We start from the raw sequence: 119,278 nt of genomic DNA on the forward strand, positions 1-119,278 counted from the left end.
ATTTTCTCTCTTTCTCCCTGTGTTTTTTCTCTCCCTCTCCTGCCAAAGCCTGCTTCTTTTATAACTTCTCCTCTCTCTGCCCTTCTCCTCCTCCTCCTTTTCTCTTCCAGGTGTGCCAGAAGCTCCAATCAGCATGTAGCCGCATGGGCAGATCCTGGGACTTCGGCCGAGCCCTGCAGCTCCAACTGGTCTCCTCCAGGCCTGTGAGGCGCCACTTTAGCTGATTCCCTCCCCTGTTACACTTGGCTAGGGGGTAGCATACCACCTACCAGGTGCAAAAGTACCACCAGTGGTACCACTGGTTGAAAATCCCTGGATTAGAGGGTGTCTCATGGTTTATGTGGATATTGGTTATGGAATCTCTGGAGTAGCCTGGGACTGTGCACATGCCACACATCTACACATTCAGTTTCAGAAGAGAGAAAATGTTTCCAGGGTACTAGGCATTGGAATTTTCCTCTGTCCTTGTGGGAGTCAAGAATGTCTTTAACTTCAAAATGCTGTTCCCCTTCGATCAGGATGGGGATTGAAGGGGCTCCCAGCTCTGGCTGCAGGGAAGAGGTTAGTGCTGGCTTCAAGAAGCTGCAGTGAAATACCGATGGATTTGTCTGAGGTTTTTGGGAAGTGTTAACTGTACTGTGGCAGAGTTAGTGATTTTACAAATGGGAAAAGGACCAACATATCTAGGGCCCAGTTTTTTGGACCTCTGTCTAGATTGGAGGTATTTAGTGGAAAGGTAGACTTTGTCTCCAAATTTAAAATACTTTTGTTTAGTGCATTTTTGGTCAGCTCGATTTTTGTGTGCAGTACGTGCTTCATCTAGTGTCTTGCGAGCCAGCTGTTTTGTAGTTGGGTGATCCAACTGCTTTGGGCAGTTCTGGCATGGCAATGAATTCTTGTTTCATAGCCACTTTAAAAGGGGTGAAACCAGTGCTACTATGCATGGAGTTAGTATGTGTTAATTCTGGAAATAGGAGGAGGACCAACCAGTTATCTTGCTGGTAAATAATAAAACATCTTAAATATGATTCTAGGATCTCTAGCCCGTTCACAGGCTACATTCATCTGTGCATAATGGGAACTACTGGGTCCCTGCTTGGTGCCTAATAATTTTAAAAATTCTTGCCAAAATTGTGAAGTGAATTGAACTCCCCAGTCTGAGATTATGTATTCTGGCACCCCATGTAGCCTGTAGATGTGCTGTATGAAGAGCTTAGCTGGAGTTGGGCTGAAGGGAACTTTGAGCAGGGTATGATGTGCACCTGTTTGGAAAACATGTCTGTCATGACCCAAATAACTGAGTTCCCTGAGTTTTCAGGAAGCTCAGCTCTTAAGTCCATAGAGATTTCCTTCCAAGGAGCCTGGGGTCTTGCCACATGCTGTAGGAGTCCTGGCACTTTCCCTGGATGTCATTTTGCTGCTGTGCATACTGGGCAACTAGCCATGTATGCCTCAATGTGTTTTTTCATGGATGGCCACCAGAATTGGCATTTTATCAGGTGTGGGGTTTTCATTCTGCTATTTTTAAGTCATGACCCTTTTCCAGGACCATAGTCCTTTCACTTTTGGGGACATATAATTTTCCTCCAGCCCAAGCAAGGCCCTCACGCAAAATGAAGTCATTCTTATGATTGTTAAACCAGTTGTCATCTTTTAAGGCTGCTTTCAGTGCTTTGATTACTTTGATAGGCATGGGCTTAGGCTGCTTTGCTTGAGCTCTTTTTTTTTTTAAATTGAAAATTTTTAGATATTTTTACAAAAAGCAAAAAAAAAAAAAAAAAAAACAACCCTAACCCACCCACCCCAACCCTCCCTCTCCATCCCCCCCGACCTTCCCAGAGCTGAATATAGGCTTAATTAAAATTTTTAAGAATCTTAAAAAAATTGAAAAAGTATAAATCATAAATATATCTAAATACCTTACATAAACAATTTATAAAATAATTAACAATAAAATATATGTAAAAAAAGCATACGTATTAAAAAAAAAGTACTTAAAAGAAAAAGAGATAATAAAAAAAGAGAAAAGAGAAAGAAGAAAAGAGATAAAAAAGTACAATCTATAAAATATTAAAGTTTATATACAAGTTATTAGAAAGCTAAATGATATTTTTTTATATCCAATTTATATTGTATAAAATTTATCCATTTTTCCCATACCGCAAAAAATTTCTCTTGCGATTGCTCCTTTAAGAAAGCCGAAATCTTTGCCATTTCCGCCAAATAAGAAACTTTAAAAAACCACTCTTACAAGGTAGGCAAAGATTCCTTCTTCCAATATTGTCCTACTAACAACCTTGCAGCCGTAATCAAATTTAACATCAATATACCTTCCTTAGCATCACAATCAGTAACAATACCTAACAAAAACAATTGTGGGGTAAATTTTACCCTCTTTCTAAAAATTCTTTGAATATTCCACCATATCTTAATCCAAAAGACTTTTATATTTTTACACAACCACCAAATATGATAATAAGTAGCATCCAAACAACCACATCTCCAACATTTAGGCTGTAAGTCAGGATACATACGAGACATTTTTTGTGGATCAAGGTGCCATCTGTAAAACATTTTGTAAAAATTCTCCCTTAAGTTCTGGGCTTGTGTAAATTTAACATTCCTCACCCAGATGGTTTCCCAGGTATCTAGTAGAACTGGTTCACCAAAATTTTGTGCCCATTTAATCATACATTCTTTAATTAGTTCTGGTTCTGAGTCCAGTTCTACTAGCACCCCATAAATTCTCTTTTTTTTTTCTTTTTGTATTGAAAATTTTTATTTTTTAAAACATACAATCATTTATAAAAATACAATAAAATTTTAAAATAGAGAACCCCCCCTTACCCTCCCTCCCACCCCCACCCCCCCTCCCTTCACTTCCCAGAGCAGAATACAGGGTTAAAAAAAAAGAAAATTATAATAATTAAGAAAAAAGAAAAAAGAGAGAAAGAAAAAAAATATCATAATTAACCTTTAACTCCATAACCTATAAAACAATTCTCTATAATATTTGATATTCATTCATAAAATAAATAAAACTTTTTAATTCCATACTTTTTCTGAATATAATCTATCCACCTTCCCCATACAGTAATATATCTTTCTTGTGTATGATCCTTTAAATAAGCAGAAATTTTTGCCATTTCTGCAAAACTAGATACTTTAAATATCCATTCTTCTAAAGTAGGCAAAGAATCTTTCTTCCAATATAAACCTACTAGTAACCTTGCTGCAGTTAATAAATTCAACATCAAAGTAGTTTCTTTTTCATTTAAGTCAACAAAAATACCAAGTAAAAATAGTTGAGGAGTAAACTTTATCTTTTTTCTAAAAATCTTTTGAATGTTCCACCAAATCATAATCCAAAAAGCCTTTACTTTTTTACAATTCCACCAAATATGAAAGTATGTCGCATCATTATTGCCACATCTCCAACATTTGGGCTGTATGTTGGAATACATACAAGATAATTTTTTAGGATCTAAGTGCCATCTATAAAACATTTTATAAAAATTTTCTCTCAAATTTTAAGCTTGTGTAAATTTAACATTTCTTATCCAAATTGTCTCCCATAAATGTAATGAGATCGGCTCCTGTATATTCTGAGCCCATTTAATCATACAGTCTTTAACCAATTCTGTTTCCGAATATAACTCTAATAAAACATTATATATTCTTTTTATATCAGCCGGACCTTGGTTTTTAATCTGAATAACCAATTGTCTATCTTCTAGTGTTATTCCCTCTTTCTTATCTACAGTCTATCTATCCATTATTTGTAAATATTGAAACCATGACTGTAGAATATTTTGCTGCCTTAATACATCCAGGGATTTCAAATGCCAATTCGAACCAGAACAAATTAACAATTCTTTGTATGAGATTTTATCAAAATTTGTCCCCTTAGAGGTTCCCTCAATTGCATGTCTGGGAATCCCCCAGATAGGTATTTTATAATTTAATCTATAATAATACTTCTTCCAAACACGAAGTAAGGCATTCCTCAAAATATGTGATTTAAAAGTCCGATCAACTTTCTTATTAAAAATTAAATATGCATGCCAACCGTATATTAAATCCCAACCTTCCAAAAAAAGAATATCCATATTTGTTAAATTAAGCCAATCACTTAACCAAGTTAGGGCGGCTGCATCATAATATAATTTCAAATTAGGTGCCTTAAGTCCCCCTCTTTCTCGAGCATCCTGTAATATCTTAAATTTAACCCTTGGTTTCTTCCCGGCCCATATAAAATTATTGATACCCTTTTGCCATTCCTCCAAATTTGCCTCTTTTTTAAGAATAGGTATCATCTGAAACAAAAAAAGAAACTTTGGTAGAACATTCATTTTTACAGCTGAAATTCTCCCCAACAATGACAATTGCAATTTTTTCCAATCTCTTAAATCCTTTTGGACTTTTGCCCATAGTGGTTCGTAATTGTTCTTATACAATTTTCCATTTGAAGCAGTTAGATATACTCCCAAGTATTTAACCTTTTTTACCATCTGAAAACCTGTGGCTTTAATCAAACTTTCCCTTTCTTTAACTGACATATTCTTAGATAATATCTTAGTCTTATAATTATTAACTTTAAAACCAGAAACATTCCCATACTGTGTTATAAGTTCTAATAAACCATCAATCGCCTGATTCGGCTGTTCCAAAATTAAAACCAAATCATCCGCAAATGCCCGCAATTTATACTCATTCTTCCTTATCTTTACACCCTTAATTAACTTCGATTCCCGAATCTGAGTCAATAAAATTTCCAATGTTAAAACAAATAACAATGGGGATAATGGACATCCTTGTCTTGTCCCTTTTTGAATATTAAAATTCTCAGTCAATCCCCCATTTACAACAATTTGTGCAGATTGCTGCTGATATATAGCTTTAAGTGCATGTAAAAAATTATCCCCAAAATTCATTTTCTCTACCAAAGAAAATAAAAATTGCCAGTCCAATTGATCAAAAGCTTTTTCAGCGTCCAAAAAGATAAAAGCCACAGGAATCTGATTATTCTTATCCAAGTACTCAATTAAGTTAATAATTTGTCTAACATTATGTTTCATATATCTCCCTGTTATAAATCCTGCTTGATCACTATGAATCAAGTCTTTCATAACCTGCATTAATCTATTTGCCAAAATTTTTGTAAAGATCTTATAATCAACATTCAATAATGAAATTGGCCTATAATTCTTAGGCTCTGTAAGATCCTGATCTTCCTTCGGAATCAGTGATATAAAGGCTCTTTTCCAAGAAGGAGGAACTTGCATACCCAACAAAATACTATTAAAGAGTTCCTTTAATGGCTCTATCATTTCTTCAGATAAGATCTTATAATACCTAGAAGTCAGTCCATCTGTTCCAGGAGACTTTCCAACCTTTAACTGCTTAATAGCTAAACCAATTTCCTCCACAGTAATTAAACTATTCATCCCATTTTGTTGTTCCTCTGAAAGTCTAGGAAAATGTACTGATTGTAAATATTTATCTATATCCAAACCCCTTATATTATCACTTGAATATAATTTTGTGTAAAAGTCCAAAAAGCTTTTTCTAATCAAATCTTGCTGAAAAACCTCAGTACCTTTATATTTTACTTTCTCTATAATTCTAGCTTTCTGTTTCTTTCGTAACTGATAAGCCAACCACCTCCCAGGCTTATTCGCATTGCAAAAAGTATTATGTCTCATGTACGACAGATTGGTAGCCACCTGATCTGCCATCAACATGTTAAATTGTTCCTTAAGCATCTTTATAGATACCTTTAAATTATTATCAGTAGGGTTAAGAACCAACTCTTGTTCTTTTGATTTGATCTCTTCTTCTATTTCTCTACGTCTTTGTGACCCTTTTTCCCTAAAAACTTTATTCAATTGAATCAAAATTCCCCTCATATATGCTTTACTAGTGTCCCACACCATAGACATCGATGTTCCCTTATTCATATTTATAGTAAAAAAGTCCTTTAAATGTTCTTTACACTTTTGTATGAACTCCTCCCGATTAAATAAGTTCTCATTCAATCTCCAGGATCTTCTATTCCCATCTTCCGAATATAACTCCATCCACACAGGACTATGATCTGACAATGTTCTGGGAAAAATTTTCACCTTCCTCACTCTAGGGAGGAAGTCACTAGTAATCAAAAAAAAAAATCAATCCTTGAAAATGACTGGTGTCTATCAGAATAAAAAGTAAAATCTCTATCACTTGTGTTCCTTTCTCGCCAAATATCAATAAGCTCCAGTTCTTCCTTCAAATCAAAAAAAGTCATAAGTAGTTTAGTTTGAATAAAAGTTTTAGAGGAACTTCTTTTGTCTATAGTTGGGTCTAAAACCCCATTCCAGTCACCCATCAAAATTACCGATTTATAATCCAACTGAGATATCTTGCCATGCAGCAACTTGTAAAATTGTTTCTGTTGTTGATTGGGAGCACCCATAAATTCTCTTAATGTGAGTTCGCCTTTGATCTTTTACTTGTTTAAAGAGATTTTCATCTTCTCTGAGCAGACCCACATTACGATCTATCTTCCATCTATCAGCTATTTGTCTATACTGAAACCATGAATATATAATATTTTCATATGCTAAGTCTTCCAAAGATTTTAACTGCCAATTTTTACCATCCCACCTGAGTAATTGCGCATAAGAAACACTATCCATCTTAACTCCTCTTCTTATCCCCTCTATCGCATGCCAAGGTATAGCCCATAATGGTATTTTAAACTCACTTTTATAATATTTCCTCCAAACCCGAAGTAAAGAAATCCTTATAATATGAGATTTAAAAACCCGATCCACTTTTTTATTAAAAATTAGATAGGCATGCCATCCAAAAAGTAAATCCCAACCCTCCAAATGGAGTATTTCTACATTTGTTAAATTAACCCAATCACTAATTAGTGTTAAAGCCACAGCATCATAATATAATTTCAGATTCGGTACCTTGAGTCCACCTCTCTCACGGAAGTCTTGCATAATTTTAAGCTTTACCCTTGGTTTTTTCCCTGCCCAAATAAATTTGTTGATACCTTTCTGCCATTCATTTAAATTAACCTCATTCTTTAAAATAGGTAACATTTGAAATAAAAAGAGAAATTTTGGCAGGACATTCATTTTAATCACTGCAATTCTTCCCATAAGAGATAACTGTAACTTCTCCCAATTTTTCAAATCTTTTTGTACCCTGACCCACAGCCTTTCATAATTGTTTTTATACAATTTTACATTAGAAACAGATAGGGTAACCCCCAGATATTTTATCTTATCAACAACTTCAAAGTCTGTCAGATTAAACAAAATCTGCTTATCCAAATTAGTCATGTTTTTAGATAATATTTTAGTCTTATTGTTATTAATTTTAAAACCCGAAACCCGTCCATATTGGTAAATCAGTTGTAATAAATTTACTACAGAATAGGTAGGTTGAGACAAAGTAACCACCAAATCATCTGCAAAAGCTCTTAATTTATATTCTTTTTTGTTAACTTCTATTCCTTTTATTTCCTGCAACTCTCGAATTTTGATCAGCAAAATTTCCAGAGTTAAAACAAACAGTAACGGTGACAATGGACATCCATCTCTTGTACCTTTTTCTATTGTAAAAACCTCTGACAAACCCCCATTAACAATAAGTTGTGCCATTTGTTTTTAATATATAGCACCAAAAGCTTGTGATATTTTTTCTCCAAAATTCATTTCCTCAATTAATCTTAACATAAACTGCCAATTCAATTGATCAAAAGCTTTTTCAGCATCTAAAAATATCAGCCCTGCGGAGATTTGGTTATTCTTATCTAAATATTCTAATAAATTAATAATTTGTCTAATATTATTCTTCATATACCTACCAGTTATAAAACCCGATTGGTCCTTATGTATAAGCTGATGCAAAACCTTCATAAGCCTATTAGCTAAAATTTTTGCAAAAATCTTATAATCTACATTTAAAAGAGATATGGGCCTATAATTCTTTGGTAAAGTGAGATCTTGATCCTCTTTTGGAATCAAAGATATAAAAGCTCTACGCCATGACGGAGGAATCTCTGAACCCTGTAGTATATTATTAAAAAGCTCACATAAAGGTTGAATCATCTCTTCTACCAAGGTTTTATAATAAATGGATGTCAAACCATCCGTACCCAGTGCTTTACCTAATTTTAATTGCTTAATAACTGTCACAATTTCCTCATTGGTGATTAAACCATTAATTTCTTGTTTCTGATCTTCTGTTAATTTAGGGAAGTTGGCCTCACTTAAATAATTATTTATATCTAAAGTTTGTACATTAGTACTCTTATATAATTTTTGATAGTAATCTAAAAAAGATTTCTTGATCAACTCCTTCTGATACACTAATTTACCATTATAATTTATTTTGTCTATAATTCTCTGTCTCTGTTTCTTTCTTAATTGGTAAGCCAACCATCTCCCTGGTTTATTAGCATTGCAAAATGTATTTTGTTTCATAAACAATAAATTAGTTGCGGTTTGATCCGCCATCAACATATTAAATTGTGTTTTTAACAACTTTATAGATTCTTTAACCTTTTCATCTGTAGGATTTAAAATCAAAGACTTTTCTTTTAATTTAATCTCATCTTCCAGTTCCTTACGTTTCTGAATCTGCTTTTGTCTATAGACATTATTCATTTTTATCAAAATCCCACGTATAAAAGCTTTACCTGCATCCCATACCATTGATATTGAAGTTCCCTTGTGCATATTTAAAGCAAAATAATCCTTTAAATGCTCCTTTAATTTTTGAACATTCTTTTCTTGTTTAAATAAGTTCTCATTCACCCTCCACGATCTCCTCTCCTCTTCTTCATCAGCCAACTCCATCCAAACTGGACTATGATCCGTCAACGACCTAGGAAAAATCTTTACATTCTTTACCCTGAAATATAAGTCAGTTGTAATCAGGAAAAAATCAATTCTTGAGAAGGATTGATGTCTATCTGAAAAGAAGGTGAAGTCTCTCTCCTCTTGGTTACGTTCACGCCAATAATCTCTCAGCTCCCAGTCCTCTTTCAAATAAAAAAAAGCTTAAGGTAAGTTAGCCTGTTTGAAAAAAGTAGAAAATCCTTTTTTATCCCTTTGTGTATCTAAAACACCATTCCAATCTCCCATTAATATCACAGATCTATAGTACAGATCTATTAGTTTCTGATGTAGCAGTCTATAAAATTGTTCCTGTTGTTGGTTTGGTGTGTACAATCCCACTATAAGTATTTTCTTACCATATAAACCAAGTTCAATCATAACATATCTTCCTTGAGGATCTGATTCTACCAAACAGACTGGTAAGTTTTGCTTAACATAGATAACTACACCCCCTTTTTTCCCAGGAGCAGTAGATACAAAATGAGATCCCAAACGAGCATTGACTAAATATTTTTGATCTTTAGGTAAAATATGTGTTTCTTGCAAACAAATAATATCATTGTTATGTTGCTTTAAGTAATGAAAGATTTTCTTTCTCTTCTGAGGGGAGTTGAGGCCGTTAACATTCCAGGTCAGGAACTTTACCATCTCCCTTAACCAGAAGCCTGGAGAAGACTACCTGAAGGTCTGCCATTGAAGAATGTGTTGCAGAACTCTTGGGTCTTGCTCCTCCCACCGGCAACGAGACACTTTCTTGAGAAGATTCTTTGACTTCTTTCTTTTGTTGTTCCTTTTCCTTGCGTCTGTGTGCAGCACGAGTCATTCTTTGCTCTTTGATCTCTGTTTGTTGAGACCATTCAACCTGTGACTTTCCAGCAACCATCAGACCTAATCCTTCAGACTGCTGTTCCACCTCTTTGCCATCCAAAACTTTCTGAATCATGAATGAAGATGAGCCTGCTCCCAGGACCGAGTTATAAAACTCTTTTGCTTTAGTAACAGTGTTAAGTCTGTAGCGTGTCCCTGCATGGCTCAAAACAATACCCATCGGAATCTCCCATCTGAATGGCATCAATCTTGTTTTAAGTTCATTAGCTAAAAAAGCAAAGTCTTTTCTATTTCTTAAAATTTAGATGGGATTTCCTTTAGAATGATGACATCTTGGGCAGCAATCTGGAACCTCTTATTATAAGCTTGAGCTCTTGTAATGACTGGGGCTGCTATTTGCCGTGAGGGGATAACTGGCCAGAAAAATTCTAGCTTAGCACCATTCTATTGTGGCATTCTAGATAAAGCTTCTGCTAAAAACTTACGCCCTCTTGGGATATAGCATAAAGTGAAATTGAACCTAGTTAAAGAACTGTGCCCAATGGGCCTGTTTGGGGGACAGTTTCCTAGGGGTTTTTAGGGCCTCTACATTTTTATGGTCTGTCCAGACCTCAAAAGAGACTTTGCTTCCCTCTAGGACAGCAGTTCTCAACCTGTGGGTCACGACCCCTTTGGGGGGGGTCAAACGACCCTTTCACAGGGGTCGCCTAATCTCCTGCGGCTCCGGAGCCTGCCATTTGCAGAGAGAGAGAGAGAGAGAGAGAGAGAGAGAGAGAGAGAGAGGCATTTGCACTTCCCTTCTCTCTCTCTCTCTATCTCTCTCTCTCATGTAGACTTGCCCCCTCACAGAGCTCCTGATTGGCCCTGCAGCCAGGTGCCCTGCCCCCTGGGAGAAGGGTGGCCAGGAAGGCCCTTTCTCTGGCTGGCCCCATCCGAAGTGCACGTGGCCGGGGAACTGCACAGGGAAGCCTTGGGATCCCCACTGGGAATGGCCCAGCAGAGCCTCCGCTGAGCAGGCCAGCCCTCCCGCAAGCCGCGGGCCCGGTTGGCCAAGCAGCAGCAGAGCTGGAGACGGAGGGGTGAGTGGCAGGGGTAGGGAGGGGGCTTTGAGTCTGTGGAGATATCCTGTGAAGCAGCCTCGGGACAGGTAGTGCGCCCCCCCTGGCTTACCTACACCAGGCGGAGGGGCAGCTGAGCCAGCCACGCGTCTCCCCAGGCCGAGCGGCAGTCCTAGCTGGGGTGGTTCCTGGGTCATCCCTGGGCCACTGAGCTGGCCATGTGTCTCCCGGGCCAGTGGTGGTGGTGGCCAGCAGGGGCTTCCTGGGCAGTTCCCAGGCCACTGAGCCAGCCACGCATCTCTCCAGGCCAGGCGGCAGTCCCGGCTGGGGCCGGCGGCCAGCAGGGGCATTGGTTCCTGGGCTCTTCCCAGGCTGCTGAGCTGGCCACACGTCTTCCCAGGCTGGGCGGCAGTCCTGGCTGGGGCGGTAGCATCACTTCGGTCCAGGTGCGGGGGCGGCATCCTGGTCCGGTCCGTGGTGCCCCGAGCATCTTTCAGCACCTTCTACTGCCTCCTGCCCCCCCACGCTTGGCCTTCCCGGGACCTCTGCCCATTTTCCCATGCCCGGAGCAGGAGAGGAAGTGCTGCTTTCCAGGCATGGAAAGGAGCTCCCCCCTCCCAGACCCCCATCTACTGGGGTAGAGGCACTCGTCTGGACTGGGAGTGGGATTGTGCAAATCGCAGCGCGCCTCCTTTCCCGCTGCCCAGCCTGGCCCGGCTCGCCCTCCCGTGGCAGGCAGAGCTCAGCAGGATTTGGCCCTGGAAAGGCCCGGCCAGCTGGCCAGCCAGGAAGGCTGAGCAGCCCCGGTGAGGGAGCCGTTCCCGCCCCGTGGCCGGCTGGCCAGGAATCTCGTCCAGCTCAGGGGCCACCTGACTGCCGTGGGGATGCCCACGTCAGCCGCCTCCTGGTGGGCCCACTAATTGTGGGCTCCCGGCCAGCTTCCTCCGTGAGTCAGGTACCCGGGACTCCATGGAGCTGCCCCTAATTGCACCCCGGGAGGGCCCGACTGAACCCCGGGCTGACTTGCGCGGCTCCAAAATGCCGCTTGCCTGAATTCTTTCTGCCTCCTGGGGGGAAGTTGCGCCTCATGGCCCAATTATTATGGGCATTATTCCAGCGTGGTCACTTAATTTGGATGCTTCTGTTGTTTTTATTGGTTTTGCTGTCATTACTCTTTTAAAAAGTTTTTAGTATTTTTAATTGTAATACATCTTTGAATTCTAACCTGCCCAGAGTCACTGAAAGGGGAAACCTGAGATATTGAGGGGAGAGGACAGAGAGGGGGGGGAAGAGAGAAGGAAAGAGAGAGGGAGAGAGGAAAGAGAGAGGGGGAGAGGAAAGAGAGAGGGGGAGAGAGAGAGAGAGGAAAGAGAGGAAGAGAGAGGGAGAGAGGAAAGAGGAAGAGAAAAAGAGAGAGAGGAAAGAGAAAGGGAGAGAGGGAGAGGAAAGATAGAAATAGAAAGAGAGGAAAGAGAAAGAGGGAAGAGAGAAAGAGAGGGAGAGGAAAGAGAGAAAGGGAGAGAGGGAGAGGAAAGAAAGAGAAAGAAAGGAAAGAGAGAAAGAGAGGAAAGAGAAAGAGGGAAGAGAGAAAGAGAGGGAGAGGAAAGAGAAAGAGAGAGGGAGAGGAAAGAGAAAGAGAGAGGGAGAGGAAAGAGAGAAAGAGAGAGAGAGGAAAGCATAATTACTATGCTTTAATTATGTTCAATTCGTAACAATGAAAATACATCCTGCATATCAGATATTTCCATTACGATTCATAACAGTAGCAAAATTACAGTTATGAAGTAGCAACGAAAATAATTTTATGGTTGGGGGTCAACACAACATGAGGAACTGTATTAAAGGGTCGCGGCATTAGGAAGGTTGAGAACCACTGCTCTAGGAAGTGTCTCCAGGTCAGGAGTGCCCATTGCACAGTGTAAACTTCCTTTTCCCATACTGCCCATCGCTGGTCTGATTCCATGAGTTTCTTTGAGATGTACATGCAGGGTTGTAAACTCCCCATTTGTTTGTTTGTTTTTTATAATAATACAGCCCCCACAGCTACATCGCTAGCATCTGTTTGGATGATGAAGGGACATTTGGGTCCAGGTGCTTCAGCACCAGTTCAGCAGCAAACAACTGCTTTAATTTCTCAAAAGCAGCCTGTCACTCCATCAACAATTTTAAAGATTGGCTAGATTTATGCTTCCCCACCCCTTTCATTTTTAACAAGTTCATAATGCGTAGGGCAAAAGAAGGTATGAACTGGCAATAGAAATTTGCAAACTCCAAGAAATTTTGAAACTGCTTCCGGGTCCGAAGTGGAACCCAGTCAAGGACAGCTCACACCATTTCAGGGTGCATTTCTATGCCCTTATGGGATATATGATAACCAAATAGTCAATTTTGTCTTTGTGGAATTCACATTTGGAATGCTTAGCATACAGTTGGGCAGTGCAGAGTTTTTTAAGCACTGTTCAGACCAATTTGACATGCTCTGTCATGGTTTCAGTAAAAATCAGAATGTCATCCAGGTACACCAGGACCCCTTTGTATAGCTCTTCATGTAGGGCTTCATTTATCAGTTGCATGAACATAGCAAGAGTGCCCTGGAGCCCAAAGGGGAGAACCTGGAACTAGAAACATCCCTGGGAAGAGTTAAATGCACTTTCCCACTCGTCCCCTTCTTTCATTATCACTCTGTAATAGGCTTCTGGTAAGTCCAATTTAGTGAAAAATCTTCCCTTTAGCCAGATGTCTTTCATTAATGGAAGGGGGTAAACGTGTTCAATGCAAATGGCATTCATTCCTCTACAGTCCATGCATAGACATCTTTCTTTTCCCTAAAAAGCACTGGGGTGGCTACCCGCAGTTTAGCAGATTGAAAGAAACCCCCTTTTAAGTTTTTGTCTATGAAAACTCAAAGTTCTGGAAGGTCTTTTGGGGTCATTGAGTATAGTTTTTATTTGGGTAGCTTTGCCCCTGGAAGGATCTCAATGGAGAAATCTGTTGGTTGGTGAGGGGGGAGCTCATCTGACCACTTTTCACTGAACACCTCTCTCAAGTCCCAATATTCCCGGGGGACACGTGGATCTGGTGATGACTGCCCTCATATGGCTCCACCTAATTCCTCCTTTAGTGGGGTAGATAAGGTGGGGTTGGCCAGGGACCCTCTTGGGGTTTCGTCACTATTCTGCTGCCTAAACTTTAGAATCTGTTTCCTCTAATTCACATAAGGCTTCCACTTTAAAAGCCATGCCATGCCTAGGATTAATGGTCCCTCCATCCCTGGGGTCACAATAAAACTTAAAGTCTCAATGTGTGCCCCCATTCTCATCACCACCGGTTCAGTGACAACTCCTGCCACAGTTCCATCTAGTTGGCAAAAGCTACAGGGTCCTTAGGTTCAGGCGCAGTCCCAATTTATCCACCACTCTAGAGTTGACCAGGCATCTGGTACAGCCCAAGTCTAAAAAAGTGACCAATCCCCTTTATTCCCCAGAGGAGGGAACCTCAAGTTCTGTGGCAATGGTTACAGGAGGAGAGTCCCGACTTACCAAGGGGTCTTCATCAGTGTCAGTGTCGCTCCTGATCAGGTCCTGTGGGGCTTTGGTCAGAGCTCCAGTCTCACCCAGAAGGGGGAAGGTGAGCTCAACAACCTCTGTCCCCTTTAGTGTCATTTTGTGGGTTCTCAGGGGTGGTTTCCCCAGCTTTTTAGCTGGCTCTGGGTTGCTCTTTGGGGTCAAGCAGGATGTGTAGCAATCTGCAGCTCGATGGCCCTCCTTCCCACACTTGAAACAGCCGGTGGTGGAATGTCTTCACAGGCTTGGCTTCCCCCCCCCCCATTTCAGGCCATCTCTCCTCTCCATTGGGAAAGGCTTCTTCCAGCCCCAATTGTAGCAGTGCGGGGAGCGGCACAGGTCCATTTCAGCTTCCTCTGCCAGGATGTACCAGCCGCGAAGCCTGCAGCCCCTCTCCCTTGAGATGCAGGCATTGTAGACATGTTGTTTAATCCATCCTGGAAACACTTAATGAGCAAGTTCTGCAGCCAATCATTCAGTCTGCATGCCAGCCTCACGGAACTCCTCTGTATAAATGGCCATGGATCAGTGGCGCTGACTGATGGCTTTGATTTGGGTTCAAGCTTTGTAATCGCTTAATGGATCTTCAAATCTCCTGTGGAGTGCCGTCATAAAGCGGTTAAAGCTGCGTAGCTCTGGGGCATCATCATTGTGGAGGGTGACCATCCACTTTGCTGCGGTGCCCTCTAGTGCCAGCGTCAGCACCCTCATTTTGACTCCTTTGGTTGCTATGTCAGCTCCATATTGTCGCATGTAGGTCCAGATGTGGGCGATGAAAAATCCAGGTCCCCTGGGTCTCCGCTGAATTTCACCCCTAGAGATGGGGTTCGCCATCTGAGCTGGCTGGCCCATGCTGGCAGTGGGGCTGCAGAGGCTGGGGTGGGCACCAGTTGGGGTATGGAGCCATTATGTCAGCATCAGAATCAAACTGCCTACATAATAGAAAGTAGAAGAGTGAGAAATGTAATGCAGTCAATCAAGACACTTTCAGATCCAGATATATTGTTGTTAACTATATAGATTAAATTTATAAATTAAAAACGATTGGTGTGCCAACAAGATTTGACCTGAAGGACACGGTGAGAATGTAAGATAGCATAAGGCACACATCAGTGCACTTAATTTGTGTGTAAGAAAACAAGCACCATGGAAACTAAAACAGAAATATATCCTCAAAATATTAAAGAAGAAAAGATCCAAGGCATATTCAAAGCAATCTATCATAATATACAGATTACTTTGTTAACTGAAGGAAAAGAAAGCTTAGCAGAGCTTGTTATGAAAGTAAAAAAAATGAAAGTGAACTATCTGAGTTAATCTTAAATTTTAAGAAGACAAATGTAATCTCAGCCAGAATATTAAATAAATTCCTATTGAAAGCAAAGAAGCAAAAGTGGTTAGTCATTTTGTTTTTGCAGGCACAAGAATAGATAAAGATGGACAATATGCTGGAGAAATAAAGAGGCGATGACACTTAGATAAAATCATGAAGGATAAGGATATTTTTTATTAAAATTAAAAAATACAGAACATTTAAAACAATGTTTTCCCAATGGGTATGTGCAGCTTAAGCTGGACCCTGAGAAAGAAGACAGATGATTTCAAAATTGCAGTATACATTTGGTGGGTGCATGAGAAATGGTGTTGAGACAACTGTCCCCCTTTTTATTTTAATTTAATACAAAATCTCATTTCAACCTGCAATTCTCTTTCCAGATTAAATAGTCCAGCAATCCCAGTTGCTTTTCTTCTGGGTTGAAGTTTATGGCATACTGCTGACCGATGTATCTCATTCTTCTCTTTCTCTGCATTCTCAGAGGGAGAAAAATGATAAATATTTGCTACTGCATCATGCTTTAAATCTGTGGCAGCCTATCCATCCGTGTATTTTTTTTGCTGGCTAGTTAAATTACATTTTAGCTATCTTCAGATGTGGAAAACAAGAGTTTTGGAATGTTGAAAAGTTGGCTGATGATTCATTGCCAGGCAGAATTAGATAATGCATTCCACCGAGATCCTTCTTGGTAACTCTGGGACATCCATATGTTCTTGTAGCTTACCAGAATTTTGTTCAGAGTGGTAAGGATGTACACTTAGAATCTTAGAACTGGGTTTGTAATTGCCTCTAACATGGTTGCATTCTACTTGATAAATTCTTCTCAACTATGTAATTTATTATTGTTGTTGGTCGCAGAGTTAGCCAAATGTTTAGACTGAATTTGACATTTTTATCTACCTATCAAGTCCTTCCCATGTACCTGGGATAGATAGATATTGTTGCCTCAAGTATTTCAATATTTCTTGCAGATATTCCAATGCACTATTGTATCAATCTGTATGATTTTCTTGCAGTAGCTAACTAGGCGGCCCATTATTTTTTAAATCTTTTTTTGTAGAGGTTTCATTCGCTGTCTGTTGCTGTCTGTCTTCTCAATTCTGGTTTTGTATGGATTTGTTCTTAAGGGCTCAGTCTTATGCAGCCAGAATTACAATCAGCCTTTAGCCATTGCCAAACTTTGTTGTTATCTACTTTGCTGGCTAATGTATGTGTCTTCGTGAATTTGTTTACTGGCCTTGCTGTGTCTTTTTTTCTATTCTTCATTTGGCCTTTCTTGTGGGCCAGTTTGGTCTTTGCAGTACTGAGTAAGCCTTCATATTATAATAGTTTCAGCACATCTTTTTCATTGCCCTGCAGATATTCATTCTTCCAATGCCCCTTTTTCCTTCTTCAATTGACTGGTGTACTTAGAATATTCCACACCCACCTATTTTCCTTGGTAAGTAGAATCTGCCAACATTGCTACGTGGATGAAGGGCATGACTCATTGTTTTTATTTTTCTGGTATTCCTATCCAGGATTTTTAGATATGCTTGAATCCAGTCCACCATTCCAGTGGTGTATCTAATGACTGGAATTGCTCAGGTTGCCTTGAAGATATTTCCTCTACTGAGTTTGGATTTTAAGATCTTCTTCACTTTAATGATGTATTATTTTTAGCCTTCTTCTTGATTTCAGTATGTTTGATGTTGGCAGTATTTGTAGAGATATTTTCATTATTTTCCCCTGTCGTGGTAAGGGTGGCACCCTTGTGGAATCTAGACTCCACTATAATATCTTGGTTGTATATATGGACAGTGACGAGCAGCGATTCTATTTCAGATGTTGTTCTTCCATTGCCTCAGATCATCATTATTATTAATTCATGACAATATGAAGTCACAGTTACCAGTTCTTTAGCTCGTGTTGGCCTTCATACACATTGAATTCTATCCAAGAACCTAATATATAATAATATATCATTATAGTATATTAGCAGTTCCAAGCAGTGTCTTTTGTAATTGACAGGTGAAAATTTTGTCAATATGCAAGTCTTCTAAGTGTCATCCAAAAATTTTTGGTATGGCACCCAGTTTGCTGATAACTACTAGGACCACATTTCAGTTTGATTTTCAGATCTTGATACTTTGTGATCTTCTCCAGTGTCTTATATTCAGCTATCTCTTAGTAATGCCACTGTCAAGACTGAATTGCTACAATGCCTGTTAGCTTCATCATCTTGCCAAAGAAAAGGGGAGGGAATGGAATGGAATGGAATGCCAAGAAGCCGTTCACAGACCATGAGAGCCTGCACCATGCCAAGTTCACTGCCGCAGGTACTCAATGGAAAAGTGAACTGTTCCTATAACAAAAAGAAATATTACTATTGGACAATGTGAATACCTGATGGGTGGGGAAGCAGGAATCTAATGTTTAACTAAGCAAGTTTTCATGCAGGAAACCTCAGAATTGGTTTCACTTCTTCAGTTCTGAGATGCTGTACTCAATAAAGTTATGCCAGCTAGGACTTAATTGTCTTGAGTATTCCTTTTGTTCGGTTCACTAGTCAGATTGTTGACATTAAACCAACTATCCTTAACCTTCACATTATGAATGCAGCCTCCTCAGACACCTCCAAGAGAGCTGTAGCATAGCGATGTCAGAAACTAAGAAAAAAGCCAAGGTTGCAGTGAAGCCGGGAATGATCCCTCCCTGGGAAGTGCTTGCAACAATCCTAGCGGACTTTGAACACAGCCAGTGGTGACATGGTCCAAGGTGAGAAGTTGGAGCAGCCACTGGCATGAGAACAAGGAGTTGTGGCTGGATCCCTCTACCTGATCCTGAAGTCCCCATGGACGACCATCATGGGAAAGGCTGCCGAGATGGAGTTTCCCCTGATCCCACTGGGAATTGCAATAACCCAGGGAGCCAGGTGGAAGGTCAGGAGGGCTGCCAAATGGGAAGAGTCAATAGAATGGAAGTCTGCAATAACGGCTTGCAGTCCTTTGGTGGAGCAACTGAGGGAGATGGAGGTGGGATGGAGATGCAGGGAGCAGCATCTGTGAAATCACTAGCCTAAGGAGCCGGGTCTGGAGTTGGCCAGGCATCGACCATCTCGCCCCCCTCTCCATCCCACCCAATGATACTGAGACATGTATATCAGGGGGCGGCAGGATCCAGGGGAGCAGCAGGCCCCCTCCATTGGCTTCTGGACAACTCCTACCAATTCCTGTGGCATCGAGAGGCCAAGTTCATACCACCTCACAGGTGGTGGGGTGCTGCCAGGTTACATGTTGCTCCAGGATGCCTGTGAGCCCCCACCTTTGAAAGTCACATTTGACGGATGAACGGAAAAACTTGCCTACTTCCTGAACCAGGTGTGGAACTATCTGGATCAGTATGGAGCAGATTTCCGTGATAAGGGGGCAATCGTAAATGCCATTACCGTGAACCTGGAGAAAGAAGCTGCCGAGTGGGTGGTAGCACTCCATGATGAGAGAGCTCTAGAACTGGGAGATGTGGACGCCTTCCTGGAAGGGCTCCAGGCTAGGTTCGGAGACCCCACATAGGCTCATTGGGTGGAATCCGGAATTTGTTCCATTAAGCAAGCAAGTCAATCAGTAGCTGAGTACATTCGGGAGTTCCGCAGCCTGGCTAGAAGACTAAGAGGGTGACCAGAATAACTTACTGGTCTACCACTTCCGAGACAAATTAAACAGTATCAGAACTGCCTGCCCAGGAGATCCCGGATGACCTTCACATGTGGTATCAGCTGGCTACCATGGTAAAGCTGGACCTGTTGGAGTAAAGGCAGCATGCAGCACAACAAAACCATCCCTGCCAAGGCCAAGAGAACTGCCTGTCAATGCACGGGAAGGGGGGAGGAACCCTTCTGTCAGCCGCTAGAGAGGGCCAGCATTGCCCCACAAGGGCCTGCTTCTGATGCAGCCTGTATCAATGCTGAGAGCCCTGAGCCAGCCTAAGCTAAAGAAAACATCAAAAAAGATGAAGGAGAAGACATGGGCAGTGCAACAAGTCACGGAGGTCTCCCCCTTGTCCAGTGAAGGGGAGGGAATTCTGACCCCCACACACAAGCCTGATCCAGTCTTCTATGACAGCAAGGGGGAAGACAACCCGATGGTAAGTGAGCCATCACCCCATTAACTGCCCAAGTAGAGGTTTGAGTGCACCAATCAGGAGCAAGGGGAGCTTTACACCTTATTAGACTCAGGGTGCACTCGCTGCTTGGTCAGCTTTGCAGACAGTGGCAAAGTTGCGCTAAGATTTAAGAGACTGAAACAGCCCCTGAAATTTGAGCAAGTGGATAGTTCATTCTGTGTGTGTGTGTGTGTGTGTGTGTGTGTGTGTGTGTGTGTGTGTCTGCAACTTGCCTCACGGAGCCAGTGAGCTTAAAGGCAGGGAGCCATGAAGAGACTATTTGGTTTATTGTAACCCCAAAGATGGCAGAAACCATGATACTGGGGTTGTCATGGCTGAAGAAATGGAACCTATCAATTGACTGGGGGAATAACAAGTGGCACCTGAGGAGCAAAGTTGAGAAAGTACAGGGGGTGGAGAAACTGCCAAAGATTAAACAGGGAATGTCAGCTGAGAAGGTGAGAATGGAGATAGTTAAAGCACTAATAGAGAGCGAGTGAGCCAAGCCGAGCATCCCAAAGAAATACCGATTAAATTACTGCCTGGGGCAAAGTATCCCAAACCAAAGATGTACTCAATGACTCCAAGGGAGATGAAGGAGCTCTGGAATTTTGTAGATAAAAATTTGGCTAGGGGCTTTATCCAGCCAGCAAAATCTAGGGTGGTAGCACCAGTGCTCTTCAAGGAGAAAAAAGATGGCTCCTTGAGACTGTGCATCGATTTTCGAGGGATTAATGGGGTTTGCATGGAAAACATGTACCCCTTGCCCTTATGAAGGACATGCTGAGGTACCTGTCTAAAGGGAAGGTATTCACCAAACTGAAATTGAGAGAAGCAAACCACCAAGTGAGGATTAAGGAGTGGGCTGAATGGGCTTTTAATTAGGACATTACCAGTTCCAAGTGATGCTCTTTGGATTACAGGGAGCACCCGCTATGTTCCTGCAGCTGATTAATGAGGTGCTGCATTAGCACCTGTATAAGAGGGTGCTGGTGTACCTGAATGACATTCATCTACTCTGAGACAATGGAGAACATGAAGCTAGTGAGAAAGGTGCTGAGGAAACTAGTGGAAGCTAAGCTTTACATCAAGCTATCCAAGTGCGACTTCCATAAAATTAGTCTGGACTACCTGGGCTATTGTATATCTAGTGAAGGAATGGAGATAGATCCTGGAAATTTAAAAGCAATACATGAATGGGAAGCGCCACAAACTAGAAGGCAGCTGCCAACTTCTACCGGCAATTCATTCCTTCATTCACACAAATAGCCTTGCCCATTACTGCTAAAGACGGAAGGAGGGGAGCTGAAGCCCAAGCCAAGCCAGCCACTCAGTTTGACTATGAAGTGTCAGGCACCTTTCGAGAGACTTAAATAGCTCTTTGCCATGGAGCTGACCCTTAGGAATCCAAACCCAGCGGAGCCATTCGTGATCCAGGTCGACTGAAGCAATATAGCAGTGGGGGCCATCCTACTTCAGAAGAATGAGGAGGGGAGACTCCAACCCTGCCCTCCTGGAAACTGACTGACACCGAAAGGTGTTGGGTAATGTGGGAAAAGGAGGCCTATATGGTCCGATGGGCGCTACTGAGTTGGAGACAGTTTTTAGAGGGCAATAGAGTCCCCCTTGAGGTGTGGACAGAACACAAGAATCTAGTGGCCCTGAAAAAACCAAGGAAGCTATCTCCTAAGCAAGTCCAAAGTGCACAGTAGTTCAACCAATTCAACTTTACCTTACGTTACTTGCCAGGGAGGAAAAACTTTCTTGCCAATGCACTCTCCCACTTGCCCCAATACAAAAGTGCTTGAAAAGGAATAGTTAACTCAATCATCCCCTCCAGGCAGCTGGAAGCCCAAAGCTCTACGGGGTTGGGGTCGCTGGTTCCTCATCAACCTGCCAATAATGTGTTAACCAAAAACTGAAGGAAGCCCCGAGAGAAGATGAGCAGTTCCTGAATAGGGGACAGTGAAAGAGGGCCTGGCATGGAAGGGGAATAAGCTGTATGTCCCAGCCAGCCTAAGAACTCAGATCCTGCAAAGAAGCCATGACGTGAAAACTGAAGGACATTTCAGACTCATGAAAATCCTCCATCTGGCCAAGGGGCAGTTTTGGTGACCCAAGATGAACAAGGACATAGAGAGCTATGTTACTGGATGCACAATATATGCCTCTGCAAAACAATTACTGGGAAAGCCCCCGGGACTGTTGCAGCCAGTAGCCAACCGTAAAGCTCCATGGGAAGAAATCGTAATGGACTTTATTGTGGAGTTACCCAAGAATTCTGGGAATACAGTGATTTGGACTGTAATCGACTTGTTTTCAAAGCAAGCACACTTTGTGGCATGCCTGAAGATTCCATCAGCCCGAACTCTGGCAAAGTTGTTCGTGGAGCATGTATACCAGCTGCATGGAGTTCCAAGATGCATCATTTCTGACCAGGAGGTGCAATTCACTGTAAAGTTTTGGCGGCAGTTACCGAAGTTAATAGGCTCTTCCCAAGGCTTAACTCAAGATTTCATCCGAGTACTAACAGGGAGGCTGAAAAGGTGAATTCAGTGATAGAGCAATATTTACACTGCTATGTAAACTAATTGGGTAAAGCTCCCGGCTTTTGCAGAAGTGGTGTATAACAACTCAGTACATAGTAGCACTTGGTTCACCCGATTTAAAATAGCTACAGGAGTACAATTCGTATCTATGGCAGAACTTCTGAGAGAACTTCCTTCCTCAGTGTCTCTAGTTGAGTAAATGGAGACCCTAAAAACCACTTGGGGGGATGTACAGAAACCGCTGAATAAGGCCAGGCCATACAAGCAACAGACTGACTGGAAGAGAGGTTAGCATTGGGGATAAGGTGTGCTTATCCACCAAGTATCTTAAGTTGAGGCAACCATGTAAAAAGCTAAGCCCTAAATATATAGGGCCCTTCCTGATTGTTCAAATTATAAACCCAGTTACAGTCGAGCTACAATTGTAAAAATATTTAAGACGGGTCCATCTGTGTTCCATTGTAGTTTGTTGAAACTTTTTCAAGCCTAAAGCCAATTGAACACAAGCCTCCTCCTCCTCCAGTTGTGGTGGTGGGGAGGAACACTATGAGATTAAGATAATACTGGACTCACGATTTTTTAAAGGGAAACTGCAGTGTTTAGTACAGTGGAAAGGATACCTCTTAGCAGATGTGGAATGGGTAGCTACTCATAATGTTAATGCAGACTGATGAATAAGAAAATTCTATGATAAATACCCTCAACACCCAAAACCATAATTGAATATTAATGATTAATGGTGATAATTTGTGTTTAATGTTTTCCCAGGTCTGTCCTTTCTTTTGGGGGGTCAACAGGTCAAGATTGAATAGCTACAATGCCTGTTAGCTTCATCATCTTGCCAAAGAAAAGGGGGGAGGAAATGGAATGGAACACCAAGAAGCCATTCATGGACCATGAGAGCTTGCATCAAACCAAGGTCACTGCCGCAAGTGCTCAATGTATAACAAAAAGAAATATTACTGTTGGACAGTGTGAACAACCGGTGGGGGAGATGTGGGGATCTAATGTTTAACTAAGCAAGCTTTTGCACGGGAAACCTCAGAGTTGGTTCTGCTTCTTCAGTTCTGAGAAGCTGTACTCAATAAAGTTATGCTTGCTGGGACTTAATTGCCTTGAGGATTCCTTTTGTTGGGTTCGCTAGTCAGATTGTTGACAGCCAGATCAATTGTCCACACTTTCTTCTTTTCAATCACAGTTGTATCTACTGTGTTGTGAGCCAAGATTTTATCTGTTTTCAGAAATCCCACAATATATTAACCTGCTCATTTCTTACTAATTTGTCAGCTCTAATTCCCACCATTTTTTCATTACTAATACATAATATTTTTTATAATCATTTTGGTGTCTCTATAATGTTGTTTATAATCACTTTGCGTGATATTCTTAAATGAGCTGAATATACTGTATCTACTGTTTCTTCTGGTTCTTTGCACAATCTGCACTTTGAAACATTTCATGATATTTCAATTTTGGCCCTGATTGCATTAATTCAAATAGCTTGCACTTGTGCAGCCAAACACAAGCCTTTGGTTTCTTTTTTAATGTACCAGTTGCAAGCCATTGCCGGATTTTATCTTTATCCATTTTCCCATTGATGGCTTGTACAAATTGTCCATGTGATGCTTTTCCTTTCCAGCATTCTGTTTGTTTTTTTATTACATTGTTTCAACATTTACTTTGTTTCCTGTACATTTAGTAAGTTCCACTTTTTAACTTGTTCCTGGATGTCTTTTACATGGTCAGCTAATGCATGCTTTTATTCTTTGACAGTTTGTTTGATCTGAAGTAAAGTTCTGCCTCCATTTCTGCAGGACATAGAGGTAGTCCTCAACTTACAACTGGTTACTTATCAACTGTTTAAAGTTATGACACACCCCAAAAAGGACTTATAACCTAGATTTGAAGTTCTGACAGTCAGGCTCCCTCTGTGATCACATGACTGAACTTCAGATAGTTGACAACATCGCTACATTTACAGCCATTTGCAGCATCACATGATCACATGACCACATTTTACAACAGCTTTGCCTAAGCCAGTACTTTCTTCTGGTTTTCGACAAAACTGTGCCCACAGAAAATCATTGCTCAATGACCATGGCATTCAATTTATGACCATGGCATTCATTTAACTACCATCACAAAAAAGTCATAAAATCAGATCAGTCATAAGATTGATCTGTTTTACAACCAATGCAACATACAACTGTAATGAGCAAGATCCAGTATGGTTGTCTATCAAGGGGTATGTGTACAGCTTTTTTCCAAATAGTTTCATATCATTATTATTAATAGTAGGAGTAATAGTAGTATGTTCTGCATTTTTCAGTGCAAAATCTGTTTCCACTCATGAATGTGATGGGATTCTTGCATATATTACTGATGCATTCAAATTCTATTTTAAGGAATCCCTAAGAGACCAGAATGGATTTTGAAAGGGGAAGTAAATCTACAAAATAAAGAAGGCTAACAGAAAGTAGTCCTGCTCTATGAGCAGAAGTTTTCTGATATGGACTATTCATTTTATATAAACAATGCTAGTTTTAAGTATTCTCAGGGGCAGCCACAAAGAAGAGGGAATCAAGCTATTCTCCAAGGCGCCTGAAGGCAGGATGAGAAGCAACGGATGGAAACTGATCAAGGAGAGCAGCAACTTAGAACTAAGGAGAAACTTCCTGACAGTTAGAACAATTAACCAGTGGAACAACCTGCCTCCAGAAGCTGCGAATGCTCCAACACTGGAAGTTTTTAAGAAGAGACTGGACAGCCATTTGTCTGAAATGGTGTAGGGTTCCTGCCTGAGCAGGGGGTTGGACTAGATGACCTCCAAGGTCCCTTCCAATTTATTATTATTATTATTATGATCATCGCACAGTCAGCCAGATGTTCAGACTGGATTTGGCATTTTGTCTACCTATCGAGTCCTTACCCAGGACCTGGGATAGGCAGATGTGGATGTTTGATGGTATTACAGATATCGTCGCAGGATGGAAGCAGTTCCTAATAAGGCCGCCTTTTGCAATTGACTAATAGCGAATTTGTCAATGCCAATGGTGTTCAAGTGGTGCTCCAGTTGTTTTGGGATTGCACCCAAGGAGCCTATGACTATTGGTACTACCCTTGCTTGCTTTTGCCACAGTCTTTCTATTTCTATTTGTAGGTCTTTGTATTTTGTTATCTTCTCCAGTTCTTTCTCTTCTATTCTGCTATCTCCAGGCACTGCCACGTCCACTATCCAGACTTTTTTGTCTTTCTTATCGACAATTGTTAAGTCTGGGGTGTTATGTTGCAGGTGCTTGTCTGTTTGAATTCTGAAGTCCCAGAGCAGTTTAATTTTATCATTTTCTATGACTTTCTCTATTTTATGATCCCACCAGTTTTTGCTTACAGGCAAATGATATTTTTTGCAGATCTTCCAATGCACCATTGTTGCTACTTTGTCATGCCGCTGCTTGTAATCAGTTTGTGCAATCTTCTTGCAACAGCTTACCAAGTGGTCCACTGTTTCTTCAGCTTCTTTGCATAGGCGGCACTTACTGTCTGTTGCTGTCTTCTCAATTTTGACTTTGTATGCATTTGTCCTTAAGGCTTGGTCTTGTGCAGCCAGAATTAGTCCCTCGGTCTCTTTCTTCAATTTTCCTGCTCTTAGCCATTGCCAGGTTTTATTATTATCTGCTTTCCCAGCTATTTTTTTCATGTATTGGCCATGTAGTGCTTTGTCTTCCCATGCCTCTATTCTGTTCTTCATTTGGTCTTTCTTGTAGGCCAGTTTGGTCTCTCCAGTAGTTAGTAAGCCTTCCTGATATACTAATTTCAGTGCATCTTCATCATTGTTCTTCAGATATTCTTCCAAAGCCATTTTTTCTTCTTCAACCATCTGATGTACTTGTAGCATTCCACGCCCACCTATTTGCCTTGGTAGATAAAGTCTATCAATGTCACTGCGTGGATGAAGGGCATGATTCATTGTCATTATTTTTCTGGTCTGCCTATCCATTGCTTTTAGTTCTGCTTGAGTCCAGTCCACTATTCCAGCTGTGTACCTAATACTGGGATTGCCCAGGTGTTGATTGCCTTTATGTATTTCCTCCATTGAGTTTGGACTTTAAGATCTTCTTCACTCTCTTGATGTATTCACCTCTAATCTTTTTCTTGACTTCAGTGTGCTTGATGTTGTCAGCTTGAAGGATACCCAAGTATTTGTAGTACTCTTCCTCATCCAGACTCTTAATGTTATTTTCGTGGGGCATCTTGATTCCTTCAGTTTTCACTATTTTTCCTTGTTTGATAGTAAGTGTGGCACATTTGTCCAAGCCAAACTCCATTACAATATCTTGGCTATATATACGGACAGTGTTGAGCAGCGATTCTATTTCAGATGATGTTTTTCCATACAGCTTCAGATCATCCATATAAAGGAGGTGGGATAGTCTGGCAGATGTTTTTGATGTTTGATAGCCATGTCCTGAGTTATTCAGTATTGTTGACAGAGGAAACAGTGCAATAACAAATAGTAATGGTGATAATGAATCTCCTTGAAATATTCCTCTCTTGATATTAACCTCTCCCAGCTTCTCACCATTGATCTGCAACTGTGTCTTCCATTGTGCCATCGATCTTTGCACAAATTTTCTGATGTTTCTACTGACTCCTGTTATTTCTAGGCACTTTATTATCCAATCATGTGGCAGAGAGTCAAATGCCTTTTTGTAGTCAATCCATGCCACATTCAGGTTGGTCTTCCTTCTCTTGCAGTTTTCCAAGATCATTTTGTCTATTAGGAGTTGATCTTTTGTTCCTCTGCTATTGGGGCGGTTTCCTTTCTGCTCAGGTGGAAAGAGATTGTTTTCAACTAGATGCTGTTGCACTGCATCAGCTACTACATTTATTATTATTATTATTATTTCATAATCATGAGCAAATGATTAAATTAAATGATTGCTAGAAATAAAAGGATTCAAATACATTTTCTTCAAAATAAGATTCACCCAAATACTCTCACTGAATAATTAAAATAAGACTTTTATTTACTATAATTTTGACGGTAATTAGCGAATGCCAATTTTAAACAGATATAAAGTGCATGATTGAAAAAAAAAGATAAATCCTATTCTGGGTAAGCCTAAATCATACCAAAACACAAAATGATTATTCTTAAGAACATTACAATAACTGGCTGACCTTTGCATTAGCAAACCATGAATTGAAGTATTCTAATAATAAACTGTTATAATAAAAAAAAAGTCAGGATTGACTCGCTTTCTGCTTGCAACTTTACAAAGAAGCTATGGGGGGGGGGGAATTAGGTGCGGGGAGCCAGGAGGAGAAAACGAAATTACGTGAGCCATTTGCAGCCTGAGAAAATCTCGCAACTTCAAGGTCAGACGCTGAAGACTTTTGGAAGGTGTAGACTGTTTTCCCAAAACAAAATGCTTAACCTGGATTGATGGACAGTAGACAATGGGTGGTCTGGGGAAGAAAAGGGTTTCTTTACCTTGCTGTGTTTCATGCCAAAACCTTAGGACTGGCTTTGCTTTTTCTGTTCCTATATGGATCTGTCAGTTATACTCTTTTGGTAATCAAAAATGTCCCAGAGTTTATTTTGCTGTATAGGCCAACGGGATGCTTGGCATACACTCTCCTGGTTTTTTTTTTAATCACAGCATACAATATGCTATGCTTCTATTTAGTGACACTGGACTCATAAGTTGGCATATTATTATTTGCAAATTATCTATGACTTCTCAGTATTGAGCTCTAGATCAAACCTTTGGGACTTCCTAGAAATCATAACTTTAAAGCCACTAGAGCCAAAACTTCTTGGCAGCATTGTCTTAGCTTGTTTCGGGGGGGGGGGGGTGAAATGTCTTTGATTATTTAGGGGCGTGTCTTTTTTCTCTTATGGCTACATGGCTTTGAACTTTGAGACTCACGATTCTTGAGAACATACTTCACACACAGCTGTAGATCTATTTCTCAAGCTGGATGGCACAAATTACCCGTCTTTAATCAGGTGTTCTCCATAAAAGGGGGGACTATATTTTAAGTCTGCATGTACAGAGGGGTAAGTTGGAGAAGAATGCTGTAGCATTTCCCAAGCAATCTCTCTGTCTCTGTCTCCGTTCCCCAACCTATTGCCTGTAACTAATGTCATGAGTTCCATTTCTGTTTCCGCTTCTGACTGCCTCCAGCATATTATACAAGATATTCTGCAGGGACAGAGTGAAATGAGTTGGGAGAAGCCTGATGAAATATTATTCACAGATATGGGCTTTCAGCCCAGCATCAAATAAAGGATGACTTTCTTCTCCCCCAATTCAGATAAGCACAGCAAGGCTAATAGGTTTTTGTACACCAATAGGATGGACAGGGGAAATTCTCCAAAGCAAAATTCAAAGACATATTCAAATGGTATTTGGGTAAGATCCAATAAAGAGGGGTCAAAAACATGATAGTAGCAAAGATGCCAGCCCCAAAGTGAAGGCTAGATAAGTTTAAGGAAAGAATATAGGAAGCAGACACATTGAGCATGTTTTATGTGTGAAATAATGGAAGAACAAAGTGGGAATGTTGGCAGGAAACAGACAGCCAATCAACAAGAGCTTACATGAAACAGAAATTAAAAGAGGGAAGTGAGGGGATACAGTACAAACCCAGGAATGCTCAGAATAAATTGCAACAGCAGCAGAGAAGCAGCAGCAGCAGCATTCTCCATATTTTGATTTAGGGAGTCCTCAGTGGAGTGTTTTAGGACAGTTGAAATTAGATTAACTGACTTCGGTATGTCCAAATTTGCTGTCTTCCCAAATTACAGCCATCTTATAAATCAGATTTTCCCAACCTGGCCACACAGTATTTGCCAGGTTGAGGAAGGTCAATAGCTCACTATAAAAAGGTTTGGTTATGAGGGTCCTCCTGAGTCAAGGGCTTTTTTTGGAGGAAACCAACAGATTGGTTATATTGCTAGTTAGAGAAAGTAACTAGGCAGTTTTAGCCATTTTACACTCAAGAAGAAGACTAAATCCAGTTGTCTGATTTGGGAAATAGCTTTCCAATAGCAGAAAACAAGGGCTGGTACAAAGGGCAAAACCCCCTAGTAAACTGGAAGTGTTATCTCCAACCTGGCCTCTTCCTCTCTTTTCCCATAAAAAAGCAAATGAGAAAGGAGCAGCCAATCCAAACACTGATTTCCTATTTAAAACATTTCTATAGCTACATAAATGGGAACACTCTATTTAGTGGGTATTCTAAGAGAAAGTTTGCTATGGTTTTTTATTCTGAGGAGGAAAGTTAGAGGCTGGAACAAGTAAAGCCAAAGCTTTGCATAGAGATCCAGGAAGAGACATTCTCCCCCTGCTGGAGGGAAGTATCGGAGCAGCATTCAATTCCAAAAGCAAACCACTTTTCCTCTGGTATACCTAAGTTCTGGGAGATATTTGGGATGAATTATATTGGGTCCAAATTTAAAAATCACTGAGAACGTATGGCGTTAAATCTAATTGTATGAAACTGCCTTTTCTGTTGGGTATTCAACCATCATATAGCTATAGAGTGTGTCTTCATGGGGGTTTCTAGAAAGGAGCCTTCTTCCTTAAGCCTCCTTACCCAGGTTCCTGGTTGGTGCTAGGCTAATGATTAGAACTGGGACTTTCAACATGCAAAGCATTGGCTACATAACAAAACTGCAGCTATTCATGAATTGCACATTGGCTTCATGATTTACCATATAGCTGGACAGTCCACTGTGGAAGCCTGAAAGAGTCCCCATTAAATCACAGGGCTTATCTTGGCTACAGGAAATATGCCATCCCTTTCCACTCATATACTTCATTACTCCCAGCCCTTCAGATCAAAATGATTGCACTCTGTGAAATTCTCTCCCCCGAGTTGTTCAGGTCCTCACTCCAGGAGCAGCTGCATCTTGGCAACTATTGTCACCATGTGGTTGCAGCTGAAAGGGATTTTCTCCAGCCTGGCTGTCCGTGATGACTTGGTGGATGGTTTAGGATTGCGGACAACCCATTTCCTCTTGGAGCTCCCTCTTAGAGGATCAGGTCCTGGCTTAAATTCCCTCTTTGAGCAGATGTGGGAGTAACTCCCTGAGAAGGACTGATTGGAGGGATGAAATCAGTTTTGGTTCCTCTCTGCTGCAGTGTAATCTGTGCGGCTTGCAGATCTTCCCCGCGGAATAGGCCCAGCGCAGCTATAATTCACCGGACGTGGATACCAAACCGTTACCTAGTTATGCATGCGTGCGTGTCTCTCTTCTTCTCTCCCCTGGGACTAAGCGTGATCCTCTCCGTTCCTCTCTTCTCTCTCATTAGAAATGGAAACATTACTGAAAATGAGCAGATGTCCACAAGATCCAGACCGATATTTCCTGAGTACAAATGAGGTAGGGGCCATGCCTAGCATTCCTTAAACCAGTTTTTTTTCTCAAATGTTCCCACCCACTGAAACCAGGGCCGGTGACCTGGAAACGTTGAAGTGGAAGAGACCAGTCCTCAGAGGCCAACAGAAGTGGTGTCTATTTCAGAATGATGAATGTTGGTCCTCCTGGTGGGGAGAAACTCAGCTGTGGGGTACCAGATGGATGGAAACCTCTGTCAGGCAGGCGGTGTGTGGTGTGTGTGTCCTTTTCACTGGCTTTTTTGCATAGAGGTTGATGGGGCAAGTAGGCATTGAAAGACCAGGGGGGGGGGGAGGATGAGCTCTCTTGATTTCAGTGGAGAAACGATCCACAGGGAAGCCAAAGAGAGAAATGGATGTTAGTTTTCTGAAAGCCATGGGCAGTATCCCTCATAAATAGGCTGCTCAGTGTTGCATAGCAAGGTGGGAGGAAGTAAAAAAGCGGGGAAATACACCTCTAATGAGACTTTCTAGAAGCAGGGAAGGGATAGAGAACACCTGAAAACAAAATGTCTCCAGAAAACTGAGGGATGGAATAGGACTCCCAGGTTCTGATCTCAGGTTTGGCATTAGATGTGCTTGTGTGAGAAAATGCAAAACTTTTGGACCCTCTAATAGGAAAGGATTATTCTGAGCTTGGAAGAAGATATGATAAAGGAAATTGTTTGTTCATGGGCTTCTTCATTGTTTGTTCATGGGCTTCTATTATAAGGACTGCCAAGAAAGAACAAATGCCCTTTGCTGCTACTGCTGTATTCAGCCTTCAATCCCAATTCAACAATCTCTTGGTGAGATTAAACTAAATAAGCTTAAGGAAAACAGTATGAATTAGTGTGTTATAGAAGTTATATGGATAACTCTTGATGGAAGACCTCATTTTAAATCATAATTCAGCTGCTGAATCATGTGCTGGGCCTCTGCAGATCTTTCTTTTCAGCTCCAGTTATTTTGTCTGTAAATGGGAAATAGAAATATTCATTGCCTTATAGAATATGGAAAAATGGAGATGATGACTGCAAAAAGTGCTTAAGAACTGCTATATAGCTATATAGCCGGTTACTAAGTGAGGCACTCAGCTGAAAAAATGAATTCACTACTATCAGGAGCAGAAGCAAAATCTTGTTGCATGGAGTACTTCTGTGGAAAAAAATCAAGATATATCTTAGAAGTAGCAGACTGGGGGATGGGGGGTGGGTCATTTGATTGGTGGTGCAGATTTAGCAATGGACTATTTTTTTCTGTAAAATAATGCTCAGGTTAGTCCCATTCCTAATATTTGGGGGAATGTATGACAAGTCAAAAGTGCCATCCTTTGAATCAAAGTAGGTCTGTTCTTCTGTGGAGCAATTTTTATTCTGGAGAAAAAAAAGTAGGCAAAACTTCAGTTCCAGGTCAGGAAAAAAGGGAAAGTTTAAGTGACAATATAAGATCAAAAGCAAAATGGCTGTTATTCACTCCTCTATGGATTTAGGTGGTGGGTTTCTATTTTTCAGCCCAAACAGTTCAATTTGATCTGGTGATCATGGAAGCATATTTTGAATACACTTGGAACCAGGCTAAATTATGGAAGAGAGATTAATAATATTCAAATATCTATAAGGAAATAGATTTCAGAAGATAAATAATTCAAGAAGAGCTTCCACTATATAAATGTATCATACATACTACAAATGTATCACCAAGGACAAAAAACAACAACAATAAGGGCATGACTTCAGATAATATCCTAGATTAATTTTGAAAAAAAAAATAAACCTGATTTGTCCTTGAAGGGGACACCACTAGGAAGATCCATGGCTGGTTGCTAGACTACAAAGTTGAAAAAAAAATATCCTGGAAGAAGTCTGCCTATAGTAAACCAATAACTATTGCCATGAAAAGAGCATGAATATGTTGCCAAAATTAAATCGAACAACTCTATTTTAGAATCTACAAGAAATCTGTTCCAGCTTCTTCCATAAAGAAATGGAGATCTTACTATAAAGATCTGGCTCAAATTCTCAAGTTCTTTGTGTTGCGTTGGTATAGAGCACTGTATGAGGGCTCCAGGTCATAATCAGAATAGCTCTTTTATAAAGAAAAAAAGGATAAGAGATGGAAGGAACGACAAATCTGAAGCTACTCTACAATCCTAGACTTATCTAGAAGCAAATTTGATTGAACACAATATGACTTTAAGTAAATATTCAAAGGATTACACTAAGTAAAAACTGTGGCCAACTTGAAATGTGTCATTGTTGTTAACTAGGCCTCAATAAGTTTAACTTTAATTCTCCAATTATTCTTATGCCTGGCTCACTGACTTCAATTGCAAGAAGCAATGTATTTGGAACACACAAAATGAAGTCTACCAGCAGGTTTCAGAGACACCAGGTGTCTATGTGTACTATGTTTAACTAGAGTACCGTTCTGAGATTCAGTTAACAATATTACCTTTAAAGCCAAATGAAAAGGGGACACTTTCCTGTTGCCAGGGTAAAATAAGTCTGCAACTTTCAGTTTTTGTAACTTTAAATTCTATGTGATTTGTGTGAGTTAACAGGGATATTTCACATTATCAAACACCATAGCAAACTCTCCAGCTAAGCAGAGGCCACACGGCTCTTTTCTGTATGCATTTTTCTAGAATGGGACCCTGCATGAAAAAAATTCCTTTGGTTCAATCCCCAAATCTCCAAGAAGGGTAAGAAAAATTCCTGCAGGCAAGTAAATCTCAATGGGAATTATAATGCCACAAGGTAGCAGAAGGGATGGGCCAGTGATAAAGCAACAATGGCTTGATCTGTAAATACTTAGAGCCTAGCTGAAACAAAATGCAAGAATGTGATAGATCAGTGGTGGCGAACCTATGGCACGGGTGCCAGAGGCGGTATCAGAGCCCTCTCTGTGGGCACCTGCGCCGTCGCCCAGTCCTAGGCCTTCAGCTGGGTTTTATAAAACCTTTTCACTTTAGGCCTCCACCTCCATGTGCAAAAAAAATAATTAATCAATCAATTTCAATTTCTCATGAAAAAAATCTTGCAAAGTTGGAATTGATTGATTGATTGAACTTTTTAGTCCCACCCAGTCTGCCGTTACCACTGCAGCCACGCCCATCCAATGGGTCACACCCATCCAATGGGCCACACTCACCTGGCACCCAACGATGCATAAGTGGTTTTGGGTTGTAGTTTGGGCACTCAATCTCTAAAAGGTTCGCCATCACTGTGATAGATTACTAGTTTTGCTGTGCTACTCAATCTGGGAACCTGTCTTAAAAACTAATATTCAATTCAATCAGAAGGGTACCCTGAGGTTCGTGTCCATCCCTGGAGTGGATGTAGCATTTGCTCACAACTGAATCGCTTGCTTCTCACTTCTCTTAAAGAAAAAGAGAACGAGGAAATCGCCGTGGGGCGTCCCGGTCACGTGAGGTCCCTCTTGGGGCAACTGAGCGAGCCTCTCCGCGAGGGCGGCCTTTGTGTCTCCCCGAGAAGCCCAGGCCGCCACGGGAAGGGCAGGGGCGTCTTTGAAAACGCGCCTTGAACTCGCCCTCCGTCCGCTTTCCAGGCAGGCCCGGTCCCGGGCATTTTGCAGCCCCGCTTGCCGTGCCGAGCATCCTTGCCCCTCTTGCAATGGACGCCGAAGGGCAATTCATGGCCGCACTTGCTGCCTCTGAATGTGGCGCTCCAGCTTCCCCTTCAGGCTTACCAGGGCCCTATTGGAATCCGTCTCCCCTCATTCGTTCCCCCACCCCACCCCGCTTTCTGGGGCGATCAGTACGATCCTTCCCGCCCCCCGTCTCCCCCTAAATGGCGTCTTGCTCGGTTTTATCTCCTTCCCGCGACGATAGTGGTTTGAACGCCCACCCGAAGTCTCTCCTCTGAAGACACTCGGGGCATCTGAAGATAAGGGAAAGAAGGGCAATGATGGGGCGGGGGGGGGGAACTCTCTCCCGAGCATTAGGCTCCAACTAACATTAATCTCCCCCTGTCGGCTTCTCCTCGTCGAAGTGGAGGGTTCTAAAGACGCGGGGAGTGGCGCGGCTACGCGACGGATTGTAGCCACCAACCAATGAGTGGGGGCCCTGGGAGTGCGGGGTTCATAAAATCTGGCCCGGTAGATGGAGTGGGGGGGCATAAAAAGGCCGAGGGGGTCGAAGAGGCGAGCCCAGCTGCCGCGCCCCCCATGGACTAGCGCCTTGTCTGAGCCTAAGACAGGCCTCGAGGGGGGCCTGGGAGGAAGAGCGCCCGCCCATCCCCCTCCTACCCCCCCTCGTCAATATCTCCGGGTGTAAATAGTCAAGGGCGTTTAAAGGAGCATTGTGTGCTCCTTCGCGGGTCTGTCGCCTGCGTCTGTCCCTCCTCCGTTTTTTTAAACTCTATTCCTTTTCCTTTCAATCTTTTTCCTTTAAATATCCACCCTAATCTATTTCTTTTCTTCTCCTCCCTCCCGCGTTTTTTCTTTTTCGTTTTTGGTTTGTTTCTTTCCAGAGATTTGGCACGCTTTCCTAAATCCCACTTTGACGCCTGCGATTTCCCCTCCGCTTCGGTTCGGTTCCTTCCCTCCCTCCCTTCCTCTACCCCAAAAAGGGAATTGGTTTGGTCAAGACCGGGTTTCTTTCCATTACCCGCAACCATTTTTATTCTCTTTCTTCCCCTCCGCACGGGCGGACCCCCCTTTTGTATGCGCCACTGCAGTTGGGGGGGTCCAGATCGCCATCGATCGGGAAGGCAGAGCGACCCCTCCCGCACGCGGGACCAATCCGTTCCGACCCGCCCCACCCGGGGAAGACGAAGAAGCCCGATTGTACGGCAGTCCACGTCCTCCGAGGAGCCGCCGCCGCCCGGCTGGACCCCGGCGCTCCCCCAGCATGGTCACTGTAGGTATTTCACGTTTCCGTCATTCCTGTGTATGCCTTCGGTGAGGAGTAGATGGGGATCTCGCCCCACTATGGGGCTCTTTGGCCTGGAAGGGCGAGGGAAATCGAAATCTTGGCGGGGGGCGGCAGAGAGGATGAGCAGATTCTCATCCCCTCCCTGCGTTTAGGTACAGCATAAAATGAGAGGTACAGGATAACCCCCCCCCGGGGTCCCCTACCCGCGATGAAAGGCGCAGATGTGCATGGGGGAATTCACACCCACACCTGAGCCAGGCTGCGTCGTGTGGGTTGGGAAGGGCGAGCGCGGATCTTGGGAATTGTGGTCGGTGGCGAGGTGGAACTGATGGCGTGTGAACGCGAGCCAGGACGATCGCTTCCATTCTAACGCGACAGGGTCGGCTAGCTGTAGGCTTTTCTTTCCGCGCTAGGGGCGGGTAAGGGTGAATGGTTATGCGGATAAAATAATCACCCATTCACTTCTCCACCCATCGCGGTCGAGGTCATTCCGGAAGGAAAGATAAAGGACATCTTACCACCACCGCCCTCCCACGCCGCGAGCAGTCGGGCCCCCCATTGACGCCTAATCGGGCGGCGTGAAATTCGGACTAGGGTGTGTCTCTCCTCCCGTCTCTGCGTGTTTTCAGGAGGAGGGGGAGAAAGACAGCCGAGATCTTTGGGGGAGGGTCTCTTTGGGAGGGGTGCCCAAGGAGACCTTGCCCCAGCCGGCTGCGCATTTCCGCAGAGCTTCCAAGGGTCATTTTGTGCACCTTCTTCGCCTTGGGCTGTCCGCACATCCCCGGCGGGCAACCGCTTGTGCCTTGCGCACGTCGGGATCCTGCAGGTGAGGCGCTTTCTCTGCGGGATCGGAGCGCCTCGGGTTGCCTTGACAGAGAGGCGGCCGCCCGCGGAAGTGGGGGCTAGAGGGGGCCTTTTCCAGTCTCACTCACCGACGCGCATCTCCAGGCGTCAAAGCGCAGCTAGCGGCCGACACCTTCGGCTCTGGAGCGGGGATCGGACGGGAAAGAGGCTTGGAGATGAGATGCAGGGAATGGGGGAAGAAGCTGCCAGAACCGATCCCGTTGCAAAGCGCCTCGGTCTAGAACCTGCATTTCTAGGCTGCCGCCGCCCCTGCCCTCCCGTAGAAGAGACACGAGTGGAGAAGGGACGCGGTGCTCCCTCCCGACCGCGTTGCATGTCGCGGCGTACTTGTAAATGCCAGCTCTTTTCTTTCGCGAAGCCGCCTCCCCCCCCCCGCCACCGTTTCTGCTTAGCGTAGATGGTCCCATTTCGTCAGCCCCAGCCCACAAGCTAGAGCGAGTCTGCCGACGGGAGCATTGCAACTGAACAATAGGAGCTGGGAGCAGCCTAGGGGAGAGGTCGAAGTGCCTCCTCCGCGCCCATTCGGCTTGCATTAAACTGTTGCAAATGCTCATTCCCTGGTCGTGAAGAGGAGGAGTGAGGCGGGAGGAGGGAGTGGAAAGGTGAAAGAAGGAATGGGAAAGAAGAAATGTGTAGATCTGAGATGGAGGAAAACCTGGTGCATGAGATGGTGATGTTGGGAGCCTTGGAGGGCAGGTGGCAAGATCCGAATGGCTTTGGAGGTGCAAGAGGGAAGCCTGGCAGACAGGGTGGATGCAAAATGACCACATTTTTCCCTTTACAAGAGGTGTGGTGAACACTTTCAAGAAATCTTTGAGGCAAGAGAAACAGACCCTTTTGACACAAAGCCACATTGACCTTGTCATAATTGCTCTGTGTCCCCCCCCCTTTCTTTGCCGCAATGCATACCTCACCCTTTGGAAATAGGACTTGCTGAGAAAGGGGGTGGTGTATGGTGGGGTGGTTAACATGGATGTGGGTTCTCTTTTCTGCAAGAGCCACTTGCCTTGTACCAGAGAGGGAAGTAGAGAGAAAAGCCACAGGGTCAGCAATGCAGCAGAGAGCTGGTGAGCCAGAGATGGAGAGGAAACCGGATTCTTCAAGTTGCAAGCAGAAGGATGGGGTGTGTGGGGGGGCTTTTGCAGGCAACGTGTGGGAGTGCCTTTTCTGTACAGTTGCTATGATTTAGCAGAAGGGGGCAGGTAGGTTGTTCCATTCATTATTGTAGGTCCCCACCTCTCTCACTGGCAGGGAAAACCCAGATTTTTCACTTTTACTACCCTCTCTTAAGTTGCAAAGGGGTGAGAAACAGTGACTGAGTGATGCTGCATCAACACAGGTTTAGAGAAAGAGGCTATTTTCTTCCAAAATGGGGCAGCTAGAATTACTGGTGTGGCTTGAAATGGCCTTGTTGGACTTCTTGGATTTATGTTAGATCAGGGGTCTTCAAAGTTGGCCCTTTTATGACTTGTGGACTTCAGCTCCCAGAATTCCCCAGCCAGCATTTCTGGCTGAGGAATTCTAGGAGTTGAAGTCCACAAGTCATAAAAGGGCCAAGTTTGAAGACCCTCTGTTAGATGAAGTTGTGCAGGTCACAAATAACACTTGAAGTAGAAAAAATACAGAATAACATTCAGTTTAGTCTGTATGATGCTGTTTCTTTCTTTACCATTGTAACAGCAATAATTTACTTATCTGAAATTTAACTTAAACATCCTTACAGTAGTGGGCTGATCCTTCTAACAAGCTGGGAAAGTCACTATTTCTCTTTGCAAAAAGGTGAATTGAGGTTGGGTTAGATTTGAGGCAATATATAGTCCATTGGAACAAAATAGTTCTGCTTGGATTCTAACAGTGGCTTTGTTACTGGGGTTGAATGAAGCTGAGCTGACAGGTTTTATTCCCTGAGCTTGCTAGTACTGTGATAAGAAACATGGATGACAGAGAACGGGTCATCCATCCTGAACAACACTAAAATGTTTTAAATGGACCCCAATACATTTTGTGGGAAGAAAGCCTTGTTAATCTATGGTAACCAATCCATGGCACCTATTCAGGCTAACAAATTTTATTGAAAAGCATCCGTTTTTATGACTCCATTTGATCTGAAGAAGAGAGCAGCAGCTCACAAAAGCTTATGCCTCCTTAATATAATTTGTAAGTTTGAAAAGGTATTACCTGTCTCCTTTTAATACATGAGTCTTCAAATGGGAATGAAGGTTAGTGTGTCTTTCTGTCAATACATGTTTCCTTTCTCCCAATTATCATATATTTGTTTCCCAATCCGTCCTTTTAAGTCTAGATTTTTTTTTTCCCCTTCTACATCTCTCTCTTCCCATACCTCACCTACAAACCATTTTTTTTTGTAAATGCCACTCCATTTTACTATGAAACTGTAAGACACGTTTTGCATCATTCAGGGTGAGAAACAGGAGCATGAAAATGAGGACAAAAATGTTTGTGGAAAGCAGCTGAGATACAAGAGGCCGCTAGGATCTTCCAGTCAAAATACTGGGTTAAACAGTGTCCTCTTTTAGCTTCCAGGATGTGTGTGCATTAGTTACAGGAAGGATATCTTTACTGGGTTTGAGCGGGAAGTACAAGCTTAGCCCCCAGCTTTAAAATGAGCTCGGTGACAGGAAATTGGGATTCTATCCCAATTGGGGTTCTATCCTTCAAGCCAAAAGGACTCCTGGGTCCCATTAGTTAATATGCACAGTTTGGGTAGGTGGGACCAAAGAGCTGTCAGGCTTTACCAATAGGTGTGGCTGCCCCTCCAGCCTCTATCCTGGGGGGGGGGAGGAGGAGAATGCTATTCTTACTCTTCTAATTTCTAGCAGCATGCTGTTTTTTCCCCCCTAGAATGATCTAAAAAGAACAACAACAACAAAAAAAAGGTCAGTAACTTAGTATTGCTAAAAATGCCTCTGTCAACAAGGGATGTGCCTCCTATTGCTTAAAGAGTCTGATTTCTTTTTCTGATGCAATACCTTGAATCTTTTTAAAGAGGACATTTTCAAAAGATTCTTAGTCTTGAAAATGAATGACAACCCCTAGCAAACTTTCATTTAAGCATCCAGAACTTATTTGTGTTAATTACTCTGTCTCCCAATTTTTATTCAAATTGAACACTTCATTCAAAATAGTTCAGTAAAAATGGTTATGGCTTCAGTGCCAGCTGCTGAGTTCTCCCCTTATTTTTTTTCTTTCTTTCTGCACTATCTAGCTTTACAAAAAACTCTGCAGGAGCAGAAGCTTCCACACTCTCCACAATTTGGAAAACGTATTGCTTAGATTCTCATCACATTCTGTTTCCTCCTGATGTTTCTCATATCTTTGGATAGCATGATGGGTGGTATATAAATTTAATAAATAAAAACATAATGCTTTTCCACCGTTTCTCCCCCCAAGCATATATTGTATACACAACCCTGTCCCCAGATCAGTGAGCAGCATTCTGTAGGAAACCTTGAGTGCAAAATAATAAACAAATGATAATCCTGCAAGTAAAATACCAAACAGTTCTGCTTGGGGCAAAAAAAAGACTGCTTATTGTGAGCAAAGTGAGATTGGACTGCAATCCTTGTAAGTTCTTAGTTGAAGATGTAATTAAGTTAGCAGGACAAGTGAAAGTGCACAGGCATAGGATTGCATTGTGAATTCCATGAGTACTTTGGCCTCTCAGCATTCTGAAAAGTGCAAGGCAAAAATGACTGCTTTTACTTGTTCTGGTATAAATCAGTCTCCAGCTTCAGACATACTCTCTTGGGAGGAGGAGCAGAAAAGACCTAACAGAACCACATGGTATTTATTGAGGTCAGCTCCAGGGTCCATTTGGCTGTCTCACAGATAAAACTAAAGAATGCTCCTTGAGGCACATTATGATCAGCTCTGCTTCTAGTACACTTAATTTAGAACGGTAGTTGTGCATCTTTGAGTTTTCTCCATTAAAGCGTATGCTATTTTCCACCATAGCTTTCTTAGGAACATATATTTCTGCCTATTGATTGTACTCCTTAGGTCTTCTGAGAAGTTTCCCACCCTAAATTGATGTTTCCACATTTCAAATCATTCCTGTACTTTTTCAATCTTAGCTTTTAGCATCTATACTGTAACAAATGGAGTAATTTATTTTGAATTGATGTGCTGATTTGCATATGCTAATTATATAGTTTTGGTGGTTTTCCACATCCATTCAGAAATATCCAGACACAGCAGTGGATACATTTCAAATGTATGCTTTCTTGAATCTGATTGGAAATTTTGAAGATATTAGAAAAAACTTTCGTTGAGAAGCGAGTGTTACTCCTTGAAAATAGAAACTAAATTTACAGAAAATCAATGACCTGACTTGGAAGTTAGTTCTTGCTAGGGCTTTCTAGTTGTTTTTTGTTGCTCCATGGTGTGATTGTACATCTTTCATGTTGTTTCCAGTTGACCTTTAGGGCAGGATGAACAGCCTGCAGTTCCTTTGGAACCCTTCTGGCTGCAATTGCTGAAAACTGTGATGGCCCAGTTTCTTGCTGTTATCAGAGAAACAGATGAAAACTGGCCTTAAAATAAATATGTCACCATTAAAAAAAGAAAAGAAAACCCGAGTCCTACCCACAGGTACGACATGAATCCACCCACTCAACTTTCTCCAAAATAATAAGTGCAGCAACTGGCTACAAAAAAATGTGCATCCCTTATTTAGAAGAATGAGTTTTCTGGATGATTTTGGGGTGATTGATTGCTCAGATGATGAATTTTGGTAGCAGCAGTATTTGATGATTGCTTGTTATTCCAGAACTTAGACCATGGCTGCAAGGAATCTAGTAGGGTCTACTATACACTGGTCTATAACAAAAGGAAAGATGCAGACATTTTTTTAGACTGAATGCTAATATTTATAAGTGGCATAGCTGAAACTGCATTTGTAAAAAAAGAGATTTGATCAAAACTAAACGTTATTTACATTCATATTTTAATTTTACACTAAATCTTGATCTAATTCTCATAAAGTTGATGTGTGATTATTTCCTATGTATGTAATAATATTTACTTTGTGATATGTTAAAATTATAGTTGGTAGTAAATTTGGGGGGGGCGGGGGTTTAGAGGCTGTGCCAATGGTGGCTTAGCTGTGTATCTTGGATGAAAACAGACCCAAGGAACAGCTATCCTGACTCTCCTTTAGTCCTTCCAAAGACATCGGTCCCATAATTTCTATAGCCATATGGAGGCCTTAGCATATTTTACTGAAGGGTAATGCTTCATTTGTAATATCCTTTCTATGCAAAGGATCATTACTTATAATGGCTTCTGTCTGAACCAGGAAGCCTTCCAATTGCATGGTGTTCTAAAGTATTTTAGTAAATGCTCTGTGAAGGACTACATTTTGCTGTATTCAGTCTTTGCCAGCATATTGCTTTATAATCTCTTAAACTTACTGAGCTCCACTTTTTTGCTTTAATGGCAGCCTATAATGCTCTTTCTTCTTCTGGCATTTAATTGGTCTCCTGGATTGGTCTGTTGTTCCTGGGACTCTGTGGTGTTCTCTTGTTTGCTGCTTAATGTGGTGTATCCAGACTTCATATTGAGTAACTAGAATGAAATGAAGAGCATTCTGTCTACAGGGGCTGCTCCCAAAGAAGGAGGATGTTTGGACTTTTACTCAAAGCTGCCTGGTGGTGGGCGAGAACTAGTTGTGGGCAAGATCACACTAAAAAAATCTTTTTTCTCTTTGTGAGGGGACCTTGCTGGCATTGATGATGTTTCCTAGTTTGGGTAATGTAATCTCTGAAAGGAAACTACCAAGTTCAGAGAGCATCAAGGACCCCTCATTTCAACCCTGAGCTACAAATATTCTTTATATCTTTCTATTTTCCTCTGGCCAAATGTCTGAATTGCTTGCTTGCAAAAGTTTTCAAAGGTAGGGGAAGAGGAATGTTTAGTCCTGGGGCCACAGATTGACCATAGTTTTCAATCATAAGTGTTTATATTGTATACATACATTCCTATTTGTGGTATGTCAAGTACAAAAGGCAGAAAGAGAGCAAGACATAGCATAGTAAACAAAAATATTTTTAAAATTGAAGATAGGAAAAGTGGGAGGAAGAATCAAGTTTACATGAACACCATTTGATGCTCCTCTCCTTTTTTATATATTTGTAGACCATCTACTTCTTCCTGTTATGGATTATTTAAATTCTGTAATATTTAAAGAAATCCAGCTTCTATGAATGTAACAAAGTATGTTGATCAAGTCAACCTAGCTTATTTTAAATCTGTATCTAGGGCTTTGATTTTTTGAATGGGTGTCTTTTGATACATTTCTGGAAGACTGAAGCAATGAAACCTAGAAAATGATTGTGATGCACATAGTCACTGCAGGCCACTGGAAGAGTTGCTCAGTCCTTTGGATTCCTGATGTTTATTTTACTTGATTCTGCCTGTGTAATTGCAAGCAACAGTGTTGAATCATAAACTGAAAACAACAACAAAATCTTGTGGCACCTTTAAATATGAATAGATTGAATGAGACGTGCTTTCCTCGATCAGACAAGATCCATTTTGGTCAGAAAGATGAAGGATTGTATAATTCAAAAGGAAAGTGTACTGTATTGGTCCATGAAAGCTAATGCCACAATAAGCTGATTAAACTTTAAGGTGACACAAAACTGTATTATTTTATGTTTCTATTTGCAATAAAAGGAGCTAGAACACAATTTTAAGCAAAGATGGGCTTTCTACTGGAAAAGACATGAGGAAGCTACAACCCCATGCTTAAATACCTTTTTTAAATACCTTTTCTTCACTCTTTTATTTCTAGCAAAATTACTAAAATTGACATTCATACCTTCTACTTTTAGGCATATGGCTTATTTTGCTGTCAGTGAGTCTTGAAGCTCTGAATTAGATCTAAGGAATCTAATTGACAGAATTAGACCTAAGAGACCATGCTACTTGCCCCTGCAATTAGTCCCAGAGGTACAACCCTGACTCTGATTGCTGTCCTGTGGTTATATATATTCACATGGCCATTGCTTTGAATTTTTGCAGCAACCCAGCCTTCAACCACTAGGCATACAGCTCTACCATGATGCAGGGCATCTTTGTCTGTTTGTCTCCCATAATATCTGTCTAGCTGATTAATCTTGTACGGTTGGCATACTCTGGGCCCCTTTGATTAAACAGTAGTATTATCTATCAAGATGCAGGAAGCCCACTTTCTTTGCAGCAGCGTTTGCCTCCTGGAATGAGGTTCCCCCCTCTGAGATATGGATGTCTCCCACTCCGCCGTGCTTTAGAAGGACAGTGAGACCTTTGGTGAGGAAAGAGAAACCCCTTATTCATTCCATCTGGTTAGCTGACTTTGCTATCTTTTATTGATTTTATTGTAATTTCTATGTTTAATTGTAATGAGCTGCCCAGAATCATTGGAAGTTGAGTGGCATACAAGTTTAATAAATTATGTTGCTTCTGGCACATCTTTTCCATTTTCACTTACTAAAGGTGCACTCTCTTCAAATGCAGAAGGGTAGCTGGGACAAGAGCATGGCACAACAAGGACTATTGGTCTCCTTGGGTGCTCAATTTCATATTGTGCATGCTAGCTGCTGTTTTTGCAAAAGAGAAACCATTTTTATCTGCCAGGTCTCCAAACCTATACATTATTTCATTACCTTCCTCTGCTCACCAGAAGATCATCTAGAAGAGGAGAATGAATGTCCTTCTTCCTCTCCTTGCTTTCCAATCTCTCACTTTATTTTCCACTAGCCATTTTATCAGTGTGACTTGACAGAACAAATGCCTTCTCTTCTGTGTAGCCTCCTGAAATTGCATGATTTCCATCTTTAGATATAAGGAAGGAAGTGAGCTCCTCCACTGGCAGAGCCAGAGAAAAAAGGACTGGGAGCCATGACTTTAAGTTCTATTTCCAGCAATAGGAGGAAGGGAATGCATGCTCTTTGTTATATAATAGTTGCAAAGCTCTTCTGGACAAATTGAAATGACTCAGCAACTTGCCTTCCCCATTCTTAAAAGGAGCTTTATAGCACCATAACCATGTCTAGATTGACATACATGCATTGCAGGTGCCCAAGATGATGAAGTGCCAATTCTACACTCGACACATTTTGTATATGTACGTGTGTCGGGGGTGTGTGTGCCTTCATCTGGAGACGTGATTGTATTTTTTTCCTGGCAGATTCTGTTTGCATTTTTATATTACTCTTTTCCCAAAGTTCTCAGGGAATTGGCACATGCATTTATGATAAGCTTACCAAAAAAAAAGTAGACAGAAGGAATATGAGCTACAGGGTCACTCAGCAAACATTGAACCCTGTGCAAATATTTTTAAAAATGCATTGAACAATTAGTTCTTTAAAATGCATTGGCTTTCAGTCAGTTTATTTTATTACTTAATAGCAGGATTACTGAAAAGATCGCAAGCCTTCGGAAAAGAGGTTTTGAAATAATGTCTGGCTAGTAGAAATTGCTAACTAAACCTGCGATGCAGTCCCTTTAAAAAGCCCTCTGTCCAGCTGCTGAGATGCTAGCACAGCCTTCTTCCTATTGATGGTCAAACTTCAAGGTCCATCGTCACATTATAATTTCATAATGCAAGTCCTCTACATGTATTAAGGTACCATATAATATAATGATGAGTGTGAGCTTTGATCATACACATTTAATGTGGTTTGATTTCAAATCAGCACATATCATTTGATACATTGCTTCTCAAGAAATTTCAAAAAAGTCTTCCTATATGAGAAGTCTTGTCCTTTATAAAATAAGGTTGATAATGTTAGGGCTTTTTTTTTTCTTTCAAGTTATATCTATGTGTGCACATGGATGTGAGAGAGCTAGGGATATTGAAAGTATATCTCTGCTGCTACTTTCATTTCTTTTATATAAGGCTGTAATTCAGAGGTAATTTATGTATATATACTGACGTATATTAGTACATTAATATGATGTTTTTTATACCCAAATCTAAAGTGTTAAACAGGTCCTGGTTGGCTCTCTGATGTGTATTAGCATTTAGTTAGCACATACTGGGAAGAATTATAGTGCTTGTGTCTTCAGTATTGATAAATGTAGGCCTAATGCTCCTCCACTCAAAAATGCATCATTTCATTCAGTAGGGTTTGCACACAAATAAGAGCCCTTGGGGTAGCAGTAAAAGCTGGAAATTGACTTTAGAGATAACTGGAGAGTGTTCATTCTCTGTTTCATTTCCATCTTCACCCAATTAATAGTCTGCTGTTGCCTTTGTGGCAGAAAGTAATGTCCAAAAATTCTTCTAGATTGGTGTTTGAATATAAAAACCAATAAAAATTCCAAACTTGAAAATTGATGTTCCAAACTGGATTATTAAGTAACAAATGTTTTAGCACTTATGGATCTGTATTTCCACTTAAAAGGCATTGTGCAGCTTTTTTTTCTTTTACCAAAGTTCGTGTGTGTGTGTGTGTGTGTGTGTGTGTGTTTGTGTGTGTGAAAAGAAAAAAACAATGAAAGAAGCAGCATGAGTTAGAGATGGAGCATTGTCTTTACATGGGAAGAACATGATGAAAAGTCCTCACGGTTTGCAGTAGTACGATACATTCAGTTCTCTGTGGTTGAAGAGTCAAACTCGGGCTAAAATACGAGCAGAGTTCACGAAGTACACCAAGCTAATTTATATTTGAAATTTAATTGATGAGCCATTTTTTACTGGAGTTGTGGGATCACTGTTTCCTCTCCCTTCTTCATCATCTCAACGATCACAAGAATATTGTGCTTCAAACTCTAATAATGAAATCACTGCATCTGTCTTCTGATTTTTACAAGAACAAATGATAATTTCAAAAGTGCTGTTGTGTGAGAATGCAGATGAAGGAGCAGCATCTCTTCTATCAGCCTACAAAGGTGTGCAGATATATTAATTATTGTCCAAAACCCAAAAAAAAATATAATAATACAGGATCAGATTTGGTCTGGTGACAGAAGTTGGTAAAGGAAAGATTGAGTTTGAAGACAATCTAGCTGTAAACTGCCTATGAGATGGGCAGCTGTATAAATTGGAATAATAAAATATATGCATAAAGAAATGAGCCGAGGTGGCGCAGCAGTTAGAGTGCAGTACTGCAGGCCACTTTAGCTGACTGTGTTCAGCAGGTCAGCGGTTCAAATCTCACCGGCTCAAGGTTGACTCAGCCTTCCATCCTTCCGGGGTAGGTAAAATGAGGACCCAGATTGTTGGGGGCAATGTAAATATATATATACATTGCTTACTGGTGTACACCACTTGGAGAGTACTTGCACTTAAAGCGGTATATAAGTCTCATAAATAAATAAATAGGGCTTGTAAAGAAAACAAATCCAGAAACAAACACCCTTATTGGAAAGGCAGCAACTCTGAAGATTACTGACTCCTTCATTCCAAGTCCCTGCTAGGTCATATGACCCAGAGCAGTACTTTATTAAGGGGTTGGGAAGAATCATAGAAGCCACACTTCTTTTGTTTTGAAAAGAAGGACATTTTTTGTGGGGAAGCAGATGTTGCATAAACATTTCTTGTTATGATCAAAGCCATTTACAAGGGATATATTTTTCTCTTCTTTTTAAAAATTCATATGTGATAACGAGATTATAAAACCACTATCTGTTGATTTCATCCTCTCAAAAAATAGTGATAGTGAATTGGATGCTTGCAATTGAAGCAAGAGGATGAATGATTGTTACAGGTAAGACCCAAAGGTGATAGAAAATCTTGGAGTCCTCCAGGGAGCTTTCTTGACTGATTTGGTCTGGGACTGAAAGAATCTGGCAATCGCCCTCTCAGAGTGTTGTTTGCTTGTTTGAGGAACAAAGACAGTCCAGCCAAGATTTCTCCAAGATGCCTTTGAGCATTCTAAGATGCAAAAGCCCTGGACACATTCTTTGTAAATGAGGGTCAAGAGTGGCTTGCTATTTGATCTATCAGAAGAAACCTTGGTGTTGCTCCAGGACAAACAGGAGAAATTGTAAATTTCACCATTCAGGTTCCCCACTCCTGCTTTTTGATGCCCCCAAAATGTCATGTTTCTATGCAGGTAATATACTGCAACTGAATCTGCACGAGGAAAGAGCAGGATGAGCCAGAAATAGGGTTTTCCTACCTTGCCAGAACAGCTGTTAGTCCCTGTGAGTATTTGGAATGTCGACTAAAAGTATCACAATCTGCCACTTTGCATGGGTCAAAATGATAAAATGATTTCCAGGTAAAAAAAATGTTTTCCCTACTTCCCCACTACTGATTAAACAGGAACATTCTTATCTCTTCCAAAAATATAGATCATGCCCTTGGAAATTAAGCATTCATTTGAAAGTTTTAAAATTTAAAACAAGCCTATTCTGTAGATGGGTGTATTTTGTAGAGTAACTTTAAAAGTAAATAGGATCAACTGCAGTTTCCTAGTTTTACAGAAACGCTAGCCAGGAGCTCTTGATTCATAGTGTGCTCCTCATTTGATTAGGTGTTGTTCATTATCACCCTGAAAATCACAATTACCTTAGCTGTTTTATGTCCCTACAGATGCCTGGTGTCAGGGACAATTCTCAGTATGAAACTGCCATGGATCCCTGTCCTGGGTTAAGATCACAGTCCAAATTTTAATCCCCACAGCTATTTACTCTTCATAATGAAAGTGACTAATTTTAAATTGTTTTGGGGGGAAAAAGGCAGTCTGAAGAGAGAGTTCGACTTTCAGTGCTCTAAAGCAAAACACATACATAGTTCTTTTTACTGTGGAGTCACTAAATGAGAACTGGTTAGCAACACTTCTTTGTAAATTGTGGGTCACAGGATCTGGATTCCCAATTACATAATTACAATTAGGCAGATAGAGTTAAAGAATCTTCCTAGTTAACACGGGGAAATTCATATTGAGAAGATGAAGTGAAATTTACTTCTGTAAATATGGGGTTCAGCAAACTGTAAATGAAGGCAGCGATATACCCCAATTTCTTTTTATTTAAAAAGAATTCAAGAACATCAGTGTTTGGAAGTTGTGGATGAATCCCTTCTGCAAAAATATGTTTGCTAATAGGTGAAAGATGGTAGTGGTGGGAGCAGTGTATCATTTCCCCTGCCGTATTCTCCCAGGGATAAGTTTTTGATCTCATATGCAGATGGTGGATGGGTATCCTGGGACCAAAAACATTAGACTGCTTTTACCCAGGCAAATAACTCTCAATGGAGGGAGATTTGAAAGTTGTCCTTCTAGGGAATTTTTGAAATTTGATTAACAGCTATATGAGAATAAGTTGAGAACTGTATGTAACTTTGATTGCCATCCCTGCATGAGAAACCTTGTATTCAGTTTGTCATTTCCAAAGCTGTGATTCAGTTTCTTTCTTGGAACCCTTCTGTTTAATTAAGTGATGAGTTTTTCAAAATTCAACCTTATAGGTCTTTGTCCCTCCCGTTGGTTTAATGATTAACTGTATCTGGACCTCTTAACGATAGGATCAATCAGAACAGTTAGCCCCTTTTACAACTTAGACTTGGATCAAGGGCAATACCTGAAGAAGACAAGAAGAGCTTGAAGATTTTAAGGGGATACCAGTTTATTAGCAGCTGCATCCATTGAAACAGGATGATATATGTTTGATGATACAAGTTCAGGTAACGTTTCGGTGCTTCAAAGAAATACAGGTAGTCCTTGACTTAAAACAGTTCATTTAGTGACCATGCAAAGTTACAAAGGCACCGAAAACAGTGACTTATATGACTGTTTTTCACACTTATGACAGTTTCCCATCCCCATGGTCATGTGATCAAAATTCAGATGTTTGGCAACTGACTCATATTTATGATAGCTGCAGTGTCCTGGGATCATGTGATCAACTTTTGTAACCTTCTGTCAAGCAAAGTCACTGGGGAAGCCAGATTCACTTAACAACGATGTTACTAAATTAACAATTGCAGTAATCCACTTAACAACTGTGGCAATAAAGGTTATAAAATGGGGCAAAATTCACCTAACAGCTTCTTTGTTTAGCAACAGAACTCTTGGGATCAGTTGTGGTTGTAAATCAAGGACTACCTGTATCTTGTGGAACTGAGTATGGGAAGATCTTTTCTTTTTCCATGTTTCCTTCTTTTGGTCTCCGAAATGTCTAATGTGGATTCCCAAGTGTATGGTAAATCTCATTCATAATCTTTATCATGTTTCTGAAATCACATCTTTAGTTTTCCAGCATATTTTTTTATTGTTCCTAACACTTTAAGCCATACATAATACTGACTACAACCTATTTTTTAAAGGTTTTTATTTTCCATTTATTGATACAAAATACAATTAAATTCCTAACCATTGGTACCGCCTGCTCATTCCCCCCAGGCTGCGTCCACCCTCTCTAAGCCTTCCCTACTTCCCTCCTCTTTCTCTCCTCCCCTCCTACTCTCTTCCCCTCCCCTTCTCCTCTAACCATCCTACTTCCTCCCTACTCCTTCCTCCCCTCTCATCCCTCTCACACACATGAACGCAGCATAGGGGAAATGCCCAAGCGTTTACCATGTCTATATTATCATTACCCACCCACCCACCCACCCTCAACCCTCCCCCCTCGCTTCCCAGAGCAGAATACAGGGTTATTATTAAGAAAGTTAACAATAATAAAAAAGAAAATAAAAGAGAAAAAAAAACATCATACTTAACCTTTAACTCCCCTTAAATTAAGTCATATAAACAAATCTCTACAACAGTTACTATAAAATTTACTCATAAAATAAATGAAACTTTATAGTCCCATATTTTTTTCTGAATATAATCTATCCATCTTCTCCATACAATAATATATCTTTCTTGTGTATGATCCTTCAAATAAGCAGAAATTTTTGCCATTTCTGCAAAGTTAGAAACTTTAAATATCCATTCTTCTAAAGTAGGCAACGAGTCCTTCTTCCAATACGAGCCTACTAATAACCTTGCTGCAGTTAATAAATTCAACATTAAAGTAGTTTCTTTGTCATTTAAATCCACAAAGATACCCAATAAGAATAATTGAGGGGTGAACTTTATCTTCCTTTTAAAAATCTTTTGAATGTTCCACCAAATCATAATCCAAAAAGCCTTTACCTTTTTACAATTCCACCAAACATGAAAATATGTCGCATCCATATTACCACATCTCCAACATTTGGGTTGTAAATTTGGATACATACAAGATAATTTTTTAGGATCTAAATGCCATCTGTAAAATATTTTATAAAAATTTTCCCTCAAATTTTGAGCTTGTGTAAATCTAACATTTCTAATCCAAATTGTCTCCCATAAGTCCAATGGGATCGGATCCTGGATATTCTGAGCCCATTTAATCATACAGTCTTTAACCAATTCTGTTTCAGAGTCTAATTCTATTAAAGCATTGTAAATTCTTTTTATATGGGCCTGACTCTGATCTTTAATCTGAATAACCAGATTTCCATCTTCTAGTGTTATTCCTTCTTTCTTATCTACAGTCCACCTGTCCACTATTTGTAAATATTGAAACCATGACTGTAGAATATTTTCTTGCCTTAATACATCTAGAGATTTTAAATGCCAATCCGAACCTGACCAAGTTAATAATTCTTTATACGAAATTTTATCAAAGTTCATCCCCTTAGAAATCCCCTCAATTGCATGTCTAGGAATCCCCCAGATGGGTATTTTATAGTTTAACCTATAATAATACTTTTTCCAAACTCGAAGTAAGGCACTCCTCAAAATATGTGATTTGAAAGCCCGGTCCACTTTCTTATTAAAAATTAAATATGCATGCCAACCATACATTAAATCCCACCCTTCAAGAGCAAGAGTATCCTTATTTGTTAAATTAAGCCAATCACTTATCCAAGTTAAGGCGGCTGCATCATAGTATAATTTCAAGTTAGATGCTTTAAGTCCTCTTCTTTCTCGGGCATCTTGCAAAATCTTAAACTTAACCCTTGGTTTTTTCCCAGCCCAAATGAATTTATTGATACCCTTCTGCCATTCCTCCAAATTTACATCTTTTTTTAAAATAGGTATCATCTGAAACAAGAAGAGAAACTTTGGTAGAACATTCATTTTTACACTGAAATTCTCCCCAATAATGACAATTGCAGTTTTTTCCAGTCATTTAAATCCTTTTGCACTTTTGTCCATAGTAATTCATAATTATTTTTATACAATTTTCCATTTGAGGCAGTTAAATATACTCCCAAATATTTAATCTTTTTCACCATCTGAAAACCTGTGGCTTTAACCAAACTTTCCTTGTCATTGGCTAACATATTCTTAGATAATATTTTAGTCTTATGGTTATTGACTTTAAAACCAGAAACTTTTCCATACTGTATTATAAGTTCTAATAGACAATCAACCACTCTAATTAGTTGTTCCAAAATCAAAACCAAATCATCCGCAAAAGCCCGTAATTTATACTCATTTTTTTCTTATCTTTATGCCCTTGATTACCGTTGATTCTCGAATCTGGATCAACAAAATCTCCAATGTCAAAACAAATAACAATGGAGATAATGGACATCCTTGTCTTGTCCCTTTTTCAATATTAAAAGTTCCAGTCAATCCCCCATTAACAACAATTTGAGCAGATTGTTGCTGATATATAGCTTTAAGTGCATGTAAAAAATTATTCCCAAAGTTCATTTTCTCTACCAGTGAGAATAAGAATTTACAATCTAATTGATCAAAGGCTTTTTCAGCATCCAAAAATATAAAAGCCACAGGAATCTGATTGTTCTTGTCCAGATACTCAATTAAGTTAATAATTTGTCTAACATTATATTTCATGTATCGCCCTGTTATGAATCCTAATTGATCACTGTGAATCAAATCCTTCATAACCTGCATTAATCTACTTGCCAAAATTTTTGTAAAAATCTTGTAATCTACATTTAATAATGATATCGGCCTATAATTCTTAGGCTCTGTAAGATCTTGATCCTCCTTCGGAATCAATGATATAAACGCTCTTTTCCAAGAAGGAGGAACTTGTACTCCCAGCAAGATACTATTAAAAAGCTCCTTTAATGGCAGCAACATTTCTTCATATAAATTTTTATAATATGTCGACGTCAATCCATCTGTTCCTGGAGACTTTCCCACTTTTAACTGCTTGATAGCTAAGCCAATTTCCTCCACAGTAATTAAACAATTCATCCCATTTTGCTGTTCCTCAGAAAGTTTAGGAAAATGTACTTTGTAAATATTTATTTATGTCCATTCCCTTTATATTATCACTTGTGTATAGTTTTGTGTAAAAATCTAAAAAACTCTTTTTAATCAAATTTTGCTGAAAAACTTCAGTACTTTTATATTTTACTTTCTCTATAATCCTAGCCTTCTGTTTCTTTTGTAACTGATAAGATAACCACCTCCCAGGCTTATTAGCATTACAAAAAGTATTATGTCTCATATAACGCAAATTGGTAGCCACCTGATCTGCCATCAACATATTAAATTGTTCCCTAAGCATCTTTATAGAAACCTTTAAGTTATTATCAGTTGGATTAAGAGCAAGCACTTCTTCTTTTATTTTGGTGCCGTGACTCGGATTCAAACCGAGGTTTTACAATGATCCTTGTATGTCACTGTTTCCATGGAACATTTTCCACCCCACATCAGAAAAAGTCTATTTCAAAGGTTTTTGGAACAGAACCATCAGATTTCTGCAGGTTTTCTTTTTTAAAGACTGAATTAAAATAGTTAATGCCAATCAAAAGTTCCTGAAGTTTTGTTCTATTTAGTCAGACTAGAAAAAGAAGACTGGAATTTTCTTAAAAGAAAGCTAAAAAAAAAGTAGAACATATTTTATTGGTTGGAAAAATAGAATAGGTGGTTCTTTATGAGACCGTATCAGAGTCCCCCTCCCCAAAGACTTAAAAATACAGAAAACACAATATTTAAGAGATGTCAGTGTCTTCCCTTTGTGTACAAATGCATGGATAAATAGTCACATCTCGTTTACACTCATTGCCTTTCACACATATTTTATATACATAATGGGTGTATGTATGTTTGTGTCTGTGTGTATCAATATATATAAATCAATTCCCTAGAAGAGTTTTGTCTTGTTTGAAAAGAGGCTTTACACTCACTCACTCACACACACACACACACACACACACACACAATGCTTTTTTTCACACAAGACAAAACACTTCTAGGGAATTGATTTTGGAAACCTGTGCTCATGGATACTACTGGTGGAAGATTAATGCTTTATTTTTCTTATCTGACCACGGATCCACTGCAATTTCAGGGAGAACTTGTGGCTTTTCCTGATACTCAGTCACAAGATTTCAGCAGAGGCTTTTGTCACAGCTTGGAATGTCACAGCCAGTGACAAGGGCCATGGACTGAATCACTTTGTGTACTCTCTCTCTGTGTGAACCTGATAGAGCCCCTTGATTTACTGAGTGGCTCAGAGAGATGAAGAAAATGTAAGAGACTCTTAAATCATCAAGTGATATAAGAGACATTTAAAGTCTTCAGTGGAACTATATCTACATAGAGGGAACCAGGCAGTGGGGTACCTTAAAATTCTGTCCTAGACCTAGTACTCTTCAACATCTTCATCAATGATTTAAATGAGGTGAAAGAAAGGGACCTCATTAAATTTTCAGACAACATCAATCTTGGAGGAATAAGCAGAACTTTAGAAGATGGGTTCAAAATTCAGAAGGATCTCGACAGACTTGAATACTGGGCCCTACTGAATAAAATTCAATTCAGTGGTGATAAAAATAAGGTCTTAAACATATCCAAGAAAAACTAAATGCACAGATATAAGTAGTACCTGGCTCAACAGCAGTAACTGTGAAAGGGATCTAGAGTTAGCAGTATGTGGCAGTTGCCAAAAAAAGTCAATTCAGACTTAGGCTGCATCAACAGAGAGATAGTATCAAGATCTTGTGAAGTGATAGTACCACTTTATAATGCACTAGTAGGACCAGATTTGGAATATTGCATTCAGTTGGACTCTTTCAGGGCAGATGCTTTGGAAGTGACATGTCTGAGCTTTGTTATCTGGGAGGAGCTCGAACTAGTTGCTGTTGAGGAAGTGGCTGTGAGTTCAGCCTTCTCTGTTCTGGACCCATGCCCCTTGGTTAAGATCTCCTGGGAGATGGCATGTGGTTGGGTCCAATAGTAATTAATGCCCTTTATATCCAATAGTAATTAATGCCCCTAATGTGGGAGGGCTTGGTGCTGCCTGCTCTGAAGGAGGCAGGGGTACATTCCCTTCTGAAGAGCCATCCTTGGACCCAGCAATATTAGACATCTTTTAGGGAAGGTTATTGAGAGGGTGGTTAGTTTTACAGAAGATAGCTGAGATTGGTGGTTGAAAAGAGCACAGAAGCAGATTATCTTGGCCCTTTTCAGGTTGGGACACAACACTGAAACAGCATTATTTGCACTTGTTGATGACCTTTGGAGGGCTTGGGATGGTTGTTAATGCAATCATTCTTGCCCTCTTGCATCTCTCAGCAATTTTTAATACTATCATAGAATCAGGGCTGGAAGGGAGCTTGGAGGTCTTCTAGTCCAACCTCCAGCTCAAGGCAGGAGACCTTATATTTTCCTAGACAAATGGCTGGTTTTTGAAAATTTCCAGCAATGAAGCACCTACAGCTCCAGGAAGCAAACTGTTCCACTGATTAATTTCTTTCACTGTCAGGAAATTTCTTCTTACAGTAGTTCTAGGTTGGCTCAATCTTTAAGAAGTTTCCATGCATTGCTTCTTGTCCAGGTGTTTTGGAGAAGAGTACAGAGAAGAGCAACAAAGATGATTAGGGGACTGGAGGCTAAAACTTACAAGGAACAGTTGCTGGAATTGGGTATGTCTAGTTTAATGAAGAGAAGGACAAGGGGGGAACATGATAGCAGTGTTCCAATATCTCGGGCTGCCACAAAGAAGAGGGAGTCAAGCTATTCTCCAAGGCACCTGAAGGCAGGACGAGAAGCAACGGATGGAAACTGATCAAGGAGAGAAGCAACTTAAAACTAAGGAGAAACTTCCTGACAGTTAGAACAATTACCCAATGGAACAACCTGCCTCCAGAAGCGGTGAATGCTCCAACATTGGAAGTTTTTAAGAAGAGACTGGACAGCCATTTGTCCGTTTTATTATTATTATTATTATTATTATTATTATTATTATTATTATTATTATTATTACTATTGATCATCGCACAGTCAGCCAGATGTTCAGACTGGATTTGGCATTTTGTCTACCTATCGAGTCCTTACCCAGGACCTGGGATAGGCAGATGTGGATGTTTGATGGTATTACAGATAGTCGCAGGATGGAAGCAGTTCCTAATAAGGGCCTTTTGCAATTGACTAATAGCAAATTTGTCAATGCCATGGTGTTCAAGTGGTGCTCCAGTTGTTTTGGGATTGCACCCAAGGAGCCTATGATATTGGTACTACCCTTGCTTGCTTTTGCCACAGTCTTTCTATTTCTATTTGTAGGTCTTTGTCGTTATTATTATTATTATTATTATTATTATTATTATTATTATTATTATTACTATTGATCATCGCACAGTCAGCCAGATGTTCAGACTGGATTTGGCATTTTGTCTACCTATCGAGTCCTTACCTAGGACCTGGGATAGGCAGATGTGGATGTTTGATGGTATTACAGATACCGTCGCAGGATGGAAGCAGTTCCTAGTAAGGTCGCCTTTTGCAATTGACTAATAGCATATTTGTCAATGCCGTTGGTGTTCAAGTGATGCTCCAGTTGTTTTGGGATTGCACCCAAGGCGCCTATGATTATTGGTACTACCCTTGCTTGCTTTTGCCACAGTCTTTCTATTTCTATTTGTAGGTCTTTGTATTTTTTGTTGTTGTTGTTATTATTATTATTATTATTATTATTATTATTATTATTATTATTATTCTCTGTCGCCTGGACATTCAATACTGGAAGACATGTCTCCCCTAATCCTTCTCTTCAGTAGGCTAGACATATCTAGTTCCTTTAGCCATTAATTGTATAGTTTAGCCTCCAGACTCTTTATCATCAGATCTGTATTTCTCTTCTCTGCACCATCATACATGTATCCTTCTGGACCAGCTTAAGTGGTTGGGAATGGGAGGCACTGTGTTAGGGTGATTCTCCTGTTTCCTCTGTGGCTGGGTCCAGTTGGTGTTGGAGGAAGGGGAGAGATTGAGCCTGAAACTCCTGCCATGTGGAGTGCCCCAGGAGCTCAAGCCTTTCGCTTCTCCTTTTCAACATCTATATGAAACCACAGAGGGAGGTCATCTGTAGGTATGAGATGTGTTATCACCAGTATAGTGATCATCAGTATACTAGTGATACCCAATAATATATCCACCTGTAGCTGTACAAATGATGCTATGGCAGTGTTGGCTGTAAAGTGTAGATGGGGAGGAATCAACTAACATAACCCTGGCAAGATGGAATGGCTCTGGGTTTTTGTCCCCACCCTTCTCATTGAGGCCAGATAATATTTCATCTCTGGGTGGGATGGCACTCCCCAAACTGAAGTGGTGCACCATTTAGACTCATGGCTCCTGCTCAAGAATCAGGTATCAGCATGGTTGGGAGGGGGGCTTTGCATAGATTCATTTGGTATTCCAAATGTGCACTTTCCTGAGCCAGGAGGACTTGCTCATGGTCACTCATGCTTTGATCACCTCCCATTTGGATTGCTGCAATATGCTCTACATAGGTCTCCCTTTAAAGACCACTGGGAGGTTACAAGTGGTTTAGAATGTGGCAAAATGTGTGCAATGATTGATTCCCCTAGATTTACCCATACAGCATCTTTGTTGTGCAAGCTGCATTGGCTCCAAGATGCAATTCAAGGTGCTGGTCATCACTTTTAAAGCTCTTTATGGCACAGGGCCAGGTTATCTGTGGGACTGCCTCTCTCTAAGGACATCTACCCATCCTACCAGAACAGAGAAGGTGGGCGTCCCTTCCCTTAAACATTGCCATCTTAGGGAATCTTAGGGAAGTATGCCTTTTCCATGGCAGCCCTTGTGTCAGAACCCTCAATTATTAATCATGCATATTCTCTGGGGTTAGGTTATTCAGGTTCTGCCATTCTCCTATGACAGGGGCTTGTAGTGCATGTAGATAAGTTCCTCTATCTGCTTTGATGTATCCTTGATGGGGTGTGAAAGGAATGCCTTGGGGCCATCTGCCTTATCTCAGCGCACAGGGAGGAACTGGAGAAGGCCTAAAAACCTTGAGAGAGGCGCCTTATCAGTTGCTTTTCCACAGTTCAATGTCACCTGTTGATTGGCTTGTTTGAACTGACCAGATGGACAGTTGGGGTAGGGTTATTGTTTTGTGGGTTTAACCTATTGATTCGGATGGGAAGTCTTCAGATCCTTCCTAGCTTTTCTGTACCTGCCAATAAAAGTTCCTTTGAAATGATGCCAGTTTCAAGAGTTTTGCTTTCTTGGTAGACAAATGGAGGCAAGTCCTTACATTAGGCAGGATCTGCAAAGTGGTCAACCCGGAGGACTAACTCTACTGTGGGGACCTTACAAAATAATATCTAATCACAGAGGTGAAAAGAGAGAAACTGAGCACTTGGAGGGGGCTTACTGAAGGCTTGCCCAAACAGCAATGGCTCAGACTCCGCCAGCTCATCTGATGAGGTAGACACTTGTGAGAAACCGAGATGGTCGATCAGAGTGGGGAAGAGGGACGACTGGGACACAAAAGCCAGGAAAATCACCCTCAAGCATGGCAGCCATCAACCCGGTTGGAAGTGCAAGATGGAGAGATCACTAAATGTCAGCGAAGATGAGGGTGAGAGGCCAGCACGGTCTGACAACTTTGGCAAACAAGCCATTGGCATGCTGGTGGAGGCATTCAAAAACCTCCAGGAAGGCTGATCCCTGCCAGGGTTCGATAGCTGTGGGTCGGGATGAAGAAAAAGTCCAGGAGAGCAAATTTGCAAATCCCGGCCCTTCCACAAGCACCTCGGAAGCTGCTGGAGTGACAGCCAAGATCACTACCCCAGCCTGTGCCACCCCAGCTGGAGGAGATGGACGCCAAGCCAGAAGGAGGGGGACTCAACTACCTGACCGCAAAGTCCCAGCCCTGAGGGTAAAGTATGATGGATCGCCCCAGCAGTTGGACTTTTTCCTAGCCCACATCCTGAGCTACATGCACGAATATGGGTGGGACATCCCCGGACACTGGGGGCATGTCAGGATCGTAACCCTGGCCCTGGAAGGTACAGCTGCTCAGTGGATGGCATTCCCACATAATGTTGACACTCCTGAGCTCCAGAATTTCAACCTGTTCATGGCAGCACTGAGACGGAGGTTCGAGGACCCACTAGCCAATCGGAAAGCCAGGGAGCGCATCAAACCATAAAGCAGGGCAGACGACAAGTGGCTGAGTACACCGAGGAGTTTAGAGACTTGGCAGGCCACCTCAACTGGCTGGAGGAAATCTTGATTGGCCTGTTACAGGACGGGTTGAACAATGACCTCTACCAGGCTTGCATCGCCCGGGGCATCCAGCACGCCTCCATGGCTGATACACAATGGCAGAAGAGGCCAAAATTGACCTAGCACACAGCCAAGGGTGAATGGGCTGGACCTGGAGATGTTCCCCCTCAGAAGGGAAAAAAGACATGGCAAAGACCCCAACCATGAACCTGTGTTCGACCGCCTGCTTCAGATGTGGCAAAGAAGGCCATTGGGCAGCCAAGTGCTGTTCAAAAGTGCCAATCCTGAGGGCAGACTGTATTGTAGGGAAACCTGGAAAGCTGCCACTGCGACCCTGGGAGACTGCCATGAGAGGTACCAAACTCATAGAGGTCTAGCCCTCCAAACCACAGGGAGGGGGAACTCCGACTCTGCCGGAGAAACCGTTGGAAACCTCTGACAGCAATTCGGACAATGAACCCCTGGTAAGTGGACCCATCGTGCCTCTCATCAAGCCCATAAAACTGTTTAGCCCAGAAATGGAAGAGAAAGTAGCCCTAAAAGCATTAATAGACTCAGGTTGCATCAGCTGCCTAATCAGCCAACCCTAGTGGGGAATTTGGGGATTCCTGTGAGGGGGCTGAAGAAACCCATTTCATTTGGGCAATTATATGGGTTCATTTCAGGGGGAGTTCCAACCACCCTGGCCACCCAGCCAATTGAACTCACGATGGGAGATCATACAGAGACTATAACATTCATTGTAGCCCCTGATTTTGGGGATAACATGGTTGAAAATCTGGAACCTAAGAGTAAACTGGAGAATGGAGGAATTGAGATTCCCGAGAAGGCAGGCTGTAACACAGGACAGGCTACCAAAAAGGAGAGGGGGGAGAATGGCCGAGGTGGTGACAGCTGCAAGCGGCTCAGGTTGCAGGCTGTTAGAAAGTATACCTAAAGAATACCGAGAGCTGAAGTTTTCAATGAGAAAAGGTCCAACAAACTACCACCCCACACATCGGCCCACTGACCGTGCCATTGAAATCCTGCCAGGAGTTAAACTACCCACACCCAAGCTCTATTTGATGACTCCTAGGGAGCTCGAGGAGCTGTAGAAGTTCATCGAAAAGAATTTAATGTGGGGGTTAATTCAGCCAGCACAGCCGAAGACGGCCACTCCTGTGTTATTCCGAGAGAAGAAAGATGGATCACTATGCCTGTGTGTGGATTATAGGTCTCTGAATGCTGTTTGTAAGAACAATATCTACCCCTTGCCATTAATGAAGTCATGCTGCCTCACCTTTCCAAGGGGAAAATATTCTCCAAACTGGACTTGAGAAGCATACTACTGAGTTAGGATAAAAAAAGAGGATGAGTGGAAGATGTCATTTAATTGCCCCTTGGGGTGCTTCCAGTTCTGAGTCCTGCCTTTTGGATTACAAGGGGCGCCCACAGTATTCATGCAGCTGATAAATGAGTTTCTCCAGGAGCACTTGTACAAGGGGGTTCTGCTGTGTTTGGATGATATCCTTAATTGACTGAGATGAAGGAAGAGCATATCAAATTGTCCAAAGCAGTTTTAAACAAGCTACGTGCAGCACGCCTCTATGCCTAGCTATCAAAGTGTGAGTTCCACAAGGAAAAAATTGATTACTTGGGTTACTGGATTTCCCATTAGGGAATAGAAATGGACCCAGAGAAGGTACGGGCAATGTTGGAGTGGGCGCTGCCTCGCATGCGAAAGCAATTGCAAAGCTTCCTTGGGTTCACAAATTTCTACAGACAGTTTATTCCCTCTTTTGCCCAAATTGCCCTTCCCATCATAAACTATTAAAAACAAAAAGGGTGGGAAAATCAAAACCCAGTCAGCCATTGAAATGGACTATGGAGTGCCAAGCAGCTTTTGAGAAGTTAAAAAGACTTTGTTCAGCTGAGCTGTTATTAAAACACCCAGTCCCAGAGAAGCCATTTGTAATTCAGGCAGACGCTAGTGATGTTGTGATGGGGGCGGTGCTGCTCCAAGAGAATCAGGAGGGGAAATTGCAATCTTGCATGTACACATCCAAAAAACTCACTGAAATGGAGCAGAGGTGGGCAGTGTGGGAAAAGGATGAGTATGCGGTACGGTGGGCTCTGCTCATATGGAGACATTTTCTGGAGGGGAGTAAAATCCCCTTTCAGGTGTGGACCGATCACAAGAACCTTGAAGCATTGAAAAACCCAAGGAAATTGTCCCCAAAACAAGCTCGGTGGTCCCAGCATTTCCACTGGTTTGATTTCTCAATTAAGTACATCCTGGGGGAAAGAACTTTTTAGTCGATGCCTTGTCGTGGATGCCACAATACAATAGCGTAAAATCTGATATAATGAAACCCCTGATGACTCCAAAACAATTAGCAGCTCAGGCAAAGAAACTGAGGCTGGGGAGCAGTGATGTAGAGGCTCCAACCACCACAAAGGAAAACCTTAGGAAAAACCCACCTTTGAACAGCAAATCAGGGATTGAGTTTAGATGAGCATTAGAAACCGACAAATGGTTCCTTAACCATAAGAACCTTTGCTTGATGAGGGACGAACTGCCCTGGGTAGCAGAAAAGTTGTACGTGCCAGAAACCCAGAGAGTAAAAATCATGCAACTCAGCCACAACTTGAAAATGGCAGGGCATTTTGGGTTCATGAAAACTCTCCATTTGACCAAAAGGCAATTCTGTTGGCCATCTATTAAAAAGGACATTGAAAGCTATGTGGCAAGTTGCCCCATCTGCGCAGTGGCAAAACAGAGAAAGGAAAATGCCAGGATTATTACAAGCGGTGGCCAACCCTTCAGCACCTGGAGAGAGATCTCTATGGATTTTATAATAGAATTGCCAGAAAGCGAAGGGAACACTGTCATTTGGGTTGTGATGGACCTATTCTCCAAACAGGTCCACTTCATACCCTGCCAGAAGATTCCCACTGCTAAAGCCTTGGCCAGATTATTTGTACTACATATATATCGGCTGCTTGGGGCCCCACAACACATTACATCAGACGGGGGTCCAGTTCACCTCAGAGTTCTGGAGAGCTTTTCTGGACCTACTTGGTACCAGTCAAGGACTGTCATCTAGTCATCATCCACAAACGAATGGTGGGACAGAATGTTCAAACTCAGTATTAGAACAATACCTGAGATGCTTCATAAATTACCAACAAGACAACTGGACTGAGCTGTTCCCTTTTGCAGAAGTTGCTTACAACAATGCAGTGCATTCTAGGACTGGCTACACACTGTTTCAAGTGGCAACAAGACAAAGTTTCAACCTGATGCCTGAATTACCTGTTAATGAGCCCACCATCCCATCTTTGAAAGAATGGATTAAACAGCTACAAAATATCTGGTCTGTGGTTAGAAAAGCTTTAGATGAAGTGAGGGAAGTTTATAAAATTCAGGCGGATAAGAAATGAATGGAACCTAAACCATTCAAAATAGGGAGGAAAGTATATCTCTCAACAAATTCCTAAAATCCTTGCAGCCATCAAAAAAGCTAGGACCAAAATTTGTAGGACACTTCCCCATAAAATGCATAATTAACCCAGTAACAGTGGAATTGGAACTCCCAAAACCATTGAAACAGGTCCACCCTGTATTTCACTGCAGCCTGCTTAAATGGGAACTAACCTCCCCTTTAAGGCCAGCAGAAGCTCTCCCCACACAACCTATTATGGTGGAAAGGTAGCAACATTTTGAAGTTAAAGAGATATTAGACTCCAGGAAAAGCATGGGTTGACCCAATACTTGGTGGAATGGAAAGACCTCCCACCGTCACAAAATGAGTGGGTGTATAAAGAGCGTGTCAGGGCTCCCCAACTGCTTAAAAAGTTCCATACCTGTTGCCCAGATAAGCCTGACTAACATTGTTATTCAACTCTCTCCCTCTTTGTTATTTTCTCTACCTCCAGGTGGACCTCTCACTTTTCTAGGGGGGCAGCATGTCAGAACCCTCAATTATTAATCATGCATATTTTCTAGGGTTAGGTTATTTGGGTTCTGCCATTCTCCTGTGGGGGGAGGGAGATAGCCAGGGGCATGTAGTGCACGTAGATCATTTCCTCTATCTGCTTTGATGTATTATTTATGGGGTGTGACAGGAATGCCTTGGGACCATCTGCCTTATCTCAGCATGCAGGGAGGAACTGGAGAAGACTAACAACCTTGAGAGAGGCGCCTTATCGGTTGCTTTCCCACAGCTCAATGTCACCTATGGATTGGCCTGTCTGAACCGACCGGGTGGACAGTTGGAATGGGATTGCTGTTTTGCGGATTTAACCTATTGATTTGGGTGGGAAGTCCTCAGATCCTGCCTAGCTTTCCTGCTTTCTGTACCTGCCAATAAAAGTTCCTTTTGAAATGATGCCAGTTTCAAGAACACTCTTCCCTTTATAAAGTTCTGCAGGCCTCCATCCTCCTAGCCTTCCAAAAAGCACTGAAGACATGGCTTCTCCTCCAAGCAGTGGGATGGGTGATGAGATGATTTAATGAGGATGTTGGAAATATAAGTTTTAAATGTTTATGATTTTAACTGATGAACATATTATTTGTTTTATATATGTTTTTATTAACAATAAAGTATTTTTATTATGATGTTGTTTTAATTGTTGGTTCAGAGCTGCCTGGAGTTTGATATGTATGGCTTTAAATAAAATAAAATAAAAAAATAAATGATGGAGACCCACGTAAGGGCTAATACAACCTACCAAAATTAATCAAAAGTTGTGGGTGATGCTAAGAATTATATATAGATAGATGCAAGGATTTACTATATTGAATCTTGTCTTGCATTGTAAGTGTAATTATCTGCAATCATTACGCTTTGATTATGAAGAAACATTCCATTTCAATTTCTTTAGCAAGTTTGGTACTCTGCAAAAGATATTGTTTAGCTGGGAGTAAGAGATGAATGAAATAGGGAATGTGATATAGGGCAAAATGGGAACATCAAAACATTTAAGTCACTCTCAAGATTGTACCATCTGGATATCTAGAGTTTGGCTGTCCTTAGGAGTCTTAGGTATTATACTGTATTATATATTGTAGCTATAATATGCATGAGGAATCACAGATTTTTATGAATGTGCTTTATGCTACGTTATAAAATAGTTAATTTTACAAAGCAGCAGAGCTGCTCATGCCTGTACATTGGTATACCCAAATAATACCTCTGCCCTGACAGCAGCACTACTGACCATTGTGCTTTTAAGTGTAATTCAGGGTGGTGATTTTTACCTATAAATGGTGCGAGGGTAGGTTACTTGTGAGATTTTCTGCCTTCTATCCCATTTCCCTGACCAGCAAGATCTGACATCATTGGCATTTGGGTCCTGTTACTTAGTGTCAGGTAGGCATGATTCAGGAGGATTGTTGTTTGACCCCTTTGTGACAGCACCCACCTGAGATTCAATTAGCCTAACTCTTGCCGATCTTTTAGAAGGCATTAAAGACTCATTTCCCCCCACCTCCACTTAGGCATTGGGTCTGGGAGTGATATGATCTATTGGGCAAATTTTCTTCCAGCACTTGTTTATTATGCTTTTCTATTTATTCCCTGTTTATTATGTTTTCCCTGGTGGCATAGTGGTTACAGTGCAGTATTGTGGTATGTAAGCCTAAGTGCTATTGTATTTCTATTTTTTTATTATGTGGTTTTTATTGATTCATTGTTATTGATCATATACATCTGAGTCATGTGGTCAGTAGGGTGGCTATAGAAATAGACTCAATAAATATATAATACATAAATGCAATAAGAAAGAAAACCTTGCATTCCTTCCCAATTTAGCCTAATGGCACAGTACTCCAGGATCTGAAATAGTGTACATTTCCTCCTCCTGCTCCTCCTCCTTCCCTCTGCCCCCTCTGCAGTTGCCCCTTCTGAAGAGGAGGAAACTGTGTGTGTCATTGTTGGCGTGGGCGTGTCGGATGCATGTAAGAATAGTAACTTTCGGTGGCTGGCAGTCCTTGGGCCTCCTGTCGCCTGGGCACTCAATGCTTCATTGTCCTTAAGGATTGGCTAGGCAGGCATTGTTTAGCCTGCCGTGCTTGTCTCCGTTTGGGGAGAGGGAAAGAAATGAAGGCGACAGTAGGAGTGATGGCTGCCACTCTGTAGCTTCGTGCATGTTGTTAAAACCTTTATATTTTACGTCTCACAAAATATTATATTTGTTATTTATTATATTCTCATTTATGCTCCAGAGGTGAAATCACATTCAAGATTTCAGGAGTTTTACAACAGGATAGGCACGGCAGGGAATACTGATGCTTAGGCTCTAGGGCATCTTTCTGCTTTCCTGGAAGGAGAACGCTATCCAATCCTTGCTTGTAGGGAGCTGGGAGGGATATGCAGGTGACTGCTTGGAACTGGATTTCTCCCCTTTCTAAAATTGCATAATATGGGTTCTGCTGCCATAACTAATAGAGAATGTTATCAATAATCTCAAATTCAGGGACTGATAAAGATGACATATGATAAATCTGTTCTTTTCTTTTTCTTTTTCGGTGACTGAACAAGTAGGGCACATGCCAGAGTCACATTTAGCAAGTGGCTGTGTACATCTGTCTGTGCATGACACAGCAGGAGGAGGGGAGCATGCAGCGCCTAAGCCTCTGCGCTCTCTCTGCCTTGCAGGCATGTGACCTTAGCTTTGCAGAGCCTTCTGAGGATGGCAGAGCTGTTATGCACAGCGAACAAGCTGGATGAAGCTGTAGCAGCACAAGTTCTTGTGATCCAGAACAAGGGTGGATAAAGTTACTTCTTGCCATAATCATGGCTGTTCCTCAACACTTGCTTCGTATAAGAACCCTCACCTTGCTATTATGATCTCATTTTGTGGAAATCCCATCTCATCCCTTTTTTCATTTATTATTATTTTATGATTTATTGTTCATTTAGTTCCTCATACAGTCATCCTGATGTTCAGACTGGATTTGGCATTTTTGTCTACCTAAGGACCTAGGATAGACAGATGTGGATCTTTGGTGGTATTAGAGGTATCGTTGCAGAATGTAAGCTGTTCTGAGTAAAGCCACCTTTTGCAATTGACTGGCAGTGAATTTGTTAATGCCAATGGTGTTCAATGGGTGCTCCATTTATTTTATAATTTATTCATATTATTCATATTATTATTATTTTATTAGCATTTACTATGTATTGTTGGAACTGAATGTTTGGAGACTTGCACTTCCAAGGGCATCCTTCCAGTAACCCAATTCCTGTCTCATAGATAACAGGATTTTCATACAGTTAGAAAGGTGGGCCTTTTGTCTTTCAGGAATTGGCAATGCATGGGATTTCCAGTACTGCAGCTCCAATTTCAGATTCTGATGATGATAATGTCATGTTGTGGCTAAATGAATGAACTAGGAAGTCCTCAATTTTGATCTCACTTCAGCCAAAAACTCAATGAGAATCAAGAGAGACCCTATGTGCATATTTATATCCCTTCACATCACAAACCCTCACTCGACACACCCACACCTGAAGCCCTTATAAACAGAAGAGCACTGACACAGGCATCCCCTAAACTCCACTGAAGATGTTACATACCCTGGTAACGAAATGTTTGGAAACCAGCCCACAAGCTCATAGAATGAACCTTCACCATCACACCTCTTCTGTTTAACAGTAAAACCTTCTGGAGTCCATGTGATGAGAACTTAAATTAGTGAAGGCATCAAAATGCCTAAAGGGCCTCTTAGTAACACACCTGCTGACCATGTTCCCCAGCTAAAGTGTTATTGATCTGAAGGTGTGTTTGTGTGTGGTAATGCCTTTGTGTACATAATTGACAACATATTATCAGCACTCTGCTATCAGACATGATGGCTAAGTGCTGCGGGCTCTATAAGCATTCCTAGAAGGTGCCAGATTGGGGAAGCTGGTATAAAATTACCCAAGTTGGGACTAGATTGACAACAAAATCTTGCAGCTAGTTTTTTTCTGAGCTCCAGCTATCCTAGAATAGGAATCTTGCAGCAATTGCAGGTTTGGAAGATACTTGAGCACATAGTATAGAAATCTAGAAACCTCCAAATGTGGTATTGGAAAACAGTTTTGAACCCACCAACCCTCATTTCTAATCTCACTACCCGGGTATTTGGAATAGTGCACTCCTATACTTAAACCCTACAGCCTTTAGTTCAGGGGTGTCAAACTCAATTTCATTGAGGGCCGCATCAGCATTGCAGTTGCCCTCGGGGGGTGGGTGGGTGAGCGTGGCCAGAGTCCATCAAGCTGGATATGTGAAGTAGGCGAGGGCCATTTGCTGGCCACTTCCAGGCGATGGTCCATTTCTTCATTCCTCACAAAGGGTGACATCTCCCCAGCATGCACCCAGGGGGCGGGGCCAATGCAGCAGGGGCTGGTTCCTTGCTGTTTCTAGATGGCCTTGTGGAGCTAAGACCGAATGTGTTTCAGCATAGATGGCCACCACAAAATTGTATATCGGCTCCCGACCGGCCTGGGCCAGGGCCAAGGCAGCGGGGGCCATTCCCTTACTGTTTCCAGGATGGCTTCGTGGGCCGCATGAAACCACTTCGCGGGCCGCATCCGGCCCCGGGCCTTGTGTTTGACATGTCTGCTTTAATTGATCCCTGATGTTATGCATGACACATTCAATTAACCTTAAGAGTTCATAGGTCTTGGAAGTCACTGAATATTAGATGTCTTTTTTTAAGAACAACTCTTATTTTTATTTTTATGAAAGATACCTTTTAATATAATTCAGACACCAACAAAATAAGGACCAAATAAACTGAACACAAACAAGTGGATAATCTTTTTCTTTTAGTTTACAAATTAAACAGTTTTGAATTTCTGATGATTTTGCTAAATAACTATGCTTTTATAAACTATTTTAGATACAGCTTTTTCTGGAACTTTGTACATTATTAATAAATAATAATAGGAGATTGCATTATTTTAGATATATTTTCCCCAAATGTATATTTCTATCATGTTTATGGATACCAAAGCAATATATTCTCTTAAAAGCAGAGACAAAATCAATGTTGAGAAAAATATATTTAAAAATCAGTACATAGAGGTAACATACTTGCTTACTCTAGCACAGTGATGGTGAACCTTTTAGAGACCGAGTGCCGCAAAACCACCCTGTCCCACCCCACCCCCTGTCCTGCCCACCTGCAGGGTCACCCACCGCCTCCACGGCCCATGCAGCAGATAGCCCAGGCAGCCCAGTAGCGCCATGTTGGTCATGCTCTCCGCCTGCACCCTGCAGGATCATCTGCATGCAACGGGGCACAAGGGTGGAGTCTTGTCCCCGATGCCTGGCTGCCATGTCCTTGGCTGTGCTGCACAGGCCGCGCACAGGGGTGAGTCTCCTCCAGGGGGGCTGTTGGTGAGGAGGGGGCCGCGGGGGGAGACGGGACTGGGACGACACTGCAGTGTGCTTTCTGTAGATAAAATGAAGGATGATCCAACTGGACGCATTGTAGAACCACTTTTAAACTCCTCCCATCTATGTACAGGAGCTTGGGGCATTTCAGGGTGCGAGCGTTGACAAAGGTGGCATGCATGCACCTTAGCTTCAATGTCTCTGTCTAACCCAGGCCACCACAAATGGCTGCGCGCAAGCGCCTTCATACGTACAATGCCAGGATGACCCTCGTGGAGGGAACCTAAGACCCTAGTCCTCATTGAGGCAGGAATGACAACTCTGCTCCCCCAAAGCAGACAACCCTGGAAGGTGGATAACTCGTTCCTTTTGGACCAGAAACTCTGAAACTCAGTGCCTGGACAGCTCTCTGGCCATCCAGATAAAACCCAAGAAAGGACACGCGAAAGTGTGAGATCTGTGGCTGATTCAGCAGCCACATCCCTGCCATCTAAAGGGGACTCAGGCAAGGCCTGAATGGAGAGGATATTGATTGTTGGTGCAGGGTCAGCTTCTATTACCGGCAGGGGTAATCTACTGAGGCCGTCAGCATGGCTCATTTCTTTCCCAGGTTTGTGAAGTAAGGAAAAATCATAGGCAGACAGAAAGATAGACCATCTCAGCATTCTGGGGGAGATGATTTGGGGAGTTTGTTTATGTGTGGTAAACAGCCTCAACAAAGGCTTATGGTCAGTGCCTGCCATATAGGAAATCATGGAATTTTTTGATTCCAGCAACAACAGCTAAAGCCTCCCTGTCAATTTGAGCATAATTTCGCTCTGCAGAAGACAAGGTTCTGGAGTAGTATGCAACAGGAACCTGAGTTCCATCTGATCTGAGGTGGCTTAGTACGGCTCCCATCCCATAAGGAGAAGCATCACAAGCGATGCACACTGGAAGGGATTCATTGAAATGTGCAAGCACACTGTTAGAAGTGAGTAAGGCCTTAACCTCATTGAAACTTGCTTTGTGTTTTTGTGACCACTGCCACACTGCCTGTTTGTCCAGGAGCCTATGAAGAGGCTCGGCTACACTAGCCTTGTTTGGAAGGAAGGAGTTGTAGAAGTTCAGAAGGCCCAGAAAGGCCTGTAGTTCGGCCTTGGACTTTGGCCTAGGAGCATGCATAATAGCTTTCAATTTGGATTCAGCAGGGTGAATCCCGGTAGCATCAATTTTGAATCCCAGAAAATCTGTAGAAGGCACCCCAATTTTACATTTGTCCTTCTTAAGTTTGAGGCCCGTTTTCCTGAACCTCAGCAGGACAGCCCTTAATGTCTCAGCTAAGTTGTGTGTAGAGTCTCCTGCAATTAAGACATCATCAAAATAGGGGCAAACCCCTGGTATACCCCATAGTGTGTTTTTCATTACGCTTTGGAAAATTCCAGGAGCGACATTCACTCCAAACTGTAACCTCTTTACCTTGAATGCCCCCTTGTGGGTCACAATGGTTTGAGCTACAGCAGCAGCAGCATCAACAGGCAGCTGTTGATACGCTTGAGCTAGGTCAAGCTTTGCAAAAACGCGCCCCCCCTTGAGGGAGGCCAGGATATGACTGATCACAGGAACAGGATAGGCATGTTGCTGCAATGCCTTATTCAGAGTGCATTTGTAATCTGCACAGATGCGAATGTCCCCATTTGCCTTAAGAGGCGTGACAGTGGAGGTCTCCCAAGGACTGGAGTCGACAGGTTCTAAAACTCCTTGCTGAATCAATTTGTCCAACTCGGTGTCAATTTTACCCTTCAAAGCAAAAGGGACCCTTCTTGCTTTAATTCTAATAGGGGTGACAGTGGGGTCTAACTTCAGTGACACAGGGGGTCCTTTGTACGTGCCCAGCTGGGGGCTGAAAACATCTGCAAATTCTTTGCAGACTTCTTGTAGGTCACTTGTTTGCAAGCTATTGAGCCCTGTGACGTGTATTCCCAAGGCCTCAAACCAGTCGAGTCCTATGAGACTCGTTCGTTCACTCCCTACTAATATTACATCTAGTGGACCTTCAAAATCCTTATACTGTACATTAAGGGTGGCCTCCCCCTTAACACACACTCTGGAGTTTTGAAAGTCTGTTAACACAATGTCGGAAGGCCTCAGCTTGGCCTGAAATCCGCTGCCAGAACAAATCTTCCTAAACGTGTGCATGGAAATGATTGAAAGTGCAGACCCCGTATCCAGTTCCATAGCCAATGGAACCCCTTGTAGCTTCACTTTAAGTGATAGCTTTTTCTTGATGGGCTTGTGTGTGCCTGTCCTATAAATGCTTCTTCGCGAAGCGCAGAAACCCACCCTGTTTTGGCTGGGGACCCTGGTACCTTTCAGGCGCAATTCTTCCCGAGGTTGTACCTTCTGACGGCCCAGACACACAGCTGCAATGTGTCCCTGTTTTCTGCATGCCCTATAGATAGCGGAGCGGAATCTACAGTCGGTCCTCTTGTGGCGACCTCCACAACCGAGGCACTTGGGGAGAGTTGAAAAGCTTTCTTTCTGTTTCCCTTCTTTCGTGGGGTAGAGACAGTCTACTTCATCATCAGGATCCTCCTCTGGGTTCCTTTGGACTCCTTCCTGGTGCACGGACACAGCTTCTGGAGTGCTTCTGATCGGCCTCATGTTCTTGATGGTGCCGCCCGCTGCCTCTTCTGCAGTAACCTCTCTCAAGGCATCTTGGAATGATAAGTCTTCTTTAGCAAAAAGTCTCTGCTGTAATTCTCTATGCCTCAGTCCGCATACAAATCTGTCTCTCAGCTGTTCTTCTAGATCCTTGAATTCGCAGTGTTTAGCGGCTTTTCTCAGCATAGCAATGTATTCTTTGGCTGATTCTCCGGGTCGCTGATCCCTTTGTTCGAAGGTGTGGCGCCAAGCGATGACGGACAACTTGGGCTGGAAGTGTTCCTTTAGTAGTTTTTTGAGATCTGTGTAGTTAACAGATTCTAGAGGTACAGGTGCTGCTATGTTTTCAGCGATTTCGAATGCGTCTTGACCGCAAACGCACAGCAGGGTGGCGGCTTTTAAACTACCTTCTCTTACTTGATTGACTTTAAGATAGTTTCCCACCCTGGCTACGTAGGACTCCCATCTTTCCGGATGCGAGACGTCGAATTCTGAAAGTCTTCCAACTTTTGCCATTTTTGTAGAAAAAGGAAGGGTCTATCAGCCAGCCTACCCCCGATGCTCGCTAGATTGGCGGGTAGCTGCCGAGTCAACGCCGTTCCTACTGCTCAGGACTCTTGGGTAAGCTTACACCTGTCTTCAGTCGATGTAAGGCAATCCCACCTTCGTCGCCAGTGTTAAGTCCTTTGCGAAATGGCAATGACACGAGAAGCAGTTGTAGTTCTCAGGAACTCTTTATTTCTGTTCAGCATACTGGTTACAAGACGCCGACAACGCCCAAATCTCCCTGCCTCTTTTATAGGCGATTCCCAGGCCAAACTGCAACATTTGGCGCGCCAGCACCCGTGCATGTGCGCGAGTGCTGGCGACAGCCAGTCTGGTCCCGGGCAGCTTGCACCTGCCCAGGACCGTTGCAATGCCCCGAGCCTACTTCCACAGGCTCAGGACATAACAGGAATCTTCTTCACAATTGCCGCTATTAAAATAAAAATTCTACAAAGAGTAAATTTCTGTCCAAATGATTCCAATAAAAACTGAAAATAAGAAATTAAATGATTGGTACAGGAAAGTAATCACACCAATTTTATATGGTGCAATAAAAGAATTAAATTTAAGATACCGTAACATTTAAAAAATGAAGTGGACTGGAGCCCAAATTATAAATTGTACTAGTAAACTAGTCGTCCAATTTAGAATGTATCGCTGTATGATTTGGTCATTCTCTTTTATGCAACTATGGTTATGTTAAGCACAGAAAAGAAGTAAGAGATATTAATAAAAAAATAAAGCCCTGAGAAAATAAATACAACTAATTCTAATTTATACCAATACTATTCACTCTACTTATTCATACATTTTTATGTTTGCAAATGATCCTCTCTTCCACCATGTCCATAAACTGCTTCATGATTTGCCTTTTATTCCTTAAGCATGATTTCTTTTCAAGTATCGACTCCATACTTTCTCAGCCTTCCCCTTTCTCTCAACCCATTTTGTCTTCCTCATATATTTGGGGTTCAGTTCAGTCCTTAATCATTCTTTCTATGTATTCAGTATAATTCTTTATCGTTGGTCTTTGTTTCAAAGACCACATTCAAGTTCATTTAATCAACATCCCTTCAGCACTTTATGCATTCCTCTTCTTTTCTTCTTATTTGACCACACAGATTTTGTAAGTACCCCATTATCACTATAAACAACTTAATATATTTCTTAGCTGGAAGTTGCATAGACAGAATCTATTTTGATAAAGGGAGGAAATATTTTGCAATGTTTTTGAGACTCTATAACTTATGCAAGTAGACAGAGTTCTTTTGATCTTAAGTCTGCCCCTTGTGGATTTAATTTCTGCCCAATAGGTTGATGAAAGAAGGCAAGGAGGGACCTAAGAGTTGGATCCAGGTGTTCATCAATGCTTCTTTGGATGAAGAAGAGGTTCAGTTATCTCTGAAAGCATTTTTCAAGAAGCTAAGTTGAACCAAAGGAAAAAAAATTACTCCTGTCCTATTTCACCCATATCTTTTGGAAGAAGATTGTTGAGAAAGTGGCAGCGCTGCAGCTATAAAGAACTGTGGAGGGTACAGATTATATGGACCCATGACAGTTCATGAATGCGATCAAAAAAACATGGGTTATTCTTATAGATAATGTGATTTGGTCCTAGATGTTTCATCAGCCTTCATCCTCTCACTGTAGAATAACAGTTACAACACTTCCTTATTGTCAGGCATACGTACAGTCTTCATATATCCGTTAAATAAATCACAAAGCCACCCAAGAAGCAAAGCACAATTGTTATCTTATTATTTCTCCAAATATACCATCTATGCCCCTAACCTTACAATTTTTCAATAGGATTTTAATTTTTTTCTTGGGCACTAATAGTATTTAAATGCTACTCTCCATTATCATTCCCATACAAATCTCTAAAATATTTCTTCCAGGTTCCCTTCACTTCAGTTTCACTCCACATAATTTCACCTCTTTTCTTTTTAATTTGATTCAGTCTGCTGGAGGTTCCTTGTTTAACTCTCATTTTTTCTAAAGCAAATCATGCTTCATAAAAATCTTTCTGCATTTTCTGTTTTTGTAAATCTTGCTGTCACTGATAGGTTTTTAAAATTATAGAGTATTTTCCTTTTAACCCCTCTTTTTTGCAATAAGCATTTTCTTATATGCATTTTTCTCATACTTACAGAAAATCATATTTTATTTTCCTGCAGTTTTGCTTTTGCTTACTTTCATTCCTCTCATTTTCCTGCATATCTATAATTTTCCCAAAGTCACCTCCTAAAACAATCAGATAAAGAGGTTGCTCGCTTTCATAACTTCATGTCACACGTGCATATTTTCCTTGCATCCTCATAAACAATTGAATCTGTCATGCTTTTGGATGTACATTCATTCCTTTCCTACACATATGAACGGATACGTGCATTCAGTTATACTCACCAAACAGTATTCAGGCTAATTTGTTCTTGGTTCTCCAAATGGTCCAGTAGCCTTTTCTACATTCTCATCTCATCCCCATTCATTCAATCATTCATGCCATCATTCCTCTGAATTTTGCATAACTCATGTTCTTCCATTATCTTTCTTTTGGGAAAATCACCAATTTGCAGCTATCACCAATCTATAGATACACACTTTGATGCATACTCACAGCTCTCCAGATCATATAAATGCATAGTTTCTTGAATATATTTTAGTCCTTTATTTCATTACTAAAACTACACCTTCGCTTCATATATTCATTATATATTCAACATTTTATAATATCAAACTACAGTCATTCAAGTGTGCTACATTATTTCACATTTTCAGTTTCAGAGACACACACTACATTTTAGTGCTTTCATTTTCTTTGTTAATTCATATTCTTTACCATTTATTCTACTTATGTTTCAGGTTGCAGTTGTTCACATGCCCTGGTTAGCCATAGGGTTGGTCAATGAAAACTTTCATATATTAACTTTTTAGGAAGTTAGAGAAGGTGTACATTTAGTTACCCTCGTTAGTTATACCTACAGCACTTCCTGCTAATTTGAGCACACTCTAGTTTGTTTCTCCTTCATGGATTACTGCCTTGTAGTGGCGAAGGGGCTTGTGTAACTCAATGAAGCTATGAGCTATGCCATGCAGGGCCACCCAAGATGGACAGGTCATAGCAGAGAGTTCTGACAAAATGTGATCCACTGGAGAAGGAAATGGCAAACCACTCCATGAAAACCATGGACAGTACCAAAAGGCAAAAAGATATGACGCTGGAAGATGAGCCCCTCAGGTTGGAAGGTGTCCAATATGCTACTGGGGAAGAGCAAAGGGCTAGTACTAGTAGCGCCAGAAAGAGTGAAGCGACTGGGCCAAAGCCAAAAGGACGCTCAGCTGTGGATGCATCTGGTAATGAAAGGAAAGTCCGATGCTGTAAAGATCTTTTCTCTATAGGAACCTGGAATGTAAGATCCATGAATCACGGCAAACTGGACGTGGTCAAATGAGATAACAAGATTGAACATTGACATCTTAGGAATCAGCGAACTAAAATGGACAGGAATGGGTGAATTTAATTCAGAGGATCATCAGGTATACTACTGCGGGCAAGAATCCCTCAGAAGAAATGGAGTAGCCTTCATAGTCAATAAAAGAATAGGAAAAGCAATACTGGGATACAATCCCCAAAATGACAGAATGATCTCAGTGCGAATCCAAGGCAAACCATTCAATATCACAGTAATCCAAGTCTATGCCCCAGTCACTGGTGCTGAAGAGGATGAAATTGACTGGTTCTATGAAGACCTACAGCACCTTATAGAATCAACACCAAAAAATAATGTCCTTATCATCATGGGGGATTCGAATGCTAAAGTAGGAAGCCAAAAGATAACTGGAATAACAGGCAAGTTTGGCCTTGGAGTACAAAATGAAGCAGGGCACAGGCTGATAAAATTTTGTCAAGAGAAAACGATGGTCATAGCAAACACTCTTTTCCAACAACCCAAGAGACGGCTCTACACATGGACATCACCATGGTAAAGGACGGGAAGTCCTGGAGCAGTGGTTCTCAACCTGTGGGTGGGGACCCCATTTGGGGTCGAACGACCATTTCACAGGGGTTGCCAAACAATGCAGTCCGCCATTTTTTCCCCCTTTTCCTTAGCTGTGCTACTCCCTTTTATTCTATTGGCTTTTGAAAGCCAATAGAATAGACTCTCTTGAATAAAGTCTAATTCTATTGGCTTTCAAAAGCCATTAGGAATTGTCCAGGCTGTCTCTGCCCTGCTGAGCCCGGCAAAAGTCCCATTCTGCAAACGGTGCTGCACCAGTTGAATAGTCCTCGACTTACGACCGGTTGAGTAGTCCTCGACTTACGACCGGTTGGGGGTCGCGGCATTAAAAAGGTTGAGAACCACTGTCCTGGAGGAACATTGTCCATGGGGTCGCGATGAGTTGGACGTGACTTCGCAACTAACAACAACTAGTTTGTTTGGCATGTTTTCACTGCAGATAACACAAGCACAACAAAAACCCAGTTTTATCAAGAATGCTTATATTATTCTATACAAGCTATGAAACTCAGTCTAGCTACTAAGCAAGCCAACCTAATATTGCTGCAATTCACCATCTGGGAGATGCATGTACAAAGTCAGGATTTATTAGTATTGGGAAAAACAGCATTGTATTCTCAGTGTGCTGGCAAAGCAAATTTGCACCGTGATCCTGTTGATTTCCGTCATCAAGAATTACACCATCTCCTATTGTCACCTTCTAAAATTTATTCTTTGAGTACAGAATATTGAGTCATATATTGAAACAGCTAGGCCAATTTTAATATGTTTGAAGGGCTTTAGTTGGCTTGTGTGCTACTAAAGCCCTTCAAAACATCTTAAGCAAACCAAAAAAGCAGCAACCCCAGAAAAAAATACAGGAGTCATCTACAACAATGTAATGACTGCAACAACCACTATGTAGGATGAACAGGCAGAACACATCCATGAATACCAATTAGCAGTCAAAAGATGAAAATCCTTTAATTTCAAAACATATAGACAGATTTAACCATAATTTCAATTAGGAAAATGTGACCATCCTAAACAAGCCAAGTCCAAAAATGCCAGGGAATTTCTAGAAGCCTGGCACTCTGACAAGTTAGCCATCAATAGACACATAGCGTCAACCGTCTCATGCAGTTCATATAGCAAAGACTCCTGAGACAGTTTTCTGTTGCCAAGAGTACAATTTACTGAGCTGACATGGATACAGAAGTAGCAAAGCCAATTCTAATGTTTTCACACACAAATAGGATACTTAAACGTTCCCCTTTTCTCTTTGCCTTCCCCTTGTCACTTTATTTCCTGCAATCAATTATATTCAGTTTATTTTGGGAACAGGCTCTTCATCTACTGGACTTTCCCCACAGGTGACCTTGGAATGCTGGTATGTCTCAGCTCGGAGTTGATGCTCTTACATTCCAACCCATTCCCTCCCCCCCCCATTGCTTCTTGTCTTGCTGTGAGCAGGGTTTGCAAAGCAAGCCAACCTTCAGCCATGACACATAGACATTAATAGCATCTATAGACTATGCAAAAGAAACACTCAACCAGCCAAAAGGGAAAAAACGACCCAAGTACCTCCCCACCAGCAGTCAGCCCCCAGATCAGCATAGATTAACTCTAAGGTCAACTTCAGACCAACAATCAAATAAACAATTCCCCAATCAAGAAACTGCCAAAGAAGCCATTAGTAAACAGCCCAACCAAAGAATCCCTAAGACTGCCCCCCTTACCCAGACAGGCAAGACACCAAAATATAAACTGACAGCAAACAGCACTCCTTACTAGCACTGATGATCTTACCTAGTCAGGGTAATGAAACATTTGTAAAAAAAACAAGCCCAGAGAGCACCAAGGACCCCTCATGTCAATCCTGTTGTATAAATATTCTCCTTTATTGAAAGCATAAGTTTAAACATTTTTTTCCCATGGGGGCCCTGTGAGAGAGGGAAAGTTTAACTCTCAGTTTCTAATCACTGCTTCAGTTGCACCTGTGGTCCTTATAGGCCCCTCCCTCTTTTACCAGATTAGGGGTAGCAGCTTAAACTGCCTAAACGTCATCCTGTGAATGGCTGCCATAGCAACCAAGCCTGCAGACTCCTGGGGCCTACAACCTAGGACAGATGGTTCCCATGGATGGGGGTAGAGCATAAATCCTAGGAGTGTGCATATCACAATCCAATTCTCAGCCCCGTGTTTTCCCCTATCAACATATGTTTGTTGGCAAGAATGAAGAAGGAGGAAAGACAAATCTCATTTGGTAGCTCTAAAGAGGATAGAAAGTGAGGATCAACCCAATTAAGGGCTTAGTAAAGCTAAACTAAGCCAGAGCTTGAAACTGGTATCAGATTAGGCTGTGTGATACCAGCCTGTGGGTAGCTAACAATATGCTGTTTAGAGGAACAATGGGTGGCAGCTCTTCCTAAGCTGAGAACTAAGAAAAAGAGAAGATGTGAAACTATATCCAGACTCTTTTACAAAGTGTTCTCCTTTCTCTCTAACATTTTAGTTTAATTTTCTTTCAGTTTATACACAGTTTAATTTCTGTTTTTTTAATTATATACAGATATTATTTTGCTGTGTGCCTACCCATTTTGCTGAAAGGAGAAAAAAATTCTACTCACATGATCTATGCCCGTGGTGGCGAACCTATGGCACAGATGCCACAGGTGGCATGCAGAGCCCTCTCTGTGGGCATGCGCACCGTCTCCCCAGTCCTAGGCTTTCAGTCCCATCCATGAGCAACCTGCATCAAAATCTCCCAGGGCAAGTGGCTTTTTAAGCTGAGTTTTATAAAACCTTTTCACTTTAGGCCTCCGCTGCCATTGTGCAAAAAAGAAAGTTCAACCAATCAATCAATTTCAGCTTCTCGCAGGGAAAAAAAAGATCTCGCAAAGTTGGAATTGATTGATTGAACTTTATTTTTAATCCCACACAGTGGCAGAGGAAGTGACGGGGGACCGCATCGGAGGTGCCATGTAGGGGTGGGGGTGAGCAGTGGGAGCAAGATGCTCTGTGCGAGGGTTGGGCCGGGGCTGCGGGAGCAGGGCGTTCTGCAAGGGTTGGGTGAGGGCTGCGGGAGCAGGGTGCTCTGCAAGGATTGGGTTGGGGCGGCAAGAGCAGGACACTGTGCGAGGGGTGGGTTGGAATGGTGGCGGCGATGGAGCGCTCTGTGGGGGGGGAAAGTAGTGGCTGGCAGTGGGCCATTTCTCGCTGTCTTTTTCCCCCCGACATTTAAACCATTTTTTAAAACACAAGAGTTGTATCACTGAAAAGCCAACCCATGGCTGAATGGAATACGATGGCCTCCTTGAACTTACAATCTTACTACACGTCAGTAACAACCCCACAAAACCCCACCCCAATGGTGGGATTCATTCCATAGAACCAGTACCTAATTTATTTTGAGTTCAGAGAACCAGCCCAGAAATGGCCAGACTAGCGTGCACTCACGTGCCTCCAATCCCTTCCTTCCTTGCTGCAATCTGGCTTTGCAGCCGTTGGATGCATGTGAATGCACGCTAGTCTGGTGTCTCAAAAAAAAAAAAAAAAAAAAAACGGGTTTTTTCCCTGCTCCTGACAGTGAAAATCCTCCACCTTACCTGAGACCGGGTTTTTTTTTCTCCACTTGATGTTCGCTGCCAGACTGTTCTACTTCATGCAGAATGGGAAGGATCCGCGTTCTGCAGCAAGTAAACTTTAAAGAAAGTTTACAAATGTGGCAGAGAAAATCCTCCACCTTAAATGGGATCAGGGTTTCTTTCTCTGCTCCCCTTGGCTGTTCGCTGCCAAACTGTCTGGCAGCACAAAGCCAAGGAGAGAAGAAAAAATCCTCCCCTTACATGGGATGGGGGTTTTTTCTCTGCTCTCCAAGGCTTTTTGCTGCCAGCAAGTAAATTTTAAAGTTTAAAAAGTATGGCAGAGAAAATCTTCCACCTTACGCGGGATGGGGGGGGTTGTCTGCTCTCCAAGGCTTTTTGCTGCCAGCAAGTAAACTTTAAAGAAAGTTTTAAAAGTATGGCAGAGAAAATAATCCACCTTATGTGGGATCAGGGTTTATTTCTCTACTCCCCTCACACACCTCAGTACTTACCACGGCCGCCAGCCACTCGTGCAGGTCCATTGGGCCACTGCCCAGAGCTGCATGCCCACCCAGCACGAAGGAGGTGAAGTGGTCAGCTAGGAAGCCTCTCTTAGAGGTGGTAGAGCACGCCCAGGGCCAGCAGGCAAAAGGCCACCCTGAGCGGGGAAAGCCGGATCCCCATTGGTGTCATGGCTACCCAGGCCCAGCAGAGATGGGGGGAGGCACACAAGCCTAGCTGATGGAGATCCGGCTTTCCCCACTTGGGGTGGCCTTTGGCTTGCTGGGTCTGGGCATGCTCTACCACCTCGAGCTTGCTAGCCAGGTGTTTCACCTCCTTTGTGCTGGGTAAGCCAGATGCTCCAAACAGTGGTAGTAGCCTAATGGACCTGCACGAGCTGCTGGCACCCACAGCCCGAGGTGGGGCTAAGGTGTGTTGGGTGTGTGAAGGGAACAGGCTCCACGTGTGGGCCAAGGGCAAGATCTGCAGGGGCCAAGGAGATGACAAGCAGCAACCTACTGTCCAACCACAAGTAAAAACAGATGGGATGGAGTAGGTATGTCTGGCAGTCTGCATCACGGGCTTCCCCCCTCCCCTACTCCACCTGCTGCTGGAGGGCTGGCCCAGTATTGGCAGTGGGCTGCGGAGCCCCAGAGTGCACCAGTCGAGGGGCTGGCAGGCTGTGGCTGCTGACGGACACTGTTGGTCCCCATGTGCTCGCTGTGTGCAGGGGCTGATGGTGTCAGGCAGCAGCCGCCCCAGCCCTTGCCTCACTTTGCAGCAATGGCACCCCTGCCCTGCCCCCTGTCTCGCCTCCCTTCATCCCGCAGGACGAGCCTCCTGCCCATCATCCCACCTGCCAGAGACCCCCCTGGATCTCCCCCAACGCTGCCCGGCCCCCACAGGCGTCCTTCCCCACGAGCAACATCGAGGTAACCATGCCCACCCCAGCCACGCCTACCAGTCTGCCATGACCACTGCAGCCATGCCCATTCAGTGGCTACGCCTACCCAGTCTGTCCCTGGGCACACCCACCTGGCCACACCCACCCAGTCTGCCATGCCCATTGTAGCCATGCCCACCGAGTGGGCCATGCCCACCCAGCACCCGGCAATACATAAGTAGGTTTTGGGTTGCAGTTTGGGCACTCGGCCTCTAAAAGGCTCACCATCACTGATCTATGCTGTACATGCTTTACATATTTCTATCTTATCTCCCTTTAACCTCTGTTCCAAGCTAAAGAATCCCAATTGCTTCTTAAGCATGTATTTCATTCCCTTAATAATTTTGTTTTTTTTTCCTGCACTTACTAGTTCTATATGCTTTTTCAGGTGTTATGACCAGAATTATACACAATAATCTCTAAATATGATTTCACTCTAGGCTTGCTTAAGGGCATTATTGTGTCAGGAGTTCTATTTTCAGCTTCTTTCCAAGTGATTCCAAGTATGCAATGTACCTTTTTTTTTTTTACAGTGGCTGCATTCTGGGCTGAAATTTTTACAGTGCTATCCCCTGTGATCCCAGGACCTTTTTGTGGCCAGTCACTGCTGGCTTAAATCCCATTCATGAAGAGGGGACATTTAATTTTTTGTGCCAACATGCATAACTTTACACTTGTTTATTTTGAATTCTGCTTCCCATTTTGAACGATATTCACCTAGCTTGAATCTCCTTTTGCAGATCTTCACAATATGTTGCATTTCATTACTGTGAATAGTTTTGAATAATCAACAAACAATCCACTTGAGTGCTTTGGTCTAATTCCAGATAGTTCATTTACAATTTTTAAAATACCAATTGCAATACTGATCCCTGTACAACCATGCACTGTTTTTTAACCAGTTGCTTGTCTACGAGAGCACCTTTCTTCTTATTCCATGGCAGCTGAGTTTATACAACTCGTAGAACATAGAATAATAGAGTTGGAAGGGACCTCAGAGGTCTACTAGTCCAATCCCCTGCTCAAGTAGGAGGCTGTATACCGTTTCAGACAAATGATTGTCCAGACTCTTTTTGAAAGCTTCCAGTGATGGAGCATCCGTAACCTCTGAAGGCAAGCTATTCCATTGGTTGATTGCTCTAATTGTTACAAATTTTCTCCTTAGTTCTAGGTCAGGGCTTTTCAACCAGTGGTACGGGTACCACCTGTGGTACATTGACACCTGACAGGTGGTACACGACCATCCTAGAAAAGTGGTAGCGGGGGAGGGGAATGAGCTGAACTGGTGGCAGCACTGCACAAGCCTGAGTGAGAGATGGCTGGAGCTGCAGGGCTGTCAGGGCTCAGCAGAAGCACCAGGATTAGTGCTTCTTCGGGGCTGTCAGGGCTCAATGGAAGTGCCAAGATCAGCGCCAGCTCCAGCTGGAGCTTGGCACTGATCCTGGCACTTCTGCTGAACCCAGAAGAAGCGCCAATCAGCTGGAATGTTGCAGCATCTCCAGGATCTTGTGATTTGCATTCAGATACTTGACAACTGATTCATATTTATGACGGTCACAGTGTCCCAGGATCATGTGAAGTAACCAAAACCTGCTGCAACCACCCAGCAGATGGGGGGAATAAAAACCAAATACCCACCCCACCCCACCCCACTGCCAATCCTCAACAGAAATCCTCACAACAATGAAAACCTCGGACAGGAGGAAGAATGCCACCGGGCAGGCAGGTGTCTTGCTTGGCTGTGCCTTGGGGGGCACTTTTTCAGTGCCATTGTACCTTCGAACAGTCACTAAGCGAACTGTTGTAAGTTGAGGACTACCTGTACTTTATCACTTTTTTCCTTTTGGGGGGGTCATCAAGTTTTTGATAACCTTGCTAGGTGACTGGTGGTACTCAGATATTGCCATATCCTAAAAATGGTACAATGGGTGAAAAGATTGAAAAGAGCTGTTCTAGGTTGCTTCTCTCCTTGATTAGTTTCCATCCATTATTTCCTGTCTTGCCTTTTGATGCTTTGGAAAATAATTTGCCCCCCTCATCTTTGTAGGAGCCCCTCAAATATTGGAATACTGCTATCATGTCTCACTTAGTCCTTCTTTTCATTAGACTAGACATATCATGTAACTGTTCTTCATATGTTTTTTCTTCAGCCTCCTAATCATTCTTGTTGCTGTTCTCTGCACCCTTTCCAGAGTCTCAACATCTTTTTTATATTGTGGTGACCAGAACTGGATGCAGTATTCCAAATTTGGTCTTACCAAGGCTTTGTAAAGCAGTACTAGAACTTCATATGATCTTGATTCTATCCCTCTATTAATGCAATCTAGGATTGCATTGGCTTTTTTGACTGCTGCTGCATACTGTTGGCTCATATTTAAGTAACTGTCCACTAGGACTCCAAGATCCCTCTTACAAGCTCAAAAGGTCACACACATGGTCAATATCTATTTCAGAATTCAAAGACAGTATTTATTGGGCCACGCATATCTACTTGATTATGAACACCCTAAAAAAAATCTAGAAGATAATTAAGGCAAGATTTACTTTGCAGAAACCATGTAGTAGTTAAGTATTTTCTTTTTTAAAAAAGATGTTTTTAATTCCACCTTTATTATTTTTATAAATAACTCAAGGCAGTGAACATATCTAATACTCATTTCTCCTCCTATTTTCCCCATAATAACATCACTTTGAGGTAGATTGGACTGAGACTAGTCCAAAGTCACCTAGTCACTGCTTTCGTGCCTCAAAGGTGGGACTAGTACTCATAGTCTCCTGGTTTCTAGCCTGGAATCTTATCTACAAGACCAAACTGGCTCTTTTCTCTATAATGATAATTTCAGTTATTTTGTTTGAAGCAGATGTTAAACTCATGGGCCCATAATTTCCTTTGCCACTGCTCAGTCTCCAGTCTTTTGAAAGAGATGCTGATATTAATGTTGCATATTTGCATGAAAAGATCAGAAATTTCATATTTAATTTATTTAAAATCTATGGATTGGATACTGTTCTGGATGCAAGCATTTATTTAGTTTTAATCTGTTCGATTTGACTTTATCTCTCATATCCATTTGTTTTTGTTTGCCCAGTTTTCCTTTGCAAAAGCTAGCTTAGATATGGCTATCTTGGACGTTTCTTGTCCCAAGTACAGATAATCCTCAACTTACTACTGCAGTGGGAATCAAATTTCCGTTCGTAAGTCTTTACGATTGTAATTCAAGACACTCACTTGACTGGACTTGATTTTAGGAATTTTTTTTGTGGCAGTCAAGTAAATTTGCAGACATTAAGTGAATGGTGTGTCACAAGAGTCCATTCTTTCAAATGGGTGTTTTTTTGCTGCTCCCTGCAGTCATGTGACCATGGAAACCAGCAAAAACAAATCATGATCACATGACTGCAGGGGGCTGCAAACAATTGTAAAGGAGAGCTGGTTGCTAAGCATCCAAAATACAGTCACGCGATAACAGGATGGGGGTGGTACAACACTTTATGATGGCTTTGCAGGCCATAAAGCATCCATTTCAGTCCTGTCATAATTTCAAAAGGCCATTAAACAACTGGTCATGAGTCAAGGGCTATCTGTATATTTGAAATTGTTGTTGTTTTTCTTAATATTCATTTTGAATAAATGAATGTTCAAATATTGTGGAGAGAATTGACCCTCTTTTCAACAATCCATTATTTCTGGAAGTTTGCTTTTCTGAAGGCAAAAATGGCCTTCTTGAACTTTCTTTGGAAGCATCCACTATACAGTACATTCATACTACAAATTATAGCATTAGGAAATCATCTATGAATTCTGCTTCATGGGTTTCCATTCCTTTTTTGGTAAGAGCCCTGGTGGTGCAGTGGTTAGAATGCAGAATTGCAGGCTGACTCTGCCCACAGCCAAGAGTCCTGATGAGGCTTAAGGTTGACTCAGCCTTCCATCCTTCTGAGGTTGGTAAAATGAGGACCCAGGTTGTTGGGGACAATCTGCTGACTCTAAATGTCAGAGAGTGCTGTAAAGCACTGTGCAGTGCTTTTGCTATAAGGGACAACTCTACTCCCAATATTCTTATTGTTATTTGTGGTACTTCTATCCAGAAATAACTATAACCAGTTGTGTTGTAGGCTTCTCAGAACCTAAGAAAGTGGGTAACAATTTGCAAAACATTACTAACATAGAATATCTGCCCTTTCCTCAGTTGTCAGGAAATAAACTCTCACCCTTATCCATCAAATGGTTATTAATAAAAAAACGAGCTCACTGCTCTAGTGAACTAAGAGATAACTTGAGTGCTAAAGTGAAAGTATAGACTTGTTAATACTTTAGTAATCAAAAGAGATAAAAGATAGATAAAAGAAAAAATGTAATAATCTTGTTTTCTATTGCCCAGAATTTAACAACTCCCATTATAAGAAAGGCTACCTAGTTTCCTCTTCTTAGCCAAGATGATAGTAACTGACTCCCTAGATATATTGTCAATGGCTTAATAGATCATAATGTGTTATTTGAACACTAGCAATAGCTAGATATTCAGATCAATCAATTGAGGAATTCTTTATTCAAATGATCTAATGCAAGGGTCTCCAATCTTGGGAACTTTCAGTGGACTTCACCTCCTAGAATTCCCTAGTCAGGGGAATTTGGCCAAAAACAGCAATCACAAGGGGTTATCAGAGTTGTACCTCCTGCCATTTGTGCCTCAGTAACCTTGTTATTTCACTTTCCAAGCTGGTTTGATGACTCTTTTCCAACTTATCCTTTGATTTGAGTTATATGTTCCCTTGATACCAGTTGAGTTTCTTGTGATTGCTACTTGAATAGGTTTGGTTTTCTCTTGGTCTGTATAGATGGAATTACTAAGTGGGTAGATTTCTCTCATGCATAATGTTCCCATGATGGATAAATAAACTAATTTTATGCAGAAACTGCTGGCTTTGATGACTCTGCTACTGTTAATCAGGAGATTAACAGATTGCACCACATTTTAGGAGAATAGGAGTGTGGTGTGTGTGTGTGTGTGTGTGTGTGTGTGTGTGTGTGTGAGAGAGAGAGAGAGAGAGAGAGAGAGAGAGAGAGAGAGAGAGAGAGAGAGAGATGCCTGATGCCTGCACATGTGCAGGCACACACATATGCGTATCAAAATTGCAGGTGTATGTCCAGAAATATTGGCTGGAGTGAATAAACTTTTAGTTGATCAATTTGGCAAAGGTTTGTCCATTGACTTGCAAGATGAACTAGTGCACATCAGACAGTTTTAAAGGAGCTGTTTCAATGCTGCATGACTTCAGATGGAAAGCTAGAAGAGTGAGATAGATGGGGATGGGAAGGAGAACAAATATTACATTTTCTCTCTACTCATTTCCTCCTGCTACAACCTTCCGGGGTTGAATCTATGCAGCTTGGAGCTAATAAAGCTTCCTTGTCAATTATGGAAAACAACATTGACCTGCCTTAGCTTTGCCTCTTTATTGTGGTAATTCTGGACACTTTACATTTGTTTGTCCTGTTCAACTTCCTCACCCTGAAATCATGAAGGATCTTAACAATAATGTTGTTATAAATACCCCAATTGTTCCAAGCCTAAGAATTGGGAAACAAAAGATAATCCTTTCAAGAACTTGGGGAAAGGCATCTGGCAACTAAAGATTGTTCATTACATATGACATCAAAAAGTAACACTTATCTGGCTGCAGTCTCAAAATAACTGTGAATTCATATTTTGCATTATTAGAAACAATGACAAATTTCATTGATAATGCTGTGGTATAGCAGTTTGCTTTATCCATTCACATACATCAATTGTGATATATGTTGAAAATATGGATAAAAGACTTAAAGATTCTAGTCATCTCTACTTCACTATTTATGACCTTGTAGAAAACTAGCAATTGTGTTTAACAATTGTATCTTCCCATTTTCATGGGGATGGACTACCTACAGAATTATATTTTTGAAATTCACTGAGATCAAGGAATTCTGTTAGTTACATCCCTGAAATGCCCTGATCATTGTTTGCAGGTGCTAAAATGTCATTCCCGCTGGTTAGCCCTTCTATATTACCAGAAAATATTCTGTTTTGACTAATGTATTTGGAAACAAGGAAGCTACACATTGCCTATCACCACTGTCTCTGTAAACATAATACCACCTTGATGTGGTGATTTATTTGGTGATATGCTGATTTTTTCCAAAATCACACCTGCCCATATTGAGCATGTCAAGGCCATTCTGTAACATGCTTTTCAAACTTAAACTGTTTGCCAAGCTAAAAAAAAATGTGTCTGTGATCATCAGTCATTGGCTGATTGTAGGTTATAATTTTAGAAGGCATTCAGATGTACCCCCTATCCTCGCATGTTCTAAAACCATGGTCCTCAAATTTTATGCTGGGGTGTCCTAGGTTGCCACAATGATATCATGGGCACCTGCAGGATATTTAACTATTTAATAAACATTATTTGTGAATTCACAGCCATAACCTGGGGTGCTGCAATGGAATTTTGGAAATGCAAGGAGCACCACGAACAGAAGAAGTTGGGAATCTCTGATTTAGAGAAAATGTTAAGGATGCATGGTGCATCCTTAACATCCTTATTTTTCAGACTCCACTAGAGTTCCTGACTGCATTCACAAAGAAAGAGGATTGTTTAAAATGCTTCAGAGGTATATAAGAAGCCTTCCACATTTGAAATCAGCCTTCATCTCCCAGACTGCATCATCCAATCTTCACTCTTTCTTTCACTGTGTACACAGACACTGTAGGCTTTGCCTAAGGGATTGCCTTTCTTCAGGCAATCACTGATAGGAGAGAAGATTTATTGCTTTGTGCCTTTGGTGGTAAAGGATATTTATAAAGTTGCCGAGAACCACTTTGCTGTGAGGTAGGTAGTTATATAAATATGGTGAATGAAACCTCTTTTAGGGGGCTTGGCACACTTCATTCAAGTCCAGCATGATCATAGGAATCTGGAAATCATAAAATTCACAACAGCTTACCCAGTTTCAGATAAGATGTGCCTGAATGCCTTATTTTTTACAACCTGCTATAGAACCTTCAGCTACAGTCTATGTAAGGACCCACCCCACTTTGCATCTTAAGAAGACAGAACTCTTGGAATAGCTCTTCCAACAGGAATCCTTTATTAAGAGAAAATGGTTGCAGGCATGCTAGACAGGACTTGGGGTTCAAGCTCTCCCATTCAAGGTTTTAAGGGGTTCCCCAGTAGTCCCACCCAATCAACCCCCCTTCCAGTGATAGTTTCAAGTATCACAATTCCATCCCCTTTCTTCTTCCGTCTGGATGGAGACTTCAGATAACTACATGAAAGGCAATTACTCTTCTTTGATATGTTAAAGCTTAGAGGCCACAATAAACACACATTCAGTCCTTTGAAGTGTGCTGAAGGAAGTGAGGGCCATAAAGCCCCTTTGCTCTCCCCCTTTTCTCCCTCTTATGGCAGAATCCAGAGAAGGCAGAATTGGGAGTTTCTATGTTTGATAATTAAAGATGAAATATAATTGGATTCTGACATCCGGCCCCTCTTAACAATAAGAGAGATCCACCTGAAAGAAAACACAAGTAAAAAATTTAGTTAGGCTTGTTAGGATACTCTGTGTGAAACTTCTTCAATAGCTTCGGGGCTCTGACGTGACGTTTATGGACCCACTCATTTTGTGAGGCAGGGAGGTGTTTCCAGGCAACTAGGTACTGAGTTGTTCCACGATATCTCCTAGAGTCAAGGATCTCTTTTATTTCGAAGTGTTGTTCCCCCTCCACCATGATTGGAGGTGGTGGGGGGGGGATTTTTGGCCGTAGAGGTGACTGATGCTCTCTTTTCAGCAAGCTGCAATGAAAAATTGGGTGTATTTGCCTGAGGTTTTTGGGTAATTCTAATTCTACTGTTACTGGATTTATGATCCTTTTAATTGGAAAAGGTCCTATATATTTTGGTCCAAGTTTTTTACAGGGCTGTAGGGACTTTAGGTATTTTGTAGATAAGTACACCATTTCTCCTATAATGAATGGTGTAGGCTCAACCCTTTTTTTATCGGCTTGTGCTTTGTATGCCCGCCTAGCTTCATCTAGTGATTTTCTGACTATTGGCCAGGTGTTTTGTAGGTTTTCCATCCATTCTTTCAGTGAAGGGATCGTTGGTTCTTTTGGGGTTAACTCTGGCATAGGGTTGAAACTTTGGCCGTTGGCTATTTGAAAAGGAGTGTAGCCTGTGCTGGAGTGGACTGCATTATTGTAGGCAACTTCTGCAAAAGGAAGTAAGTCCGTCCAATCACTCTGTTGGAAATTTAAAAAACATCTCAAATATTGCTCAAGTACCGACTGGCAGCGTTCCGCTTGTCCATCTGTCTGAGGGTGATGGCTAGATGTCAGTCCCTGAGTGGTCCCTAAGAGGGATAAAAATTCCTTCCAAAATGTAGACGTAAATTGCACTCCCCTATCAGAGATGATGCGTTGGGGTGCCCCGTGCAATCTGTAAATGTGCTGGATAAAAAGTTTTGCTAAGGCCTTTGCAGTGGGAATTTTTTGGCAAGGGATAAAGTGCACCTGTTTGGAAAATAGGTCCGTGACTGTCCAGATAACAGTATTCCCATTGCTTTCAGGCAATTCCACTATAAAATCCATGGCTATTTCCCTCCAGGGGGCTGAGGGACTTGCCACTGGTTGTAACAGCCCTGGCGATTTCCCTTGCAACCTCTTTGCTGATGCACAGGTTGGGCAGCTGGCAACATAACTTTCTATGTCCTTTTTTATTGATGGCCACCAAAATTGCCGTTTAATTAAGTGTAAAGTTTTTACAAATCCAAAATGCCCTGCTGATTTTGTGTCATGGCAAAGTTGCATGAAAGTTAGTCTTTGAGTTGTTGGTATATATAACTTTTCCCCTACCCAAGGCAATCCGTCTCTCATTGTGCACACATGTTTGTTTTTCTGGAACCAATCATCTGTTTCCAAACTTTTTCTGAATTCAATCCCAGTTTGGCTGTCCAGTTGTGGTTTTATTTTGGCTTGGGTTCTTGTGGTTACTGGCGCTGCCAGTTGTGATTCTGCCATTATTGGTCTAGAGTCTGTGGTTCGTGCGCTGTTATATTGGGGCATGCGAGATAGTGCATCTGCCAGGAAGTTCTTTCTTCCTGGTAAATGTTTGAGCTTAAATTGGAATTGGTGAAAATGCTGGGACCAGCGGGCTTGTTTGGGATTGAGTTTCCTGGAAGTTTTCAGGGCTTCTAAATTTTTGTGATCAGTCCATACCTGGAAGGGGATTTTGTTGCCTTCCAGGAACTGTCGCCACGTGAGTAATGCCCAACGTATCCCATAAGCCTCCTTCTCCCATACGGGCCAGCGCTGTTCTGTTTCCGTGAGTTTCTTAGATGTATATGCACAGGGTTGCAATACTGCATCATCATTTTCTTGTAATAGCACAGCCCCCACTGCCACATCACTTGCATCTGCCTGTATTATGAAGGGCTTGTCCATATCTGGGTGCCTTAGTACTGGTTCGGCAGAAAAAAGTCTCTTTAGTCTCTCAAACGCTGCTTGGCACTCCATTGTCCATGTTAGTGGCTGGCTAGGTTTTACTGAGGATGTTCCCTTCGTTTTTAGTAAGTTGGTGAGGGGCAAGGCTATCTGTGCAAATGAGGGGATGAATTGGCGGTAAAAATTTGCAAAGCCCAGGAAACTTTGTAGTTGCTTTCTTGTGCGGGGTGGTGCCCATTCTAATACTGCTCTGACCTTCTCTGGGTCCATTTCAATGCCCTGTGGGGATATGCGATAGCCTAGGTAGTCTATCCTTTCCTGGTGGAATTCGCATTTTGAGAGTTTGGCATATAGGTGAGCGGCTCGCAGCTTCTTTAAAACCGCTCTGACAAGTTTGACGTGTTCTTCTTTTGTTTCGGTAAAGATAAGAATGTCGTCCAAGTAAACAAGGACCCCCTTAAACAGGTGCTCCCTTAGAACGTCATTGATTAATTGCATAAAGACTGCAGGGCCCCCTTGTAATCCAAATGGCAAGACTTTGAATTGATAGCACCCCATGGGGCAGTTAAATGCAGTCTTCCATTCGTCCCCTTCCTTGATTCTCACGCGATAGTAAGCTTCCCTTAAGTCTAGTTTAGAAAAAATTTTCCCTTTCGATAGGTGTGACAGCATGTCTTTCATGAGGGGCAGCGGGTATAGGTTGCTTTCACTGATTGTGTTCAGGGCCCTATAATCCACGCATAAACGTAAAGAGCCATCCTTCTTCTCTCTAAAAAGGACCGGGGCAGCCACTTTAGGCTTAGCTGGTTCAATGAAACCTCTCTCCAGGTTTTTTTTTATAAATCTTTCCATTTCCTCCTTCTCCTTTGGGCTCATGGAGTATAATCTGGGTTTCGGGAGTTTTGCCCCAGGCTTGAATTCAATGGTACAGTCTGTGGGTCGGTGGGGGGGAAGCTCATTCGCCCTCTCCTCACTGAAGACTTCAGCAAGGTCCCTATATTCCTCTGGTATTTCTGTTAATCTTTTTTCCTCTCCTATGGATGCTTTTTCTATTCTTGATTCTGGTAGCCTCTCTTGGGGTTTTAAGTCCATAGGGTCCCCCTTCGGGAATTTGATTTCTGTCGTCCTCCAATTTACCCAGGGGTTCCATTTTTTCAACCATTCCATCCCTAGAATCATTGGGCATTCCATACCTGGGGTCACCACAAACGTTAAGTCCTCTTCATGGTTGCCCAGGGAGAGGTGTATTGGCAGAGTGGCTAGGGTAGCTGGCACCCCCCCTGCTATGGATCCATCTAGCTGGCCAAATGAGATTGGTTGTTCCAGTCTCCTGGATGGGATGCCCAGATTCCCCACTAGTGTTGGGCTAATGAGGCAGCGGGTGCAGCCAGAGTCTATTAAGGCTTTCACCTTCACAGCTTCGGGCATGGGGGGGATTAATATAGTCACTGTTTTGAAGATGGGTGTGATGCGTCCACTTACCAGGGGTTCGCCTTCCGAGCTGTCATCTGAGGCATCCACCGTCCCTGTGGTGTAGGCTGGAGTTCTTTCCCCTTGGTGAGCAGAGGTGGGGTTTTCTGCAATTTCCATCATTTTCATGGCTGTTTCTTTTGGCTTAGCTGAATACCCTCTGGGTTTGTTGATTGGGGATCTGTCTGGGTTGTGCTGGGGGGCCTTTGAGCGGCATTCTACAGCTCGATGCCCTTCTCTTCCGCACTTGAAACACCCCATCTGCTTCTTGGCTGTATCCGATGATTTCACCGGTTGGTGTGTCAGCTCAGGCGGGGGGCGGCTCCATTGTTTTCCTCGGCGATGCCTCTTCAATATGTCGATCTCTGCTTCCTCTGCCAAGACGTACCATTCCTCAAGTCGATGTGGGTCTCCTCGGGGCAGGCAAGCATCATATAGATCATAGTTTAGTCCGTCTTTGAAACGGCCAAGGAGGATGTCTTCTGGCCAATTCAGTTTGCTGGCAATGGCTCGGAATTCTTGTGTATACTCAGCCACTGGGCGTTTGCCCTGCCTCATCGTTGTTATTCTTTCACGGGCTTTGCGATCAGCCAGGGGGTCTTCAAATCGTCTTCTCAACGAGGACATGAAACGGTTGAAGTTACTGAGTTCTGGGGCATTGGAGTCATGCAGGTTCACCACCCAATCTGCAGCTGGTCCATCCAGGGCAGATTGCACGATCCGGATGCGGGCTTTGTCGCTGGGGATGTCCTGCCCATATTCCTCCATGTAGCTGAGGACTTGGGTTAGGAAAAACCCCAAGCGTGTTGGCTCCCCTTTGAATTTCACCTCCAACGGTGGACGTCTTGGAATGGATCGGTGCCTCCATTGTGGGTGGTAGTGTCTTCCGTCCAGATTTCCATCTGTGGTCCGGTAGGGGGTGGGAGCTCCTGGATCAGTAAATGTCCCTGGGGTTGCAGGTTCCACGTCCCCCTCGGTGTCTCTCCCTTTGTGGCTCCAGGAACTGGGGCGGGCGTAGGGCTCAGGAATCTCCTCTCCTAGGGAGCTGAGAGTTCTCTTCATCAGGTCAATAGCTCTCTCTAGGATCCAGTCTGAGTACGGCATACAGCTTCCTCCCTCTTCACTTGCGTGCAGGGATTTCTCCATCTCCTGCTTCCATTCTGGTTGCTTGGTCCCCCGTCTCAGGGTCACTTTTCTTGATTCCTTTCCCCACTCGCTTTTCTTTCCAACGCCCATCGACCAGCGAGGCTTGTGGTCCTGTGTCTCCACCACTTCTTCTTCTGAGAAATCTGGCCTCTCGGATCCCAACATCTGGCAAGGTTCCAACTGGGTCAGCGGCTCTCTTTCCAGGGAGTTTTCTCCCTCTCTTGCTTCGTTGTCTGACATGGTAAATTTTTGCAAAATCCCCCGGCAAGGGTCTACCTTCCAGGTGGATTAATTTTGCAAGTCCTGTCTAATGTAAGGACCCACCCCACTTTGCATCTTAAGAAGACAGAACTCTTGGAATAGCTCTTCCAACAGGAATCCTTTATTAAGAGAAAATGGTTGCAGGCATGCTAGACAGGACTTGGGGTTCAAGCTCTCCCATTCAAGGTTTTAAGGGGTTCCCCAGTAGTCCCACCCAATCAACCCCCCTTCCAGTGATAGTTTCAAGTATCACAATTCCATCCCCTTTCTTCTTCCGTCTGGATGGAGACTTCAGATAACTACATGAAAGGCAATTACTCTTCTTTGATATGTTAAAGCTTAGAGGCCACAATAAACACACATTCAGTCCTTTGAAGTGTGCTGAAGGAAGTGAGGGCCATAAAGCCCCTTTGCTCTCCCCCTTTTCTCCCTCTTATGGCAGAATCCAGAGAAGGCAGAATTGGGAGTTTCTATGTTTGATAATTAAAGATGAAATATAATTGGATTCTGACAGTCTGGTTCAGTGATTGAGGACCAGGCTAGAAAGCAAGAGACTGTGAGTTCAAGTACCGTTGTAGCCATGAAAGCCAGGCACTTTTTGCCTCCACTGCCTAATTTTGGCTATTGAAATATTGAAGAATGGAAGATGCACTCTTTATTTAAAGAATGAGTAGAGAAAGATCCATATCAGTGAGCTTTGATAGATGACCTTCAGAAGCATCCTTCTGATGCTTCTTTCCCTTGTTTCCTGAGAAAAGGGATGCCATTACCCAGTGGTCATCTTTGCACTCCTCTTGCCCTGAGTCAAAGAAGTTTTGAAACTCAGTCATCAGAGACTGCTGACATTTTAATTGTTTCAAAACTACTTGTCTTTTTGGTATCATGTGAGGAAGATTTATACTTTTTCCTGTGACATTTATCAGTTTAATAATCAATCCAGTTGAATTGTTACATCTTCCTCCCCTCTCTACAAGATCTAAGCATGCTGTACCTTTGGGGTTGTATTATTGAACTTCCAAGGATCAAAAGCCTCTGGTTGGTTGCTATGGTTCTTTTTACCAAAAGACAACTTTTCTTCCTTATAAGGATCTTCCAGTTGCACCAGAGATTGTTGTTTGTTGACAGTCTACTCTATTCCATTACAGTGGTATGATTAGTCATACTATTTCAAATAGAATTAAAGAGCTGGAAGGGACTTGGCGGTCTTCTAGTCCAATCCCCTGCTGCAGCAGGAGACCTATACCATTTCAGACAAATGGTTGTCCAATCCCTTCTTAAAAACCTCCAGTGATTGGAGTACCCATAACTCCTGGAGGCAAATTGTTCCATTGATTAATTTTTCTTAATGTCAGGAAACTTCCTGATACACTTGGTACCATGTTTGGAAAATTTGTATCAGTTGCTTGAAGTTAAGATCCATTTATCTCCCATCATAACCCACAGTCAGATGATAAGACAGAACAGAAAAAGAGTTACTTTCCTGCAGAACTGTTGTTTAGCTGAATTTGCATATAGTGGTTAACACATTTCCAAAATCCTTCGTCTTAATCCCTACCACTTGCCACAACATACCTCCCTCCTCCTGTTCCTCAGACCCCCTAAATACCTGTAAGAACTGGGTTCTGTTCTGGGCCCAGTGCTCTTCAACATCTTCATCAACGATTTGGATGAATGGATAGATGGGGAACTCATCAAATTTGCAGACGACACCAAGCTGGCAGGAATAGCCAACACTCCAGAAGACAGGCTTAAGATACAGAAGGATCTGGACAGATTTGAACACTGGGCACTAACTAACAAAATGGAATTCAATGGTGAAAAAAGCAAGGTTCTACATTTAGGCAAGAAAAACCAAATGCACAAGTACAGCATAGGTGGCACCATCCTCAAGAGTAGTAACTGTGAGAGGGACCTCGGAGTCCTAGTAGACAATCACCTCTCATAAGTGCTACCTGCATTTTCCTCAATCTAAATCCCTCCTAATTATTGGGCTGCTTTATAGCTTCATCTGTTACCAATCCCTTTTCTCTTTCAACAAATTAGATTAAAGAAAACTCTGTGATCACCTTGTTTTCTATTGTCCAAAGATTGCCATTTTTATTATTTCCATTCCACTTGCTGTGCTTATATTTTCTTCTAACATTAAGCATGCATCTCATTCTGGTTTAGAGATTCCCGGCATTTTTATGCAGGCATCAGTATATAGTCTTGCATTTGGGTCTTCCGTGGTGTGCATCGTTCCCCTAGTGGTTTGTTAATATACTCAACAATTACAAAAGTTTTCACCCTGATCTTCTCTGGACTCGGTTTAAATATAATAGAATCCCCACTGTTAGGTCTCCCCCACCCCTGCCCATGGGCAGATTCTTATAGTGCATGACAATATTTGTTTGCCCTCCAAGAACTCTTGTGTTCTACAGATCTTCTCCATCTTCTTTGGAGGGGTGTCTTCCTACTTTGAAAGCTTCATTCTTTGCAACTGTTGCAATCAAGTGGGATGCTGGGATCTTAGCTGAAGGCAGTGGTGGCGGCGGTGGCTGCCGCCAATTTTACTGCTTTTCTCTGCTTCTCCAGTCAAGCTATCTTGACTCATTATACCAATTACATTACCATGATATCTTCCCCAAAGGGAATACACATTGCACAATGCAATGCACTGGACTGTTCTTACACTCTTCCTGACTATCTAACTGCTTATCTTTAGTTATTGGGTAGAATTTATTTAGATGGACAATGGAAATCCTTAAAGTATTAGAGAAGAGAGGAGTGTACGCCTTGGTCTCTTCATCCTGCTGTAATGTATGCTTAATCTCTTTCCTATGTAATTTATAAACAGCATTTTGTCACTGTGATGCTTTGTCAACGAGGGCTTGCCAGGGTTTGGAGAGGTTTTGTTGCATTGTTACATTTTTATTCTACCATTCATTTCAAGTCACTCACAACATGTTTCAGCCTTGCAACTTACCTGTCCTACTTGACATTTTGATAATTTAATTTGCAAATTCCCCTTTTCTTGGAATTTAAAGAGGATCCTAAATGCTAGTGGTTTGTTAATAATTGCCTAAGGGCCTTCATAAATGAATAAAAATTTGGTTTCTAATTAAAATATATTATACTGCATCACATTGATTTTCTATTCCAATTGAAGGAACTGTACCTATGTTTCTGTTCTGCCAATTTTGCTTTCTGGTGAGATACATAGATACAATGAAGAACAAGATTTCCTAACCTTGTATTAATTATATAAATGACAGGAATTCACATTTTCTAATCTTTGCCTTACCACATCTATCAAATCTCTCTTTCACACAAGCACAAGAGGTAACACTGGAGTATTGGCTTTTTTGACACATGGGCATCCACCAAAAAAGGGAAAGACCCATCGTTATCTGTAGAACCTGTCCTTGTCTTGACAGCTTCAAAAGAAGGAACTACCTTTAATAGTGATATTGGTCTATAATTTTTTATCTGTGTCAAATCTGAGTCCTCTTTTGGTATTAAAGTAATATTTGCTTCTGTCCATGTGTAATTTGATAATTTGGCCTATTTTTGATTGAATTTATTCTTCCAGATCAAAATTGATTTTTACCAAAAAGACAAATAGAAAATAACTTAAGGGTTATTTTAGATACATTGGAATACTATGAAATTCACCCAGGAAAATAAATGGCACTAATTTTCTTAGATACTCAAAAAGCTTTTGACAATGTAAGTTGGCAGTTTATGATATAACAATTAAACTGTATGGACTTTGGAGAACAGTTTATAAAGACCATTAAGACAATATGTGATAAACAAACAGCAAAAGTAATTATCAATGGAGACTATACAGAGAACTTTAATATAAAGAAAGGCACAAGACAAGGATGTCCACTATGCCCACTGCTATTTATACTAGCTTTGGAAGTTCTCAACAGAAATATCAGACAAGATCTGGAAATTAAAAGAATGGAGATAAAAGATGAAAGCTATAAACTATAAGCATTTGCAGTTGATCTGGTATTCATTTTAGAAGAACCGCTGGAGACAACTTTTAAACTACTGAAAATTCAGGATATAAGAATTTGGAGAAATAGGAGGATTGAAAATAAACAGAGAGAAAAACAAAGTTATAGTTAAAAACCTTACAGATAAGCCCCCCCCCCCAAAAAAAAAACTTGCCAGAAAAAATAGATTTACAAATAGTTAAGAAAGTTAAATATTTGGGAATATACTTAACAGCAAGATGCACAACAATAAAAAAATTATATAAACTTACTAAATCAAATAAAATTAGATTTGGAAAAATAGAAAAACTTAACAACTATCAGTGTTAAGAAGAATAGCTACTGTGAAAATGAATATTTTACCAAAACTCCTTTTTTTATTTCAAACAGTACCTATAAAAATAGAGAAAAAGTTTTTTTGATGATTTGAATACACTGATCTCAAAGTTTATTTGGCAAGGAAGGAAAGCCAGAATCAAACTGAAAATGCTACAAAGAAGCTAAAGAAAACGGAGGATTTGGACTACCAGATTGGGTCCTATGCTACCAAGCATGTGCTCTAACATGGTTAAAAGAATGGATAACCCTCAGAAACAAAAGGTTGTTATATTTAGAAGGACATGACTTATAACTTGGATGGCACACATTTTTATGGTATGAAAAGAATAAAACCCATAGATACTTCCAAAACCACTACATAAGAAACCCATTATTATTTGTATGGGAAAAGATAAAACCAAAAATCTATACGAAAATCCCAGGATGGCTATCAATGATGGAAGCATTCGTTCACCCAAACTTAGTTAAATTTGAGAAAATTCTAACATACAAGGATATTCTGAATACAGATGGGAAATTAAAATCTAAACAAGAGTTAGAAGATCAGAGTATTGACTTAACACGGTGGTCTCGACTGTAAATGCAACCGAGGTATGATAAAGATGTTACAATATACGACCAGACAATGTTTGATCAGATCTGGCTGGACTTCTGATGAAAAACTGATTAAGAAATTGTATAACTTGTTAATTGAATTTGAAAATGGAAGATGAACAAGCGAAAGAAACAATGATAATATGGGCAAATTTTTTTGGATATAATATAGAATTAGAGAAATGATAAAATCTTTGGGAAAGAAATTATAAATTGACAATGGCAACTTCATATAAAGAAAACTTATATAAAATGTTCTATAGATGGCATCTTCCACCTGTTAGATTAGCAAAAATGTTTAGAAATATGTCTAGTAAATGCTGGAAATGTAATAAAAATCCTGGTACATATTATCATCTGTGGTGGACATGTGTTAAAGCAGAAAATTTTTGCACAAAAATACATTCATGGTTAGAAAATATGTTAGGGAAACACGTAGATTTTAAACCTGATTTCTTTTATTAGGTATAATTCCAGAAAAATTTGATAAACAAAATCTATATTTAACATTACATGTATTAACAGCAGCAAGGATTGTATTTGCTCAGCTCTGGAAAAATGAGATAACACCATTGGATGAAGTGATAATCAAGAAAATACTGGACTGTGCTGAAATGGATAGACTTAACATTGAGAATCAAAGAAAAAGAAGATACAGAACACTTTCAAACATGGAACTTCTTTTATCAATGGCTGGAAAAAGGAGATAGAGAATAAGAACTTAACTTTTATTACTAAGGAAAAAATCAGCCCAGACAACGCGTTGTTCATTAAGCACTAATGAATTGTAATAATAGAAAATGAATAAATACTTTTTTTAAAAAAATGGGGAAGACAACAGTCCTCTGAATTAAAATATATTACTTAGGCATCAAAAGGGATCTCATAAGATTGTAATTCAAAGTAGTTTTGATCTTCTTAAATATAGCCAATAAAACAGCATTTGGCGCATATATATATATATATATATGGAACTACCATCTCTGAGGCAACAAGAGGTAACAAAGACGGATGTACTATTGGTATATAGTACTTTCACCCCTATGTTTGTTGGTTCAAATAGGTTGCAACTGAATTTGCAAAGTTTTCAAGGAAGTTGCTACGCTCAACTCCATTCTCTTTCCATTTTACCTTTTATCTTCCTATTGCTCTCACATATTAAATACAGATTAGACTTTACAATCTTTGCCATTGTCTGATTATGAAATTTATTGTATTAAATTACTTAATTTTATTGATTGATTGATTTAAAACATTTATATATCTGTCCATCTTTCAATCAACTCTGGGCACCTCCCAAGCAAAAATGAAAAGGCATATTAAAGTATTTTAAAAACTAACACTTGACTAGTTAAAACATAAAACATTAAAACAAAAAAATCCAGTACCAATCTGTGTTAACATGCTATCAGCTAATTATCTCCCAGTGCTTGGAGGGGGGGGGGGAAACCCAGATCTTCAACACCTTATGGAAGGCTCACAGGGTGGAGGCCTGCTGAACTTCCGGGGAGGGGGACAAAGTATTCTGTAAGGCAGGGGCAGAACACAGAAAAGGCACAGAGTACTTGTCTCTGTTGAGGAGCAGTTGGCATTCTGTTGTGTTCAGTGAGACCTGGAAAAGTTTAGATTCTGATATATGTTAGTTGGTGCAGCATAGACTGGCAGAAATTATAGAACTTGAAAATAAGTCTTATTTAAGTAGATGTGCAATGTGATCTTGACTAAGATAATCTACCATTTAATTACTGATTATAACTAACCCTGTATTCTAAAACACTTAGGAGAAAGACTCCAAGTCAGTCTTGAGTCATAGTGACTACTCAGGCATGTTCACATGTAATTTTAGGGGCAGCAATATGAAACCATTTGCATTGCTTGCAGGATGTTTTTTCTAATTTGCCAGTCTAGCCTATAGTCTGGGAGTGACTTGGTGCCCTCCATTTAAGCAATAATTAAGTTTTTGCCTTGCTTAAGTTTAGCCAAGGTTGTCTAGATGCCGTGGCCATGAAGTCAATCATGCTGAACCTATTCATATGGAACAGCGTGAGACAAGATTCTGAGCATTTGGGTTTTCTGTATTGTGTCCCAGCACATGCACTCTGTTCAGTTTCTTTCTACCATCTGAAGTGGATAAATAAGCCAGAAATCGCTTAACAATTTTGTCTAAAATGGGAGTCTTTACTTGGAGTGCTCTTTAAAAGCTGGCATTGTAAACCCAATTCTTCTTAGTCTGCCACTTTTAATTTACTTGATAACAAGAAACCAAGTTTCTTCCTTGGCACATCGTATCTAGAAAAACCAAAAAAGCTTGAGCTAATTTTGGTTCTACACAGTTCCTGGACTTAACTGGCTAAGATCTGGTTAAAAGAGTGCTGACATGAGAATGCGATTCAGTTAGCGGCTTTTAAGGAGACTGAGAAGATTGGCAGTTCCTTGAATGCCAAGTTGAAAATCAATTATTTTAAAAATCAAAAGGGCATTTCAGAATGGATGTAGCTTTTCCTTCAAGGGCTCCAGTCTGTAACTGAGGAGCCTTTTCAAGAGACTAGAAAGGAAGGCAATTTAGCATTGATTCTCTAAGGAATTTGCCACAAGAACAACTGAGTCTTGACTTGCTTTGGGTTTCAGAGCTGCCCTTCATTTTCTGTCACCGGTATGGTTGCAGAAAATTCAGAAGCAAGGGCTCCCAGTGTTTAAATTACTGCTTATTTAGCAAGCTATTGCTAATGTTATTTGTAGTAGCATTCTTCATCTCAGCCTCTGTTCATCTTTCACATAAAAAGGTCCTTGTAAAAGGGAGGGGTCTAATTAGGGAAACCCAAGTTCTCTGAGGTTCATTCTGGTCATTTTCAACCATGGTTAGTGGGTTGTTTGATGTTTGAGCCAGGATGGTCTCTAGCCTGAGAATTTAAATTCCTTTAGTTATCAACCCAGCAAGAAATCACCAATGCAGAAGACTTTTTATCACCAGAGGGTGGTTAGCTAACATAATAGAACCATTGTCTGGTAGACCTTTTGGGCTGCAGGATGAACTGAAGTTGTCTTACAAGTACTTTAAACAAAATAATCAGAGAACCATTACAAAATAGCAGGCAGTGGGGTGATGCTGTTCAGCCCAACCTTGCTTTTCTTCAGAGGCAGTGGCTGAGCATTTGCTTCTTGTTTTTGGTAAGCTTCCCATGTGTGCTTGAGGATCTAAAGCTTCTGTGCTTAATTAACTATTATTTTACTGACTGTTGCTTATAAAATAAAATTTGGCTAATATAATAAATTTATTAAATATGAGAAAACAAATTTGCCAGTCTATTAAGACATTCTAAATTTGTTAAAGTTAATAAAAGAAGTTAACAAAACATCAGTAAATCAAGGAGATTGTTTTTTTAAAAAATAAGCACTACAGCTGGTGTTCTTACTGATGTTTATGCCAACTTCAAGAGAATGGCAGTTTGGGAGTAGGAAACCAACTTGAAATATAAGTCACACAACAGTCCTGGAAAACTAAAACATTTTAAATTGTATTTTTTTAACAGATTAAAAAGTGGCATGGCAATAAATTGACAGGATATATTGTAATGCTTCTGATAACATGATTTTGTATCTTGGTTTGGGGAGGCTTGCCTGGAGACTGTATATAACCAAAGTTCACATGGACTTGGTACAGCGATTGCAACTATAATGTACAAATTGTGTATATAAATTAGAGGGTGTATGAAACTGCTCCTGTCAGTAGGCTTAACATATGCCCATGAAATTTGTTAATAATCTTTGCAACATAATAGGTGTTCAGCATAAAATTAGACATTTCACAAATCATCGTCAGAGCCTCTGAATAAATGTGAATAGAATTGCAGACTTAATATTGATCTGTATCTGCTCCCCTGTTCCCTGCTTTGTTCTGAAATTGCCTATCTTGACTGTTGCCCAAACTGGTCATCTCTTTTTAGTTATTTCATAGCTACCTTTTGTATTTAGATCACTTTACAGATTATATTTTTACCTGAATTCCTAAGGTTTTCAACATGTGACCCAAACATGCCACTTTTTGCAAATTAAGTATTGGCAAGTTGCAACAACTAGGTCATGTTGCAGCATTCTGGTATTTTGGGGTGACATAATCTTGGTTAGTCTTTATGTTAGAATGTAATATGGCTCTTGAATGATGGTTTTTAGAAACATTATTTATTTATTTCTGTGAAGTAGAGGATAAATATGGAACCTCACTCAACCAAATAAAAATTATCTTTATGTACAAATTTAAATTTCCAAAGCCTAGTAAATACCATATAGTGAAAAAAGAATGCCTTATCCTCAACCATCTTTGTAAGGAGATTATTGGCAGGCCCAGCAAATTAGTGATGCATTTTTCTTTGGTGATATTCACTCCTGGCCTGAGGCTGGAGTGTAATGGCAGAATCAATGTGCCTGATCAATAGTTTAAGAGGGAATCAGCATTCTCCTTACTGAAGGGCAGCCTGCAGGAAAGCATAGAAAAATGGAAGGTTGGTACAGAGGCTTTTTGTCAATCACTAATAAATGTCCATGGAATGAAATGGATTAGAACCATTGTAAGGGGGGGGGGGTTGTGTTGCCTAGAGAAGCACTGATCAGTAATTGCAAATGATACTAAGCTGGCAGGAATAGCCAACGCCCCAGAAGACAAGCTCAGGATCCAAAAAGATCTTGGCAGACTTGAAAAATGGGCCTTATCCAACAAAATGAAATTTGGAGAAAAGCAAGGTTTTACACCTGGGCAGGAAAAAAGGTGCAAGTACACATTAGGTAAAATTCTGGTCCTCACATTACAAAAAAGATGTTGAGACTTTGGAAAAAGTACAAAGAAGAGCAACTAAGATGATTAAAGGCCTGGAGACTAAAACATGAACAGTTACAGGATTTGGGTTTGACTAGTCTCGAGAAAAAAAGGACGAGAGGGGGACATGATAGCAGTATTTCAGTATTTGAGAGGCTGCCACAAAGAGGAGGGGGTCAATTTATTTTCCAAAGCACCAGAGGGCAGGACAAGAAACAATGGATGGAAACTAATCAAAGAGAGAAGTAACCTGAAATTAAGGAGAAATTTCCTAACAGTGAGAACAATTAACCAGTGGAATAATTTGCCTTCAGACATTGTGGGTGCATCATCACTGAAGGTTTTTAAGAAGAGACTGGACACCCATTTGTCTGAAATAGTATAGGATCTCCTGCTTGAGCAGGGGGCTGGACTAGAAGACCTCCAGAGTCCCTTCTAGCTCTATTCTGATTCTGATTCCAACTTATTGGGAGGTTCTGAATTTCCCGCACCCTCCCACCACATGCACTATAAATAAATGGTAAACAGGCATTTGAAGTAATATATGCTTAAGGAATTTTTTTATGCATGGAAAAGTATGGTGACAAAATAAATGAAAGTAGTTTAAAATCTTCAGATCAAATACAAGTCCTGGTGATTTCATGCATATATCCACATACCGCTTTTTGGCAAAACTGCAAAGGTGGTATGGGGATGTTTTTCCAACTTTTCTTCATCTATCCTACTGATTTTCTTCGTCAATCCACCACCCAAATATTAGCAATGCTCTTTCTTAGACTCTGAGTTTAGGTAAGTTTGTTCAGCGGAGGGCAATATTTATTCTGCTTGAGCACAGTGTTCTTGTAGGAGTAATTTTTTGGGAGCTCCATCACATAGAAATAGTAGACTAGTGTGAACAAAGTGGGACCATCATATGATTTCTGGCACTTCATTTCTCTCTCTCTTCTCCATTTGTTTCTGTTTCATCATTGCATAAAATCTACACGAGAGGTCTGTATCATGGTCACTCACAGAAGAAATCTTTTTATATACTACATTGACGTAACCTCTTTGAAACCATAATTCTCAAACAAATATAAGCCTGTCCCATTCCAACAGCTCTTAGGTTGCAAATAAGCAATGTCATACAAGCTGCTGGGTTTGCCTCCCATCTTTCATAACCGTAACACCTTTCCCTCCTCCCTCTTGTTTTCAGCAGATAATCAGCACAATGGAGACCCAGGTGTCCAACGGCCCCACAAGCAACAGTTCCCTCCCCAATGGGCCACTGATCAGTGCCAATGGGGCCACCGATGATTCCAAAACTAACCTCATAGTCAACTACTTGCCCCAGAACATGACACAAGAGGAATTCAAGAGCCTCTTTGGAAGCATTGGAGAGATTGAATCATGCAAACTGGTTCGAGATAAAATTACAGGTAGGACTGTACATGTCTGTCTGTATGGATGAAAAAGAAAGAAAAATTGAGATAGAAAGATAATCTGTCTAAAAGACCATTGTAAAATTAAAATACATATGGTGTTGGAAAATTTCAGAGTTGTGAGGTTCTGAAGAAGTATTGCGTGTTGCAGTACACTCACAGTGCAGAGCTATGGAAAACAGGTTCCATCCTATTGATTATTTGGAAAGGTCATGAAAACTTCCAGTATTGTTTTATGTTGGACTATATCTTGGGTACAGCTTAATTGTCAACTATAAACATGCTGCTGCTATTGCTCTACCTCCAAAATGACTCCATAAAGTTGGAAAGAGATAAGAAAAGGCTAATTTAAGGAGTACTTTCCTCAAGGAAAATAAAGAACCAACAAATAAAGAAAAATAAGTAATGTATTAAAAAGTAAATTCATAATAGATTTATGGAATTTGCTGCTATTTAAAATATGAAAATGGGTTTAAACTAATAAAAATATGAAGGAAGATTATTAATGGCTGTTGATGAAAGCGCATATAGGAAACCTCCAGATTAAAATACTTCAAATGCTCATTCTGTAGTAGAAAATGCTGCTTGCTTTTGAAAGTGTGAGGATGGGTTAGATGGATTAGAAGAAGGAGTGTTTATTGAGCAGACCAGCAGATAAACTGTGTTTGTTTAACTATAATTTAGAGTGATATTAGCATTGAGCAATTCTAGGAATTGTCTCAGAGTTACAGAGGACATGAATGGCCCTCAGGTGGTAAATATTCTTAGGATTGGGGGGGGGAGATTGGCTAGTATTAGAGTCACTTTCGAAAATGGATGGCATATAAATTTAATAAAATTTACCATTAACAATGGTGGAGAAGATACAGTTGCTTTCTGATGAAAAGGGAAGCATGTCTGTATTAGAAAATATGTTAAAATATATTTTAGAAATTGTAAGATAGAATATATCCATGAAATCATGGAATATAGAAGATATCTGTTTGCATCCAGACTGCATTTTATATTATTGTTAGAGTTCCTTAAGAAGGAAATACAAAGTAGTGAACCATTAAATTTACATAGCAAAACAGCATTTTAATGATCTGCATATTTGTAGAACAAATAAAGAAATATCTTTAAATATTTTGTCACAGCAGGTGGCAGCACCTAGTTGAGCTACTTTGGGTTTAAAAGCTAAGCTTGGTTAATATTTGAGTAGGAAACACCCAAGGATTCTTGAAATTGTAGGCTAGACTAGGAAGTCCATAACAGCCTGAAAGAAGGCATTTACAAACTAATTGCGGTAACTGTCCAAAACCCCTGTAGACATATCTGTGAGGTCAGCGGGAGACAAAGCCAGAGGAAACATTATCTTTTGAAGCATTTTATAGCATTGATTTGTGACATTAAAAATAATTGTTTGGGGATATGATGTATTTTTATATATTCTCTTATTAAATGAAAATGTAATAATAATACTACTATTTCAGAGCATCTATTGCCTAGTACTAGTTATATTTGTATAAGTACTTGAAAAGGTAGAACTGGCATTTTTGAATACTACTTGAGAACAAATGAAATTCTATGTACTTTTTCTCTCTACCTTGCTTTTATAAATTCAGTTTCACAGCAAAGTCTGCTATGGAGGTTGATTAGTCTGCTCACAAAAGTTGCAGCTGAGTGAGAATTTGAACATGTGCTCAGTTGCCAAACACTACATTCGTCTTATAGCAGGGGTGTCAAACTGCCAGCCCACAGGCCAGTTGCATCATACAAAGGTCGTGCCCACCCCAGCTCTGGCAATGCAAAAAAAGTCTCGATATGTCACGTGATGTGGTGAGTTTGAGACCCGTGTCTTATAGTGATTGCAATAAATTGTTATTTCTGACAAGACAATTTTCCTAATATTCAGCTGAATGTCACTTCATAGAATATAGAATAACAAGGCTGGAAGGGACTTTGGAGATCTTCTGGTCTAACCCTTTGGTCAAGCAGGAGACCCTATACCTTTTCAGACAAATGATTGTCCAATCTCTTCTTAAAGACTTCCCGTGTTGAAGCATCCACAATTTCTGGAGGCAAGCCATTTCACCGATTAATTGTTCTCACTGTCAGGCAATTTCTCCTTAGTTCTAGATTGGATCTCTCTTTGTTAAGTTTCCATCCATTGCTGCTTGTCCTGCCATCAAGTGCCTTCAAGAATAGGTTGACCCCCCCCCCTTCTCTGTGACAGCTCCTCAGATATTTTATTCTGTTGCCTGCCTTCTGGGAAGATAGAAAATGGCCAAGCCATGTTCTTTGTTTAATACCCTTTCTGGTATGTGAAGAGCATGGTCATTTTTATCTTCCTTAAGTCTGAACTCTCACTGTAGCTTAACTGTTGATCCTAGGATTTAGTTCCTAACCCTTGATCACCCTTTTTGTCCTTCTCTGAATCTTTTCTGGGTTGCTTTGGTCATGGAATGCAATAGGCCAGAACAGATATGGATGATGCATGTGATGAAAATGTTCCCCATACAGCTCCATGGACTCATGGCAAGCCCAAACTGAGTTAATTATTCTGGATTTGTTCATTGCTTGTCAATATAAATCAAAGACCCAAATAACCCATCATTTCAAAAGTATCTTAAACATTACAGAAAACCTTAGCAGGCATAAGCAGCTTCATTTTAAGACTGGAAAATTTCATTGCAAAGCATACAACATGTATTTATAACTTAGAGAGGAAGGGAGGTTAGGTTTAGTCCAAGCAATCATTCAATCAAAAGATTTCAAGAAATGGATTTATATATTATTGATGTGATACCTATTTGGTATTGATGCATATCAGATAAAATATAATTTCTATTTTAATTAGAATTTCTTCTTATACCGAAAACTGAACATCTGTCAGAATCCAATTATATTTCATTTCTAGTTATTGACTATGGAAAACCCCATTTCTGCCCTCTCTGGATTCTGTCATACTACGAAGGGGAAGGGGGATGAGCAAAGGGGTTTTATGGCTCTCACTTCCTTCATTAAAACTTCAAAGAAACTGAATGTGGATCTCACCAAGAGGACTGACCATAACAATATGGCCATCAGCTTTCATCTACTATGGGGGCTACTTGGGAACACTTAAAACCTTGAATGGTAGGAGTTGGTCCCTCAGGTCCTGTTTAGAATTCCTGCAACCATCTTCTCTTAATAAAGATGCCTGTTGGAAGAGATATTCCAAGAGTTTTGTCTTCTTAAGATGTAAAGTGGGGTGGGTCCTTACAGGACCTGAAAAATTAGTCCACTTTGAAGGGAGAACCTTGCTGGGGGACTTTGCAAAAATTACGATGTCAGACGATGGAGCAGGGAAGGGAGAAATCTCCCTGGAAAAGGAGCCGCTGCCCCGACTGACACCCTGCCAGATGTCGGGATCTGAGAGGTCAGATTCCTTAGGAGAAGAGGTGGTGGAGACACGTAACCACAAACCTCGGTGGTCAATGGGCGTTGGAAAGAAAGGGGAATGGGAAAAGAAATCAAGAAAGGTGACCCTGAGACGGGGGGGGGGCAACCAACCAGAATGGAAGCAAGAGATGGAGAAATCCCTGTACGCAGGTGAAGAGGAAGAGAGCTGGGCACTATACTCGGACTGGATCCTAGAGAAAGCTATCAACTGTTAGCAACATCTAACGCGTTGAGATTGTTAAATTATTTATCATGATAAATTAATGATTTGTGTCACAAATATGTTTGCAATATAATCCTAAGCTCCATCAAATGGTGAGTGCATGAATATATCCATGTTATTTTCTCAGCAATAATAGGGGAAATGGTTGCCATTGCTTTCTGGGAGTTTTTTTGGTTCCTGACGATTTTCTGTCTAGATACACATCAGATTCAATATAGCATCATCTTTCAGAATCAGACAAAGTCAGTTACAAGACTGGGATTTTTGTGCTTAATAGAACGTATGAGCTTTTTTTTCTGCAAGATATTGAGCATGAAAAGAAAACATGTGGGTACTTTTAAATGCCTCTTAAAGCAGCCATCTCATTTCCCAAATCAGTATAAGCCAGAAAAAAAGATGTGTGAATCTTGATGAATAGCCCAAAAGTACCAGATCTCAAGGACTTCTGAATCATTTTTGTGAGGAACTCAGCTATGGTTCAGACCCTCTGATTCTGATTTGTGTATTTGCTACAGATCTCTATATTTACTTTAGCTGCAATAAAGAATAATATAGAAAAGCTCCTAAATTAAAGCTTGTGTCCTACATTGGTCCATTGTGTGAGTTTCCTCTTCAGCAGAGAGTGCAAAGTTCAGATGATTCTTTACTAGATCATTACCATAATTTAATACACCACTATAATTTAATACCTTAATGTAATATATCATTTAGTAAAGATTATATTGTATGAATAAATTTGACAGCGTGAAAAGGCTGATCATCAGATAAAGTAGTACCTGTGTATTGGCTCAATAAGTAGATAAGGGAAAAAAATCCCCCCTCTTTAGTTAAGTTTGCATAAATGCAAAGCTAGTGCCAGAAGGGGTGGAAGGATGCTGCTGCCTATCTGAGGAACCATCTTAGCCCAATGGCATTGCGCCGTCCTGCCAGTACTGGCATAAGGGGCATGCTGCGGATCCTTTCAGTCAAGAAATTTAAGCTGGCAGGGTTCAGGAGAAGAGCCTTTTCTGTTGTAACTCCTGTCCTTTGGAATGAATTGTGCCCCCTCCGGAGAGATCTGCACCCACCCTCTTACATTTTGTAAGGGCCTAAAAATTTGGCTCTGCCAGTTGGCTTGGGGTCCCAATGGGGGTGCATTGTGCTGGAGGTAGCTGACAGATTAAACCAGACCCCATTCTCCTTATGTGCATCCTGTTCCCTTTCTACCCATCTTTTTTAATTATATATTATTACTGAGTATTTATTGCCTCAATTTTTTATTAGCAATGTTTGTAAACCATCCAAAGTCGCCACTAAGCGACATGGTGACAAACAAGTCTAATTGTCAGAAGCAATTTCTTTCTGGGGGGGTGTCTAATTCATTTCTTTACATTTCTTTCTGTGGGTTCTGCCATCCTCCTGAGGGGGAAGGGGGAAGGCTCTCTGGGGTGCCCCTTTGCTTTGGTACAACAACTTGGAGGACAAATCCCTGGTAAGTGGACCCATAGCACCCCTCACCAGGACTGTAGAACTGTTTAGCCCTGGAATGCCGGAGAGGGTTGCACTCAGAACACTAATAGATTCTGGCTGCACCCGTTGCCTCATAAGCCCAACTTTCGTGGGGAATTTAGGAATTCTGGTGAGGAGGCTGAAGAAACTATCTCATTTGGTCAATTAGATGGATCCATTGCAGGGAGGACACTGGCTACTCTTGCCACATTATCTGTCCAACTCACCATAGAGGATCACATAGAAACTATAATCTTTGTAGTGACCCCTGGCATGGAATACCCCCTTATCCTGGAACACGCAGGTGGACTGGAGGATGGGAGAGCTGAGATTCCCAGATGGAGAGGCAGTAAGAACTCCGACTCAGCCCCAAAAACGGGGGAAGTCCTTCCAAGAGTACAGTGGCAGTGGGGGGAAGAGAGTTACAAGACATACCAGAGGAATACCGGGACCTAGCTGAAGTATTCAGTGAGGAGAAATCTGATGAACTGCCCCTCTGACCCACAGACTGTTCCATTGAGATCCTCCCAGGGGCGAAATTACCCAAGCCAAAATTGTATTCCATGAGCCAGTGGGAGCTAGAGGAAATGCAAAAGTTCATAGACAAAAACCTGGAAAGAGGTTTCATCCAGCCAGCAAAACCCAAGACCACAGCCCCCATGTTATTTCGAGAAAAGAAAGATGGGACTCTTTGCCTCTGTGTGGACTATAGATCTCTGAATGCAGTTAATGAGAGTAACCTGTACTCCCTCTCATGAAAGACATGCTAGCACACCTATTGAAAGGAAAAATCTTTTCGAAACTGGACTTGAGGGAGGCGTATTACAGGATTAGAATTAAAGAAGGAGATGAGTGGAAAACCACTTTCAATTGCCCCTTAAGATGTTACCAATTCAGGGTTCTACCCTTCAGCCTCCAAGGGGCACCCAGAGTATTCATGCAATTAATAAATGACGTGCTGTATAAAGGGGTGCTTGTTTACCTGGACAATATCCCAATATTCACTGAAACAAAAGAGGAACATGTGAAGTTAGTCAGAACTGTGTTGAAAAAACTTCAGGCAGCTCACCTGTTTGCTAAACTGTCTAAGTGTGAATTTCATAAGGAAAAAATCGACTACCTGGGGTATTGCATCTCACTGAGTGGCATAGAAATGGACTCTCAGAAAGTCCAAGCTGTATTAGAATGGGCTCTGCCCTGCCTGAGGAAGCAATTTTGCAAAGTTTCCTTGGATTTGCTAACTTTTACCGGCTATTCATTGCCTCCTTTGCACAGATTGCACTACCAATTACTAACTTGTTAAAGACAAAAGGGGAGGGGAAACTGAAGCCGAGTCGACCATTGAAATGGACCGTGGAATGTCAAATTGCATTTGAAAGGTTAAAAAGACTATTTTCCGCAGAACCAGTTCTAAGGCACCCTGATACCAAAAAACCTTTCATGATTCAGGCTGATGCTAGTGACATGGCTGTGGAGGCAATACTATTACAAGAGAATGATGAACGGGAAATTTCAGCCTTGCGCTTACACATCAAAGAAACTCACAGAAACAGAGCAAAAGTGGGCAGTTTGGGAGAAGGACGCTTATGCAGTCCGATGGGCCCTTCTATCCTGGTGGCACTTCCTGAAGGGGAACAAAATTCCTTTCCAAGTGTGGACCGACCACAAGAACCTGGAAGCACTAAAAACACCCAGGAAACTGCCCCCTAAGCAAGCAAGGTGGTTGCAGCATTTCCATCAGTATAATTTTACTCTAAAGCACTTAACGGGGGGAAATAATTTCTTAGTGGACGCATTGTTCAGACTGTCCCAGTACAATAGTAACCAAACAGAAATAACAACCAAACAGAAATATGCCATCAAAGCAATTAGTAGCACAAGTCACCACCTGAGCACAAGCCAAACTTCAAAAGACCCTAGCAAGCCAAGCAGGGATTGAATTCAAAAAAGCACTAGAAACCGACAAATGGTTCCTAAGCCACAAGAATCTATGCACCATGACCGATGGTTTACCATGGGTGGGAGGAAAGCTGTACATCCCAAAGAGCAAGAGACTGACATTCATGCAGCTATGCCATGATTCAAAATCAGCTGGTCATTTTGGGTTCGTAAAAACTTTGCACCTGGTGAAACGGCAGTTTTGATGGCTGTCAAATAAAAAAGGACATTGAAAGTTAACATGGCCAGTTGTCTAACTTGTGCTGCAGTGAAGGGAAGGCAAGCAAAGACCTCAGGCTTGTTCCAACCAGTAGCGACCCCATCAGTTCCTTGGAGAGAAATCTCTATGGACTTTATTGTGGAGTTACCAGATAGTGGAAGGAACACAGTCATTTGGGTCATGACAGATTTGTTCTCTAAACAAGTACATTTTATCCCATGCCAAAAAATCCCCAATGCAAAGAAACTTGCAAAGCTGTTTGTCCAGCATATTTATCAACTTCATGGAGCCCACAACAAATCATATCAGATAGAGGGGTACAGTTCACATCAGAGTTTTGGAAAGCATTCCTGGAACTGTTGGGGACCACACAGGGGTTGTCATCTAGTCATCATCTGCAGACAAATGGTGGGACTGAACAGTCAAACTCAGTACCTAAGATGTTTCATTAACTACCAGCAGGACAATTGGTCCGACCTACTCCTGTACGCAGAAGTATCTTATAACAATGCAGTACATTCCGGCATGAGTTACACTCCTTTCCAGGTGGCAATGGGACAAAGTTTTAACCTGATGCCTGAACTCCCATGGAGTGACCCAACCATCCCTTCCCTGAAGGAGTGGATTGCAAAATTACAAAATACCTGGCAATTCATGAGAAAGGCATTAGACAAAGCTAGGAAAGCATAAGAATTCCAAGCAGATAAGAAACAAGGTGAACCCAAACCATTTCAAGTAGGAGAGAAAGTTTACCTGTCAATGAAATACCTAAAATTCCTGCAGCCCTCAAAAAGGTTAGGACCAAAATTTGTGGGACCATTTCCCATTAAAAGAATAATCCTATCACTGTAGAATTGGAGCTCCCAAAGACACTCAGACAGGTTCACCAATTTTCCACTGCAGCTTTTTAAAAAGCGAACTGCAATCACCCTTAAGGCCAGCTGCGGCTCCTTCCCCTCCTCCAATCATGGTGGAAGATAAACAGCATTTTGAAATAAAAGAAATCCTAGATTCTAGGAAGCATCATGGTTCCACCTAATATCTAGTAGCGTGGAAACACCTGCTGCCTTCCCAAAATGAGTGGGTTCAGAAACATCATGTTAGGGCCACCCGACTACTTAGTAAGTTTCACGCTGCATACCCAGATAAACCAGACTAATCCTTGTCTCCCTTTTTTCTGTTTTATTTTCTATAGGTGGATCTTTCTTTTTTCTAAGGGGGGGCAGGATGTCAGAACCCATTCTTTCCTGGGAGAGATCAGATATCTCATTTCTTTCTGAGAGTTCTGCCATTCTCTTGAGGGGGAGGGTGGAAGGCTTTGTGGTATGTTATTCTGCCATGCTATAATGTATCCTTTCCGCTATTCCTCATACTTACTCTTTGAACTGTCTCTCCCTTGATGTTACCTTGGGGTGAGAAAGAAATGTGCCTCTGGCCATCTGGCTTATCTCTCGCTGCAAAAGGGAAGGTGCAAAGACCCAACAACATCTTCATAAGCATGGGAAAGGACCCGTTATCAGCTTCTTTCCCACAGTGGATTGGCCCATTCAAACTGGGGATTGGCCCATTCAAACTGACCGGATGAACTGTTTGGGTGGGGTTATGCTTGGGACTCTTTTAACCTATTAATCTGAGCAGGAAACCCTCAGATCCTGCCTATCATGCCTGCTATCAGCTTCTCCTAATAAAAGTTGCTTTTGGAAAGAAACTATTCCAAGAGTCCTACTTTCTTCAGATGAGGTTTTGAAGTGGGCCCCTGACAAGGACAAAGTTTCAACCCAATGCCTGAATTACCACTGAGGGAACCGATCATCCCTTCCCTGAAGGAATGGATTGCACAATTACAAAATACCTGGCCGGTTGTAAGAAAGGCTTTAGACGAAGCTAGGGAAGCATATAAATTCCAGGCAGATAAGAAATGAAGTGAACCCAAACAGTTTCAAGCGGGAGAGAGAGTTTATGTTTCAACAAAATATCTAAAATCCCTGCAGCCCTCAAAGAAACTAGGCCCAAATTTTTCCACTGGAAGAATAATCCTGTCACAGTAGAATTGGAGCTTCCTAAGATGCTCAGACAGGTTTCACTGCAGCCCTCTGAAATGCAAACTGCAGTCGCCCTTAAGGCCAGCTGCAGCTCCTTCCCCTCCTCCAATCATGGTAGAAGGTGAACAGCATTTTGAAAGGAGATTCTAGACTCCAGGAAACATCATGGTTTCACCCAATACCTTGTAGTGTGGAAACATCTGCCTCCTTGCCAAAATTAATGGGTTCAGAAATGTCACGTTAGAACCCCCAGATTGCTTAGTAAATTTCATGCTGGATATCCAGATAAACCAGACTAATATTTGTCTTTATCTCTCTTTATTTTATCTTTCTACAGGTGGATCTTTCTTTCTTTTTTAAGGGGGGGCAGCATTTCCTTCCTGGGGAGGTCTAATTCATTTCTTTACATTTCTTTCTTTGGGTTCTGCCATTCTCCTGAGGCGGAGGGGAAGGCTCTGTGGGATTCCCTTTTGCTTTGCTACAATGTATCCTCTCTGCTGTTTCTACATGCTCACTTTTTGAACTGTTTCTCCCTTGATGTCAACCTGGGACGAGAAAAGAATGTGCCTCCAGCCATCTGGCTTATCTCTCGCTGCGGAAGAGTAAGGTGTGAAGACCCAATGTCTTCACAGGTATAGGAACGGACTCCGTTATCAGCTCCATTCTTACAGTGGATTTTACATCTGCGGATCGACTCATTTAAACTGACTAGATGAACTATTGGGGTGGGGTTTGTTTAGGACTCTTTTAACCTATTGATCTGAGCGGGAAACCCTCAGATCCTGCCTTCTATGCCTGCTATCAGTTTCCCCTAATAAAAGTTCCTTTTCGAATGAAACTGTTCCAAGAGTCCTGCTTTCTTGGGATGAGGTTTTGAAGTGGGTCCTTACACTAATAAATGTAAATAAACCCCTGGCCATTAGCTTAAGGGATAACACTACTAAGAGTTTGAATAAGATTGTGGTGGGATATAAATATGATAAACAGTATCTTAAATTATTTTTAATTACTGCTATAAGTTTCCTTTGTTTTGTTATTTTTACTTCAGTATTTTTAATGTTGTGAATATTAGGACTATATAAAGAATAAGTGTCATATAAATGCTTTAAATTACTGAATAATAACTTGCAATATTGCAGGTAAACTTCTCAATTTTGGTTAATTTGGCATAAACAAGCAACAAAAAATGTATACAAAATTAAAGATGCTTTTGAGTTGCACTTGATTTCTGGTGACGGCATTCATCTGGGTTAGGAACAATTAAGCTACAATAGTAGTAGAAGGGACCTTGGAGGTCATCAAGTCCAACCCCCTGCTCAGGCAGGAAACCTTATACCCGTGGTAGCGAACCTATGGCACACAGAGCCCTCTCCATGGGCATGTGTGCCATCGCCCCAGTCCTAGGCCTTCAGCTGGGTTTTATGAAACCTTTTCCCTTTAGGCCTCCGCCGCCGTGTGCAAAAAAAAAAGGTTCAATCAATCAATTTCAAGTTCTTGCGGGGAAAAAAAGATCTCGCAAAGTTGGAATTGATTGAACTTTTTAGTCTCACTCAGTCCATCGTTACCACTGCATCCATGCCCACCCAATGGGCCACGCCCACCCAATGGGCCACATCCACCCAATGGGCCACACCCACCCGGCACCCGACGATACATAAGTGGGTTTTGGGTTGCAGTTTGGGCACTTGGTCTCTAAAAAGTTCGCCATCACTGCCCTATACCATTTCAGAAAAATGGGTGTCCAATCTCTTCTTAAAAACTTCCAGTGTTGGAGCATTCACCACTTCTGGAGGCAGGTTGTTCCACTGGTTAATTGTTCTAACTGTCAGGAAGTTTCTTCTTAGTTCTAGGTTGCTTCTCTCCTTGATTAGTTTCCATCTGTTGCTTCTTGTCCTGCCTTCAGGTGCTTTGGAAAATAACTTGACTCCCTCTTTGTGGAAGACCCTGAGATATTGGAACACTGCTATCGTGTCCCCTTTCATCCTTTTCTTCATTAAACTAGACATACCCAATTCCAGCAACCATTCCTTATATGTTTTAGCCTCCAGTCCCCTAATCGCCTTTGTTGCTCTTCTCTGCACTCTTTCTAGAGTCTCAACATCTTTTTTACATCGTGGTGACCAAAACTGGATGCAGTATTCCAAGTGTGGCCTTACCAAGGCATTGTAAAGTGGTATTAATACTTCACGTGATCTTGATTCTATCCGTCTGTTAATGCAGCCCAGCACTGTGTTGGCTTTTTTGGCAGCTGCAGCACACTGCTGGCTCATATTTAAGTAATTGTCCACTAGTTTAATTGTGAAAATGAGATGGGCCCTTTTAGCTAAGCTTATGAGTGGTGAAATATCAGAGGCAAGTAAACTCAAGCAGAAGCTTTGAGAATATTGTACAATTTGTTTATTGTGGATCAAATATAAGAAACGTGTGCATTTTTTTAAACATATATTTAACTGAAATATAAATTTTGCCCAGCAAACAAAAGTAATTCTAGATCAGTGGTTCTCAACCTGTGGGTCGGGACCCCATTTGGGGTCGAATGACCATTTCACGGGGGTCGCCAAACAAGGCTGTCTGCCATTTTTTCCCCTTTTCTTTGGCCACACCCCTGGCACCCGGTGATGTATAAGTGGTTGGGGGTCACCACAACATGGGGAACTGTATTATGGGGTCGCGGCATTAGAAAGGTTGAGAACCACTGTTCTAGATCAATATGTTGCTGCTTTAAGACACATAATTATGTGTTGAAATAATTTAGTATCAGATGGTAGAGAAGATGCTGTAATGCTTTTATTTCTTTCAAGGAAAATAGCTTGCTCTAGATCCTGATAGATCAGTACTGAATTCCTATATGGTTTTTGAATCATAAATACTGGGAATTAGTGTTAAATTATGTGACCTGTTAGCAAAATCAGCCATTCCTGCCATCCTCATGTGATAAGAGGGAAAGTATTTGAAATGAATAATATAAGCCCTTCCTAGTTCAGTAAAGATTTATGTATGACGGATTACCATTTTGTCCAGCTTCCTCAAGACCACAGGAGAACAAGGAGTGTCAAGTCTTCACTTATGCCACAATAGTTGCAGAAAACCTAGTTGAAAACATTAATAGCATCAATGTTGGTGGTTTATTTTATTATATTCTTTTATTATATGAGTATTGCATTCCTAAAGTATTGCATGTAAATGGACATAGGCAGTGTGAAAGTAGCAAAGGGACACAATTGTGACATCAGTGTCCTGATGTCACAGCTCAAAAATCCTTCTTGCAGGAAAAAATAAATATTACTGGCCGTTCTGTTCCCAATGAAGGGAAACTTCATTGAGCAACTTCACACTGCTGTGAGCAGTTAGTATATTCAGTTGTATGTTGTGTATATTTGTATGCTCCACAATAACAGCATTGCGTCTCACATTTGGAGATGCCTATATGTGTCTCTATTAGATTCATCAAAAGACAATCATTATTGCTGTCTGCTGTTACAAAACCTGCATAACCTGTCCCTTTCCTTGAACCACTAGATTGGTTCCTTCCACAATATTTCCTATGTGGCTGGTAATTGCCATGATTTTCTGTCAGAGAAATTGCCAGCTTGTGCCATGAAGAATTTTCCCTAAACGAAGATAGGGAAGTACCATTGCATTTGAGAGCAACCAGGTTTTGTATGGTACTGAAAGCACCCATTCTGAGTGAAGATTTTTGTTGGCAATATTCTTTTCTTGCACTAGTAATCTTGGTTCATCAACTGATTATTTTCTCTCTCTCTCTCTCTCTCTCTTCATCATCTCCAGAAAAAAATCCCCCCCTCCTTTTTTTATGGTGCCACCAGCATTGGCAGTGACTGCCTGGACAACTCACTGCAGTTTTTTAGCAAGATATTTCAGAAGTGGTTTGCCATTGTCTCCTTCCCAGCTGGCTTTGTGCATAAGGCAGAAGTAGAATTCACGGTCTCCAGATTTCTAGTCCTTTCCCTTAAAACAATCTGCTGTAGCTTTGAATGCCTAGATAGTTCTGAAGGACAGACCTTCAGATATGAAGGCAGATATCTTATATTGGAGATACAAGAAACTAATTTGACTCTTTCCTAACAGATGTTCAGATAAAGGTAGCTTTAGGTATTTCACAGGATTGAAATCTGATCCAGATAATATTAGAGTAGTTACAGAAACACTCACACATCAATAGTATGCATCATTTTAACTTTCATAACTTAATATGCCAAATTCATCTAGATTATGTTTCATCATTTATCTACAAATGGGGCATGGACACCAGCTGCAGAAAATTGGTTTTGAGTTAAATGTTTAATTTTGTGATTTTTATGCAATCAGCATTAGTTACAATTGTAGTTATTCTCCTTCAACACAGTGTGACCACCCATAATACAGGTGTGAATTAGGTTCATCTGTTTTTCTTTAAGATACCTGATTGTATTGTCCAAAAATGCTGTCTGCAGAGATATACTTAGCATTCTGTAAATCAGGGGTTCCCAACGGGGAGGGGGGGGTGCGAGACGATATTCCAGGGGATGCAAAAACTTGGGTTTTCAAAATTATAGTGTATATGCATAATTTGTTGCTGTTATTTTGAACTTTTGCAAGGGGTGCAAGAATATATCAGAAGTGTTCTAGGGGTACGGGGTATAGAAAAGGTTGGGAGCCGCTGTCGTAAATCAATTTGCTGATGCATAGATAGATAAATTGCATTTTGGGATCTGTAAAAGGTGCAAAGAAAAAGTAGAGAATAGAATCAAAATTGGTTGTGCTGCTTTTAGTTTGAGAGTGTCTGGAATAAAGAGTGTCTGGAATAAAGCTTGAACATGTTGGTGAGGTTTTGGAATTCATGTAATAGAGCAAAACTCTAAACAGGAACATTCCTTTCAGGCGGGACTCAGCTAGACTTCAACATTTGTGATACATTAAATTTCATTTGTTGTTGTTGTTTGCTGTTGATAATATGCTGTTGAGTTAGATAATTAAATTATACCAAGGGCAACTTCTTAAAATCTCAACATCAGACTGTGGAGAGCCAGACACAGCACAAATGCTATGAACCTGTCCATTGTGATGATCAGCAGTTAGTGAGTTGTTTAGGGTCCTACCTTTTATTAGGCTGCTTATTCAAAATCAGGATAATAGGACAAATTTTTCTATTTTTTTCACAGTAGTAGTTATGGAGACTTTGCTATATTAACGTAAGTTAGCAATAAAGCACACTTGGTTCAATGTTTCTACTCAAAATTCTTCTCTGTCAATATCTTTATTAATCAAATTTATATAGCAGCCCATTTCATGAGAAGTAACTCTGGGCAGTTTACAATATGTAAATGAGTGTCACTATTAAAATTTTGGGAAATGTTTGTATTTGACAGTATCATGTCACCGAGTGATATATAGCTAATTTAACTTTTTTTTTTTTTTTTTGCTGTGGGACCTGAATCTGTGGAGGAAGGTAGGATTTTAAGGATTGAGGCCACTAATATAAGCCAATGTAGGATGCCTCTAGGTCATTAACCATTGATATATACTTCTGTTTCTTTAAGGGAGAGCATAAAGAGAGCATTATTTGAGAGAGATTGGATAGTTATGTGCAAATAGGAGATAACTTATTCATATACTTACATAGGTAGTTCTCATTAGTTCAGTGACTATTCAAAGATATAATAGCACTGATTGAGGTTACTTATGACAGGTCCTTGTTGTGACTGTTGCAGTGTCCCCGCATGGCCACATGATTATGATTCAAGCAGTTAGCAATCAGCTTGCAGATATGATCACCATTTGCAATTTTCCCTGCTAGCGTCCAACAAGCAAATTCAATGGGGAAGTCAGCAAACTGTGATCACTGGGACATTGTCACCATGCAGGATTTGCTTA

The 119,278-nt window shown here is 41.3% G+C and overlaps 1 protein-coding gene across 1 annotated transcript; it reads left to right on the forward strand.

The window, feature by feature from the left end:
- Nucleotides 1–30,670: 30,670 nt before the first annotated feature.
- LOC120309881 (ELAV-like protein 3) lies at nucleotides 30,671–105,840 on the forward strand. Its single transcript, XM_039347534.1, has 3 exons — nucleotides 30,671–30,772; nucleotides 103,845–104,067; nucleotides 105,675–105,840. The coding sequence occupies exons 1-3, from the start codon at nucleotides 30,704–30,706 to the stop codon at nucleotides 105,734–105,736; spliced, it is 354 nt and encodes a 117-aa protein (XP_039203468.1). The 5' UTR covers nucleotides 30,671–30,703; the 3' UTR covers nucleotides 105,737–105,840.
- Nucleotides 105,841–119,278: the final 13,438 nt, after the last annotated feature.

The sequence above is a fragment of the Crotalus tigris genome, unplaced genomic scaffold (assembly GCF_016545835.1).
Source record: "Crotalus tigris isolate CLP2741 ecotype Arizona unplaced genomic scaffold, ASM1654583v1 scf7180000018084.670488, whole genome shotgun sequence".
NCBI lineage: Eukaryota > Metazoa > Chordata > Lepidosauria > Squamata > Viperidae > Crotalus > Crotalus tigris.

Bases quoted from the DNA above. Each gene is read 5' to 3' on its own strand.
- LOC120309881 (XM_039347534.1), top strand. From the start codon at position 30,704: ATGGAAACATTACTGAAAATGAGCAGATGTCCACAAGATCCAGACCGA. The intron at 30,773-103,844 runs GTAGGGGCCATG...TCTTGTTTTCAG, and splicing joins ATTTCCTGAGTACAAATGAG to CAGATAATCAGCACAATGGA. The intron at 104,068-105,674 runs GTAGGACTGTAC...TTATAAATTCAG, and splicing joins GGTTCGAGATAAAATTACAG to TTTCACAGCAAAGTCTGCTA.